Consider the following 126,463-nt stretch of genomic DNA (forward strand, 5'->3'; position numbering starts at 1 on the left):
CTCATTATTTTTCAAAATCACTAGGGTTTTCAATCATTTAAAGGAAGCCACCTGCTGTGCTGCTCAGCACCATCAGCAGTAAAAAGTCATAGGACAGAAATGCATATGATTTGCACAAAACCTAGTTTAACTTGTGCTGTGAACCTTTTATGATTAGGGGAACTGCATCGAGTAAGACAGCCAGTAGACATAGCCTTCTGATTAAATCACAGTGCAATGACACACAGACAAATACACATGAAAATAATAAATTGGTTCCTGCTCTTAGAATTCAACAGAACCCATCATTTCTGGCCCATATGCGAAGTACTTCCTCTCTGAATAGAGCTTTAAAGAAAGAACCTCCTCTTGACAGTGGATGCACTGATCTGTAGTGGTAGATATCCTTAAAGAACTTGAAAATACTAATCTGGGAGAGCTTTTGTCCCCAAAGGCTAATTTGATTCACAAGAGTTTGTCACAGAAACTCGGAAAGAACAGTGTTCATTAGGGACACGGTGTGCCGTGAAGCAGCTCTCTCTGAGGAGTATGTGGGCAACATCTATTAAGTCTAGCAGCTGCAGTTGCCAGGTGTTGTATTCTGACAGCATGTTGAAGCATATTAAGCCTAAAAAGCCTCAACTGTTATCACTGTGTATGATGAACAAATATGCAATATTTAAACAACATTTAAAGGGATAGTTCACCCAAAAATTAAATTCTCTCATTATTTACTCCCATCCCAGATGTGTATGACTTTCTTTCAACTGCAGAACAAAAACAAAGATTTTTAGAAGGATATCTCAGCTCTGTGGACAAGGCAAGTGAATGGTGGCCAGATCTTTGTAGCTCCAAAGTAATCCATACAACTGCAGTGGTTAAATATATGTCCTTAGAAGCAATATGATAAGTGTGGGTGAGAAACCCATCCTTTTTTACCATAAATCTCCACTTTTACTTTCACATTCTGAAAGTGAAAATGGAGATTTATAATAAAAATGATTTAAATATTTATCTGTTTCTCACCCAAAGTGATTGCATTGCTTCAGAAGACTACTGGAGTCTCATGGATTGCTTTTATGCTGCCTTTATGTGATTTTTGGAGGTCTGGACACTATTCACTTGCCTTGTATGGAGGAAAGAAAGTCATACACATCTGGAATGGCATGAGGGTGAGTAAATGATGAGAGAATTTTCATTTTTGTGTGAACTAGCCCTTTAAGATAACAATTTTTTTATTGTTAGTGACTACTCTTTTAACTGTTTACAATGTTATTTATAGTATACTGTTGTCGTGTTTGTTTTTCCCCTATAAGTTATGTGTCGTGTGGTAAGAACTTTGAGTGTTTTAGAGTCACTGTCCGTGTGGAATAATGTAAACAAATCTCATGAATGCCTTTTTCAAAATCTAAATTCAATTTTTTCAAAAATCTAAAGATCTAAATGGTTCTTTGAACACTTAAAACCAGGTTTGACATCATTCATGCCAAGTTTTAAAAAAATATGACCACAATTGAAATTGGAGAGCTAGGGCAGAGGAGAAGATTATCAGAAAACAACTAATTCAGTTTTAGTCTCTACTTCACACAAAGCAACTGTATAGCTTTATACGACTTCAGAACTGTTATATGGACTACTTTTACGGTTCTTTCTTTTTGTTTTTCATTTTGCAGCTTGGAAGTATAAATCACCATCCACTTTCCTTGTATGAAAAACAGAAGCTCTGATATATGCATAAGTTTTTATTTTGTGTATCACGGAACAGAGAAAATAATATAAGGTTGCAATCAAATGCAGATGAGTATATGATCCAAATATCAATTTTGTGTGAGTTATTCCTTTAAAGTGAATGAGGAAAGACTCAACAATCTGTCAGGGTCAGATCTTTCCGTCAAGGCTCTCAGGTAACAAATTAATCAAAAGAAATGCTCTCGCCAAATCACAGATGCAGATGATCAAAGATGGATTGGCCTGGGCCTTTTCTGACATGCATATGGTGACATTTTCACATCAGATAATGATTGACAAGTCAGGTTGAGCCTGGCCAGTACCTGGATGGGAGACCTCCTGGGGAAAAACCAAGGTTGCTGCTGGAAGTGGTATTAGGGAGACCAGCTGGAGGTGCTCACCCTATGGTCTGTGTGGGTCCTAATGCCCAGTATAGTGACGGGGATACTAGACAGTAAAAAGGCGCTGTCCTTCGGATGAGATGTTAAATTGAGGTCCTGACTCTCTGTGGTCATTAAAAATCCCAGGACATTTCTTGTAAAGTGTAGGGGTGTAACCCTGGTGTCCTGGCCAAATTCCCCCCATTTGCCCCTATCTATCATGGCCTTGTATTAATCTCCATCCCTGAATTGGCTACATCACTCCACTCTCTCCTCCCCACCAACAGCTGGTGTGTGGTGGGCGTTCTGGCCCACTATGGCTGCTGTTGCATCATCATCCCTATGCTATGTAAAGCGCTTTGAGTGCCTAGAAAAGTGCTCTATAAATGTAAGGAATTATTATTAAATGAATGCTGTAACTTATAAGCAAATATTATTTATGAGTGTTTGTTAGCTTTACAATGCGTCATCATGTATCAGTCCTAAAGTAGAAAACCTTGTCATATTTACTCGCTAATTTGAGTACATTTCACTGGTTAAAAAAAATAAGTACATTTACTCGACTTTTCAAAGATGGTGTTTCAAGCATGCACCAGACTTGAATAATTAATGAGCTTGTGTAGTTTCAATCTTAACAAGTTTATTTATACCATTAATTGTCATTTTGTTGTTCCTGTTTTGTGTAGTCTGAAGATCATTTTCTACTCAAATTTTACCATTCACAATAAAAAAAAAAGTATTTGTTGATTGTTACAATCATCGTGCTTTGTGCACAAAGTGTTGAGGTCTGCGTGTACAGCTCTGTATCTTGTTTCTATTGCCAGTTATGCAATAAGCTTCCCTGTGGGAGGCTTCTGTTTGTCGTGGTACATGATTAAACGTGTTTATAGGGAAAGTTCTGAATGTGAAAATTCATATTTTTTATGCATTTGGCAGACGCTTTTATCCAAAGCGACTTACAGTGCACTTATTACAGGGACAATCCCCCCAGAGCAACCTGGAGTTAAGTGCCTTGCTCAAGGACACAATGTTGGTAGCCGTGGGGCTTGAACCAGCATCCTTCTGATTACCAGATTACCAGTTATGTGCTTAGACCACTACACCACCACCGACTCACCACTCATATAAAATATTCATTTAAATTCAAAGTTTTAGATTTGTAAGTAAAAGGTATGGTACTAACTGAAATGTTTAAGTTAAATGTACTCACTTTAATCAATATTATGTCATGAAGTGAAGAAGATTCATTATATAATAATATACCATTACAATTTACTAGAAAAACTGTGTGCAAAACTTGCTAAATATAAATTAAGTAAATCTTACTAGTCATTTTTTTCATTGTCTGTCTGTACAGTATACATAATTCAAAATTTCTAATGATTTCAGAACTTAGGAGGCTAAAATTCCTCACAAGACATGACATTGGAGTAGCTCCAATAAAATTATATAAAACATAAAGACATTTTTAATGAAATTAAATGAAAAATTGTGGTCAAATCATACAGTGTGTCTATGGATTCAACCAAGCACTATCTGAGAAAAGGAAATAGACATTTGAAGTGTATGATCCATGCCTTCAGGCTGGAGTTGTACCATTTCATAAGTCTGAAGCCATGGAGAACACAGGTCAATGGCAACACACAGTCCTGCAGGGCCTTCAATTTGAGTGTCGACAGGATTGAGTTATGTGGTCACTGTACTGTCAGATGCTGCAATAACTGCAATAAGGCTGAAGGAAAGCCTAAGGTTTGATTTTTTTTTTCATAGTTTGCCTCCTCCTCTCAAGCGTGTAATGCTTTTGCTCAATACTAACCAGAGGCCCTGACACAATATTGAGAGCTTTGATATGATTACCATACTATCTATCTCTGTGTGTGTGTGTGTGTGTGTGTGTGTGTGAGCGTGTATTTATCACTTTGTGGGGACCAAATGTCCCCATAAGGATAGTAAAACCCGAAATTTTTGACCTTGTGGGGACATTTTGTCGGTCCCCATGAGGAAAACAGCTTATAAATCATACTAAATTATGTTTTTTGAAAATGTAAAAATGCAGAAAGTTTTCTGTGAGGGTTAGGTTTAGGGGTAGGGTTAGGTTTAGGGGATAGAATATAAAGTTTGTACAGTATAAAAACCATTATGTCTATGGAAAGTCCCCATAAAACATGGAAACACAACATGTGTGTGTGTGTGTGTGTGTGTGTGTGTGTGTGTGTGTGTGTGTGTGTGTGTGTGTGTGTGTGTGTGTGTGTGTGTGTGTGTGTGTGTGTGTCCTGAATTTAAATGATTAACGTGTTTAAAAGTAAAGACAATATATATAAAAAAAATTAAATCAGTATTTATATCCTGTTTTTCAGTAAGGAAAAAGAAGTCCACAAAAGAAGATACAATTACTTGAAAAACACAATTCCATAAGATATTAAGACTTGTTTTTAAAAAATATATATCTTGAATTACATATTGTACTTAGCCCTTGGCAATTTTTTTTCTTTTTCTTTTTTAAGCATCAATCTAAAACATTTAAAACAAGACAGAACATTTTGCCAATGAGGTAAGAACAAATAAACTTAAATAAGTCTTTTCATTAAAAAATAAATTAATATATATACTGTATATAAATCATCCAGTTAATTTATAATGAACTAAAGATGTTTAGATGTTTTTACTGGTAGAAAGACCAAAAATTAAGATCATTATTGCAGTGCAAGATGCAAAATTGTCATTAAATTGTGATTTTAAAGGAATAGAGTTACACTGGAATTATACCGTATATAGGGGCGGCTTTATGACCGACTAACTCGGCCCCAATTCGAAAATGTTTGCTTCAAAAAATTACATAAAATTGATTTTATATCATTATTTTAAATCCTATCAGCCATTGTGGCCAAGTACATTCAAAATGTTTACTGAAATAAAAATCTAGTTAAAGATAATTAAAGGTGCACTCAGTATTTTTTTTCCTCATTAAAAATAGTGTAACTCCTAAAGAAATGAATTGTAATTTAGCAATATATGTAGGAAATCATGACCACTCACATGAAAGTGAAGACTCCAGTCATTTCAGTAACCTTATAAAAGCGGTTTTATTCTACATGGAGAGGGTCTGCACATGGGGGCTGCCATGTGACAATCACACAACCAGCCAAATACTACTCGATTAATCTCTGTAACCATCCTGTTATTTGACACTTTCACTCATTGATTAAAGCAATCATACATTTCTACTACATCTGAAACTGAAAACGTTTGGTTACGTATGTAACCTCCGTTCCCCGAGGGAGGGAATGACACGTTGTGTCGGAGAAGCGACACTAGGGGTCTCTCTTGAGCGCCGATATCCACCTCTGATCTATGAAAAAAGGCCAATGAGAGTTGGCAGCCAGTATTTGCATGTCCCGCCCCCGGACATACGGGTATTTAAGCGGCGCAAATACGGGAGTTCATTCAGGATTTTTCTGAGGAGCGGAAATGGCCCGGCCACAACAGTGGCTCGGTTCAGCGACATGGCGGGGGAAAGACACAACGTGTCGTTCCCTCCCTCGGGGAACGGAGGTTACATACGTAACCAAACATTCCCCTTCTGTCGCTCTCTCCACGTTGTGTCGGAGAAGCGACACTAGGGGACCCATTCCAATCTTGCCATGTGCTGAACCGTGTATGTGAACCGCCGATACAGAGGTGGGCAGGGATTCGTCCAGTGCCACGCATCGTCTGTACCCAGCTGCACGTACCCTTCCCCAATGCCCCATACGAACATCAGGATCCTTCTAGTTGCCCTGAGAGGGGAACAAGGCGATGTTTGCCAACATGGGAATGGGCCAGCCTGGCTGGGCCTCTTTTCTCTCTATGTTTCTCGCATAGAGCAATCACGGCCGGGGCCCTTACACGCATATAGGGAAGGGGGTCTTACCCAGACCCTGCGGAGACCACACCTGCCCTATTTCTTGGGGAGGAAAAGTGGTAGACACGTAGAAACGTCTTAGGGCTCGTGTGGAAAGTATGGTGCGGTGGTAGATCCAGCCTCGAAAGGGGGGAGTTGCTACAGCACGGCAACCGGGGCAGCTGTAACTGCCTAAGGGAGACACGGGGGTCCGATCGTAAGGGGACAGAACCGTGGAAATACACATAGGGGGAGTCCGAGCAGGAGGCCTTACCTGTGGAGCACCTATACCAGTACAGGGTAGCCATCAGGGTACCCGCAGTGGCTTGGGTCGGCGAGTTCCTCCGCTGAACTGCGGACCCGGAGGGCTGGGGAGGAATCGACCAGGGTCCCGACTCGGAGTGGGGCGCCCTTGGAAAAAAAGGCGCACTACTTAAACTTGACGTCAGGAAAAGGGCGCTGGGCGCAAGCGATCCACCCGGCCAGTCGGTCTACGTGTTACCGAGTTCTACGGGCTCGGACCTGACAAAACAGGAGACGCAACCAACTCAACGCGGAAGTTGTAAAACCTCGCGAAGGTGTTGGGTGTTGCCCAACCCGCGGCTCTACAGATGTCTGCTAGGGAGGTGCCCTTGGCCAGTGCCCACGAGGACGCAACACCCCTTGTTGAGTGAGCTCAGACCCGCAAGGGTAGGGGCACGGCCTGGGTGTGATAAGCCAGTGTGATGGCGTCGACAACCCAGTGGGCGAGCCTCTGTTTGGAGACGGCATTCCCTTTCTGCCGTCCCCCAAAGCAGACAAAGAGCTGCTCAGAGCGTCTGGTTCTCTGTGTGCGGTCCAGGTAAATGCGCAGGGCGCGCACTGGACATAGCAACGAAAGGGCTGGGTCTGCCTCCTCCCGGGGCAGCGCTTGCAGGTTCACTACCTGATCTCGGAATGGTGTGGTAGGAACCTTGGGCACATAGCCCGGTCGCGGTCTTAGGATCACAGACGTATCTACCGGACCGAACTCCAGGCAAGTGTCGCTGACAGAGAACGCTTGCAGGTCCCCGACCCTCTTGATAGAGGCGAGCGCGATAAGCAGGGCCGTCTTAAGAGAGAGGGCCCTGAGTCCAATTGATTCAAGCGGCTCGAAGGGGGGGTCTCTGGAGTCCTGCCAAGACTACCGAGAGATCCCAGGAGGGAACTAGGCCTGGCCGGGAGGGATTCAACCTCCGGGCGCCTCTCAGGAACCTGAGAATCAGGTCGTACTTACCCAAAGACTTGCCGTCTACAGGATCGTGGTGGGCGGCAATGGCGGCAACATACACCTTGAGGGTGGATGGGGACAGCCTCCTGTCCAGCCTCTCCTGTAGGAATAGGAGCACTGACCTAATTGCGCATCTCTGCGGGTCTTCAGTTCGGGAAGAACACCAATCTGCGAACCAGCGCCACTTTAGGGCGTAAAGGTGCCTGGTAGAGGGGGCTCTGGCTTGGTTAATTGTATTCACAACGGTCGCCGGTAAGCCGGCTAGCTCTTCCGCATCCCGTCCAGGGACCAGACGTGGAGGTTCCAGAGGTCTGGGCGCGGGTGCCAGAGCGTGCCCCGTCCCTGAGAGAGGAGGTCCTTTCTCAGGGAAATTCGCCAGGGAGGAGCTGTCGCGAGAAGTCTGAGTTCCGAGAACCAAGTCCGAGTGGGCCAGTAGGGGGCCACTAACGTGACTCGCTCCTCGTCCTCCCTGACCTTGCACAGCACCGGTGCAAGAAGGCTCACTGGGGGAAATGCGTACTTGCGCAGCCCCAAGGGCCAGCTGTGTGCCAGCACGTCTGTCCCAAGGTGAGCCTCTGTTAGGGCGTACCAGAGCGGGCAGTGGGAGGTTTCCTGGGAGGCAAACAGGTCTACCTGGGCCTTGCCAAACCATTCCCAAATCAGCTGGACCGACTGGGGGTGAAGCCTCCACTCCCCGCCGGGCAGGCGTTGTCGTGATAGCGCTTCCGCTACGACGTTGAGCTTGCCGGGGATGTGAGTGGACCTGAGTCGCTGCTGGCTCCATAGGAGGAGACGGCAGGCGAGTTGTGACATGTGGCGGGAGCGTACTCGCCTTGGCGATTTATGTACGCCACCACCGTGGTGCTGTCCGATCTCACGAGGACGTGTTTGTCCTGAACTAACGGGAGGAACTTCCTGAGGGCGAGAAGGACAGTCAGCAACTCCAGGCAGTTAATGTGCCAACGCAGCAGGGCCCCTTTCCAACGGCCCGCTGCTGCGTGCCCGCTGCACACGGCACCCCACCCGGACCGGGAGGCGTCGGTTGTGACCAGAACGTGTCGGGACACCTGCTGCAGGGGCACTCCTGCCCGTAAAAAGCAGAGGTCTGTCCAGGGTCGGAGTGTTTTGAGGCAGGCGGGGGTGATCCTTACCCGATGCGTGCCGTGGTGCCATGCTTGTCTCGGGACTCGAGTCTGGAGCCATTGCTGGAGTGGTCTCATATGCATCAACCCCAGCGGTGCGACCGCCGCGGAGGACGCCATATGCCCCAGGAGCCTCTGGAAAAGTTTTAGAGAGACCACTGTGCCTGGCTTGAAGGAAGCGAGGCAATCCAGCACCGACTGAGCACGCTCGCTCGTGAGACGTGCTGTCATTGAGACTGAGTCTAACTCCAACCCGAGAAAAGAGATGCTCTGAACCGGAGTGAGCTTGCTCTTTTCCCAGTTGACCTGAAGCCCCAAGCGGCTGAGGTGCCGGAGCACCTGGTCTCTGTGTGTGCATAGTAACTCTCGAGAGTGTGCTAGGATAAGCCAGTCGTCGAGGTAGTTGAGAATGCGGATGCCGGCTACTCGTAGCGGGGCAAGAGCCGCCTCTGCGACCTTCGTGAAGACGCGAGGGACAGAGACAGGCCGAAGGGGAGGACTTTGTACTGAAACGCCTGGCCGTCGAACGCGAACCGTAAGAAGGGTCGGTGTCGTGGCAGAATTGAGACGTGGAAGTACGCGTCCTTCAGGTCTACCGCTGCGAACCAATCTAGATGCTGAACGCCAGCCAGAATATTTCTCTGCGTGAGCATTTTGAACGGGAGTTTTAACAAGGCCCGATTGAAAACTCGCAGGTCCAGGATTGGTCGTAAGCCGCCGCCTTTCTTGGGTACAATGAAGTAAGGGCTGTAGAAACCCTTCCTCATTTTGGTTGGAGGGACGGGCTCTACCGCGCCCTTGGCTAAGAGGGTCGTGATTTCCGTGCGCAGGGAACTGGCATGCTTGCCGTGTACTGCGGAAAAGCGGACACCCCTGAAGGGGGGCGGGAGCTGGGCAAACTGAATTGCGTAACCGAGTCGAATGGTCCGGTGCAGCCAGCGTGATGCGTTGGGAAGCGAAAACCACGCTTCCCAGCTCTGCGCTAGGGGCACCAAAGGGACGAGTATTTTGGACGTACCCGGCGGGGCCTCGCAGCGGGGCGGAACAGGTAATGCAGCGTCGGGCGGCTTTGTTGCGGCCTGAGGCTGGGGTGCTGAGAATAGACTCAAAGCACTTACCTTGCGCCACGCACCCGGCAGGGGGCGGGTTCGTGACTGAGGAGGAGGTCTGCTGGCGTCCTCTGGACTTGTCTGAACCGGCCGGCCGGGGGGCAGTCGTAGGCAGGCGGAAGGCAGGATCGCCGCGTCCGGTGTACCGGGACTGTCATAATCTGAAAGCAGATTGCCGTGAGAACGGCATTTGCGGGCCAGGTGACCCAGAGGCAAAGGAAATAGCTCTTTTATTGAGAATGTGGGTACCACAGCCCCCGTCAGGGGGTGTGGCAAATGAAAAAACAAAGGATTCTCCTCCTGGCCCTCCACCGGGGGACGGAGCGGTCTAACCACCTCCGGAGCTAACGTCTTGGGCTCTGGGTCGGCTGTCTCAGGAACGCTTGGGAGCCTTCCGGGTCCTAGAGGGGGTTCGTGAGACAGGGGGCGTGCGCCGCCTGCGGGGTGCTCGACGCTGGGGCTGAGAGCTGGGCCCGGGTTGAGGCGGAGCAGGAGCTGGTTTCTTCGCAGGGAGATGCCCTCGCCGGGCAGACGGGGCAGGGCCCGTAGCGGCAGGTGTGCGGCGGGGCATGATGTGAGAGATGGCCTCCATCTGCTTCTTCACCGCGGAGAACTGTTGGGCGAAGTCCTCGACGGTGTCGCCAAAAAGGCCAATCTGGGAGACAGGTGCGTCTAGGAAGCGGTTCTTGTCGGCCTCACGCATCTCGACCAGACTGAGTCAGAGATGGCATTCCTGGACCACTAGGGTGGCCATCGCCTGTCCGAGTGCCTGCGCTGTGGCCTTCGTCGCTCTCAGGGCGAGGTCGGTCGCTGAGCGCAGTTCCTGCAGCACATCAGGATCAGGTCCACCCCCGTGCATGTTTCTGAGTGCTTTGGCCTGGTGGACTTGCAGGAGGGCCATCGCATGCAGGGCGGAGGCAGCGCGTCCAGCCGCACTGTAGGCCTTCGTGTTGAGCGAGGATGTTGTCCTACAGGGCTTGGATGGGAGTACGGGGCGACCACGCCAGGAGGTAGGGCTACCTGGCATAGATGGTACGCAACTGCCCTATCGACCTGGGGAATCGCCCCGTATCCGTGACGCTCTCCGCCGTCGAGGGTGGTGAGAGTGGAGCGGGTGGCACCTAGACGAGCGGAGAGCGGGGCTCTCCACGTAGATGTCAGCTCGTCACGCACCTCCGGGAAAAACGGGACCGGGGGGATGCGTGGCCGCGAACGGCGCGCTGTCCCCAGGAACCAGTCATCCAACTGTGAAGGCTGTGGGGAGGATGGAGGGTTCCAATCCAACCCCACGCTCACGGCGGCCCGGGAAAGCATGTCAGACATCTGAGTGTCGGCCTCAGCCTGGGCCTGCTGGCCCTATGGCGGCAGTCCAGGGGAGTCCTCGGCATCAGACATCACACTCTCCGATGCAGCGGCGAGCTCATCTACTTCGGGCTCGGGAGGATAGACAGCCGGGCCGTGAGGCGAGTCGCTATTGCCGCGAGTGTAGACGGGGACCAGCGAGCGTGTCGGGGAACGGGAGGTTCGCGGGGGGCTACCCGGCGAAACTGCACCCGCTGCCGCCCCCAAATCGCCCCCAGCGCCAACCGCATCGTCCTCAATCCCGTGGGAAGAAGGAGCAATGCAAGGCGCAGCTGGGGTGGCTTGCTCTCTGTTGAAAGCAAGCCGCGACCGCAACGTGGTCATGGTCATGTTCTCGCAGTGAGAACATGAGCCATCCACAAACGCCGCCTCAGTGTGATCGCGGCCCAAACACACGAGACAGCGCCTGTGGTCGTCTGAAGCGGAGAGCACTCTACCGCATCCAGGAACAACACAGGGGCAGAAGGGCATCTTGAAAAAGACGCGTCCTGAAAAGGACGTTCAACGCCGCTGTGTTTTGCTCTTTTAGAGTAATTCACTCTTTTAAGGGAAATAATTCTTTTAATACACAGTATGTGTGTGTGTCTGCGCTGTCGAAGCGTTCAGGGGCAACAATTCACTCCGTGCAATGCGAAGGAGAAAGCCGCTGTTGTGCGCCGTCAAGATCCAACAGCATGCAGATCGTCAGAGGAAACAGGAACGTTAGTGGTGTGTAACTCGCAGCAAACTGCAGACAGACCATCGGCTCCGAAGAAATTTTCTGAATGAACTCCCGTATTTGCGCTGCTTAAATACCCGTATGTCCGGGGGCAGGACATGCAAATACTGGCTGCCAACTCTCATTGGCCTTTTTTCATAGATCAGAGGTGGATATCGGCGCTCAAGAGAGACCCCTAGTGTCGCTTCTCCGACACAACGTGGAGAGAGCGACAGAAGGGGAACTAATTATTTAAAAAAAATATATATTTTAAATGATGCTACATTCAAGCCGCTAGGTGTCACTGTCCAAGATGTTGTAAATACAAAAGTTACTGAGTGCACCTATAATGCATGTTCTCCCATTTTTCCACAATACAGTGATAAAAAAGCAATATTTACCTACATATATTTTTACAAAACTCTCTTTATTTTATTTTTTTAATGAGCAGGTTGTGCAAAACCTACTTCTTCATATATATATATATATATATATATATATATATATAAAATGGAGTGGTGGTGGTGTAGTGGTCTAAGCACATAACTGGTAATCTAGTAATCAGAAGGATGCTGGTTCGAGCCCCACAGCCACCACCATTGTGTCCTTGAGCAAGGCACTTAACTCCAGGTTGCTCCAGGGGGATTGTCCCTGTAATAAGTCCCTGTAATAAGGTCTCTGTAATAAGGGCTCTGTAAGTCGCTTTGGATAAAAGCGTCTGCCAAATGCATAAATGTAAATATATATAGATATATATATACATCCAAGGCAAAAAAAAAAACAGTGAGATGTGGTGCAGCGGTCATGGATGTCCTGCAGTGCATTTACATAGGAAAACAATGAAAAATAGAGAAGATGTATGCAAAAATAGTGTGAAAGGCCCCTTACTCATCCATTTGCACCTATTTGTGAGTGAGAGCATGTGGGCGACAGTGGCCTATACATTTTTCCAGAAATTACAAACCCGAACCCAAAGTACTACTTAATAAACTGACCCGAACCTGACGGCTTCTGAGAGCTCTGACAACAGCATGTTCCCAACAACGTCACCCCTCAGGTGATTTTGTGGAGCTTTCCTTTCCTGTTTTGTCAATATTTTATAAGGTTATCTGAAAACAATGTGAAGTAGTGCTGCATGGCAAAATTAAAACTATAACCTTTAGTATATACCAAGGAATAAATAGGCATGAAAATTGTTTGGGCAGACCAAAATGTATGCAATTACTTTCGCAAAACAGTAATTGGACTAATTAAATTGATGCATTTCTTTGAACTGCAATTCAGTTAATTCTGCACTGGCCTGCCATATTGGTAATTGCACAGTGCAAATTGCATTTAGTGCAAACTTTTTTAATGTTTGCATTATCTGATTTGCATAATTCCTTTAGCGAATCGAGTGCTTAACCAACAAAGTGCATGGAAATAAACAAATGCTTTTAGCAGGCACATTTACTCTTAGTAAATATCCCCTTGAATTGTACCAAACCCATGGAGTGCATGTGAATGTGAACAAGAAAGCAGGGGATGAGAAAGAGCAGGGGACATAAAAACAGAGAGAAAGCTTTACAAAACAAAGCAAATGTACTTCCTCCCATTAATTACTTGATCAATGCAACGGTCACTAAAGCTGTGAGGCTTCTTTATCAAAACTTCAATAGAACACCTTCATAATGGTCACAGACACAAATAACACAGGCGGAGGACATCCTGTCCGATACACTCTGCATTGTCATCTTCCATCACATCAAAAGACAAACAGGATCAATACAGGTGTGATGACTATGAAATCCATAATCAGCCTTTTTTGTGTTTATTGTTCTGTGAAGTTGCAGGCAAGCAGACAGAGGATATGGTTGGCATGGAAACTAAGATTGCCAGAGAGTTTGCAAAGCTGTTGAACTACAAGAAAATGGCACAAAAGCTTGGGGCATCATTATCACTCCATCACTGTCCAGAAAGACCACAGGTAATTGATTATTCAAAGCCGAGCATTTACAGGTGAAGTCTGAACCCCTGAATCATTCACTTGATTTTAGTATTTAAAGAAATGCTCAGAGATGAGATGCCATGGGCATCTTGGGTACAGGTAGTTTGGCATGAGGGTCTGTGTAGAAAATATACAGTGGCATAAAAATGTATGTGAACCCTTTGCAATTAGCTGGTTTTCTGCATTAATTGGTCATAAAATGTGATCTCATCAGAGTCACAAGTAATACAAAAGGCTTAAAGCTAACAGAAAACACAATTATAATCTTTCATGTCTTTATTTAACAAATCCCACTAACTATTCACAGTGCAGTGTAAAATGTAAGTGAATCCTTGGATTTAATAACTGGTCGATCCGCCTTTGGCAGCAATAACCTTAACCAAGCGTTTCCAGTAGCTGCTGATTAGACCTGCACAACATTCAAAAGGAATATTGGACCATTCTTCCTAAGAGAACTGCTTCATCTCAGCCATATTCTTAGGATGTCCGGTGTGAATGGCTCTCTTGAGGTCATTCCACAGCATCTCTATTGGGTTAAGGTCTGGGCTCTGACTGGGCCACTCCAAAAGGTGAATTTTCTTTTTTGAAACCATTCTGTAGTGTATTTAATTTGAAGTTTAGGGTCATTGTCCTGCTGCATCACCCAAGAACTACTGAGCTTCAGCTGGCATACAGCAACCCTGACATTATCCTGTAGGATATCTTGATAAACTTGGGAATGATGGCAAGCGGTCCAGGCCCCGAAGCAGATAGCAGCCCCAAATCATGATGCTCCGTCCACCGTACTTTACCATTGGGATGAAGTTTTCATGTTGCTATGTGGTGCCCTTTTCACGCATACACAGTGTTGTGTGTTCTTCCCAAACAATTCAACCTTAGATTCTTCAGTCCACAAAATATTTTCCCAATAGTGTTGTGGAGTGTCAAGGTGGCCTTTGGCAAACTTCAGGCATGCAGCAATGTTTTTGTTGGAAAGGACACCATACCAGTTTAATGTTTTCCATATAGATCTCACCCTTTGAGTCATCTTGGCTGGACAGCCACTTCTAGGGACAGTAGCCCCAGTACTAAATCGTCTCCATTTATAGACAATTTGTCTGAATGTGGACAGATGAATATCTAATAGATAACTTTGTAACCCTTTCCAGCTTTATGCAAAGCAACAATTCTTGATTGTAGGTCTACTGAGATCTTTTTTGCAATTCATGGTCCACGTCAACAGATGCTTCTTGTGAATAGCAAACTTAAAATGTTTGAGAAGTCAAAGTACTCTAACCCAAACCTCCAATATTGTTTCATTAATTGGATGCCGAGATTTGCCAACTCCTGACTCTAATTAGCTTGTATTGATATCATTAGCATAGGGATTATTTAACTTTTTCCAAAGCACTGTGAATGTTGGGGTCGGCAAACTTTTTGACACGGAGTGCCATTTTTTTATTTTCCTGGTCAATGGCCGTGTCATCCTGTGATCCTAATGTCTTTCTGAGCCACTTTCAGCAGGTATCTTCTGTTCTGCCTCATTATTTTCTCATGTTCTTTTAACACTTCATATGACCAGGGTTTGTCTCTTTGACCACTTAACCAGCTGTCCCCACTGTCCATCCACTGTCCCCACTGTCCATCGCATCTCACCCGCAATATTTACATTTACATTTATGCATTTGGCAGAGGCTTTTTTATAGTTCCTGCAGCACATCGAGGTCAGGACTACCCAGGTGCAGTTCTTTAAGTGCCTTGGCTTGGTGGACCTGCAGGAGAGCCCTGGCATGCAGGGCGGAGTTGGCCTGTCCGGTGGCGCTGTAGGCTTTCGAGGTCAGCAACAACGTCATCTTACAGGCCTTGGAGGGGTGTACCAGGCGATCCCGCCAGGTGGCGGCGTTCTCGGGGCACAGGTGGATCGCAATTGCTCTGTCCACCTGGGGGACCTCCGTGTACCCGTGGGCCGCCCCACCCTCTACGTGCCCTCTACGACCTTGTCAGCTCGTCATGCACTTCCGGGAAAAAAGGTACCGGGGGAGGGTGGGTGTGGCTGGGAGCGGCGCCCTGATCTGATGTACCAATCATCAAGCCGTGAAGGCTGTTGGGAGAATGGAGGGTTCCAGTCCAAGCCCACACTCACGGCGGCCCGGGCAAGCATGTCAGCCATCTGCGCGTCGGTCTCATACTGGGCAGCCTGAACCAAAGGTGGCAGCCCAGTCGAGTCCTCTGCGTCAGACGCCTGAACGCTCTCTGATGCAGCGGCGACATCATCATCCAACTCCGGGGGCTCAAAGGAGAATGAGGGCTGGCCATGAAGCGAGCCGCATTCACCTAAAGCCGGGGGAGGGTGGTTCGTGAGTATTTACCCGGCAAAACCGAGCCCGCTGTCGTCCTCCATCCCGCGGAGCGACGCGGGGGGCGGCTGAAGTGGCATTCACCTTGAGAAATGAAAGCTGTGGCCGCAACGCTGTCATGGTCATGTTTTTCGCAGTGTGTACATGAACCATCGACAAACGCTGCCTCAGTGTGATAGCTACCCAAGCACATGAGGCAGCGTCTATGACTGTCAGTCTTGGAGAGATATCGACCGCAACCAGGAGGCGGAAGGGCGTCCTGAAAAGGACATTCAACGCCTGCTGCTCTTTTGTGAGTGAAAACAAACTCTTTTAGAGGGGAAAATACTCCTTTTGTATTAATCACTCTTTTAGACAGAAGCGCTGTCGAAGCGCCCAGGGGCGTGGACTGCACAGCGTGCAGAGAAGGAGAAAGCCGCTGGTAATGCGCAGTAGATCCAACAGCAGTGCTCTGCCAACAGAGGTGAGTGGAACAGTAGTGAACTTCAGCTTGTTGCTGCACAACCGCTCGGCTCCGAAGAAAAAATCTGACTGACAGTCGCACACCCGCTTTCCTTTATTCCCGTATGTCCGGGGGCGGGACATGCAAATTCTGTCTGCCAATTTATCATTGGCCTTTTCTCAAGTTCAGAGGTATGCTAGGCTCTCAAGAAAAACCCCTTGTGTCACTACATTCGACACAACGTCAAGAAAGTGACAGAAGGGGAACGCAAATTAGGCTTCTAATGTCAACTATATATGACAATATATATAATACCTTCTAATATGACAAACCAATTTCTTGCAAGTTTTTGGAGACAACGTATAAAGTAATTAATGTACATTTATGATTGTATTTTAATGTACAATGATGAACTGTGAACTGTGTGATTAATTCTAAAAAAATAAATGATCGAATCGCAAACCTAGTAAATCCACCCAAAAGCGAGACTTATTTTTAAGAGCATCATATTTTATATTGCAGGTTTCAAGTTATTCAAAGTTTAGAAAAGCTTGAATAAAACTCCAGTGCACTGATAAGCAAATCACAGGGCAATATATTCAGAGTTTATGGTTGGATTTTCTCAGAGCCTGATCATCCCCTGAACGCAGAATGAGATTTCTATAAAAGATATATTGAATCTATTACACTAGGTACAAGGAATTAGAGGACTTAATTTTCATCGCAAATGTAATGTGAATATCCCTTATCTATGAGTTGCCCATCAACGCTTGATAACAGCACAGTCTCTTGGGAAAGCATTCATCTTATTTTGTGCCTTTTTTATCCAAACAGGACTGCTGGCTTTTCAAAGATTTGCCCCAAAAACCTGAGCTTTGAGGTTTCATACAATAACTCCTATATTTTCAAAAGAATAACTAATCATCTCTATTCTCTCTGATCCTACACTCCTTGAGGTTTGATGCCCTGCCAACCTTTAATTAAAATCTAGAGCAGCATCCCCTGGGCCATGCTCCCTGCAGATGAGAAGAGATTTTCAGTCGCACTTACAGCTGTTTGATACTTCATCTGAAAATATAACACAAGCCCCACTTCTAGTTAGAGATTGATTTAATGGACAAGCAAATAAACTGCTTTAAAATTGACAAAAAATAAATAACAGGTCTGTTTGCATAGGTGGCTTCACAACTACTACTGATAACTCTTGTAGGATATTTGGTTTGCTACATTTAGAAGGGAACCATTAAAGTGCCCTCATTCTCACCATTATATGTAAGGGTATTTGGTATGCTAAATTTTGAAGGGAATTTAGGGTCTCGAAATATGTGAGCTATGAACTATATTAAACTGTCCTTATTGTACATTATTAGGTAATGAAATGTATAATGGAATTAGTAGCATTCGATAACCATTTTAAATTAGATAAATGACAAATAACTAGATTATTTGTTTGAATAAATTCTCCACCATTAAAATCGTTATACAACGCCACCAGACAGAAATATGTCTTCTAGTTTGGAGCGTTTCGGGGTCTCTTGTTCTTGTGGCCAGTCTAACTGTAGTCTGGCCACAGCCCGAGTAACCATCTCGAGTAATTCATGAGCCGCTTTATTATTGAGCGTGGAATGTTCAGAGGTTCGAAGCGCGCGAGTGATAGGGACGGACCCGTCTCTCGCTCCTCAACCAGATCTATGCGAGAGCCCCAAGATGAAAGAGTGGGCACTGGTTCTTGGAAGTCAGTGAGACGAGTGTGAAGCATTTTGACTGTAAACAGATCGCAATGCTTGCACCCACCTTGCCCCAACGCAAGAGCAGCATGCTCTTCCCCCAAACACAAAAAAAGAGCGCATAGAGCGTAAACATGGGAAAACACACCGCATGCTTTGTTTATCAGTCATTCTTTTTCTTCTTTTTTTTTAAAGAAAAGAGAAAGGTTTCTGTGCATTGCCTAACAATTCTAACTCCTAACAGAGGAAAGTAGACAGTGACAACCCAGACTGATCACACTGTGAATCCAACAGCAGGTAAAAAGTGCTGCTGAATTCGGTCTGTGCTTACCGAAATTACAGCACCCAGTGGCCAAAGCTGGAAGAGTTGTTGAACGTATGGGCACATGTGAGCTTCAGTTTCTGGGTGAAATCTCCACAGAGTGGCACCAAAAGCAAGTTGTATTTTTAGTTGTAAATGATGTAATGCAATCAACAGGAATGCATGTTTTATTAACTGTACCACCTTACCCAAATCCCAACCCTAAACCATGGTGCTCACCATTGTTTATGTACCAGTGTTTTGGAGGTTGCTAGCATAATGTGCTATCAGTAGCACTAGAGATACACACTTGGATTGATGCAAAAATGTCTGATGGGGGGATGCTTTCTTACCTCACTGGTAACTTTGATCAGGTTACATGAACTTTCTGAAGTAACGTGTGAGCATGTTGGACAACATAATGTTGAAATCAAAGGGTTTTTAAAGTGAATTTAGGATCGAGGTTTTAATGAGTAAAACGTACATCACTAACCTTGCAACCTAACCAATAGTGTCCTAAAAGATAAATGAGAGGTGAACAAAACAGGCATCCTTACCCTAAACCAACACCTAAACTTAACCAATAGTGTTTATGTTCGCAAATGCGACATAAAACATTTATTTTTCCTGAAGCAACCACCTCATTTCATGTTGCTTCTATGACACTTTCGTCTCACGTGTTATCTTTGGTGCTTGAGTGGTCTCGAGCCTCGGTCCTCCAAGTCCAAAGTCCAACATCTATCAAGTGTGTTGCCATGGAGGTTAATCACACTTGAATAAGTGTTGAATAAGTGTTTAAACCTCGGTGGGTCTGTCATAGAAGTGTTAAAATGTTTAGTTTTTCAAATGATGTGTTAGAGTAAAAGTGTTATGACTATAGTAACAAGGCAGTATGCGAGTAACATAGCGAAAATACATGTTTTTAAAGTCATAATCAGCCATTGTACTCGTGATTTGTGTGAAAGAAATTGTTTTTACTTTTTTGAAAAAATGTACTGTAGTTATAATCACATTTGTTTTATGAGACTAGGTTAATTTCTATGACATTTTGAGTCATTCGTGGTTACTGGATAAGTATTTTTAAAATATAATTTAAAGAGATTGCTGGGCCTGGACCCATATGTGAACACTCCTAATGATCTCAGACCTCTTTAAAGTGAACCGAACCGAGACCATCTCGGGAGGTGTTCTGAGTACGGTTCGCTTGCAGCCTGTGGTTCGGTTCGCTAATAACATGCGTTGTGAACACAAATCGCTCCCGGCACACTTGATTTTTCCTTTCACATTATGCCGAACATGTTTGACCCAGACAGGTTACCGTACACCAGCAATGAAAAGTGTTTTGTGCAAATGAAAACTCAAGGGTTTAACCGGACCACATTTGAAAGCCGCTTTACGGTTACAATACGAATATATCACTATTGTTTTCAACCAAACGTTGCCCGAAGCGGTCAATTGATTAAATCATGATCAATTGTATTTTTTGTAGGTAATATGACTAATCTACCATAATCAATGATTATATTATTAATATAAAAATACAATGCATTCAGTTTAGTGCATTGCTTTTCCCTCAATGTATAAAAACAAGATATTTTATATTTACACTATGTACAGTTCTTATTTTATGCAGAAGATCAATATAATATGTTTTATTGAACTAAGAAAACTGTGCTCATGCGGATTATTCATTTTAAGTATATTAAGCAGGTTTAATAATTGCATAAGTTAATATGTAAAGATATTTGTATATTTAATATGGCTAACATTTAATATAGCATAATAATAATAATAATAATCATCATCAATTTTGTCTTTTAAAAATGGACTGATAACCCATAATTGGTCAAGTTGACTAAAAAGAGGTCTGAGCCCACTTTCAAGGAAATCAAAGTCCTAAATAGTGTGAATGCAATGAGAACTGGGTTCGGTTCATCTTTTGGTCTACTTAAAGGGGTCAGTTTTTTTTAAAGAGGCCCAAGTGTGAAAACACCCAGAGTTTCAGTTTATTTTGACTGAAGATTTACTTTGATTAAAACAAAGCATAGGACGAAAAATGTCTATCTTCACTATATATTTATATTACTTTTCCACAACTTTTATGATATTATTAATTTCTAAAATGCTCAATCAACAATCATGTCAAATGTTTTTGACATAATGTTTATTACTACAAAAACTTTTTTTTTAAAAAAGTAAAAATTTGGTTTACAGTGTGACACTTACCATGGAAGTGAATGGGGCCCAAGTGTAAACATTAAAATACAGGTTTTTTTTTAAGTATAGCCACAAAATGTAAACAATATGCATGTTAACGTGATTTTATTGTGAAGTTTTATCCAATTTTACAACTTTGCCATGATGGCATGATGCCATGATGCCGACAACCCTAAAACGACCATAAAAATTGAGATTTAAACAACTACACAGCTCAAATAATACACAATTTTAACAGAAGAATTAATGTGAGTGCTTTTTTTTATTTTTTTATTCCTCCTTCAAATTTCTGCCTTGAAACCCTCCAAAAATTGGCCCCATTCACTTCCATTGTAGGTGCCTCACTGTAACCTCGATTTTTGTTTTGTTCAAAGAGGGATGAGTCCAAATGAATGTTTGTGGTTATTAACATCATGCCACAAATGCTGTAATTTGAGAGTAATTTGTTCCTTTAAATGTATTAGTCAAAACCGAATTTTGAGAATTCACAACCACTTGAGTCACACCTATTTATAAATACACTTGTCGATATGAATGTAGCCAATATGATAACAGGAAATTATTCACATCTATTCATTGCAGCATTGCAGCATACCATGTAATTTGGTAGGCTGACTCAGTCACAACCAAGCATGTCTTGCATTTTTGAGATTTATTTTTTCCCACCCAGTACTTCTCCAAAACAAGCCGTAATCCAGTATATTTTCATGTTTACAAATAAGTAGAAGTAGATCTGGTACTACTTTACCCATTCACATGGTGCATGGATTGAAACAACAGAAATTGGGCAGAGGAATCCAGCAACGCTTGCAGTGATAAACTTTATTGGACTTTAAAATGAATAACACAAACCAACACGTTTTGGCATGTAGGCCTTTACTCACCCTGATGAATGCCTACGTGCCGAAATGCATTGGTTTGTGTTATTCATTTTAAAGTCCAATAAAGTTTATATTTACAAATAAGACTTCTTTCCAGGTAAATACATTGGCTGGGTTCGTAATGACGCATGTTCTTGAAGGGATTACACAATGACGGGGTAGAGAATTGGAATTTCAAATTGGAATCTGAGTGACGCTTCCTCAGTCATGCTGTCTATAAGAACTCCCCACCCACCGGCGCTGTAACCCCCACTGCAGTATTGAGGCAGACGTTGCTTAAGAAACATTTCCCCAGAAATCTGCCCACGATTCTCATATCAAAATCTCAGAGAGATGCCGCAGTGGAGTGAGGGAGCAGCAGGAATATTATTCACAAAGGTAGAGCAGCTTCAAGCTTCCCACCTCTCAGCTTGAGCATTTCTGGTTATGATCATATTTCAATTTTAAGTAAAGATAATCGGATGGTTCTGAACTTTAAAAGTTGTTTGAAGACTTGTTTGAAACAACATTAACAATATTGAAGATCTGTAGCTTTATTAAACATTTACAGACAGAATTGTTATTTTTGGGATGAACTCTGCCTTTTAGATGAGCTTAACAAACTTGTCCTTATTTGAAAGCATCCTTGCCCATTTTTACACATTCTGTCCAAGTCAATTTCCCCCACTGCTGTAGGTCTGATGCTTGTTTTTCTCTTCTCACCTTCCATTTCTCATGCATCCCTTTCTTCCTTTCAAACCCAATTCCAAAGTGTATGTGCAGACAGCAGTAGCTCCACAACTGGTCGATCATGTTTTTCCATTAATTTGTCAGGGCTGTAGACGCTTTCTGATTATGGTATGAATAATAATCAGATCGCCACACTTCTCCCTCTCTCTCCGTCTGTGTTTTAATTTACGGCAATTCTACATGTATTAAGGAAACGGTGTCTCCGGTGAAGGAAACTTAGGAACGTGACTATGTCTTTCTTGGCTTAATAAGCAAGCAAATCAAGCTGTTTTTTTCAGCGGGACATCCACAGGGCACTTCTCCAGTGGCGTTACATGGATTTAAACTGAAGATTAAATGCAAAGTGGCATGTCTAAGCTGTTTTTCTGACCTCCAATGAATTCTCTGGCCTTGTTACTTTGCCTTTGATTTGATGATGCAGCTAAACTTTCACTCTACACTATGATCAGTTTTACACTGCCAGCTTACACGAAAGTTGATTTGCAAAGCTGCAAAGTCACTGTTATTTTTGGTTCTAAATGGGGCTTCGTAAAACACACACACAAATAGATTTTTTTATTTTATGAAGTGTGATAGGTAATGATGTGAGCTTGCCTGTGCAAATCTTGCCACCAACCATGTTGCTATGAAGTTTATAGGGTGTTCTGAGTGGTTTCTAGTCTGTTGCTATGAGGTTGATATGGTGTTTTGAGTGATTTCTAGGGTGTTCCATATATATATATATATATATATTCTTGGGCCAGTCTTATATCTATATATGTACACAGTGGTTAAATTGGCTTTTGTAGGGAGGGGGAGCCCTTATTTACCGTGAATGTTCATCATTCAAAATCCCGCCGTAAAATGACTTAGGGTTTTTTCACCAAAGGGGCTCTTTTTCCAGTATTAATGTGTAAGGTAGGGTTGAGTAGTTATTCAAACAAAGACAAATACTTTACAATTCACTTATTTTATTATAATTTTTTTATCTTGAATGTTAACAGGCAGGCAACGGATTTCACCCTCGTAAAATGTATGAAAGGAACATGTTTGAAAATATTGCAAGCCAGAGACGAATATGTAAATGTATTTTTTATTTGTACAATTTAGAAACGTTGAAGTCCCTTCACACCTGTATGTAAATGTAACTCTTGCAGTAATTATTTATCATATTCATGCAGCCTGTGTTATTCTGTCGAGTGTTGAAAAACCATCGAGGAGAAACGCATCATGACACTTTTAGCATGTAAACGGGTAAAGAAAAAAAAAACTTGCCTGCTTTGCGAGAAACATTAAACGTTCTATAAAGTTTTTTTTATTATTATTAGTAAAACTGTATAACAAATTAACAGGGAAGTAGAGTTGGAAAAAAAATTATAATCTCCACCTTTATTGAGGTTTGTAATGCCTGATAGAAAAGTATCTATCTTTGTAGCGAATACAATACTTTAGGCAGTGGCGGCTTGTCAATAGAGGCGCTGAGGCTGCCCCATCAAAATTCCAGAAATATACATGAATACAAAAATTATATAAAAATGGAAATAAAAATACAAAAAATTAAATATCTGCAGGCTGGTAGTAAGAGCCTCAGCATTTAATAAAAACTGGCTTTAATCGGTTAACTATTTTCTATGTTTTTCAATATGTTTCATGCGGTTTAATGGGCGAGGGACGCCGGACAAATGGATGTCTATCTGAGTCCTTAAATTTTCGGGCAGCATGTGACCTGAAGCTGGTCTCTAATTGGTTTCTTATAGATTCTCCTCCGGGTGCAGGTCGCTACGTCTCTGGCGAATCAGAATTGGATACATGTTATTTTATCCAATCTGATTGGTTCTCGTTACCTGTCATTCAACTTAATGCTCTATGCTCTCGCGAGTGCGCAGGCGACTCCACTAAAACTTTGCTAGGATGATCACTTTCGCAGAGATAATGGCAGCAGCTAAACCAAACTCTGTCAATGATTTACAAAAAAAACCTTTCACAAGGCGTTTGCTAAAAAAAAAAAAAAACATTGGTGAGCAAAGCAGTGGTTCTTGTCCAATACAGATGCGCCGGGTGCTCAGTCCAGTAGAGCGCGAAAGAGTCGCAGCAGAGGTGAGTTTGTTATAGAAATTAGTCAAATTACCTATTTACATTATTGTTGTGCTGCAGAGATGTCCTGCCCAAATATCATATTCTACAGACTCAAGAAAACATTTTTGTTTGGTATAAATCCTTACAAAAATTATAATTTTAATATTATACAACAGCATCCCAAAAATAATAAATTGGCAACATAAAAATAAATGATTAAATGAAATATATAGCCACCAAAAACTACTGTCTTGTATGGGACAAAAACTCAAAAGGCTCTATTTTTATTTTGAAAGTCATTGCAACTGTGACAACTAGTGGCCTACTCCAGATTACTACCTTACATTTATACATATATATATTTAATTAACTCTATAGGTCTGTGACACCATCCTGGGACACACTAGGGCGCGTGACCACCTTGTCTGTGCCACCTTGTTGCAGGGGGACAGGTTTGATGAGTACAAAGGTTACCTTTCCTGAAGATGCATTGAGCAGCACCATGAAAGCGTGCCCGATGCTCAGTGGAAGCAAGCTGAAGACAGAGCTCAGTCTCATCTACAGCAAGGAAGAATTCAAAGCCTGCCGTGGTGCTGTGGACCTATTCCAGCTGTTTCAAATCAAATCAAATCAAAGTTTATGGAGAATAATCTCGAAGAAGTCTTTTCCTAAACTGTGACTCTCCTAAAAGTTCTCATTACCACACCCATGACCACAGCTGAAGCTGCTTCTCAACCTTGATAAGAATAAAAACGTTTCTCAGAAACACCATGACCCAGGAGAGGCTGAATGCACTGGCATTGCTCTCCATGGGAAAGAGACTTGTTACTGAGATGACTGACTTTAATCAGAGAGTCATTGAGAAATTTGCTGGCCAGAAAGAAAGGAGAGCAAAATTTATGTTCAAGTAGTCAACATGCTTTTTGGTACTGCTTTGTATTTATTTTCGGCCACAAAAAAAGCGCCCCCCCCCCAAATAATAATTATTATCACCAGCTGCCACTGACTTTAGGCAATTGCAGAATAGTCCCATTAGTCAAAGATACACTTCAGAAAATTGAGTACACAACTATTTCTGGCCTTAAAAGTTACAAAAACCAAATCAATGCAGAACATTGTATCTCAAAAGCATTACAATGTGGACCAGTTGACCTTCTTCCAGTGCTCCAAGGTCCAGATCCGACGCTCACGTGCCCATTGCAGGTGCTTTTGATGGTTGGCAGGGGTCATTGTGGGCACTCGGTCTGAGACTACACAGCCCCATACGCATTAAGGTGCCTTGGGCAACCAACACCCTGTCGTCGGTTTGCGGTGAGTCCCTTCTTGGACCACTGTTGGTAGTTATTAACTACTGCTGACCAGGAGCATCCCACAAGCCTTGCCATTTCAGAAATACTCTGACTCGGTCGTCTGGCTATAACTATTTGGCCCTTGTCAAAGTTGCTCAGTTCTTTACTCCTGCCCATATATGTATATCATTTGACACTTGCAAGGCTGTTGTGGGTGGTTTTTAGCATGTTGCTATGTGGTTGCTAGGGTTTTCTGATTGGTTTCTAGCATCTTGCTACATGGTTTACTGGCCCACGTCAAAAGAGCCCATTCCAAGTCTCTTTGATATTCTTCTTCCGGGATATTCAATTGATTTGTATATTATGTTTTAAAATATAGATAATTCCAAAGCAGAATTACAAATAAGGCATGAATATTGCATTTAACCCATTTTATTGTCCAGTAGGTGAAAATCCAAAGCCTGTTTGTTTAGAAAAGTAATAGGACACCTCTCCTTAACATGCCACATGATTTAAGGCATCATTTATGTTCGTGGCACAAACCATGTGGAGCAAGTTACTCACCGTGGGTAAACTTTAGCATTAGCATTCAAATCCTTAACCATAAGCATACGCAATATTACCAGTGTTGCTTGTCTTAGCAAACACCACTGATGATATCTGATCAAACCTTGTTTGAAGAAAAAAGTAGCACAAATAAGAGCATGAAATTGTGTTTTTTCATATGCAGTACTAGAGTGTTAGACCCACTAATATAACACCAACTGAAGTGATACACTTTAAGAGAGATATGCATGCTTTAGCATATGCATTGTATAAACCTATCTTTTCACCCACTGTGAGGTTTTCTACCTTCCTGCAACCTTTATGGTAATGCTTCCCCCTGCAGTATAAAGGCGGTATTTTCAGTTCAAACACACACCCTCACACACACACACACACACACACACACACACACACACACACCAAACCTCCAAACACCTTGTTTCTTTCTCACTCTCTCTTTAACATAAACATATATATCCATAAATCCTGAATCGATAACCATGTTTTTATGTAATTTAATTCATACCACACCGTACGCGACTGTACAAAGTGGTGCAATAAAGGAATTTTGACTGATGTCAAACCGCCTGTTCAGAGTAATGACATCACCTCACACAAATCAAGCTCCAATTACAATTTAATGAATCAGCGAACATTAGAGAGAAATAAGTCGCATTTATCAATAAGTGCACCATGGAGATTGCAAGTCTAGTTGTATTAAAGATTCATAAGGGAATTGGTTTAACAAATACTGGTTTTGTTTTATAACATTAGGGTTTATTGATTTTGTGGATTCACGATATTTTCTGTTCTCCCAAAATAAATGTGGAGTCAACCAATTACAGTTTTTACAACCACTTTCCCAAGCAACCCTAGCAACATCCCTTAACAGTGTTACATCATAGTGGTGAGTGTTGCATGGGCAAGAACTCACATTTTCTTCTTTCTTACCCTTATCACAAAAAAGCTTTGACAGTAGACTAAAATAAATGTATTTTATTCAGTTTATTCAACAATAATACACAAATAAAGCAGTAAATATGTACTAAAATCATACAATTTTATTATAAAACTTCTGAGCACAAGGGTGAAATTTTACACTGAGCTGTAGCTGACAAATGAAGGACATTTGTTTACAATTATTTTCGCTCCCTTATCAACCTTCTGTAAGTCTCTCTTTCACCTTCTCCTCTATATTTGTGTAATACTTAATTTGGGTCAGGAGGTCTTTGGTGGTCTGCAGATCCCCTGTGAAAAGAGATTCATGAAGTAAACACAAAAACAGCTTTTCCACTCACGTGCCAAGGAAGTATGCATGCCACCAAGGCCTTGGCCGTGAATGTCAGTCACATTTGTTTACAAAAAAAGAGAGAAAAATACCTTTGTTTAGCGATGAATTAATCTGTTTAGTCAAATCTTTCAGTTTATCTGGAGAACGAATGAGGTAAATTAATATACAGTATAAACAACAGAAAATCTACTATCGTTTCATTAAAAAAGTGCCAAAATAAAGTACATTTTGAGTGTAAACAACCCAACTGTACTCATTTAACAGGGAACCAATCAAAACTCAAACATAATGCCACAAAACCTTGAACTTTTCACTGAAATGAACCTAGTTCTGCAAAGAGTCACGTAAACAAGCCCTAAGATGTGGGCACAGTGCAATACTTCTACCATCACTTCCTTATTGTTTCACTACACACCTCGCACCGACCGCCCGATAGCATTGACCTCGTCCTGGCCCTGAGTCTCAGCGAGGCTCTCGTTGACCTCCATGACCTCCAAGAGAAATTGAGGGTCCACAGTGGCATCCATACCCTCGTCAAGTAAAATCCCTTTCAGCTCCAGCTAAAGTAGAACATTCATGTTACAAAGAGGAAAAAGCTACATGGCACCAGTTCACTACAATATAAAACTCAATATTAGCTCTACTAGTCATGCCAGCAACTTGAACCATGTAGAAAAATGAACTACTAATTTTTCAATATGTTAGTCAAGGTGTATAGTGGAATCCAAAAAGTCTCGATACTACACTGAAAATCTGGTAGTTTGACAAATGTAAACAAATAAATAATATGATCAAATTTAGGTGGAATATTAAGGATAGTGCATTATTTGCAGGTCACTAATCAAATAAAAGCTCATTTGTGACATTGACCATGTTTAATCTTTTGTACAAAAGGTGATATAGTGTATAGTGTACATTCTGTACCGGGGCAAAAGTAATAGTAATAATAATTCCTTGCATTTATATAGCGCTTTTTCTAGGCACTCAAAGCGCTTTACATAGTATAGGGGGAATCTCCTCAACCACCACCAGTGTGCAGCATCCGCCTGGATGATGCGACGGCAGCCATAGTGCGCCAGAACGCCCACCACACACCAGCTATTGGTGGTTATGTAGTTATGTAGCCAATTCAGGGATGGAGATTAATACGATGCCATGGTAGATAGGGGCCAATGGGGGGTATTTGGCCAGGACACCGGGGTTACACCCCTACTCTTTACGAGAAGTGTCCTGGGATTTTTAATGACCACAGAGAGTCAGTGCACAGTTTGTCAACTTATACAAATACATTTGAGACAATAAGATGCTGGTTTTAGTTAAAAATGAAGATAATGCTTACTCAAAATAACTACTTCAGAAATGGAGGCATAATTTCAAACACATTTGGCATTTAATTACATCGTAAGTATTCTAGAAACAAATTTATCTCCATTGCGATTGGATCAGTCAATGTGAGCCCACTTTGAACATTTTCCATATCAAGTCTATTCACCCCACTTAAGATAAACAATGCGTTTTATGGGGGCCTTTAGCCTCTGCAACATTGGGGCATTTAACCCAAATGCTATCCTTTCAATTATTAAATGGTAAATGGTTTGCACTTATATAGCGCCTTTATTTAATCTTAGAGGTTACCAAAGCACTTTACGCTGTGTCCCATTCACACACACATTCACACTAACACTCATACACCAAAGACGAGCCATGCCTGCTTACTTCACTTGACCTAAAATAATGTGCCTTTTCCTAAAAATGTTAAAATATCTGATATTTATTTTTATTTTTTTAAATCATACACCCTCATGAGGGTCTAAAGGGATTCTTTCGGTTTTAAATGACAACAGAATGGCTACCTGCATGTTGGTTACATCACCTGACTTTGATTTGGTGAGAACATTTTTGGTGGGATTTATTTATTTTATTACTTTCAAATATTAATCATAAAAGACTTGTTATATGAATATAAGACTTATAAAAATAAGACTTACGATTTATTAAATCATTTATTTTTTTTATTTTCACCGTTTTCAGATGGTTACCCCACTTTAGACATGTAAAAAATATATATAATTGACTTCATAGTAGAGGTCTTTTTAAGTAATTGTTTTGTGTTTTAATCTGTTTTTGAATAACTTAATAGAATCCGAACAAAACAATTGATCGTCATGTCATTGTCCAACATCTGACCTACGGCTGCCATTTACACAACAAATGTTAGCCAAAAACAAAAAGTTACCATGTAGACAGCCCGACTCAAGGGTTTCTGTAGCATTCTGTAGGCTTTGTTCATAAGTGCTGATTGTCTTTCTGAATATTCACGCTCTTTCTGTGAAAAGAATCAAAGAATCACAAATTCATTCCAAATGTAAAGAATTCTTCTTACTGGCTACACAAACAAATGTATCAGGCCCTAACAGGAACAAATTGCATGAATTTACAATAAAGCTACATTTAGTGCTACACCGAATGACCTACATGGACACTAAAAGCTACACTTAAAAATGTATGAATGTCTTTGCATTATATAAGAAACTTTCAAACTAGTGGCTTGGCATTTCTTTTAAAGAGATATAGCACAGACACACTTTCATGCATGAAGATGAAGACAATGAAGAACATGAAGACAAAACAAATTTGGACACTTTCCGGTGGTCAAACATTAGTGGAACATGGTCATAGGTTAATGTGCTGAACTACACCCGTGGTTACTCTACTACAACACCTGTGTGAACTTGAGGGGAACTGATATCATATATCCACTAAAAATCACTTTGGGGTTAGCTGTGTGAATGTCATTGCAAAAAGTTCTGAGAAACTACTCTTACTGGCCAAATACATTTGAGGCCACTGTAAATATACAAAGTATAAAGCAAACAAAATGATTTCCACAGAACATTGTGTTTTATAGGGTAAGAGCAGAGTGGTAAAATAAGTGCTTTACTCAGCCCAAGTTTTCTAACTTCGCAAAACATTATATCATTATGAACTGTTGTCACATTTAATTTAGGAATCACAACCAATTCTGTGTTTGTGGTGAGGATTTCCTCTTGGGAATGAGGTGAATTGTCAAAAAGCAAAACCCCAGCAATGATGATAATTGTGTTTTTAGTCCTGAAGGATCTCAGTGTGTGGGTGGACGCAGAGGGTCTGAACTGTGATGAGATTCGTCAGAGACGTCAGATAGAATAACAGGTGAGAAACGAATGAAATGAGTTGCAGAAGCGAAACATTTTCAGCTGTCACAGTTGCCAACCCTTGAGAATCAACATCCGGCTTTGCTTTTGTTGTCAAGAGACCTGATCGGATAGGGGAAAATACAAGACCTGTCTTCTGCTCTACATGAAGGATTAGTTGCTGTATACCTTTTACAGTAAAAACTAAATAGATCAGGATTATGGATTAGCCTCAGTCACCCTTCACTTACATTGCATCTCTTTTCCAGACAGTGAAAGTGAATGGTGACTGAGGCTTACATTTTGCCCAATATCTCTTTTGTGTTCAACAAAAGAAAGCAAGTATTTTTTTAACAGCATTAGCTTTTATTTATGGGTAACTTCCCTTATATATATATATATATATATATATATATATATATATATATATATATATATATATATATATTGTGTATGAAATGCGCTATATAAATAAACTCGCCTTGCCTATATATATATACACTGGTGACCAAAAGTTTGGAATAATGTACAGCTTTTGCTGTTTCGGAAGGAAATTGGTACTTCGGCATTCAACTGATCACACAGTATAGTCAGGACATTACTGATGTAAATAAAACAGCACCACTATTGTACTATTTCAAAAAAGCAATTTTTGATAAAATCTGGACAGGCCCATATGTACAACTAACAAGAGGATAAGTACATCAGAGTCTCTAGTTTGAGAAATAGACGCCTCACATGTCCTCCGCTGACGGCTTCATTGAATTCTACCCACTCAACACCAGTTTCATGTACAACAGTAAAGAGACTGACGACTCAGGAGGACTTATGGGAAGAATTGCAAAGAAAAAGCCACTTTTGAAACAGAAAAACAAAAAGAAAATGTTAGGGTGGGCAAAGAAAGACAGACATTGGACAACAGATAATTGGAAAAGAGTGTTATGGATCTTAACCCCATTGAACTTCTGTGGGATCATCTTGACTGTAATGTGCGTGAGAAGTGCCCAACAAGACAGACACATTTATGGCAAGTGCTACAGGAAGTGTGGGTGTCACCTGAGTATTACATTTACATATACCTGATTAACAGTTATGTGCTTTAGCCCACCACCACCACCACCACTGCTGTTCAGTATCTTGTACAGTGCACGTGGAGGATTTTTTTATGAGAAATATTTGAAGTAGTTTCAGAAGATCTGTAAAAAAATTACAATTGTAATAGTAATTTTTCACATGATTAATGACCTGACTATACATTATGATCAGTTGAATGCCACTTTAGTGAATAAAAGTACCAATTTCTTTCCATAAGAGCAATATCTGTACATTATTCCACCAGTGTGTGTGTGTGTGTGTGTGTGTGTGTGTGTGTATACACTCACCTAAAGGATTATTAGGAACACCATACTAATACTGTGTTTGACCCCCTTTCGCCTTCAGAACTGCCTTAATTCTACGTGGCATTGATTCAACAAGGTGCTGAAAGCAATCTTTAGAAATGTTGGCCCATATTGATAGGATAGCATCTTGCAGTTGATGGAGATTTGTGGGATGCACATCCAGGGCACGAAGCTCCCGTTCCACCACATCCCAAAGATGCTCTATTGGGTTGAGATCTGGTGACTGTGGGGGCCATTTTAGTACAGTGAACTCATTGTCATGTTCAAGAAACCAATTTGAAATTATTCGAGCTTTCTGACATGGTGCATTATCCTGCTGGAAGTAGCCATCAGAGGATGGCTACATGGTGGCCATAAAGGGATGGACATGGTCAGAAACAATGCTCAGGTAGGCCGTGGCATTTAAACGATGCCCAATTGGCACTAAGGGGCCTAAAGCGTGCCAAGAAAACATCCCCCACACCATTACACCACTACCACCACCAGCCTGCACAGGGGTAACAAGGCATGATGGATCCATGTTCTCATTCTGTTTACGCCAAATTCTGACTCTACCATCTGAATGTCTCAACAGAAATCGAGACTCATCAGACCAGGCAACATTTTTCCAGTCTTCAACTGTCCAATTTTGGTGAGCTCTTGCAAATTGTAGCCTCTTTTTCTTATTTGTACTAGAGATGAGTGGTACCCGGTGGGGTCTTCTGCTGTTGTAGCCCATCCGCCTCAAGGTTGTGCGTGTTGTGGCTTCACAAATGCTTTGCTGCATACCTCGGTTGTAACGAGTGGTTATTTCAGGCAAAGTTGCTCTTCTATCAGCTTGAATCAGTCGGCCCATTCTTCTCTGACCTCTAGCATCAACAAGGCATTTTCGCCCACAGGACTGCCGCATACTGGATGTTTTTCCCTTTTCACACCATTCATTGTAAACCCTAGAAATGGTTGTGCGTGAAAATCCCAGTAACTGAGCAGATTGTGAAATACTCAGACCGGCCCGTCTGGCACCAACAACCATGCCATGCTCAAAATTGCTTAAATCACCTTTCTTTCCCATTCTCACATTCAGTTTGGAGTTCAGGAGATTGTCTTGACCAGGACCACACCCCTAAATGCATTGAAGCAACTGCCATGTGATTGGTTGATTAGATAATTGCATTAATGAGAAATTGAACAGGTGTTCCTAATAATCCTTTAGGTGAGTGTAGATATAGTGTGTATTATAAGTGTATATAAAGTGTATATTTCAGGTACTTATTCCAGGTTAAGCTCAGTCGACAGCATGTGGCATAATATTGATTACCACAACAAAAAATTTCAACTCCTCCCTCCTTTTCTTTAAAAAAAAAAAAGCAAAAACTCGAGTTTACAGTGAGACACAGTGAATGTGGGCTAATTTTTGGAGGGTTTAAAAAGCAGAAATGTGATACTTATAATTTAATAAAAGCACACATTAATTCTTCTGTTAAAACTCATGTATTATTTGAGCTGTAAAGTTGCTTAAATAATCGTTTTACAGTTGTTTTAGGTGTTTAGGGTTTATGACTTTACATCATCATGGCAGCAAAGTTGTAAAATTAGATATAACTTTACACAACAAAGGTAAGAAAGACATTTTATCACACTTAAATCATGTTAAAATAATATAATGTTTACATATTGTATCGTGGCTATCCTTTTGAAACCCCATTGACTTCCATTGTAAGTGCTTAACTGTAACACAGATTTTTGCATATTCTAATGAAAAGGAGTGACATGTCTAAATAAATGTTTGTGGTAATCAACAGTATGCCACAAATGCTGTCGATTAAGCTTAAATTGTTTTGAACACAGAATAATCCTTTAAAGGGATAGTTCACCCAAAAATGACAAATCTCTCATAATTTACTCGCCATCATGCAATTCCAGATATGTTTGACTTTCTGAACACAAACAAAGATTTTTAGAAGAATATTTCAGTTCTGTTGGTCCACACAATGCAAGTGAATGGTGGCCAGAACTTTGAAGGTCCAAAAAGCCCATAAAAGCAGCAAAAAAACAAACAAACAAAAAATCCATAAGACTCCAGTGATTAAATCCATATCTTAAGAAGCAATACATTTGGTGTTGCTGAGAAACAGTAGTGATGTGACGTTCGACACCGAAGCTTTGAAGCTCCGAATTAAAGCACTGTATCAAAGCTTGATTCGCTTTGGCCAAAACTACGTGATCAGTGATGTCCGAAGCTTCATTCGGCTAAAAACCACGTGACTGATTCGGTATCTGGTATAAAAGCAGCGCAAACCACAATACAAATTTCAACCTAATACAGTCACATAAACACACTCCCCTGTTAATAAAGTTTGACTGCCAGATGCCACAATCATATTTTACCCAGTCTACACATTCAGTTATTTATTTTCATTTATGCATTAATTATGAATTTACTCTCATATGCTGTATTTTTATGTTTTAACATAACATAAGAACTTGGTACCTTATAAATGAAGCCCTTGATTGAGCCTTGAATTACTGGGTTATTTAGTAACACTTAAGTGAACAAAACACAAAAAGGACATACTGTATAGCATTGATAATGATTTTTATTGCTTCAGACAAAAGCAAAATTTTGCCATTACTAAGAAACAGATAAATATTTAAGTCCTTTTTTACTACTAATGTTCTTTTGTAAGTTGCTTCGGATAAAAGCATCAGCCAAATTAATAAATGTAAAAGTAAATTCTCCTTCCTGCGCAGTAGGTGGCGATATGCACAAAGAATGCGAATCGCCAAAATCAAAAGAAGAATGTGAAAGTAAAAGTGGAGATTTGTAATAAAAAAGACTTAAATATTGATTTGTTTCTTATCCACACACCTATCATATTGCTTTTGAAGACATGGATAAAACCACTGGAGTCATATTAATTACTTGTATGCTGCCTTTATGTGCTTTATAGACCTTTAAAGTTCTGGTCACCATTCACTTGCATTGTATGGACTACAAACCGGAGATATTCTTCGAAAAATCTCTGTCTGTGTTCAGCAGAAGAAAGAAAGTTATACACATCTAGGATGGCATGAGGGTGAGTAAATGATGAGAGACTTTTCCTTTTTGGGTGAACTGTCACTTTAATGTGATGTCATAAAACTGCTTGAATAATAAATACACAAGACTGTTGTTTAAACTAGATTAACATGAATTATATCATGTCAAATACCCGATTACAAGCTACATTTAGTTTTGTGAAGTACTGCATATAACAAAGTTTATAAAACACTGTCATAAATAGTACCAATGCCAAACAATACCAATGATTTCTGGCTGAAGTTGTCAGGATGAAGAGATCTTTGAAGCTCCACATATCTTTTCTGAAGTTTTTGGGTGTCCAAAGAAAATGTTTGTTCACTAAGGAAAAGGAAACATATGCAGCTACATGCATCAAAAAGGACACATGTGCTATTATTAAGTTGCATATTGTTAAAGAAACACATTGATATCTTATAGTTGTTTATGTGTGCACTGTGTAAATAATTATCTAAGATCATGACCACCATACCACCTAATGCACAAGATGTTATGGCACAAGTTATGTCAGATAAGAAGTATTAATAACCAAGAGAAGGGAGTATAAACGACCACAAGTCAGACTCACCAGTTCATGATGTCAAAATAATTCGTATTGTCATCATCCGGAGGTTGGATCACTTTACAGGATGAACAGAAGAATAATTCTACAGGAGATCCACATTTCCAACAGAGTCTATTGACTGAAACAGTGCAAAAACACTTTGACATCTGACTGTAGTTCAGTGTCAAGTGTCCTTTGGCTGCTGTACGATAAAAAACCTCTTTTATGTCCTTACTGTTAAAGCTGAGAGGTCGTGATGGAGAGACACATGAATGTGAGGTAATGTTAACACCTTGTCCGTTTGATATTAATTTGTTTGCATGTTTATATCGGTGAGAAGTTAATAAAAAGCGCAGTCTGTTCAAAGTTGTCATGCCTATACAGTTAAATTATTTAAAAAATGTGAATGCATTACTTCCTATCGTGAACAACAGGAAATATGTCAAAATAAAGGTTTCTTAAAAGTGAGTCGTATTTTAAAACAAAAACAGTTTGTGCTCATGAAATATGTAAATATTATAAGGGATTTAGTATTATATTTATATGTATTTATCTTCATATTTTAATTGTATTATTTCATTTTATTTCATTGTTAACCGCAAGGTGGGAAAAAATAATAATAAAAAATAACGGTGAAAATAACGGGGTTTTTCTCTCTTCCAAAATGTTTTTTTATTTCTCTATTAAATGTTTTTTATTCTCTCTTCAAAAAAATTTTTTTCTCTCTCTTCTCTTTCTTGAAGAGAGAAAAAAAACATATTTTTTTGAAGAGAGAAAAAAACGTTTTAAGAAGAGAGAAAAAAATTAAGACAGACTCAGGAAGGAACTGAGACGCTTTTATATATATATATATATATGTATATATATATAGGTTTTATTTTTTTTAATTTTATTTACCGTTATTTTTATTTTCCACCTTGCGGTTCAGGGCTTCAGTAATTATTTATTTTATTTAAAATTATTTTATAGCATTTCAATTTAATATATATATATATATATATATATATATATATATATATATATATATATATATATATATATATATATATATATATAATATTACATTAAATATGTAAACAAAATTAAATCATAAAATATGTCAATCAGAGTTGTTTTAGAGGTACAGAGAGGTGATTGCAAAATAAGAATAATGTAAACATAAATATGACTTGTTTTGTTGGTATGTAGTTCGTCATCTGTACTGCATAGCTGTTCTTTCCGAGCACATTTGCAAAATAAATAAATAAATACATTAAGTAAACAAAGAAACAAAACCAGAATGCTCCACTAATGTTTAAAATTTTCAGTATAAGGAAATAAAAAATATTAATAAATAAATTGCTGCAATTAAAATGACATGGAGTGGCCCTGCTATGCAAGGACTTTTAATTTGTAAAGTGTAACATGAACTACATTTCCCAATCGCTTCTGATTGGCTGAATCATGTTGTGTGATGTTAATTTTAAACCTTGCTGGAAGTGAGTGGGTTTTCCCGGCAGATTTGATGAGGAGTCCATGCGGTCGGTTATTCCAGTTTTGCAGAGATCACTTAAGACTTTTTGAAAAAGGTATGCAAAAGCAACATAACATCATTTAATGTTCACGAATATGTCCTGATTCTAATACTGTAAGTACATGCATGCATCAGTCAACTTCCTTGGTCGCGGAATTATCCGTAAAGTGCTAAACGAAAGCAAAGTGCAACTCATTTTGCTTGTATTAAGTACAATAAATGTTACAAGCTAATGCGAACTTGACCTCCAAACTACTTGGAATAACTAAAGTGACGTTATCTGTCTAAATCTAAATATACAAGTATTCGTCAATTTACTTACTACTTCAGTTTGTTTTCTTTTAAGCTGTTTATTTCCTCAAAATCATGAGAATAAAAAACACTAAAATTCTAAATGACAATGCAACTTCTAAAATATGCACTTAAAAACAATATATATATATATATATATATATATATATATATATATATATATATATATATATATATATATATATAATGTTTATTAATGAAAGTATCATTAATGTCTTGAATTTTACGTTTTTGGGTTAATTGCATGTGTATGTGTATAATGCCTAATATTTAACTTGTTACTTTTAAAAAGTAGTAGGCAGTACCTCATAGTATACAGTAGGCAAGCAAGTATTTCATTCCTAACATAGCCATTTGATAAAGTCAGTGTTTTAATAATACTCAACATGTGTATTGTGGTCCGTTGTTTATTGTCCATATTTTGCATTGCTAACTCCCCAGAGTAAGATAACATGTCTGAGGAACCTGGACCAAGTGGCCAATCCCATTCCCAGAGTCAATCCCAGTCCCAATCCCAGTCCCAAACCCAGTCCCAGCCCGGATCAAGTTCATCATCCGCCCCAACATCGTCTAGTCAGGGCTCTTCTTCTGGCTCAGGGACCCTGAGTTCTGTGGATACGGTCCCTGTCCAAGAACTGCAACCTATTCCGGAGGACGAGGAGGACCCCCAACCTCAGGTGTGGGGCTGCATCATTCCCTTGGTGCAGGGCTTCAGTGTTTTGAGTTAAGTGTATTGTCCACCTCGATGGATGAATCTGAATTGGCTTTGTTTACACACCACATACAGTAAATCTGATGTGGTTTTGGATCTGGCTGATCACACTGTCACGTTGTAAGAGATGGATCCATTTGTTCTGACAGTGTAGATAATATCCGGTGTATCTACATCGGTTGTTTTAGTAATGATGTAAATGTCAGCTTGATGCCATGAGACTTTCTCATACAACTACTGAAAGTGTTTTCAGTGACTCATTCAATCATTCCATGTATTCAATACATAGTGAATGTCACAGTTATTGTTATTGGTCACAGTTCATTATGAGGAATTGCACATTATGAGTGAAAATAAGTTTACCCGGACAACTATATCGCATTTTATATGTCCCAAGTGACAAAAAACACTTGAAATCCGAACTGACAATTTGAGATGAGACTCATTCCAAGAAATCAGATTGGGTTTCAAACCACAGATGGATCTGGTGTCAGTCTGGTTTGTAACGATTGGATTTAAGTTATTTTAGATTTTTGATCAGACATCTGATTTACTTTTAAAAAAATGTTTCCATGCATGATTTGAGCAGATGCAAATTTCAAGTTTTCCATACTCTCTTTCCACACTAAAGCAACAATTGTGGTTGCAATGAAGCTCTTATAACGCAAGTACACGGGGCAAAGCAATAAACATTCAAATACACAAAGTTTCAGAAGTACAGCCACAAGAATTTCTTAAAGGTGAATATGTAACTTCTGTGCCACCAAATGGAATCGCAAAAATAAACATTGTTTTCAAAACGGCTTTCTGAAAACGCCCCTTGATATAAAAAAAAAAAAAAAAAAAGGTAGTCCCACCCCCAGCTTGGGGGCATGTCATTGGTAGAGTCAGTGTTGTTGTGTTGTCTTTTCCTGGTTGTTCATCTTCATTCTGTATGTACAGTGAAATAGTTAATCAAATATTTTCCTCTTATTGGTGGACCCTTTTCTCTGCCTTTAGCAATTCGGATAGGTGTTTGAATTTATTTATTTATTTATTTATTTATTTTTTTTTTTATGCATTTGGCAGATGCTTTTATCCAAAGCCACTTACAGTGCACTTATTACAGAGACAATCCCTCCAGAGCAACCTGGAGTTAAGTGCCTTGCTCAAGGACAAAATGGTGCCTTGCTCAAGGACAAAATGGTGCCTTGCTCAAGGACAAAATGGTGCCTTGCTCAAGGACAAAATGGTTTCTGGTGTGGTGCACAGACAAATAAAAACAAAACATGAAACTGTACCTTAAATCACTTTTTGCATCTGTCCTTATCTATCCCTTAATTTATTTTGATGGTGTAACCACTTATTGACGTTGATTCATAAAACTACTTAATTTAGATTTAGAAACAAGGATAAATAGACAGACGGATCTAATTTGGTAGAGCTTTAAACTAGGGATGCACCGCTCCGATTATTGACGATCGGTCCGACGAGCCCGATCCAAATCAGATACTGTGTCAAGCTAAAAAAAAATGACGTAAAAGAACCATAAAAACACCATTAAAGCGGTTCATTTGACTCGTGCATTTTATTCAAAGCCACTTGAAGATGTGCTATAGCTCTGTGAATCACGAAAGTCTGTGTTTTAGAAGTAAATAGATAAAATGCATGTGCAGCTCTGGCGCGTCAGTGAATGGTGCTGCTCGGTTTACACCCACGCCTTCACGTGGTGTGCGATATTTGAGCACTACTCGCAAATTTACCTCTCTTTCCGACTCAACTCTTGGGGGCCTGGATAGCTCGGCGATTATTGACTCTGACTACAACCCCTGGAGGCACGAGTTCAAATCCAGGGTGAGCTGAGTGAATCCAGACAAGTCTCCTAAGCAACCAAATTGGCCCAGTTGCTAGGGAGGGTAGAGTCACATGGGGTAACCTCCTCATTGTAGCGATTTAGTGGCTCTCGCTCTGAATTGGTCATGTGGTAAGTTGTACGTGAATGCTGGAGAGTAGCATGAGGCTCCACATGCTGGGATTCTCCAAGGTGTCATGCACAACGAGAATGAGATGCGTGGATTGACTGTCTCAGAAGCGAAGGTAACTGAGACTTGCCCTCCACCACCCGGATTGAGGTGAGTAACCGTGCCACCATGAGAACCTAGTAAGTAGTGGGAATTTTGCATTCCAAGTTAACTCATGTTGAAACAGTTGGTATAGTGCGCCTATGTACACTGCATGCACACACCAAGTGCCAATTGTGCGCCCAGTATCTGCGTTGCCAAAAATGTAACTTTTTTTAAAGTATTATCGCAAACCCTTGTAATATGCATATTGCGATTAATTCCTTTCGTGCAGCTCTACTTCCTTTCAAAGTGTATTACTGTAAATATGATTTTTGCTTTTTATATATTCAGATTGAGGGACAAATTATTTTCAGTGGTAATCAATACAATGCCACAATTGTCGATAAAAATTGTGATTAAACATTCCTTTTAATGGTGATGGGGTTACTATTATGGTATAACAAGAATGTGGCTTTCTTTTTTTTATACTTTACAGATTGTGTTGAAAATCAGTATTCATTTGGACGGGACAGACAATGCGATTACACGTTCAGCAACTCTGTTGTCAAAAAATCTGCACATTTCCACACTTACAGCAAAAAACACTTCAGAATTTTTAAGGTAAGATTAATTAATATTCAGGAACTATTCAGTCATCAAATGTGCTTTTACTTCGAGGCTAATTATATTTTAATTTAAATGATAAGAAGTAAAGCACAAAAATGCAACTTTCTTTACAGTTTTTTTCAGCTGTAAATGTTTGAGTTCAAATATACACATATTTACACTAATACTAATGTGACACTAAAATGTGTGACTTTATGCCTCAGTCTAGGAGTAGAATTCACATTAGATCAGTAAAAGAAGCAGTTAAACCACTCTGATGATTTAAAGTAATATATATGCCATATATAATGTTAAATTTGTCTTGTTTACATTCTGAATTTATGGAGTTATTGAGCTAACATGCTAAATGTGGCTATATTATGCACCTATTACACTCTTTTATTGAGATTTGTGATGACACTGATACTACTGCAAAGATTGGTGTATAAAAGAGTGTTAATGGGCAAAATACAGACAAAGAATGATGACAGGCATACCTCACTATGGGCAGATGTGGGAAGGACTTTTGCTGCAGATAGCACATGAGTGAAGCAACTTGTAAAACAAAAGAGTGGAAGGGCACTTGAGAGTATTTGAGTAGATTTGATTCCTTTTGTAGACTTAATTAATAAAAAATAAAACCTGCATGATATGGTCTTAGAGAATGTCTCTTAAGCGGACGATCGTACATAAGTAGGTATGTTTGCACCAGGTCGCTTATAACTGCACGCCGGTATGTTCATGTTGACTGATCCTAACTGACTGAATAACAAACAGAATTAGCTGCCGGCCTCAAGGTAGGTGGAGCTCCAGGTCACACCTACCGATGACTTGGACCATTAAGACCGTTTTTAGCAGCCGGAAAGATTTTTTCCCACGCCAAACTGTTACAAAGCACTGAAACCAACTAAAAAGCACTTTTTTTTTTTTTTTTAAATTGCGTCACACCCGTTCGTTCTTCGATTTCGTATGAAGTATATCGGGACCTTAAGCCTCGGCCTATAGTTCACAGCAATCCATTTTACAATTGGATAGATTTATTATAAGTGCTTTTCTAAGGCCGCATCAATGTACACATGCATCCAACTGATGCTTTTACAGTGTCTCGCTTTGTGTCGCATCATAAACAGTATTTTTAGCTCACTGTGTCAAGTTACACATAGTTTGAAATGTTGAAAAATACGTCTCGAGATCCCTGCATTCAGAATTGCGCTCCAAGAACGAGTCCTCATCTTGTGCTGACGCTAGTATCTAGCTAGTATCTAGCAAGCCTGAGCGTGGTTTGTTTTCTGTACATCTGTACTTTGCCTATACTGCAGCTGGAGTTTCGCTTGCTGCCCCCTGCTGAAAACAGGTGGTACTCCAAGCTTGAATTGCTCTAATGGTAGAAATATTCCTTATTTTCGTCTGGGAACATTTTTTTTTACGCATTATTTTTATAAAAGTAAACACGTTAAAGCAACAGCGCTGATATTAATATGACTCGAGCTGTTTTGCTGTTTTCTTTGCTGTTGTTTCAGGAGGAAAATCTTGTATACATTGAGGACCTCAGCGGAAATGGGACGTGGGTGAACGATGAGAAAATGGGAAAGGGGAAGCAATGGCCGCTCAGTAATAATTCTGTTATTGCACTGGCAGAGAAGAAGCACCAAGGTTAGACTTTTAAGTCATCACAATTAAGATTTAGCAGGAGTTTATGGAATTGTTCAATCAAAAAGGACCTTTCTGTCATCACTTACTCACCCTTGTTTTGTTCCAAACCAGTATGGGTGTTTTTCATGGAACTAAAAAGTAGATGCTAAACAGAATGTTCAAGCTGTTTTTTTTCCATACAAAGTGTGCAAATGTTGACTAATGGCTGTCAAGCTTAAAATAGACAAACATTGTAGGGTCATATGGACTACTTGACCAAGTCTTCTAAAGCCAAACAAAAACTTTGAGAAAAAATATAATCACTTGTCACTCTAATGTATGCTTGTATTGTATCAAAGAGCAGAGTGATTCTTTTTTTTATTTTTTTTTATTTGTTTTTGTGTAAATTTTACATCTTGCTTTTAGGTTTAGAACAACATGAGGGTGAACAAATCATATAATTTTTATTGTTGTGTGAACCACCACTCTGTTTTGTAAGATACCTTTTAGCTCAGACTCTTATTGGTTGTTTGGTTGGTTTTGGGCTGGTTGTTTCATTCGACAGTATTCATGTTCATCGACAAGATGGGTGATGAACAGCCAAACCTCCCTACAGAGTTCAGCAAGAAATACCACATTGCCCGAAAGATTGGAACGTAAGTGATCATGATTTTCAGAAAACTTTAAAATATCATGCACTGATTTTATTTTTTAGTAAAATAAGGTCTGTGGTTAACATTACTTGAAGTGACTTTTAGTAGAGGTAGACAATTCTCTGATGAGGTGATATATCAGTTTTATCGATTAAACGGTTCTAATAGTTGCTTTTTGTAACTATCAGTTCTCAGCAAAAATGTATGCCGATAGTTTTTTTGTTTTTTTCTTTTTTTTTTTGTTCCTCTGTTCCTTTTGATAATTAAGTTTGTTAAATTGAAGCAAGGGCATGCAAAGAAAATTACATTGTGTCTCCATTTTTATAATAATGTATAGGCTGTAAAACGTTTAATTTGGGAAATTTTAAATATCAAAATGTATTAATATTAAATTAAATATAAAACATTGTAACAGAGCCAAGTCTCCATTTCAAAATAAAGGTCCCCATAGTGCTTCAGGTTTAAGTGTTAAAATTCCCACATTAGGCACTAAATCGTTTATTTATTTATTTTTTTATTATTATTGGAATTTTGGTTGAAAAATAAACTACATCTGTGATTTTATTCATTTTGGACTGTGGCCTCCATGTCTGTGCTGACTAAAAATATTATCGATTCTATGAATCGATTTTAAAAACTATCAGCCGATTAATCAGTTATTGGGCAGTTATTTCCACCACCTTGGATATTAGTATCGGTCCACCTCTAACTTTTAGGTTTTGTCCTACATCATAAAACTCAGTCATACCTCAAACGTGAATTTGGAAGCCACTGTGTTTTTTAAAAGCGTAATTGCTAACAAATTGATAAATATGGATTACAACTACCTCAAGGATGTGAATTTACGTGCTTGACGAATCAGGACATTCTTTGTAGTTCTTGTTTTAAGAGTGTGCATAATTTGTTGTAGAACAAAACGTGAAAGTCTCTTCACGTAATTTTAACCACAGGCCTTTTTCTGTTTTTTAAATTGAAAACTGCTATTCTAAAAACCCATTTGGGAAATTCCAGAGGGAACCCATTCATTGGAAATTACCATTCCGAGTTGGCCTATAAATTGTTGTCATGACTGAACGGCTCTATTGTATAAACTTGTTTTTTGCTGTATAACCTTTGTGTTTTTTGACAGAGGGGTCTGTGGGGAAGTGAAACTCGCAATTGAAAAGGACACGTGTAAAAAAGTTGCTCTGAAAACGATTAACAAACATGATTTCCCATCAGAAGGGGTACGATCCAGCTGTATTCACTTAACAGTATACATTACAAAATCGTGTTTTACAAGATGTATAACTCCTTTATTGATTAATAAAATGTTTGTATGCATTCCACAGACGGCCACAAGAAATGCGGAAAGGGAAATCGAAATTTTAAAGAAAATTGATCATGTAAGTTTCATGATTGAATCTTACAGCGGTACAGAGGGATTTAGAGAACGTCTTACTCACGTCTCAATTTCTCTCGTCTCCTCTCGCAGCCTTGTTTGATAAAAACAGAGGACTTCTACCAAACAGAAGACTCCTACTACATTGTATTGGAGTAGTAAGTCCTTTTGTTGTGTTTTTGTACTTGTAGTTATAGTTATAGGAATGTGAGTTGCACTGGATCAAAACTTTGAATACTGCTAGAACATAAAATATAAAGTCATATATTTAGTGAGGTTTATGTTTAAATGAATGTTTCAGGTTTAATACTCTTTAACTTCTATGGACAGCATTTGTAACATGCTGTCAATTACCACATAAAACTGTTTCAACTCGTGAGCTCGTAGGAAGAATGTACCAAGTGCAAAAAAATAACCAAATATGTGTTCATTTGTATTTGTTTACATTTTATCCAAAGCCTCTTACTTTGCATTCAATGTATTGATTTTATGTAGTATTCTATTCATAGACACTTTATAGTGAGTTTATCGTAATTATATTCTTACACTCAATCTTTAGACTAAGTTGGCAAACAGATTTGCTCAGTCATAAAATGGAGAAATCTTTTCACTTTGTATTGCATATAGTGATGTATGGGGAGATGGTTTGTATTTTCAAACTGAACAAATCTCAGTACTTGTGGTAGGAGTAGAAACTGCCGCTACCGAATCTCCAGCGCCATGGCAAAAGGTTGATACCCAATTTGTGAGCTTGCAGACTGAACCGAATGTGATGATATACAAAGAGCATGTGCTACGTTTCAGGGCCGATGCTCGAACCCGGGCTGGCAGCATAGGAGTCGGATACACTACTGGTGAGCCACAGGAAAGGCAATGAAACTAACTTGCAAAGGCTTACTCAGAAACGAAGTAGTGTTAAAAAAGAATGAGTTTACAAAAATATAATCCAAAAGGGATGTAGGGCTAAAAAAGTCCATGAATAATCCACAAAGCGCACATATACATATATACACATACATACATGCATGCATGCATAAACGCACACAGCCGTGGCCAAAAGTATTGGCAGTGACATACATTTTGTGTTTCACAAAGTTTTTTTCTTCAGTTGTTGATTCACATTGCATCAGATGCATTTTAAATAATTGCAAAAAGCTTCATTGGCCAAACAAATTAACCATCACAAAAACCCAAATTTCACAGTTTTTTGGCCCTGGCACAAAATGACCAGCTAACATCATTTCACTAAACATATCAGCAGCACCTGGGAAAGTGTGAACGAGTACTAGTCAGGTGAAATCACTCCATTCTGGATTATAAGAGCAGACTGATTGCTATAAAAGGAGGCAAGAAGTGCATCCAATCATTGTGTTCTTGTTAGCAATGGTTACCTCTAAAGAAAGACGTGCAGCCATCATCGCTTAGCATCAAAATGGCCTCACATGCAAGGAAATTGCTGCAAAGAATATTGCACCTGAAAGAACCATTTACCAGATCATCAAGAACTTCAAGGAGAGAGGTTCAACTGCTGTGAAGAAGGCTTCAGGATGTCCCGGAGTATCCAGCAAGCTCCAGGACCGTCTTCTCCTGAGGAGTCAGCTACAGAACCGTGTCACCACCAGTGCAGATATATTGATTGCTCAATATTGGCAGCAGGTTGGTGTGAGTGCATCTGCACTCACAGTGAGGCGAAGACTTTTGGGCAATGTCCTGGTGTCAAGAAGGGCAGCAAAGAAGCCACTCCTCCAAGAAATACATCAAGGACCGACTGAAATTCTGCAGGAAGTACAAGGATTGGACAGCAGAAGACTGGTGCAAAGTTATTTTCTCTGACTGTTTGGGACATCTGGAAAATCGATAGTCCGGAGAAGAAAAGGTGAACGCTATCATGAGTCCTTAATCCAGAGAGAACTTGCATAGGAAAAATTCACAGGGCAAAAGCACAGGAACAGTGACACAGGTAACTTGTCTAGAATGAACTAAACACCAAGCACTGAAGCAAGGGAACAAACCATATATACATATATGTGTATATATGTTATACATATATACACAGGTGCTGGTCATATAATTAGAATATCATCAAAAAGTTGATTTATTTAATTCCATTCAAAAAGTGAAATTTGGATATTATATTCATTCATTACACACAGACTGATATATTTCAAATGTTAAGTTCATTTAATTGTGATAATTAAAACTGACAACTAATGAAAATCCCAAATTCAGTATCTCCGAAAATTAGAATATTACTTAAGACCAATACAAAAAAAGGATTTTTAGAAATGTTGGCCAACTGAAAAGTATGAGCATGTACAGCACTTAATACTTAGTTGGGGCTCCTTTTGCCTGAATTACTGCAGCAATGCGGCGTGGCATGGAGTCAATCAGTCTGTGGCACTGCTCGGGTGTTATGAGAGCCCAGGTTGCTCTGATAGTGGCCTTCAGCTCTTCTGCATTGTTGGGTCTGGCGTATCGCATCTTCCTCTTCACAATACCCCATAGATTTTCTATAGGGTTAAGGTCAGGCGAGTTTGCTGGCCAATTAAGAACAGGGATACCATGGTCCTTAAACCAGGTACTGGTAGCTTTGGCACTGTGTGCAGTTGCCAAGTCCTGTTGGAAAATGAAATCTGCATCTCCATAAAGTTGGTCAGCAGCAGGAAGCATGAAGTGCTCTAAAACGTCCTGGTAGACGGCTGCGTTGACCTTGGACCTCAGAAAACACAGTGGACCAACACCAGCAGATGACATGGCACCCCAAACCATCACTGACTGTGAAAACTTTACACTGGACTTCAAGAAACGTGGATTCTGTGCCTCTCCTCTCTTCCTCCAGACTCTGGGACCTTGATTTCCAAAGGAAATGAAAATGTACTTTCATCAGAGAACATAACTTTGGACCACTCAGTAGCACTCCAGTCCTTTTTGTCTTTAGCCCAGGCGAGATGCTTCTGACGCTGTGTCTTGTTCAAAAGTGGCTTGACACAAGGAATGCGACAGCTGAAACCCATGTCTTGCATACGTCTGTGCGTGGTGGTTCTTGAAGCACTGACTCCAGCTGCGGTCCACTCTTTGTGAATCTCCCCCACATTTTTGAATGGGTTTTGTTTCACAATCCTCTCCAGGGTGCGGTTAACCCTATTGCTTGTACCCTTTTTTCTACCACATCTTTTCCTTCCCTTCGCCTCTCTATTAATGTGCTTTGACACAGAGCTCTGTGAACAGCCAGTCTCTTTAGCAATGACCTTTTGTGTCTTGCCCTCCTTGTGCAAGATGTCAATGGTCGTCTTTTGGACAGCTGACAAGTCAGCAGTCTTCCCCATGATTGTGTAGCCTACAGAACTAGACTGAGAGACCATTTAAAGGCCTTTTGCAGGTGTTTTGAGTTAATTAGCCGATTAGAGTGTGGCACCTGGTGTCTTCAATATTGAACCTTTTCACAATATAAAATTTTCTGAGATACTGATTTTGGGGTTTTTCATTAGTTGTCAGTTATAATCATCAAAATTAAAAGGAATGAACACTTGAAATATATCAGTCTGTGTGGAATGAATGAATATAATATCCAAATTTCACATTTTGAATGGAAGTACTGAAATCAACTTTTTGATGATATTCTAATTATATGACCAGCATCTATGTGTGTGTGTATGTGTGTGTGTGTGTGTGAGCGTGTATTTATCACTTTGTGGGGACCAAATGTCCCCATAAGGATAGTAAAACCCAAAATTTTTGACCTTGTGGGGACATTTTGTCGGTCCCCATGAGGAAAACAGCTTATAAATCATACTAAATTATGTTTTTTGAAAATGTAAAAATGCAGAAAGTTTTCTGTGAGGGTTAGGTTTAGGGGTAGGGTTAGGTTTAGGGGATAGAATATAAAGTTTGTACAGTATAAAAACCATTATGTCTATGGAAAGTCCCCATAAAACATGGAAACACAACGTGTGTGTGTGTGTGTGTGTGTGTGTGTGTGTGTGTGTGTGTAATATATATATATACACACACACACACAGGGGAATGAGAGACAGGTGACAGCAATAATGAAATGACACACATGGAAAATACGACATAAGGGACACCACTGAGGCCCTTAAGTAGCTAAAACAAGAAGTCCAATATCCTGACACCGCGAAATAACGCAAAAACAACACGTCATTCTATTGCAAGTGTATGGCTGAACGATCCTTCCTAACAAAATTTAAATCAAGGTATGACCTTATGTGAATATGAAAGATCAAAAGACTGATTTAATCTAACAGTCTGCATGTGCTGCTCGTGCGCAGAACTGTTCCAAGGATACGTGAGGTGAATTTAAATCACACGAAGCATAGATGCTGGACAGAAGCCAGTCGACCAAAACAAACACTTCGGTTGAAGTCCCTGCCACTGGTCTTAAACAGACAGTACTGCTTTAGCACTTACTCTACATATCAACATAAATACTTGTAAATAGTACAAATTAGGCATGTAAACCACAAACGTTACAAAATATACATGCATGCAGTATAATATATGCCATTTCAAGACATCATACTGTATTTATTGATGCATGATAAAGGCTTTTGAAAAACTAATAACATTTATAAAACTACTATTTCTGTAATTTACCAAGTTATTATTACTCACAGTATGGGCACAGAGGATTTCTTTCATACCGTTTATAAGCAAAATGGCATTATTGATGAAAATTACCCAAATTAATTAGAACTGAATACTTGTGAATCAGAACTATATCATGATATATTGAATTGTGACATGTATTGAGATGTATTGCAATATATAAACCAAATGATGATGACTTGTTAATTGCGATTCGTGAGGTGGCTGGCAATACTCAGCCCTAATATTTTCAGCTCTCCAAATTCACTCAAATTCCTGTCTGCATTTTGTAGGAAACACTATATAGTGGTATAATCACAATTTGTAATCCAAACATAGCTTTTGCTTTTTCCTGTTTAAAGGGGACCTATTATGCAAAATTCACTTATACATGGTGTGTACACAACCACCCTACAATGTTAAAAGTCCACTTACTCTTTCTTATAATTCTATTCATCAAACAGTGTGGCAAAATGAATGATTTTCGTTTACAGTGAATGGTTTTCGTGGGCGAGGCCTGCTCTTACATGACGTCACGTTAGAGCTGGCCTCGCCCACAACTGGTGACGGACTCCACCCTATTATCATAGATCCTCCCCTGAGTGATCTACACACAGTCTGCCATTTTTTTCCATGCTGGAGCAGATACAGTGAGAAGAAGAATGTCATAAGTGTTCTGTTGTTGACTGTAAAAGTGAACATAAGAGTCTTCATGTACTCCCAGTACAAAAATGTGTGCATGTTTGTGCAAATAATTTTACACCAGACTGCTTTATGAATGAGTGTCAAATATAAAACGGGGTGTATGCAAATCGCCTGTTAGCTGATTTCATGGTTAATGCAGCTAAAGTTACCATTGTCTCTATTGTATACACGGAGACCAGAACTATGTCAGGGGCGGGGAGCAGCAGCTCATTTGCATTTAAAGAGACACACACGAAAACAGCGTGTTTTTGATTCCACCCAAAAAGAGGCATTTATAACATGGTATAATAAATGATCCGTGGGGTATTTTGAGCTGAATCATCAGACACATTCTGGGGACACCTGAGACTTCTATTACATCTTGTAAAAAAGGGCATAATAGGGTTGCAACGGTATGAGATTTTCACGGTATGATAACAGTCTCAGAAAATATAATTTTTACGGTATTACACAATCACTATTATTAGTGAAAAGTAATTTTTTTATTGAAGTGTGTAAAAATAAGACATGCTAACAGAATTATAAACATGATAAAAAATAGCATGTAACTAACATGTTATATAGCTAAAGCATGTTAGTTTACATGTTAGCATAGCATGTTAAATTAAATACTAAATGAAAAATAACATCAGCTGTGTGAGCTTTTAAAGTAATGTTCTATGATTATTAATAATTAACATATACTGTAGGTGTGCAACAGTGCAGTCAGACTGCTCCTGTCTGTACCTTTAACTCAATGGTTCTTAACTGGTTTTGCTTCAGGACAGATTTTACATTACATAACCTGTATTTACTGTATCCTGGGTTGCATTTCCTTTTATGTTGAATAGTTTTGTTCATGGTTTTCAAGTACAATGACATGCATCAAGTGACATTATTTTTGTTGTTGATGTCAAATCTACAGGAAGTTTTCTCTCCCCATATAAAAAATTGAAGAGCATATTTACTTATGAGCCCATTATTATCCCGTTTGTTTCCTAAATTCAAACATCATTCAAACAGAACATGCACATTACACAGGAGGAAAGGCTCCTCATTACCATGGTTAGGTCATTGTAGCTAGTCTTAAATATAGTAATAATATTAATAAATTATAGTATTTATGAAAAAATAAGTACTAACTGAAACACATCTTGAAACTTTAACTACAACTGCCGCTGTTGATATAAAATGAGGTCTAATAGATTCTACCTATTTAGATTATTTCATATTAAACTAAAATAGTTACTTTAACTCATGTAAAACGTGAAACAAATTTGGTGATGGTGCGTAATTATTTATTTATTTTTGGCGTACAGCACAGTGTTGCTCTTTTCTTCCTCAGTGCTGTTTGGCATGTCAGGGCTGCTACTGTTTGAGAGTTTCGACTGGACTTCCTCCGTAACACTTTAAGCTAGAAAATTCTAACTAGTATTGAAATTGGTCACATCAGTTTGGAGGTCTGCACTCCGCAATATCGAGGGAAGCCCGGTTGTTGCATGCGCGCCAGAGAGAAGAGCAGATCGTTATCGCGAGCTCGTTACACTCGTGCGAAATTGCAGATGAGAAGCTTTTAGCTGTTTGCAAGATTATCATTAAATCTGCCTCGGCAGTCCTAAATAGTATCACTTGGGTGGCCACCGAAATATCTTCAATGGGAGAACAGTGGCATTGTTCTTTCCCTGCTGTCCGTGACCCAGTCCGAATAGACCAGTTGAGAAACACCGCTTTAACTCACACGCTCGCATATGTCAGACCCCCTCACTTCTCTCTGACATTTTTTCCACTGCGTGTGTGATGCAAGTTGACGAGTCTGACAGGCAGACGAGGAGGAAAGGAGAAGCGCACACGCATGTGAGATTCTTTTATTTTTCTCAATACCGTGGATAAGCAAATGTACATGTATGATAAGTCAATTTTCATACCGTGAAACCGGTATACCGCTGCAACCCTTGGGCATAATAGGTCTCCTTTAAAGTGTTTTATCTAATCTCTGTGTCAAACACAGCATTGAAGGTGGGGAGCTGTTTGGAAGAATTAAAGCCAAAAAACAGTTGGACGAAGGAATCGCTAAACTGTACTTTTATCAAATGCTCCGAGCCGTAGAGGTGAGTCAATATGGCCGTTTTCGAATGGCATCCTTTTTTAAAAATGCATTGGTTTTTGCTTTGCTTGTCAGTAAATGAATAAAGGCTTACAATCAGTTCTGCTATTTTTATTGTTAAAATGTTTTTTTCGGCTTTTTATTCATATGTGATGTACAGAGAGGACAGGAAATGGCACATTTGAACTTGTGCAGTGAGTTTAAATGTTTTTGAGGATTTGCTCTAACTGTTATGCCATGGCTCTGTAAAATTTGGCCATGGTTGTTGATGCTTTAAAAAACAAATTGTGATTGGCACAAGTACTGTCCAGCCAAATCAGGAGGCGGATCATGTGATTTCCTCTATCTGCACTGCCATTGGTACACAGCTTTGTGCAGCTGCTCATTTCCATTGAATCCAGCGATCATTAGCAAGGCAACAAAACTGAGCTGTCACTCATTTTCATTGTAAATAAATTACTTTCGGTCAGTTTGACACAACGGCAAATCGCTGTTCATGTGAACACAACTTTAGTCTGCATCATTGTATTGGGTACATTAAGAAATAATGTGTGTCATTATGGCTTTTAATGCCAGTAAATGTGTTGTGATTAATAAAATGAATTAATGAAAATGTTACAAATGCTGTTTTATTCTCATCAGTACCTCCATAACAATGGGATTATTCATAGAGACCTTAAGCCTGAGAACGTGCTGTTGGCATCACATGAGGACATTTGTTTAATTAAGGTGTGTATAACTGAGAGGTTCATTGGAGAACTGTTGACTAACTCCTGACCTCACTCTTCCTTTGTTTATGGCAGTCTTTGTAGTCGCCTTCACCTTATATAATAACATATGGACCGATGTAATCCTTAACTTGAGATAACCCCTAAAACGTGCATGAATATAATGTTTTCGAATGCCCTCTGTACAGATTACGGATTTTAATCAGTCCAAGATTCTGGAAGAGTCGTCCCTGATGAAGACACTTTGTGGAACGCCCACCTATCTCGCCCCAGAGGTCTTCACTCATGCAGCTACCGTGGGCTACACTAAAGCTGTGGACTACTGGAGTCTGGGGGTTCTCCTTTTTATTTGGTTAGTTGAGATTTAAGGCTGAAACATACTCATTGCAATTATGTAAATGCAGATGTTTAGTAAAGTGCAGAATGTTTGAATTTTGTGTTCCAAAATGTGTCAGACTGCAAATACGCACTACATTCTCAGCGTTGCTACAAGGGCCGCATAGCGGACATTAGTGTGAACTTTCTGCTTCTACGATGAGTTTTCTCTTTCAAATCAACTATTTTAACTGTGGAAAAATGGTTTGAAGAGAATATTGCTGAGCAAGTAAGATAAAGTCAATATATGCATAACAACTTCCCTGAATAATGGCACATCCAGTTTAATGACCAAGACTTTTCAATATGTAACTATTGCCACCTTCAGTACTGAGGTTTGTTACCGACACGTTAGTGTCTGCGTGCACGTAACTTCATGAACTGCGTTTTTGGCCTTCTGTTGAATGACCGTAAAGCTTTTGGGTTTAGCGTTAGTTTAGATGTTCTAAGTGCCAGATTGCCAGTGTTTGTTCAAGATAACATAAACTAAGTGCTGCATTACATGCTGGATAAAACTTGGACTGCTTGCAGTATTTATAAACAATTTAATGTGTGCTATATAGATAACTCTAGAGCTTTAATATGCTTGGACTGATCCAATAGTGACCTTATTAGTTTAAAAATCAGGGTTCCTGCAGTCATGAAACACCTGGTGATATCTATGCCCGGTCATAGAAGTTTCTATAGTGAATATACTAAATATACAGTGGCAAGAAAAAGTATGTGAACCCTTTGGTATTACCTGCATTTAAGTATAAATTATTAATTTAAATTAAAATAATTAACTATCACAATCTGTTTTAACTAATAACACACAAATTAATGTATTTTTCTTGTAAAAATTTAATATATCATTCAAATACTCAGTGTAAGTTGGGAAAAAGTACACTGTAAAAAAAATTGCCAGATGTGGTTGCCAGAATAATTATGTAAAAAAATACAGTAAACATTTTTACAGCTTAACAGAACAAACTGTAAATCTTAGTTTAAAATTGTTGTAATTTACATGACAACGCTGATGCTGTTAAAAATATAAATAAATAAAAAAAATCCTGTTTAATTTACAGTAAAAAAAAATATATATATATATATATATATATATATATATATATATATATATATATATATATATATACTTATTAGACTTATTAGACTTCTGAAACTGTAAAAATCTGCTTTTTACTTTACAAGTTATTTGTTAATAACCGTAGTAACTACAGAAGGGCACACAATGACACAAAGTTCACCAGTAGTGGCTCTTCCAGGAGCAATGACCAATAAATTGTAGAGACAGTGCTAGTGTCACACAAACACTAAACACAATCATAACACATGTGAGATTTAAATAATGCAGTACACATTTACTAAACTACATCAAATATAAAACGGAACACCCCAGTGTATGAAACTGATATTAAAAATAAGATGAAACATAACTATTCCCATAAAATATAATGAAATGTAATGGGTCACACAGGGAATTCTGGGAGCGCCCGATTAGGTTTGTAATTTTCTGTAACTTTAACAATAATTTACTGTAAAGTACATGTACTCTCTTGTTAAACGTAATGTACATTTTTACCATTAACTATACAGGAAAAAAAAATTTACATCTAAAAAAATTTTAAATTTCTTTAAAAACTACTGTTTTCTTATAAATATATATATATATATATATATATATATATATATATATATATATATATATATATATATATATATATATATATATAAAAAGTTACTGTATATTTTACAGTTACTATTAACTATTTTACAGTTACAGTTACTATTCGTTAATCAATTAACATTTTAGTTCTGTGACATTTTTACAGTATTTTACTGTAACTATAGAGTGACAACTGAAGACTTAAAGGAGTCATTGGAAATGGTTAACATCTCTGTTCATGAGTCTTCTCTACGAAAAACGTTAAACAGGCATGGTGTCCACTGTCCCAAGGCTGGACACATGAAGGGAGCTGCTGCTTTCCAACAAAAACTTTGCTGTGCTTCTGAAGTTTGTGAAAAACCACATTGACACTCCACAACGGTACTGGGAAAGTGTTTTGTTGACCGATGAAACTAAGGTTGAATTGTTTGGAAAGAACACGCAGCACTACGTATGGCATAAAAAGGGCACCAGATACAAACATCCTAACGGTGAAGTACGGTATAGGGAGCATCATGATTTTGGGCTGCTTTGCTGCTTCAGGGCCTGGACCACTTGCCGTCATCGAGGGAAAAATGAATTCCCAATTTTATCAAGATATCCTTCAGGATTATGTCAGGGTGGCTGTGCACCAGCTGAAGCTTGGTAGAAGTTGGATGATGCAGCAGAACAATGACCCTAAACATCGAAGTAAATCCACTACAGAATGGCTTAAATAAAATAAAATCCACCTTTTTGGAGTGGCCCAGTCAGAGCCCAGACTTTAACCAAACCCAATAGAGATGCTGTGGCATGACCTCAAGAGCCGTCAACACTAGACATCCTAAGAATATGGCTGAGCGGAGGCAGTTCTGTGAGGAAGGGTGTTCCAAAATTCCTTCTGAACGCTGTGCTGGTCTAATCCGCAGCTACCGGAAAAGCTTGGTTGAGGTCATTTCTGCCAAAGAAAGATCAACCAGCTATTAAATTAAAGGGTTCACTTACTTTTTCCAATGCACTGTCAATGTTTAATGGGATGTGTTCAATAAAGACTATAATTGTATGTAGTGATGCTCCGCGTGGAGTTACAGAAAGTCACGTCCTCAATTAGCCACATATAAATGCTCTATATGTGCACTAATAAGTATAATCTTTTATTCTATAAATTGCTACAACAATAAAAAAAACTCCTCGCTATCTCTATAAAGTGATTTTAAAAATACTTATCCAGCAATCATGAACAACAGGAGAAGACATGGAAATCCATTGACCAAAAGATGTTTGAACCCTGAAAGATACACTTCAGGGCACATTGTATATTTTGGACAGAATATCTAAATGCATGTTTATTTCTAAAACACATTTGTGTGTATTTTTCTGTTTGTGTTTGTTACAGTTTGGGCGGATACCCTCCATTTAACCCCGAATGCTCCACCATGTCTGTACGCGAACAGATCATTAAAGGCCACTATCGATTCATTCCATCTCAATGGAAGACCGTTTCAAATGAAGGTAGCTTCCTTGTTCTCCAATAACAATGTAGTTATCTAGTATATTAGTTTACACCATGCTGGTTTATAAATTCCAAGCATTATAGTTTTGAAAATTCAGAATGAGAGTTTGCAGCATACTGTGATAAACTATATTACCTTTTTGTTTTAGCCAAAGACTTGATCATGAAGCTCTTGGTCGTGGACCCTGAAAGTCGCCTTAGCGTCGAAGAGGCACTTGAACATACATGGTTAAAGGTACGGGCTCAAATTCTAGCCAGGGCTGGATGCAGATTTTGATGTTTTTAGTATTAAAAAGATGATTCCACAAGTTTTATTCAAGCAATGGAAGATTGGGGGAGTGGAAAACATGTTTGAAATTTGCATTTGGTGTCGCTAGTGACGCAGAATCCACAGTGCACTTTAAAGGTGCACTCAAAATATTTTGTCTTTGGGTCATCTTTGACAAACGCTGAGACACAGTGGCTTGGATGCAGCATCATTTAAAATAAATGAATAGATCTCAGTTTCAGATGCCATTGTAGGAATGTAGTACTCGCAGTCAGCCATGATTACTTCAATCAATGAGTGAAAGTGTCAAATAAGAGGACTGTTTCTGAGATTAAGCGAGTAGTATTCGGCTGGTCATGTGATTCCAAAATGGCAGCCCCCATGTCCGGACCCTCTCCATGTATAAACCCGCTTTTATAAGGTTACTGATATGACTGGAGTCTTCATTTTAATGTGAGTGCTCATGATTACAATTAATTTCTTTAGGAGTTAAACTTTTTTAACATTATACATTAATAATTTGACAGCTTTTAAAGTTGCACGCAGTAAAGTCCTAATCTTTGTCACAGGATGATGAGATGAGAAATGTAGCTAACGGACTAATGTATCCTGAAACGTCTAAGGTATGAAACAAGCTGATACTTGATTGAGCTCAGCAATTGATTTATTTCTTAAGTTACAATTTTATTAAAGTTACTTTGTTTTCTCTTTTTTCTCTTTCGCTGCAGAAAAATCTAATCTCTGTAACACTTTACAATAAGGTTCAATTTGTTAACAACATGAACTAACATTTGAACAATACTGCAGTTGTTAATCTTGGTTCATGTTAATGTCAACATGTAGTAAAACCATTTTTTAAATCAAAGTTGAATATGTTAACATTAGTTCATGTACTATGACCTAACAATGAACAATAGTATTTTTATTAACTATCATTAATGAAGATTAATAAATGCTATAAAAAATATATTGTCATTGTTATTTCATGATACCTTATGCATTAACTAATGTTAACAAATAGAACCTTATTGTAAAGTGTTTTAGAGGACTGCTTAATGTTGATTTGATTGTGGGAAAAGAAAGGCTTTGACATATTCGCCTTTAAAAATTGCCTTTCAAGGAACATAATATTTAATAGATGTTGCTACATTCTTGCTCATAAAATGTGAATTCAATATGCATACATTTGTTTATTAACTAAAGACTAAAAGTTTTATTTGGATACTTTCATCACAGAAGCGTAAGGCACAAGAGGGAGAGGGTGAACCATCATCCAAGAGAAGACCCGTTCCTTGATGTTACCACACTTTTCTTCCCATGCTCTGGTGGTCTTTTTTAACGCGCTTTCCTATGACAAATCCATCTTGAATGTCTAACACTGTACGGCTCTGTAAATACAATATATATGTATTGTTTCCTGTCAACAATAAACTGTTTTTACATTTTCCATTCCTCTTGAGAATTTCTTAAATCATGACAAATTCCATATATTTATTTGGCAAACCATGCTAATAAAGTGTGCATAACTATTACATTTCAGTCAGAAATCATCCCTTATGGCCCAAATGTCTACCCATTTGGCATTTTGTAGTGTAGATCCGTAAAAAGACAGTTCATTGATATAGAGTACATTATTTCACTTCACATTCATCTTTAACTGCACATCAAACCCCTTTCACACATGCAACCTGGTAAATTGCAGTAAAATTGTTAGCTTGCCTTTACTGGTAAATGTTCCACATCTGCTGTATTCACACATGCTTTTAATCTTTTTTTTTTATTATTATTTACACATCAGCACCAAAATGCCATTTAACCCTTTAAACTTTGTTGTTTTTGTTCTGTTTCAGTGGCATACCAAAATTGAAGACTTAAAACACACAAAAAGGTTGAGTTTAGTATCATTGTAAAAAGACTTATATTATAAAAAATTATAATATAGATTATAATAAATAATGAGAGACTCTGCCTAAGAAACTTCTGAACAATCACAAAAAAAAACATGTTAATGTTATCAAATTTTCATTTTCAAAACAAACCCATCATTTTTAGTACAATAAAAGAAATGTTTGCAAAAATCTTTTTATTTTTTATGGTTAGCAATCACATGTCTCTATGCCTAAATATGGATTATTTTTGCACCGGTCTGAACCCAATCCGATTGGTTTAGCGTTCTGTGGCACTACATAATTTAAGAAAACGTTGTGCTCTTAAGTAATGGTATGTGATATTTTATGTTCTGTTAATTATTGCCCAAGCACTGAAAGTGTGGAGGCTCTATTGTTTTTCTAAGGATTATTATTATTGTTCTTTTCAAGGTTTTGGGTGCTTTGAGCACTTAGCATGCTTAAAAACTCATTACATTTTGCACACATATCAGAGTTGTCGGCGATCAGGCCTGGGCAAAAGGTCACACATGTAAGGCAGGCTCTGTTGTGCCACCATTTGATTAAATTGGTGGGGTCAATTTCACCTTCAATCACCAAACTTGGTACATATATTGTTCTCATCAATCTTAACAACTCAACAAATCTCATCAACTTTCAAAATTGCAGTCTTTGACTCTGCCCAACAGGAAGTCTGCCATTTTGGATTGAATAAAACATTTTTTTTTAAATTGCAGGCCCTGAACTTTTAAATACTCCTCCTTGGGAATTCATGTGACTGTCACCAAAGTTATGCAACAAGATGCTAAATTGTGAACAGATTTTTTATATATTGAACTGTGTTGCCATGGAGATGCAATAAATTATTGGCAAAAAATGAGAAACAGGAAGTCATACCTTCTGCGTGCATTGTGTGATTTAGATAATAATTGAGCTCTATGTTTGGTAATGGGGCTGATCACATGGTTGTGGCTATTGAGGGTCACTGTTATAGCGCCACCATTTGGCAGCAGCACTTTGATATAGTGCTTTTTATTTTTATCCAAAATCCTTCAAAAGTTTTTTGAATAATGTCAAGATCCTGCTGTTGTAAAATTGTGAAGGGATTATTGATATCTTAAATAGTGTTGTCATGGCAATAGATCAAATTACATCATGTTGTAGTGTACTTGATACACTCAGCCATATGTTTAGTCACACTTATAACATGATTGTGGATATGGTGGGGCACGGTCATAGGCCTAACAACGTGACCCTTCGAATAATCTTTAAAAAGGAAAAAAACATTTACTCAGACTAGTGTCAAATTTAATAAGGTAAGGGGATTCTTGATATCTTACATGATATTTTTATAGCCACAAGTCAAATAACAATATTGTTTTATGGACTGTTCAAGGGTTCACACTTGCCATAATTACACTTTTACATGTGCCACACACATCAAAGATACCAATATGTCTGAGCAGAAGGTAAGACATGGTCTTACTTGTTTACTCGACCAAATGTATGTGTCTATCATGCATTGTTTTCCAAAAGCCACCGGGTGGAAATTGACCCCTGGTGCTTGGGCCCATCATCGCTACTTAGCTATATTTTTTTGTGAAGTGAAAACACTGCATATGAGCAACACCTGTTCACAAGAAACAAATGTCAAAGACATACCGTATACAAACCTATTACTTGCCTTTTTTTGTCTGTGAGTAAAACAAATAGGCTTAGGATGGTTGTATTCTATTCTTTTGAGAGCTTTCCAACAACATATGATACACATGGCTATTTGTTTAGTTTGATGTTTTTACTGATTACAGTATATACAGCGCAAAATGGAAAACTTCTGATTTGTCTGCAAATTTCAAAGCACTTGTTTTGGTCATAATGGCTGCATGCATTGTAAAGCTTCTAAACTTTAAAATTATACATATTTTGTGTTGGTCAAGACTGTAGTTATTCAGTTAAAATAAGTTTTTTTTTTTTTTTCACATGGCCCCACCATCCGAGTTTAAAGGAAACAATTGTAGGAGACGAATGACAGATGTAAACAAACATTGATGTACGGGAGTGCTGCCATTGATGTTGCTCTGTTGCAAGTCTCAAAAGAAATGACCAGAGCGCATTCAGATGCGTTCATCGGTGGAAATGGTCTGCACTTATATAGCGCTTTTTTATTAACCTTAGAGGTTACCAAAGCGCTTTACACTGTGTCCCAATCACCCATCCACACGCACATTCACACACCAATGACTGATAGAGCTGCCATGCAAGGTGCTAGTCTGCCATTGGGAGCAACTCGGGGTTCAGTGTCTTGCCCAAGGACACTTCGGCATGTGGAGCCATGTGGGCCGGGATTCGAACCACCAACCCTGCGATTGGTAGCCGACCCGCTCTACCATCTGAGCCACAGCCGCCCTGGAGACTGCGAAGTTAATTGGAGCCGAGTTGCATTAAATGTTCTCCACTTTGATTGCTTGTTCAATTTCTTCATTGCCACAAGACCGATTTCCATTACTTCATATTTCATATTTGAGATTTGGAGCATCATACACTACAAGATATTCTCTACTGATTTCTACTGTCGCTCTAAAATATCAAATATTTTTTATTTCCTTCAACTAAATGAAATATTTTCAGTTTGTCCAATTTTAAGACATGTTTGGATTGGACTGCATAGTAATGCATCTCTGTCTTCGGTCAGTGCGGCCTGACCTACATGCAATAAAACTTGAAATAAGACTCTGTTCACACATCACATCAAAACTGAACTTTTCAGGTAATGTTACAACTTCTAATTAAGGGAAATAGCCAGTGCAAAATTTACCAGTATTACAGAACAGAACATTTCTGAAAAAGGCTGTATGTGTGAAAGCGACAGATAAGATCCTTTATTATTCCCATGCAGCAAAAAAAATTCTTGTTTTCCAGTAATAACATCTAAACATTCTTTAAAACAATAATTCCTTAAGAAGCAATATTGTGTGAGATAAGACGACAAAGAAAATTCTTTTTATCCCATTGGTAAAATGCATTTTTTATATATATATATATATATATAAATCTAACAAAATTTAGTAATACAATTTTAAAGAAAATTGGACCTGGATGGGTAAGAAAAATCAACTTAAAGGAAATGTTCCGGGTTCAGTACAAGTTAAGCTCAATCAACAGCGTTTGTGGCTGTAACAACATTCTTAAGATGTGCAAGGAGGCGGCGGGAACCAGCTGAACGGTCAAAGTAAAACATTGATAACCAACTGAAATCAAAGATAAACTGCAAAACAAACAAAGACACACAGCTTCATGCGTCTCGAACTGGAATCTTCAGCCCCCCTTATCTCTCTCCCACTGATTAGTCAACTCATCGCCAGGTGTGTGTCATCACGGCGTGGCCACACCCCCCTCCTCGTAACACTCCTCCACCAGATTCAGGCCAGTGAGAACTCTGTCCTGACTTAATCCCCCATTCCCTTCCTGGAGGGGGAGGTGTTGCCCTTTTGGCAGATTTTGCAATTATTGGAGGGTTTAAACAGAAATGTGAAGCTTATAATTTTATAAAAGCACTTGCATTAATTTGTCTATTAAAACTCTACCTGACTATATCGTCATGGTAACGAAGCTGTAAAATCGGCTATAACTTTACACAGATAAGGTTTGTGACTATCCCACTAAAGTCATGAGTACACGCATATCCTTTGTCTTTTTGCTAAACTTTTGAAAAAGTATTTGAATGTTCATAAATTTGCCCCCATTCACTTTCATTGTAAGTGCCTCACAGTAACCAGGATAATTGCATTTTTTAATGAAAAGGAGGAATGAGTCCATTAATTTTTGTTGTAATCAATATCATGCCACAAATGCTGTCGATTGAGCTTAACCCTTGTGAAAATCGAGAGTTCATGGCAAAGTTCACCACTACCAGCGACCAACAATCATGCCACTGTGGAAATCACGGAGATCAATTTTTTTACCCATTCTGATGGATGATGTGAACATTAACTGCTCCTGACCTGTATCTGAATGATTAGATAATCGCATGGATGATTGTTGGTGCCAGACGGGCTGGTTTGAGTATTTCTGTAACTGCTGATCTCCTGGGATTTTCACGCACAACAGTCTCTAGAATTTACTCCGAATGGTGCCAAAAAAAAAAAAGTCCAGTGAACGGCAGTTCTGCAGATGAAAATACCTTGTTGATGAGAGAGGTCAACAGAGAATGACTGGTTTGAGCTGACAAAGTCTACGGTAACTCAGATAACCGCTCTGTACAATTGTGGTGAGAAGAATATAATCTAAGAATGCTATTCTGAGATGCGGGTTGGTGCTGTTTGGGTGGCATGTTTATGACAATATTAGGCAGGTAGTTTTAATGTTGTGAGTAATCTGTGTATTTTCTCTGTCAAGAGTGAGTTACAATGAGTTGCAAGGCCTGATTTTTCACAGTTTAGCTTTGGATTTATCCCTGAGATGGTAGACAACACTGTGTGCTTCATCAAAGGAGTCGGCGAGCGCAGACTGCACACGGGTTCTCCAGCTCAGCAGTTTGGGTCTGTTCTTCAGAACGTCCCTCCCGCTGCCCAGCGGCTGAAAAAGGGAATCAAATGATTTCAGAGATGCTAAGGCATGTAGTCTTTTTTTCATTAGGCTGATTATCTTTACTTGGATGAATATTAAGTTTTGTCTACTGAATGAAACATAACAGTCTCTAAATACTACTAATCTATTAAGCAGTTGTACACTCAGTGCTGTTAATAGCTTTAAACCAGAAAGCCGAAAGCCATTCCACACAAAATGTATGTTTCGGAGGGAGGATTTATTTGATGTGTGCATTTAAAGATTTATATTCTTAAACATACAAAAGCCACGTCCACACTAATCAGATTTTGTTTGACATTTTCAGTTTCCCAAAGTCAATGTTTTCCAAAGCATGTGGTACTACAGACAGTTTTCTTAAATCTCCATTTTCATTGGTGGAAAATGCAGTTCCATTGTGGATAAGAGGAGTAAACATATCAAAATCAATGCTCAAAACATCTGTGTACATGGTGTGGGATTGCAAATATAAGTGTCACTATAAGATCAGGTGGTCCGCAATCTATTACATTACATCACTTGAAGCTACAGTAACATAAAATCTAGCATTCAGGGGATGTACAGATAAATAATGCCCGTTTCTTTGTTCATTCTCGATAAGAATCAAACGGTGCGTGAATGTCACTTGTCTCTAGTTCTCGGGACCTCAAGCCTTTTCACTGTTACTGTTTAACTAGATTAGGCATACATGGAGCTCCCAAGGCCTCAAGCCATTTATTGGCACTTATTTAGAGTAGGACTATTTAAGCTCCCATTCGGAGGTAAATTTTCTTACCTGTGTCTTACCTCTGTGTATAAGTCCATTATAGAGTACTGCCCACTGAATGCCTATAAACTACAATGTACGCAGCCCTTAGTTACACATGACTGCCGCACAAGACAGCATATTCTGACGTGTAGACTGATACCTCCTGATCTTCTACAATAAAGAATCCTGGTTTACCCAAGTCTCCTGGTCTTCTCTGAGAAGTTTCCAACAATGGCCAAACAACAGCACATGTTTATAGCATTCTAATTAGCATGCAAAATTCGGCACGGTTTGTGCTGAAAAGAATGACAATGATGAAATTGACCAGCACTTTTTTTTTTTGCCCAGAAAGGTTTTTGCACTGAAATACAGTGAGCAAAAGTAATGCAACTATTTAGGAAATTCGTCTCCCTCGGTGCCAAACCAGCATAGATATCTTTAAATACGTTTCATTCCTTTTTTATTTTATTTAGCATTAATTTGGTTCTACAACTTTAGACTTTAAGTCTCTAAACATCTCAAGACCATGTGAACTAGAAGTAGACCGAAATATCTGTTTTACTGATTAAGCGGTGCCGATAGTTGTTTTTTGGACATATCGTTTATCAGAAAAAATCTATCGTGATAGTTGCCAATAGTTTTTTCAGGTAATTAAACTTTTTTTAATTAAAGCGAGGGCATGCAAAGAACAAATGCATTGGGCCTCATTCCTGAAACTTTTGTGAGTAAATTCTGTGTAAATTGCATGGAAAATGGACCTTCCCGAAAACTTTCTGCCGGATTCACAAACGTTTCGTACTCCCCAGATTTGTTAGAAATGCTCTTGCATGTTAGTTAATTTAAAGTACATTCGTAAACAGCACACGTGCACGTTCATTCACAATTATCATAATCCACGGCCATGAAAACGCCATATAAGGAAGGCACCGTTCTCGCTAAATGCTGTTAACATCTATGCAGAACCGTAATTATATAGTTTTTATGAATGAAGTGCATTCACATTGTAAAATTTTGATTTAGCAAACATAATAGCGTCTCAAAGACAGTGAGGACAGAGTAAATCGCATGTTTTTGCATTCATTGTAAGCTCTATGTGAATCAAACAGTTGTCACAAAAATGTTTTGTAAAAAAAATGACGAGGAGGACGTCCACCACCATTAACCTTCACAGGTTAAGTTCGCACTTCACAGCACATCGCCAGCATCATTTGAGAGACTTCTCGGGTAAATCATGATGGTAACGGTGATAAACTTTCAACTGGAAGAATCTTCAGAGAAATTAATACAATGCCTGAAGAAGATTTTTGATTGAAACGTTATATTATCAATTAGCAAGCCATGACAGTCTGTGAGCTTTTTCTATTTTTTCCCCATTGTATTTTGTATAATTAATGTTAATTTATGGGTTTAACAGCATTAGCATTGACCATACGGTATCAACTGAATGTGATTTACTAATGTCTATATTCAATTATGAAGCCTAAATGATAAGCTCATATCAAATTAAAAAAAACTGTCCAACCAGTCACGTAAGAAGGCATTCATTATTTCAAGAGAATCAAATGCAAATTGTGTCTTTCCATTAAGTTTTTACACCATGTCAAGCAATTTTGCTGGAAAAAAAAAAAACTTTGAAAAAATAAATGCAAGCACCAAAGAAACGTTTCTAAATAAGGCTATAGTTTAAAATGAAAACAAAATTATTATTTTTTTACTAATTTGTTATTTTTAAGGTTAATTTCACTCATTTAATTATTAGTTAATTTTTTCTTTATTTAATTTGGATGTCTTATGCATGTTTTACACATGTTCGGGAGCAGGTGTCAATTTTGTTCATATACCAACAAATGAATCCAAGAATTTATGCAAGAACGGATTTACGAAAGATTTACACAAACATTAGATCCGCTCGTGTTTTATGAATGAGACCAATTGTGTCCAACTTAATATATTGTGAATAATAATAATAATAATACAGGCTACAGAAAGCTTAATTGTAAAATATTAATATTATAGAATATTGTAACGGAGCCAAGTCTCCGGCATTTTTTAAATAAGAGTATACGGTGTGCTTCAGGCTTGTTTGGTTTTAAAAGTCCCACATTAGCCACCAAATATTCTTTGTTTCTTATTAATTTTGGGATTTTGGTTAAAAAAATAAACTACATCTGGTATTTTATTCATTTTAGACTCTGGCCTCTGCACCAACTAAGAAAATGTTATAGCATTCTATGAATCGATTTTAAAGCTGAATAATCTGTTATCTGCCATTTTCCACCATCTTAGATATCGGTATCGGCAAAATCCACTATCGGTCGACCTCTAATATGAACTAAGTTGTGTAGATATTTGGTTGGTAGAAAACAATATTAACACTTAGTAGTGTTTATTTATCACTACATCTTTAACTTGTCTATGTCAATATATATAAATAATGTTGCCCTCATTACTTACCTGCATGAGCTCACAAATTGCTAACAAATCAGCCAATGAGATGTCATCGCCACATAGGAAGGCCTGTCTCTTGAGAAACATGTTTTCCAGCTTGTCCAGTGTGTCTTCCAGCTCCGCCAGTGCCTTCTCTATCTTCACAGGTTCTGTGGGCTGTCCCATCATACGCGGTAGCAGCACCTGTTCAAGAGTACAAAATTCATCACAACAACAATTTGCAGTCATTTTTGAGAAAAAGAGTGTCATTTTTCTTATGTAAAAGCAATTTCTCCTATACTAGTTTAATGTCTGAGACAAAGGTTTTTGACCAAACCAGGAGGAATACTAATATCAGAATATAAATGCCAAAACTTACTTCAAACATGAAGACTTTGGCAGCGTGCATGCGCGTGTTCATGTGATGCCATGCTGTGTACTCGTCCACCCGGGCTCTCTTCTCAGGGTGTTTGGGGTACCAGTGATCAGGGACGTTGTTGGTTGTTGCCAGATACTTTAATATAGCATCACTGTGACAGGAGGAAGAGACACAAAGCTTACAGGTAATGTTATTTTTCTTTGTTAGAATACATTGTCTTTTCCAAGCTTAATTTACAGAGACAACTATAAGCAAGAGTCAAGTTCCTCATCGTAAGGATTTCTGCCTCCATTGCTCTCATCTGTTCATGTTCAAGTCTGTGTCATCAGGCCATGAATGATTATTTTTGAGAGTGAGGAAAAAAAACATCTGTGAGTGAAAAGAAAACTGAAGCAATCTGCACTGGCCAGATCAGAAACTTCCAAATGTTATTTTAGGAGTATTGATGGACCGATATATCATCCAGGCAGATAAATTGGTCTATATTTGGCCATTTTGAGATGGTGCAGGTGCCCAATTTGCCTAAAAATAAATACATTTAATAAGCTTTGACAAGTGTAATATTATTTTATAGTTTTAATAACTTTATTATTTTATAGCTTTGACGACCTCAATATTATTATTTCATAGTTTTAATGACTATTATTTATTGACTTTGGTTGATCTCTGCTGCCTCAATTTTCAAACTTTCATGTGTGACTGTTTTTACTAGATAAATTATCTCCTTACCTCTCAGTGAGGACAAATCCATTGTCTTCCATCACTGGCACTTTTTGCATGGGGTTGAGTTTGGTGAACTCAGGTAAATTCTGCTCCCCTAGAGTTGTATGGTCAAGGGCGTTCAATTATTAAATGTCGTGAAAGGTTCATTTACACTCCAGCAGTGAAATAAAGTTAATCTAATAAAATTAAGGTTGGCAGACTTGAATGTATATAATATGACAAATGTACAAATAGACTATTTCAATCTGCAGCATACAGTAACCTTTATACTGGTTTGGATTCAAGCCATCTGGACTTTACAATCTCTACACACAGACTCCAAACAACGCGTAAAGTCTAGCTCACCTTTTCGTAATGCCACGTTTACCATCGTATGTGGTATTTTGTTGTTTTTGAGGAATATTAGTACAGCCCTGCATGGCTGTGACAAGAGATCCAGATACACTTTTACAAACTGTCTGCCAGCCATTCCGATCTGTCTGACAGCAACAGCGCGTGTTCCTGCTTTGCTGACGTCACTGCACAAGCGTCCAATCACAAGCTGATTGATTCATGTGGGCGTTCTGTGCAACAACATCTCCCTTCGCGAGAGGGCGCTCAGCGGCTCATAAAAGCGAATCCTCAGTTGAGTTGCATTCAAATGTCAATACGTGTTTTGTGTTAGTGGAATTAATATTGTACTTTAAAAAGTGTCATATTTACAATCTACTGACTACAAAGATTATGACTACAAATTATATGAAATAATGTTAAATGATGTATATATTATTTATACATTAAATAATATATACCTATGGGTCATTGACAAAATAGGTTGTGAGAGGTGTTAACAATAAGTAATCATTTATAAATCTAGTTTAAAACACTCATGTCAAGTTCTTAGAAATGTAATCTTTGAGTCCAATTTTTGAAACCCCTTAATAGCATTTTCTTCAAAAATGTAAATTTTAAAAATGTCATGTGGTGTAACCATATTTTTTTTTTGTTGTTTTTTTTTTTTTTTGCATTTTCATAAAAATTTCAAAATAAATATCAGATAACATTTTTATTAACATTAACAACCTACATGTTGGTCACACCACATTACTTTGATTTGGTGAAAAAGGCTTTTAATAAGACTCTTGAATTTTATTTTTACAGTCTCTTGACACCACATGCTATTTTTTTTTTTTACTTCAAGCCCCAGAACAAAATATGAAATGTAATTGTGGCCCAAATGGCACACTATACACTATGCACTCAGCCATGTAGTGTATGACTTTTCACAGTGTAGTATCGTCCCAAATGGAACATGTTTTTTTTTTACTACACAAAAGAGTTTGCCGTTTAACAGCTGACGGAAGTGATGTTTCAAACCCAAGCGTTGTGTTGCCGTTAGCTTTCGCGTGCTATCCACCCTCAGTTCAAAACTTATATCTCAATAATATACATGTTCACACAGCATGGTATGATGGTAAAGCGTTTAACTGACTTTTGTAAGGTGCTGCCTTCACAGAAGTTTCGCTAGTTTCATATTCAACATTATTTTCAACTGTTTTGCCAGATCCCCATCGCTACCGGTAACCATTGGCCAGTCCCACGAGGATGCCACACTCCTTGTGGAGTGTGCACAACCCGGAAGGGGGCAGGCACAGCCTGGGTCTGGAAGGCCAACGCAATGGCAGCCATGATCCCGTGGGCAAGCCTCTGTTGAAGACAGCATTCCCTTTTCGCTGTCCACCAATGCAGACAAAGAGCTGCTCAGATTGTCTAAAGCTCAGAGTGTGTGCGCTCCAAGTAGGTGCGCAAAGCATGCACTGAACACAGCAACGCAAAGGCTGGGTCTGCCACCTCCGGGGGCGGCGCTTGAGGGGGTCACTACCTGATCCCTGAAAAGAGGTCGTAGGAACCTTGGGCACGTAGCCCAGTTGAGGTCTCAGGATGACGTGAGAGTTTAGATCGACTGATTCTTGTGGCTCAAACGGGGCTCCCTGAAGACCCGAGAGGACAACGGAGAGATCCCATGAGGGGAACAGGCATGGCCTAGGAGGGTTCAGCCTCCAGGTGCCTCTAAGGAACCTGATGATCGGGTCATGCTTCCCAAACGACTTAGATGAGATGGCAGGCGAGTCACGACATGTGACGAGAGCGAATGCTGCCCTGGCGATTTATTTACACTACTGTCGCTGTGTTGTCGGAGCGAATCAACACGTGCTTGCCGCAGATCAACAGCAGAAATCTGCGCAGGGCAAGAAATCAGCCAGCAACTCTAGGCAGTTGATGTGCCAACCCAGCCGGGGCCCCATCCAGGAACCAGCGGCTGAGTGCCTGTTGCGCACTTTGAAGGGGTGGTGTAATCATAAGATTAATTTGACCAACACTGTACAAACCGCAGTTACTTGAAGAAAAGAAAAAAACAGACTACTGCACATAATATGATTTATTAATTGCGCAATATGCTTCAACGCACATGTGCTGATTTATGTTTCTGCCGGTGGGTGCCCTAACGACAGCCAATTCTGTGGGTGCTCGAGCGCCCTAGCACTCACAGGATCTGAACAACTGAAAATCACTTTGTTCCCATTTTCAGTTAAAGTCTGCAAAAAAGAAGAAAAAAAAATACGTTATTTTTTTGTTATGGTTTTTGTTCCCTGAACAGTTTTTAGTCCCTGACAGTACCAATATTTTGTGTGAAATCATGAGGTGGACCTATATACGGTTTGCCTTTCTTTTTCTTTTTCTTTTTCAAAATTACATTTCTAAAATTTAAATAATCCACTTCATCCAGTGGTCTTTCTTATATGTGGCCCAGGAGTGCACAACACAACAAAATTAGAAAAAATAAATAAATAAATGAAAACACAACAGATCTAAACCACAGCACTTTGAAACAAAGCCACAAAGCCACAATGCAGAACACATGTGCTCACACACACACACAAGAATGAATGGGTGAGACTTTAACACATCCACAATGAAGAACACACACACACAAATTAATCTTATTACAACCAGGAATGAATTTGTGGATCTCTGCAGCTATCTACTGGTTATTTTTGTCATGAAATGATTTTCACGTCATGTAATTGAACATTCGCTAAGCTCCGCCCACCTTGGTTACCGTTGCTCACTTTGACAACCTTTGCAGAACTTCCCATAGGAATGAAAGGGAGATTTCCGTGAACTGTGCTGTTTTAGGCAGTGAATTGATAATATTTTTATGTGTGAATGAAGAGCATATTTATTTTATCTGACATTTTTTTTGTCAAAAAATATAAATTACAGTATATTTAAAAAAAAAAAAAAATTTAAAAATTAAAACTGTGACCAAACAACAATTTTTTTTTACTTTTTTTGTATCATTTTTATTATTTTCCTCTTAAAACTACTCAAACACACATTACTCCCATATACTCTGGTTGGGAAAAATAAAGGTCTTGTCAGAGAAATGGCAGAAGGCAACAGCTACTATAATGGGATTGGTCAAAAAGGCTTTTAAGGCGGGGCTTAGCGAAGGGTCAGCTGTTGCAGATGGCAGCAATCTGCTGCCTGGTGATGACACATTCTAATATTTTCTTCTGTTTTTCAACTTATAGAAGTGCAGGTTTTACTGTAGTTAAATTAACATAAATGTACTTATTTGCATATGCAAATTATCATTGAAATTGATTAATTTAAAAGGTAGATATGTTTGTTTTTTACTTAATTGAAGTGTTTGTCATTTCTCTTATTTTAATAAATTCTATACAGGTTTATTGTTTTCGGTCAAATCTTGACCATGAACAATACCAGTGCAAGTCTAAAATGAGCAGTGCACAAGTGTTGAGTAGGCCTACTTGTGTTCACAAAACGAGAGCAGCACAAAAATGCCCTTATACCAGGGGCTGGGGAATCTACGCCCCTGGTATAGGGGCATTTTTGTGCTGCTCTCGTTTTGTGAAAGCAAGTACTCAATACCCCCACACACAACTACCCCCAATGTTTAAGTCAAATCGACGCCACTGCCATATACTGTATATACTGCACGATACATATTGGACAGTGAAAATAATTTTTATATTAAAATGGCAACATCTGCTCAAAAGAAAGTAGTGAAATGATTTAATATTCACCTATATTTTCACTTAAGTTTGGTATCGTAATAAAAGGAAAACTAACAAGGATTTCCATCTTTAAAAATAGAGTTTGTTTAATCCAAAATATTAACTAAACATATATGATGGGGGCATGAAAATGCACTGCATAGTAGGGTATAAACCATATTATAAACGCTAGTTATGTCAATATTTTTATCATTAATATTAATCTGCGTGTTATGTTTTTTGTTCAGAATGAAGCCCCGCCAACTGACATGAAACCCATGAGGCTCCGCCCCTCTGTGTTCTCACGTGACCTGTGTGCGCTTGGTAACGGCGAAAGCGTCGCTCACGCGAGGTAGGAACTGAGCGCGAGCAGCCGCGGAAGATTTAGAGCCATAAAGGATCGCGATGATAAACCCTAATTTCTCGCACTTTCTAAATCCTTCGATATTAATGAACATCCATGTGAGGCGTTCAGAATAACAGTGACATACCAACTGAGATATCCAGCTAAACACCTTTCTTCTGTAAGGCTCGGAAAGGTAAGTGTTGTTTGGTCTCGCGAGGGTTTCTCTATTTAATGCTTGCACCAAGACACTAGGTGTGTCTGATCTTGTTTAATAAACATGCATGAGTTAAAGTCGACCAGCTGCACGGATTGCATGACGTGCAATTTTTTATTGTTGGTCTGCAATCAACTGGCCAATGCATTTGTATACCAATGCTTGGAGTTCTCTCCACTACATAGACATACATCTCCACTAACCTGTCAAGGCATTAATTACTTGATCGTTGTTTATGAAGATTTATTGCAGGATATGTCAGGATACTGGTGCCATTGCACGGTTGGCCAAATTGCCATCTTGCATCCTACTTGTTACCTAATGCGATGAGGCTTTAATGCACTTAATAGGATTCAGGTCGTCGTGTCTTCCAGTAGCTCTCAGAGAAGCAGGCTGTGTACATACATAACTGAACCCAGTACATAACTGTTTACCAGCTTATGCTACAGACAACAACAGCTGTTGCTCCCTTTTGTGATTGCAAGGGCTGGGAAGTTATGTTTTAATCCATATAAAATATCTGCAATATAAAAAGTACATTATTCAAATTATTTTCTTTCTTTCTTTGTATACTGATTCTCTCATCATTTACTCACCCACATGCAAGCCCAGATGTGTATGACTTTTTTCTTCTGCTGAACACAAACTAAGATTTTTAGAAGAATATCTCAGCTCTGTTGGCCCATACAATGCAAATGAATGGTGGCCAGAAATTTGAAGATCCAAAATGCACATAAAGACGGCATACAAGTAATCCATATGACTCCAGTGGTTAAATCCATGTCTTCAAAAGCGATATGATAGGTGTGGGTAAGAAACAGATTCATATTTATGTCCTTTTTTTTTTTACTATAAATCTCCACTTTAATTTTCACATTCTTCATTTGTTTTTTGTGATTCACATTCTTCGTGCATATCACCACCTACTGGGCAGGAACGAGAAATTATAGTAAAAATAAAATATATTTTTAGCCAAGTACTACATTCAGAAAATCAGTACTTAAATCAGCACAAAAGACGAAGATGGACTTGCTCAGAAACCCTTTCAAAACTGCAAAATGGAATCCAAATCTCATGGAAATGAATAAACTTGTAAAGCTTTAAACCTATGCACCCATTGTATTCCAATGTTGCCTGTGTATCTGATTGTAAACGAGATTACTAAATGTCTCTTAAGTCAAAATTAAAAATACACAGAAATCTCATACACAGCCAAAATTGAACATATATATATACATGTCATATATTACATGTGGGGGTCGCTGTCCTTTTCTGCCCTCTACGGCATATCGCGGCACCCATTTCAGCCATACGTTCGGCCACATTTTGCGGCCGGCACCACTGGGAAAAGTCCCGGTTTGCACTATGGCCAGTCCGCCCCTGTATATATACATACCAATCAGCCGCAACATAAAAATTACCTGCCAAAAACAAAAAACATCCAGTGAGGGGCAGTTCTGTGGATGGAAACACTTTGTTGGTGAGAGAGGTCAACAGAGAATGGCCAGACTGGTTAGACTTGACAAAGTTCATGGTAACTCAGATAACCGCTCGACAATTGTGGTGAGAAGAACAGCATCTCTGAATGCTATTCTGAGATGCGGGTTGGTGCTGATTTGGCGGCACAAGGGGGACCTACACAATATTAGGCTGGTGGTTTTAATGTTGTGGCAGATCGGTGAATAAATATTCAGTTGAAGTCAGAAGTTTACATACACTTAGGTTGAAGTCATTAAAACAAATTTTTTAACCACTCCACAGATTTAATATTAGCAAACTATAGTTTTGTCATTTAGGACATCTATTTTGTGCAGGACACAAGTAATTTCTCCAACAATTGTTTACAGACAGATTGTTTCACTTTTAATTGACAATATCACAGTTCCAGTGGGTCAGAAGTTTACATAAACTAAGTTAACTCTGCCGTTAAGCAGCTTGGAAAATGCCAGAAAATTTAGACAATGAGCCAATTAGCTTCTGATAGGAGGTGTACTGAATTGGAGGTGTACCTGTGGATTTATTCTAAGGCCTACCTTCAAACTCAGTGCCTCTTTGCTTGACATCATGGGAAAATCAAAAGAAATCAGCCAAGACCTCAGAAAACAACAATTTGTGGACCTCCACAAGTCTGGTTGCTCCTTGGGAGCAATTTCTAAATGCCTGAAGGTACCACGTTCATCTGTACAAACAATAGTACACAAGTATAAACAACATGGGATCTACGCAGCCATCATACTGCTAATGAAGGAGACACATTCTGTCTCCTGGAGATGAACGTAGATTGGTGCGAAAAGTGCAAATCAATCCCAGAACAACAGTAAAGGACCTTGTGATGATGCTGGAGGAAACAGGTAGACAAGTATCTATATCCACAGTAAAACGAGTCCTATATCGACATAACCTGAAAGGCTGCTCAACAAGGAAGAATTCACTGCTCCAAAACCACCATAAAAAAGCCAGACTACAGTTTGCAAGTGCACATGGGGCCAAAGATCTTACTTTTTGGAGAAATGTCCTCTGGTCTGATGAAACAAAAATGTAACGGTTTGGCCATAATGACCATTGTTATGTTTGGAGAAAAAAGGGTGAGGCTTGCAAGTCGAAGAACACTATCTCAACCGTGTAGCATAGGAGTGGCAGCATCATGTTGTGGGTGTGCTTTGCTGCAGGAGGGACTGGTGCACTTCACAAAATAGATTGCATCATGAGGAAGGAAAATTATGTGGATATATTGAAGCAACATCTCAAGACATCAGCCAGGACGTTAAAGCTCAGTCACAAATGGGTCTTCCAAATGGACAATGACTCCAAGTATACCTCCAACGTTGTGGCAAAATGGCTTAAGGACAGCAAAATCAAGATATTGGAGTGGCCATCACAAAGCCCTGACCTCAATCCTACAGAAAATTTGTGGGCAGAACTGAAAAAGTGTGTGCGAACAAGGAGGCCTACAAACCTGACCCAGTTACACCAGTTCTATCTGGAGGAATGGGCCAAAATTCCAGCAACTTATTGTGAGAAGCTTGTGGAAGACTACCCAAAATATTTGATCCAAGTTAAACAATATAACCTGACAGGGCAATGGTGGCTCAGCGGTTAAGGCTCTGGGTTACTGACCAGAAGGTCAGGGGTTCAAGCCCCACCACCACCAAGACACTACTGTTGGGCCCTTGAGCAATGCCCTTGAACCTATCTGCTCCAGGGGTGCCGTATCATGGCTGACCCTGCACTTTGACCCCAGCTTAGCTGGGATATGTGAAAAATAAATAATTTCACCATGTATATGCAGAAATGTATGTATAATGTGTGACAATTGATCAATTTATTTTATTTATTAAAGGCAATACTACCAAATACTAACAAAGTGTGTACACTTCTGACCCACTGGGATTGTGATGAAAGGTATAAAAGCTGAAATAAATCATTCTCTCGACTATTATTCTGACATTTTACATTCTTAAAATAAAGTAGTGATCCTAACTGACCTAAGACAGGGAAAGTTTCCTTCGATTAAATGTTAGGAATTGTGAAAAACTGAGTTTAAATGTATATGGCTAAGGTGTTTGTATACTTTTGAATTCAACTGTGTGTGTGTTATATATATATATATATATATATATATTTGCAGAAGGAATGTTTGGGAGTCTGAAATGTATATTTCCTATGTATGTGTAATTTAATTTAATTTAATTTAATTTAATTTAATTTGACCAATAGTCACAGATTATACATATATTTCAGCATATACATGGTGAATATCTATTTATCACATATCCCAGCTAAGCTGGGGTCAGAAGTGTAGGGTCAGCTATGATCTAGTATCTGGAGCAGATAGGTTGCAAGGGCCTGTGCTCATAGTGCCCATATATGTATGTATATATGTATGTATATATGTAGCTATGATATACATATATCTATATGATCAGTAATCCAGAGCCTGAACTGTTTGAGCCACCACTGCCCCTGTATATATATATATACTGCCCCCCTGTATATATATATATAGGAAATATACATTTTAGACTCCCAAACATATATATATATATACATAGGAAATATACATTTTAGACTCCCAAACATTCCTTCTGCAAATATAATAGTATAGAATAGAAGAACAGGGAGCACTGCAACAGATTACATGAAGAGAGAAGCAATAGAGACAGCCTAAAAAATAGAAGAACTGTGGCAAATTCTCCAAGAAGCTTGGTACATCCTATCTGCCAACAACCAAGAAAAACTGTGTCTAGGTGTACCTTGGAGAATTGGTGCTGTTTTGAAGGCATAGTTGGTCACACCAAATATCGATTTGGCTTTTGTTAGGTTTACTAGTCTTTGGATGATGATAATTGAAAAATGAAGACTATTTATGGCACTATATTTGAAGAAATCCTCATTATGCAACATTATTCACAAGTGCCTAAAACTTTTGCACAGTACTGTATATATTAGTGCTGCAAGATAAATCATATCGCAATCGTGATGTCAGCCTGTGCGATTATATGACTGCAAAATGCGGCGATTATATTAAATAAGTGCATGTGTGGACGTGACAGCCCATTCTCTCGGAGAGCTGTTTGCCCATTTTCTACACCGCTAATAAAGATGACCAGTCAGTCTCAGTTTAGGGAGTGGCATGTGTGGTCATGTGAGTTTCCGGTGTTCAGCATGGAAATCAGGTGAAGATGGATGCCAAGCAGACCGACTCTGAACTGGTGGCCAGAAAAAATAACACAGATCACAGCTTGGCGATACGTCTTTATTTCATCCTTAATTAAAGTTAATATAATACGGGAGCGTGCCATGTAAATAAACACAAACTCCAAAACTGTCATTCTCGGTGCGGTTAGAGCTGATTCCACCAGTCGCGGAAGAGACACAATCTGATCGGAATTCGAAACTGTGTGATGCGCATTCTAACACAGAGATGCTCGTCTTTCACCCCCTGTGTCTGCAGCTTGCAATGTGTAGCATCATTGATGAAATCATCATGATAAGGTCAATCTTATGTGAAAAATAACACTAAAATGACAACAACAATAAAATATGTGTGTGTGTGTGTGTGTGTGTGTGTGTGTGTGTGTGTGTGTGTGTGTGTGTGTGTGTGTGTGTATATATATATATATATATATTGGTTTTGGATAGACAAGATTGACAAATGCTTATCAATAATACTCTTATGGCTAAAATGTTTACAGTGTTTAGTGGCTAAAATATCAATATGACTAAATGTCAACAGTTTTAATTGACTAAAACTACATGAGGACAAAGTAAACAAAGCACAATTACAGATGTGTTTGCGAGTGTCACACCATATGACTAGTCTTCACAGAGATATAAAGAGACATGATGCACGTTAGCAAAGTGTGATTTCAGAAAACTATCCACACACTAGACAAGAGGTACCAGCGCTAAGAAGAACTTTTTAGAAAGAGGATTTGGAAATACCAGTTGGTCATTTAAAAAAAAAAACAGAAACAACAACAGTTTTAGTGAACCACACTTTTATATCCAGTTTCCTTTTCAAAAGAGTTTATACAAAGTACATGTTACATCCTGCTTAAATGTCCCTCTTTGTTTGGACAATCTTATTTTCATGTTCTTATTTATTGTTCCATTTTATTTAGGTGTAATATTGAGAAAATAACAAGTTTTCAGTAATGCAAAGATATTATTTAATTTTGTAAAAATATTTTAATTTGAAAACACTGTGCATTTATAGTTGTTGTTGTTGCTAGTTTGTATGTTTGAGTTGAGAAATACACATTTCAGCATTATCAGTAATGTATTTGTGCATTTTCCTTGATAACCAAGCAAGTTCACTCATGATACCATTTGTTTATTATATCGCAATCGCATAATTAACCTCAATAATCGCAATATGACATTTTTCCAAATCGTGCAGCCCTAGTATAATATATATATACACAATCACCTAAAGGATTATTAGGAACACCTGTTCAATTTCTCATTAATGCAATTATCTAATCAACCAATCACATGGCAGTTGCTTCAATGCATTTAGGGGTGTGGTCCTGGTCAAGACAATCTCTTGAACTCCAAACTGAATGTCAGAATGGGAAAGAAAGGTGATTTAAGCAATTTTGAGCGTGGCATGGTTGTTGGTGCCAGACGGGCCGGTCTGAGTATTTCACAATCTGCTCAGTTACTGGGATTTTCACGCACAACCATTTCTAGGGTTTACAAAGAATGGTGTGAAAAGGGAAAAACATCCAGTATGCGGCAGTCCAGTAGGCGAAAATGCCTTGTTGATGCTAGAGATCAGAGGAGAATGGGCCGACTGATTCAAGCTGATAGAAGAGCAACTTTGCCTGAAATAACCACTCGTTACAACCGAGGTATGCAGCAAAGCATTTGTGAAGCCACAACACGCACAACCTTGAGGCAGATGGGCTACAACAGCAGAAGACCCCACCGGTACCACTCATCTCCACTACAAATAGGAAAAAGAGGCTACAATTTGCAAGAGCTCACCAAAATTGGACAGTTGAAGACTGGAAAAATGTTGCCTGGTCTGATGAGTCTCGATTTCTGATGAGACATTCAGATGGTAGAGTCAGAATTTGGCGTAAACAGAATGAGAACATGGATCCATCATGCCTTGTTACCACTGTGCAGGCTGGTGGTGGTGGTGTAATGGTGTGGGGGATGTTTTCTTGGCACACTTTAGGCCCCTTAGTGCCAATTGGGCATCGCTTAAATGCCACGGCCTACCTGAGCATTGTTTCTGACCATGTCCATCCCTTTATGGCCACCATGTACCCATCCTCTGATGGCTACTTCCAGCAGGATAATGCACCATGTCACAAAGCTCGAATCATTTCAAATTGGTTTCTTGAACATGACAATGAGTTCACTGTACTAAAATGGCCCCCACAGTCACCAGATCTCAACCCAATAGAGCATCTTTGGGATGTGGTGGAACGGGAGCTTCATGCCCTGGATGTGCATCCCACAAATCTCCATCAACTGCAAGATGCTATCCTATCAATATGGGCCAACATTTCTAAAGAATGCTTTCAGCACCTTGTTGAATCAATGCCACGTAGAATTAAGGCAGTTCTGAAGGCGAAAGGGGGTCAAACACAGTATTAGTATGGTGTTCCTAATAATCCTTTAGGTGAGTGTATATATCATAGAACTGTGCATAAATGTACATATTTAAATTCCACTAGTATTTAGGGAAATATTACATATATTAAAATTTAATTTTAAAATTGTAGTGTTTTGAAATATGTTGCATATAGTATATGTACAAGAATGTCACTTTTTTATATCAGTGAATACCATGTATGATTATATATTTCATCATGTGTTATGCATATATTGTCATATATCAGATTTCTGTATGGGAAGGAAAAAAAATAACTGTGTGTCCCAAATCAAAATCAAATCAGTTTATTGTCACAGGACCATATACACAAGTGCAACAGTGGGTGAAAGTCTTGTGTGCAGTTCTGAGCAACATCGCATTCATGACAGTGATGAGACATATAACAATTACAGTAAACAACATATTTACACAACACAATTTACATATCAAATGTACACATAATTACACAACACAATAATAATATACAATGTACAGTAAACAATACACACAATATAGAATACACAAAATAAAAAATAAAAGAGTATATAAAAAATATACATACAGTAGTTGTATTGTGGAGAATATAATTATGACAGTCCATTGTGTGTGTGATTGTGTGTTTATCACAGACCCTGAAAGAGGACGGAGTCAGAAGATGGCTTACACCGTGGAGAGATGAGTAAGGCTACCTGAATGATTTGTTTTTCCACCCATGAGGTTGGAGTGCATTAAAACGCACCTGTTCAGGTGATCGGCCGGCCCTACAAGCATGGGGAAACTACAGAGCAAGTTCCGCCGGCGCTCTGACCTGTACAGGTGAGAGATGAAGAGCCATGCTGCTGTTTAGGGAGCTAGTGGCCTTATTGTATATTTATGGTAATTTAGACTGTATTGTTATTACCTTGACAGGGCTAAAGAGGGGGCAGAGCTTGTACCTATGCCCCAGGTAGTACAGTATGAACCTGCCCACACAGATGCTATCAACTGTGTGACCAGCCTGACCTCTGACCTGTGTGTGTCAGGGGGGCATGACCAGGTGAGCTGGGGGAATTGAAAGGGAGGGATATTATCATTAATAATGTAAATCAAGTCAATTAGAGTTTTTCATGTATGACAGATTGCTAAATAAAAAAAGTAGAGGCGTTGGACTTGGTGTAAGTGTGTAATTTCTGCAGCACAAAATAATAAATTAGGGATGTCCCGATACCACGCTCATGTACTGGTACTCGTAAAAATGCTCAGATACCAAAAACCGATAGCATCTGACGTCCGAATGCCATTACATAAACATTCAGCGCACAAATTAAAATCCTGTTATGTCATAGGGAGATTATTTTACCGCAAAAGTTGCAATTTATAGATATAAATATATATTTAGCATGAGCTGCGTGCTGTGAATGTGTGAAGACAATGCCGTGTGACGCCAGCTGCACGTACATTTTTACGAGCATTGAGCGCTCTGTAGAGCACAAATTCACTTTGTAGCGTGAGGCACAGAGTGCATACTTATTTAATTAAATAGCAGCATTTGTGGTTAAATAATCACTTTTTTGAGTCACAAAAGCGACCTGCTTTTCCGGAGTGGGAAGTTCGTCATGATGTCAGAGCAACATGGTCTAAAGCTGCCTTCATGTGCTATCGGAATTTCCTACTTCCCTCTTCTGAAGTGGTAATTACGAGTAAGTCGTTTTCACATGCTTTGTTGTCTGAAAGAAAAGGAAACATGGACTATGCCAGGTTCATTCATTCATATTTATTGAGGAACCTTTATTTTGACACCATAATACATATTACAAGTTCACTTGAAGGGCACATTAACGACACAGAAGCACTTCAAAATAAAAGCTCTGCCAAAATAAAAGCTACATTTAAATAAAATATACTAATTATACTACAACTACTACTAATAAAAATAAATCGATAGTAATTCTATTATATTTAAACAATATCTCACATCTGTGATACTCTGTAGTGCAGCACTTTATTTGATAATGTATTTTAGATTGTGCTATGAGGTTCTGAATAGAAGCACTTCATTGATAAATATAATACAATATCATGTTGAAAATTATTTTTTATACTTTCTTTTAATTAAGGTTTTAATAAACCATACTCAATCATTTTGATGATAAAATTTAAATAAACTCTTGATATGCATTTCAGAAAGAAAAAAAAAAACAAGTATCAGATTCTGACTATCAGCGAGTAAAAAAAGTATTTGTACTTGTACTCTGTCTCAAATGGTATTGGGACATCCCTATAATAAACAATATTAAGGCTGGCATCACAATTGTTATCAGGGTTGCCAACTGTCCGAAATGGAAACGTCATGTACGGGACTCAAATTGAATATAAGTAACTGCGAAAAAATCCCATAGACTTACATTGAAGGAGGGACTTAACCCATATCTAGGGAACAAAATTTAAAATGTACTTGGGGGTGGGCCCTTTTGACTTGGGCCTGTTAGCAACCAACTAGCAACAGCCCCAGCACAACCTAGCAACTACAAAGCAATGTAATGAATTCCACCCAAAACCTTTGCATGAGAAACACCACTAAAATGTTCTTTTATTTTTTTCTCCCCAATTTGGCATGCCCAATTCCCAATGCGCTCTAAATCCTCGTGGAGGCATAGTGACTCGCCTCAATCTGGATGGCGGAGGACGAATCTCAGTTGCCTCCGCGTCTGAGACTATCAATCGTTACATCTTATCACGTGGCTTGTTGAGCGCGTTACCGCGAAGACGTAGCACGTGTGGAGGCCCACGCTATTCTCTGCGGCATCCACGCACAACTCGCCACGCACACCTCCGAGAGCGAGAACCACATTATAATGACCACGAGGAGGTTACCCCATGTGACTGAAACCTCCCTAGCAACCGGCCCAATTTGGTTGCTTAGGACGCTTTGCTGGAGTCACTTAGCACACCCTGGATTCGAACTCGCGACTCCAGGGGTGGTAGTCAATCCCCCCCACTCACATTTTCTTTTAAGAAATGTAAAAATCTAGTTATTGTTTCTGCATTTAACGCATTTAGTGGTACAGAAATGACACGCTTCACCTTAAGGCTTCATATCAAAATAAGCAACAAGGATTATATTATCTAGTTAAAGGTGCTGTAACTGATTTTAGCCATCCTACAATTTCCACAAGCTGTCAAGCTGAGCCGTTGGATTAGCCATGCCCCCTTTTTCCAAAACCCATAATACAAAGATACCCAGTGAGCTTTATTGAGACCGACATAGTACAGAAACGGTTGTCAAAAACAACAGCAGCAAAATGGCGCCCTCAACTGACAACTGTTTTATGCAACATGGCATAAAAATGGCATTATGCCTCAATAATTCACTGCAACTACAATACTATGAGAATGCACAAAATGATTGGCAGGCAGAAAGCGTCATTGTCCATGGACACATTTTTGTTTGTTGTTTACAGAGTCTAGAGCTGACACAGAGACTGGTGAGAAGTCTCACAACACATTTCATTAATATCTTTCGAGGAGGAGGAAACATTTTTGCATACATTTCCATGGAAATATCTCTTACAGCACCTTTAATTATTTGATTGACATTATATAGGGCTGGGCGGTATGACGATGAAATTTTTCTATATCATGTATATCGCGATATGTACATATCCACATGCTAGCATGGGCTTATTTATCAGTGGGTAGGGCTTCACTTGAGGCTGAGAGAATTTAAGAAAAATGGACAGGGTTTTTCCAGCATTGAACATTTTTCTGCGGCCGCCCAAGCAAATTTAATGACCTTCATCTTGCGTTTGGTGCTTCTGAGGCGATAAATATTCGTCTCATCTTACAAGCGAATGTTTCACTTGAGTCCAGGAGGCTTTCCGATATTTGTGCTCCAGAGACAGGAGGGGTCAGAGCGGGATCACTTGCGTTACTCAATCTTTTTGGACCGAGGAAAACCCCAAATGGAGAAAGAAATCTCCACAGAACCGGACGACTCCCAAACAGGTCAAGAAAATTAGGAGCTTCTTATTAAAACAGGTGCGACATCTGCGGTGTGCGTTTACAAAAGCCGGCTCAGAGCATAAAAATTTAATCTGCAAACTGTTTCGCACAACAATAATCACTCGTTATACAAGCAATCTGTTTTATCAACTCAAAATGAAGCATTAATGAACAAAATGAATTCCGCATTAATCTGTTATTTATTTATTTTTAGCAAGAAGTGATATTTATTTGCTGTTTATTTTCGTTTAATATTTTTAAAAGTTTTATTTTATTTTCGCATTGCTTTGAGAACATCTAGAGTTTATTGAGGTAAGTTTATAATGATATTAATATTGGTGAACAACATTTCAAACTGAAATGTGGCATACTGTGATATTTAGCATTTTGGTAATGTTGATATTTGAAAAAAAGTGGATTTTTATATATTTACTTATTTTAACATTGTTTGTCTTGTTCCAAATAAAGAGGAAGTCGTTTTCATTTATTAAGTATTTATTTATTAATCCCCCAAAATAGGGATTACAATATGGTTAATTAATATATGCTCCGATTTCTATTGATTATACAGAAAACCTCTACCATGTTGTGATGTATATCGTTATCGTGATATAAGATTTTGGTCATATCGCCCAACCCTAACATTATACATGTTTTTAAATGTTTTTATCATTCTTGTTTTGGTCAGGCTGTTGTTGTGTATGACTGGAGAGCTGGTAAAATGTGTAAATCGTTCCAGGGCCACAACAGAGAAGTTACTAAGGTGATAAAATTGCACTGGACCAACTTTATATTAGATGGCCTTAACTACTATGTACTTAACCGTTTGATACAATGTACTGATTATGTACATAAATGTTGTTGCATTGTAATTACATTTAAAGTACCTGCATTTAATTACATTTGTAGTTACACTGTTAACTTTACACCTAACCCAACCCTTACCCTAAAACCTAACTCTACCATTACTTCTAAACCTGCCCGTACCTCAACCTCGGTAGGAGCAAATGTGGGAATTTTACAGAACAACATGTAGTTACAACATGTATGTATTAAATGTTAGTACATAGTAGTTAAAGCCACATAATATAATGTGTGACCCTTGCACCTGTTTATATCAAAATATCTTATTTTCTCTTATTATTATCTATAAGATATTATCGTACTGTGTGTTTATTGAGTTTTAATTAGGTGTGTTTTTGTGTGTAAGTCTCTCTCTGTTTCTTTAGTTGTGTTGTTTTACAGGAAATAACTGGATCTTCAGTGCGTCTCGTGATAAGACAGTACTTATGTGGGATCTGGGTCAAAACAAAGAACCCGTCCAGGATTTCTGTGGCCATGAGCTTGTAGTTAACGGTGTAGCAGTAAGTCCAGGTGAGCAAATACCCAAACACTTGTAATCATATAGGGGAAGCACAGGGCTAGTTGTTAAACCTTTCACTCCAGTGAATATTTTTAAGGATGGATTTATTTTTGAAAGGCAGTTTCTGTGCAAAGTCTTGGCTACAAAAAAAGCTACTGAACATTTCCACCGTGCCCAGGAAAAAGTTGATCTTTTATGACAACATGCCCCAATAAGTTGTCATTATAGTAACCTGCTTTTTAATGACACTGATTTGAAAGGAATACCTTTTATGAAAATCAAATATCCCACAATATAAAGAAAAAAAAAAAAAAGCCATCTACCTCAACATATCTGTATTTATAATGTACTTAATGGCTTTTTAGCCAAATTTTAATCAAATTAAAAAATTATCAACGTATGAAACACAAAACAATTAATAAAAAAGAAAAAATGGAGAAGGTTACATACAAATATACTGAATAAAATCATTATGTTGGCCAATAGAAATTGCTAATAATGTATGGTATAAAATTACAGCTAATAAAACACTTTGACCCCGACTTGACATTTATGAAAAATACCATTGTCCTTAGAAATCATTATATAGTTGGCCTTGCCTGAAACTACTTGTTTACCCAACAAAAATGAGAATCATATGATAAAATTGGAATATCTGATTGGAGGATAGAATTTCGCAAACAATCTGCTATTTTAAGAGGGTTTGAAATGAACATGGATCCAATAGATAAAGGTTTATGCAATAGAGCGCAACAGTGCCCACACACATTTTAATCCACATTGGTTCCTGAAGTATTTTCCCATTCACTTTTCCCATAGGGATTTCAGAAAGCACCTTACATAAGAGTATTAAACCATGAAACAAACCAACCAGCTCTGAGGTGAATCACATCTTTACAAACTTTGATTTGAAGCATGAAAAATGATTTGACAATCAGAGAAAATAACTGTGTACTTACCGTCTTTAATGAGGGAAAGAACTACAATCCCACAAAGCATTGAGAATGACACAATACAATTAAAAAGATAAAATATAAAACTAACTTTTGAGTTACATTTGACTATAGAAACAGTACATATTAAGTTTACTGCAAAATATTCAGACTAGGGCTGTCGATTTAACACGTTAATTCAGTACGATTAATGATATAAAAATGACGTGTTAAAAAATGTCACTGGACTCTAATTCAAGCTTGACGTACCACCTTGTGACAGGACGGAGGGCAGGGCCGGGTTGTGATGCTACACACCCGGCCCCTAATCAGGCTAATCAAGCCTCAGAGTGGGATAAAGGCCGACTGGAGACTGCAGTGGGACAGAGAGAGAGAGATTTACGGGCAGCTGTCCGATACATTTGTGTGTTTTGTATTTTTGTTTCAGTTTATAATTCAAATATTATCTATATCGTCAAGCCGGTTCTTGCCTCCTCCTTTTCATTGAACTGCTTTACACTGGTGCTGAAACCTGGGAGAAGGAGGGATGCCCGTCACAGAGTCCTCGACACTGCCGTCCACCAAGGGAGGTGCCGCTGCCATCCGCCGGGGGACTAAGTAGCCCGACCACCCGGACGTGGAGAACGGCCGCTGTCCACGAGGCGATTGGGGACTGGACACCCCGACCGTCTGGAGTGAAGGAGCCGCTGCCAGGGGCGGAGGAGTGCCCTGCCATCCCCAAAAACGCGGAGAGGTTGAGAGGACCGCCGTCCGCGACTGCCTGGTGCTGTAGGGCCGCTGCCAAGGGCGGAGGAGAGTCCCCACGGGTTGCCGAGAATGCGGGAGGGCATTTTGTCCGCTGGGGGTTGGTCTGACTCTGGTCCACCCGAGGAGTACATCATGACGGGGCCGGGCTGGATCAACGCACGCCCGGTCCCCAATCAGCCTGATGGGGGCACGCGAAGGATAAAGGCGACCGGTGGCGAGAGAGAGAGAATTACAAGCAGCTGCTCTGTGTGTTTATGTTTGTGTGTTTAATCTATTATTTATATTGTCAAGCCGGTTCTCGCCTCCTCTTTCCATTAAACTGCTTTACAGCGATTAATTAATCAACATACCATGTAATTAATTAAATAAAAAAAATGTAATGATTGACCATCCTAATTCAGACATATAAAAATACTGTACTGTATATGAAGTAGGGCTGCCCACGATCAAAGATTTTCTTAGTCGACTAGTCGTTGCATGTTTGTGATATTAATTGAATTGATTATATGTTGGGGGGCATCAGAAAATGGTTTGAGTTCCAGGGCTGAGAAAGAATGTTAGCAGTAACATTGCTAACACTGTTCTACATTACATAGAAATACTAAACCGCAATATTGAGCCTTTAAAATATACATATTACAAGCGCACGCATGAAGTGAGCAGCAGCGACACCGGCAAAAGCAGTAATGATCCTGAATGTGTCGGGAAAAACCAGCAAGATTCTGTCTGAACATTTTGATAATTTATAGAGAAATGCACATTAGGGTTGTGCCGACAGACGATGATCTCGGGGACAGACGATGGTCAGAGTGATCGCCAAGAGCTGATGCCTTTGATGATGTCAAGATGATATTTGGCTCGTTTTCCCATTAATCTATTAAATTGTTATTATTATTAGACTATTATTATTATTATTATCAAATATTACAAATAATTTGCCTGTAGACACACAGACACGCGCTTGAAGAAACACTTTATTATATTATCAAGAACAGATGACAAAAGCGTATATGTGCATATACTGTATGACGCGCTCATACAGAGGCATGCAGTCTCTCTTTCTTTGTTTCTGCCTTCCGAATTTTTTTATTCTTTTATGAGTGCTGTAAATTACATCTCAGTTCAGGAGGTGCTTTGAGTTCAGTTCACTTTATTTCCACAGAGCAGTTTATTGTGAACGCAACTCTGCAGCCTGTAAAATAATACAAACTATATAAAATAATACAAAAACATATTCACCTCCAACCATGATTTATATTTCAGTGATTATTATCATTATAATTAATATTTTTACATTCATAATTGTTTTTATGTCTTCATTTGTGCAAGTAATTTTCCGCCGGCATGTTTAGACAGATACTTGCCTGATGGTAAATGGAAAGGTGTGTATAATATATATATATATACTATTTTTTTTATCACTTCATTATTTATTTATTTGCCTTTTTCATTTTGTTTGGAGTGCAATTTGAATTTAGAAATTTATTTAATTTAAGTTTTTCATTTTTTTCAATTATTACATTTTCAATGCAAAATCACTAAAGCAAGAATATTCACCTCAGCCCAGGGGTTGCCGATGTAATTGTGTGTGTGTGTGTGTATATATATATATATATATCGTGAAGGAGGAAACAAAACAAATTTATTCACACACACTAAATATTTTCCTGGATAACGAAATACACGATGGGTAGAGAATGCACGGATGAAGCTTCTTTGCCAGAGAGATGTTCACAACTGTTGTAAAGCCATCTTTCAAAAAGTTAAACAATACACATTTTAAATGCACTTATTTTTTCCAGTTTCATTTGAATTTTTGTTAAAATAAATAAACAATAAAGTTCGAAGTTTGAAATCAAGGTGTCTTGCTTTATTGTGTATGCTTAACACTAGGGGTTAGAAAATTATCCCATAGTACCACCTAGCGTCCAACCAGCGGTAATACCGGTGTTCGTCATTTTCCTGCAGAGTTTTTTTTTTTTTTTTTTTTGGATCAACCGACCAATCAAAACTTGGACAAACAAGATTCTTCTCATCGACTAATGGTTAGTCGACTATCAGGGGGTAGCCCTAATATGCAGTTTGTGGGTGTAGGAAGACCGTCTCGGTTGCATCATTCACAGTTCGTCATGGAAGTGAGCAGTCGCTGCAGAGCTCTTTTGCTGGAGTTTGTTGACTGTCATTCTCTGATTGGTGGATCTCTCTTCAGGATTATGGGTAGTGTAGTACTTCACCTGGAAATCTGCTATTAAGCAAGATTTTTTTCAACTGAAGCATAAACCATCTATTAACAACCTTGGAGCTGACTGGTCTGTCTTTAAAGGTTCATAAGTGATCGTTATAAATCAATTCGTTTATGGAAAATATTAATAGGATTTTTACCTCTGGAACCAGACAGGTTGCGCTCTATTGGACTTTTGACACAAAACCTAATTGTTATTGATTCATGATTCATGATGTCTTGTGACATCTTCTCTAACATAAGCCTTGGTCTCCCTTGTTTTGTAACCCCTTTATTGGTTCAGACAAGCAGAACATTTTATTTTAATGATGTTTGATTTTTATTATAGATGAGTCAAAGCTGTGCACAGGCTCTCGGGATAACTCCATGTGTCTCTGGGACATTGAGTCAGGAAAATGTCTACAGAGAAACACCGTCTCACGTAACCTGGTTAGAAGGACTTGTTACATTTCTTTAGGGATGATCATTTGGGTCATTCTGTTTAATTTAGTTCTGCCCTGTGTACCCGTTTTTTAACGCAAGAACATCTTTGGTACAAATAGAATGACGGTTGTTAGTCTTTATTATGAATGTACAGTATGCCTTTTCTTTTGTCCTCTATTTCAGGTAACCCATGTGTGCTGGGTACCAGGAAGTACGTCTATTGTCCAAACCTCAGAAGACAAAACCATCAGGTCAGAGGATCACATATTTGATATACGATCATACAAGACACTAAACTGGTTTATATATATTCATAATTTGACCAAAGCAGAGATATGTTACTCTGGAAATATTTACTAAACAAATAAGTGTGTGTGTGTGTGTGTCTGTGCCTGTGTTTGCCTGTGTGTGTCTGTCTCGGTGTGTTTGTCTATCTCTGTGTGTGTGTCTGTCTCGGTGTGTTTGTCTATCTCTGTGTGTGTGTGTCTGTCTCTGTGTGTGTGTGTGTGTGTGTGTGTGTGTGTGTGTGTGTGTGTGTGTGTGTGTGTGTGTGTGTGTGTGTGTCTGTCTGTCTCTATGTATATTTACCAAACAAATAAGTGTGTGTGTGTGTGTTGTCCTTCTCAGGGTGTGGGATAGTCGTACATGGCAGGTCACTAATACATTTCCAGCAAAGCAGTATATTCAGACTCACTGTGACATCAGTCCAAACTGTTACCACCTGCTGTCGTCCAGCAACGGCTTCGGCGGGCAGGGCTGTGAAGCTACGGTGAGTACATGAATGGGCATTGTCAGGGCACAGGAGTCTATATGCATAATTATCATTACATAAATATACTGCACGTATGCAAAATGGCCTGAGTTACTGGCCATTTTGCTCAAAACTTTTCTAGAAATTGCAAAATAATGTATGGTTGTAATCACAGAAAATATATATTTTTCAATCCATTATTTTGTTCTCAATTAAACAATCAAATTGTTTACTCAAGAAAAGATTTTTGGACTTTTATGCTTTTTATTATGTTGGCTCGACAAAGTTTTCAAGCTACATCCACTACATTTGTCACAGACCATTTTCTAACTGATCAGAATTACAGCAGATGATCAACTCTGAAACTAGTTGAAACTAGAACAGCATTTCACTCAAAAACACTCTCCATAACCACATACTTTGGAAAATGATATTATAAACTAAAAATGGAGGTTTCCAATTTAAATAGTGTTCAAATGGGTTTATTGTCAAACTCTTCATGTAAACAAACTAGGGTTGCAACTAACAATAATTTTTATAATCGACTAATCTAACGATTATTAGACGATTATTCGACTATTCAGCCGATTATTGCAATGATTAATCATTAGCTCTTAACCGACTATTCAACTTGTGCCTGACTTAAAAGGTTGTATTAAACGTGCTTACTAACATTAAAGAGGACAACATCATCTTTTAAAAAACCTCTAAATGACATTCTGAATTAAAGGGGAAAAACTACTTGGATTTTTATTGTTTAATTAATTAAAAGCTTCACTGCAAAAAATCCTATTGTTATTAAGTGTTTTTGTCTTGTTTTCCATTTAACATTATTTAAAAATCCTTAAAACAAGATACATTTACTTGAGGAGCAACATATAAGATATTTAGACTTGCTTTAAGAGAATATGTCTTAAATATAAGTGTATTTTTTCACTTGTTCATACTCATCAACATATTCAACATAAATGCTCTAAAAGCAAGTCTAAATATCTTATATGTTGCTTCTCAGGTAAATGTATCTTGTTTTATGGATTTTTCAATATATAAAAATATTTAAGTCTTCAAATTAATGAAATATTTTCAAAATTCTCCGATAACATTTTTTTCTTCTGCAGTATAGCTGCTAAAGTAAATGTACATAAGGAGTTTTAGATATTTATTTAAGATAACAAACCAAAAAAGACAAATCAAATAAATATTTTTTTGCATTGCATACCATCATTAGCGTTTCAAAAGATCTCATGTTGTGTTAAATGAAATCAGACGACTATTCGACAACAATGGTCGACAACTTTGTTGACAATTTTCATTGTCGATAATGTCGACTAGTCGTTTCAGCCCTAAAACAAACCCTCACAGGGCCTTTAATCTGCTTTAAGTTGCTCTCTCACAACTATCTATCTGTCTCTCTTTTTTCTGTCTGTCTGTCTATCACTCTTTCTTTTCTATCTGTCTGTCTGTCTATCACTCTTTCTTTTCTAAGTGTCTGTCTGTCTTTCTGACACTCTTTCTTTTCTATCTGTTGTGGCATAACATCCTACCCCTCCTTTTGTCATCGTCGCCCTGCCACTTAGTGCTTCAGCACTTCACTTCAGCCAGGCTCACGACGGGAGTTGGGCAGGAGAATTAATATTATATTACAATTAATAAGCCTCGTTGGGGTGGCATTTGATGAGGCTCACCAGAACTGGATGGAGACTCATCAAGACTGCCATAAAAACGTAGAGCGTGCCTCTTCTCGGGGGGCCGGCTTCTATTCTCCATGTGTGCACACACTGGCATCCTAGCAGGCCCATCCTATCAGGGTTTGGCTGATTTAGATGCATCACCGGCTGTGACGTGCACAGAATGGGGGCAGCAGGGGCGTGAGCCCCTGCCAGTTTCATTCACAAATCTAAAACTGCCTTTCTGGTTGTCTAGAAATTTTTATAATTAAATTTAAATAGTTAAAACGAAATTTAAACTCGTAATAATCTCACAATAACAGTAATAATGTGTTATTATGAGGTTTCTTTGTAAATTACAGGGGTATTCAAGAAAATTAAGCATAGGTGCCTTTAACAGAGCATGCTATAGCAGATCGGGTGTGGATTGTAATCGCAAGTGATCCTCCCTATGCCCTACTCACTCCAAACTGCAGAGCCTGGGAAGTGGATACTCTGTAGGGAACAAGGAATAACTGTATGAATGTGCCCTTCGTTTTCTCACTTTTGTTTGGAACAGGCTTTTAAGTGGCATCCCCTCACACAGCATTGCCCTTTTGAGGGAGTAATAATGTCGTTTTAATTCACCCTGGAGGATCAAATTGGCGTTTTTTTTTTTTTTTACAAGCGAAATGCTACAGAAGATATCTGTTTACAGCATATAAACTCTAAAAAGCTTTTTCTCTCCAGGCCATTACTTGATATTAATATATTATATTTAAAAAAAAAAAATGTTATGCATGGAACGAACTCTACTTTGTGCCGAGGACCTGGACACAGCTCTCGCTTTGGACATACAGGGATTGGATTGCCCTAAGAAGGGACCCTCCCACAGTATCTCCCGGGGGACCCGCTCATGCGCCTTCTATAGATCCACAAAACACATGTCCCAGGCCCCCTCCAGGATCCTTGCGAGAGTAAAGATCTGGTCTTTCCACGGCTAGGACGGAACCTGCATTGTTCCTCTTCAATCCGAGGTTCGACAATCGGCCGAACCGTCCTCTCCAGCACTTTAGTGTAAACTTTACCAGGGAGGCTGCGAAGTATGATCCCCCTGTAGTTGCCACACACTCTCTGGTCCCCCGTTTTGAAGAGGGGAACCAACACCCCGTTCTGCCACACCTTGGGTAATGTCCCAGACTTCCACACAATGTTGAAGAGGCGTGTCATGCATGACACCCCCTCCACATCCAGAGCTTTCAGCATTTCTGGTCGGATCTCATCAATCCCCAGGGCTTTGCCACTGCAGAGTTGTTTGACTACCTCAGTGACCTCCCCTAGGGAAATTGAATCTGATCCCCCATCAGCCTCCGGCTCTGCCTCTAGCATAGGGCGTGTTGGGATTTAGGCGGTATTGCACTCGCTCTAGCGCACCGTTGTCACATTAAGAGAGCTGAGCCGGAAGGCAAATTTTCTACCGGTCAATTTTCGTTCCTACCCTCACCTATGGTCATGAAGGCTGGGTCATGACCGAAAGAACTAGGTCACGAGTACAAGTGGCTGAAATGGGTTTCCTCAGAAGGGTAGCAGGCTTCTCCCTTAGAGATAGGGAGAGGAGCTCAGTCATCCGTGAGGAGCTTGGAGTAGAGCCACTGCCAAAGGAGCCAGTTGAGGTGGTTTGGGCATCTGGTAAGGATGCCCCCTGGGCAACTCCCTCGGGAGGTGTTTCAGGCACGTCCAGCTGGGAGGAGGCCTCTGGGAAGACCCAGGACTAGGTGGAGAGATTACATCTCCACACTGGCCTGGGAACACCTCGGGGTCCCCCTGTCAGAGCTGGTTAATGTGGCTCGGGATAGGGAAGATTAGGGCCCCCTGTTGGAGCTGCTGCCCCCGCGACCCGACTTTGGATAAGCAGTTGAAGATGGATGGATGGACATTTTATGCATTTGGCAGATGCTTTTATCCAAAGCAACTTACAGTGCACTTATTACAGGGACAATCCCCCTAGATCAATCTGGATTTAAGTGCCTTGCTCGAGGACACAATGGTGGTGGCTGTGTGGATCAAACCGGCAACCTTATGCTTACCAGTTCTGTGCTTTAACCCACTGCACCACCAACACTCACATGTTTGTGTAGAGTAAATAATATGGAAACGGAACACTTCTAATTTGTCAGCAAATTAAATAATACCAGGTAAGAGTTGGTTATATTGCCTGTATGCATTGTAAAGTCTTTAAAACAACACCAATTTTGTGTTATTGAGGCAAGAAGATATTTATTATTTTGATGATTTCTTTTTCAGCACAGAATGTTATAAGTATGCCAAAACAAGTTTTATGTATAATTATTTTTAAGCGAATCGAGCAAGCATACAGTAATTTCCTAATTTCTTTTCTGCATCATGAATAATATGCAACTAAATATGCTTACATAAACTCATTTTTGATGCTACAATAATTTAATAAATACTTTTGAATTTTTCAGAAATTACATTGCTTTTTTTTATTTATGAAACATATAGTTAGCATTTTGGCTGTGTACTCACAGAACGACGTAGACTCACCAATGCAGAACTATAAATGCAAACCTACACAGGTGAGATAAAATGTCCACTCTATGTATTGTGTTGTAAGTTCATCAACAGATTAATACTTGATTGCTACAGCATTTCCGACATCATATGGCACACCTGCAGTGTACAGTTTTATTAATATAATGGGAGCGGTAGCATCGTTTTCATTGATAGAAATTGAATAAGTCCTTTATAGAATACTGCCATTAACTAAAGCGTTCTGATTCAGGCAATCCCAGTTTGGTATTTGGTTAAACTAATAATTAATAACTATCAGAAAAATACCATGGTATTATTTACTTAATTATTATATTCATATTTCATGATACTTAAACACCATGGTTTTACTATGACATGTCAAAATCATGGGATTATCAAAGACCAAATAAGTGTAAAATATGGTGATTTTGTTATATAGGAATACAGTATAACAGAATAGGCAGTTATTTGTAAAAAAGGAAATACTGGGAAAAAAATATGTTTATAATACAAGGAAAATACTCAAAAAACAAAGAATAAGTTAAGTATATATAAGTGCTACTCTTTTAAAAAGAAAAATGCTCCTCGTCACCGAGGAGTACAATGCGAGCCGTGATTTTCGGACTAGAGGACGAGCCACTTTCCCCTCTCACCTACCGTGGCCCTGAGAAGACAGCAATGCCCTTATGCCGTCCCAGGTGTTTATGACTTTCTTTCTTCAGCAGAACACATTTGAAGAAAAATAGAAAGAATGTCTTAGCTCAGTATGTCCTTAAAATTCAAGTGGACGGTGATCTGACCTTTTTGAAGCTCCAAAAAGAACAATCAGCATAAATGTCATCCATATGACTCCACTGGTTAAATTAATGTCTTCTAAAGTGAAATGATCGCTTTTGCTTTGAAAAAGATCAATATTCTTCTATTTATTTTGAGATATTTCTTCAAATGTGTTCTGCTGAGGAAAGTCAGACACATCTGGAATGGCATGAGGGTGAGTAAATTATTTGAGACTTTTCAGCCTATTAAAGCTATAACAAGGGCTTTGGGGGTCACTCAGACCACAATGGATGGAGCAAAATACAGTTTCGTGGCTGCTAAAAATATTTATGGCTAGTATTTCTTTCTCAATTTACCCACTCTCTCTGTGTGCATGTGTGTGTATGTGTCTAGTTGTGGGACCTCAGGCAGCCTGGCTGTAAGGTGACTGAATACAGAGGGCACATGCAGACGACAGCATGCTGTGTGTTTGTGCCTCCTCGCCCCGGGTGTCCTGCCCTAGTCGCTTCATCATCATATGACAGCTCAGTAAAAATATGGGACCAGAACACTGCAGGTAACACACAGTCAATATACACACACACGCTATTCTGCTGTCGTGGAAACATTAATATCTGTACTATGGTGCATTGTCAGCCACGGGTTAATAGGCCAGGATCCTGCTTTGGGAGTTAAAATGTAATTATTAAGACTCCCCCTTTTCTGTCTTGCTCAAAAATGCATAAAAAAACACTTAATTTCTGAAAAAGTCCCATGCAAAGCATGCTGTAAACTACAAATCCCCTTGCCCATGTTATTATACAGAATTGATTGCTTCACATTCACCCTACACTAGTAATCTAGTAGATTGCACATTTGAGAGAATTCCATGAATCTAAAGCAAGGAAAACATGTTTAGAAGAGAAACACAATTTTGTTGTGTAGATCACAAATTAAATGATTTAGTAATTCAGACAAAATGCATTTTGCAGTTTTTTTCAGTGCATGTGGTTTGATTCTTATTTCCTATATTCTCTCCTCAGCATGTTTGTGCACATTAATGTTGGATGGTTCGGGGCCTTTGGTGTCTTTGGCTCCGTGTGACTCCAATAGTCTTCTGTGTGCCAGTTTTAACACTGGACTCCACCAGCTTTATCTAGATCAGGGAGCAGCGGTCAGCCTCAGTGAAGTGGCTCGCTTTTGACCTGCTGGACCATCTGCAAAAACAAAGTGAACAGTTAAAGTAACAGCTTTAAGACCTGGAACTCCAAAGATTGAGAAATGAGAATGTACACTGCATGGCCAAAAGTATGTGGACACTTCCTAATTAACAGTTTTGGCTATTTCAGCTACAGCCACTACTAGAGGCAGACCGATATGTCGGTTTTACTGATTCATTTAAGAACTATTGGCCAATTAATTGGATATCTGTATTTTCCACCACCTTTGTTTAATGGCAAATTCCATTATTGGTCGACATTTACCCATTATTACTAAAAGGTGCATAAAATAAAATTTAAAGTTACTTTTACACTTTCATTTGCCCATGTAGTGTAAGATCACCTGACAAGATGAAACAATAAATGGGTGTAAATGCACCAACCAAATGGTACAAAGGAGAATGCTAGGTAAACTGCTAAACTAAATCAAAGAGACTAGATTTCCACTTAGATTTACTGGCCATTGCTTTAGTTGCCCAAGCATAGACAAGGTAGGTCAAATAATAATCTTGAGTTAAGATTAGGTGCTGTTCATTTTGTTTTTGTTTTTATAGTTTTGTGTTAATGTCAGAACAAATATAGGCAATACAATTCCAGCCCAAACATTAAATTTGCACTTGGTATGACTAACAGTTTAAAAACAATTCTCTGACAAAATTATTCATGAAGGACTTGACATTTCTCTCTGGCTCTCTCATTTTCCCACTCTTTTACTCTCCTACTTCAAACCTCAAAAAAGCATTTGGACACGTTCTTCACACTTAAAGGGATAGTTCACATAAAAATGGAAATTCTCTCATCATTTACTCGCCCTCATGCCATCCCAGATGTGTAAACACAACTTTCTTCTGCAGAACACAAACAAAGATTTCAAGAAGAATATTTCAGCTATGTAGGTCCATACTATGTAGAGGACTGCACAGGCCTTAAAATTAAACCCGACCCATATCTGACCATGTGCCCTGAACCTGCATGGCCCTAACAATACTGTCAGATTTTAAGCCCGAACCCAAAATCGCTCAAAGTCTTTATAATTTCTTCTCAAGCAAGAACTGTTGCAATAGGCTGTATTTTATATAAGCATATAGGTAACATTCATTAAAGTATTTAAACAGTAATCATACAGTTTTAACAATTCACGGCAACCCCTCAGTACATTAAAGCAGAAGGGAAAAACATTGCCTTACCGTTTTTGCGCTGAAACTTCATTTGGTGCAGAGCAATCTGGAATAATATGAAAATGCAACAGACCCCTCTATGCAGCCTGAACTTGTTTAGAATGTTAAATCTTTGTTGCACCTTCACTAAAAAATTAGACATGCAGCACAACAAAGAGCGCAGGTGTCTCTCGACATGCGTTTTTGAACATGTTAAGGTCTTTTTAACTTGACACAGTGTTTAAATATGCCGGTTCTGCGTGAAACGCTGAAGAAACAGTGAGACACTGTGTCAAAGAAATTTGTTCAGCATGTGTTTACATAGGAAAACAGAGCAGATGCACACAAAAACACGTTTGGTGTAAACGGCTCCTAACTTGACCATTCAGTAGGCCAGTTTATTTTCTCATTAATTACAATCCCGACCCAAACCCGAAGTCATACTTGGAAAAACTGACCCGAACACAACCCGAAACCCTTTGGGTTCTTGGGTCCCGTTGAGCGCGGGTCGGTTGCAGACCTCTCATACAATGCACGTGAATGGTGGCCAAAATTTTGAAGGTCCAAAAGCATAGCAGCATAAAAGTAATTCATACAACTCCAGTGGTCAAATACATGTCTTTGGAAGCGATATGATGGTGGGTGAGAAACAGATCAAGTCCTTTTTTACAAAAAAATCTCCTCTTTCAATTTCCCAGTTCTTTTGTTTTTGGTGATTCACATTATTCGTGCATATTGTCGCCTACTGGGCCGAGAGGAGAATTTATAGTAAAAAGCAACTGAAATATTGATCTGTTTCACACCTACACCTATCATATCGCTTCTGAAGACATAGACTTAACCACTGGAGTCATATGGATTACTTTTATGTGCATTTTGGTCCTTCAAAGTTCTAGCCACCATTCACTTACATTGTATGGACCCACAGAGCTGAAATATTTATCTAAAAGTCATAATTTCTGCAGAAGTCATACACATCTGGGATGCATGAGGGTGAGTAAATGATGTGAGAACTTTCATTTTTGGGTATATACAGGTACTATTCAATATACAGGTACTATTCAAAATGTATTGACACTGGTTGTCAAACATTAGTGGAACATGTCCATAGTTAATGTGATGAACTAAACCTGTAGTTACTCTGCTAGGACACCTGTGTGAACTAAAGGAAACAGACTTAAAATGAAGATAGTTCTGAGAAAAGGTCTAGCATAATCTGTTTGCAGAAGCCATTTGCTTTGATATTTTGTAATTGAATGGCATTAAAACTTTTTAAGTGTGGCTAAAGTGTCCATATACTTTTGGGTACATCCACTCAGGGTTTGTCGTTTGAGTAAACTGAATCATCATGGAAATGCTGCTAGAGTTTATACACAAACACTTTCAAATATTTGTGTAAATATTCAGATTTTGTATTTTACACACTGGAGAGGGTGATCATGGGAAAATGTGGCAATGTAGTGAATTTTTCATAAAGAGAACAAATCTTGTCAATATCGTCCATCTGAGTGACTAGACATATAAGAATGTGAATTCAGTGGAAATCTGTGATGCAATGTGTTTTTTCTTTTTTTTTAATTAGCACTGTGGTACTTGAATAGAATAATCTTGTAAGATTAGTATTTTTTTTTAATCAGGCAATAGTGTTTTTCCAACACATAAAATGTTTATTTAATGTGCTGTGAATTACGAGAGAATGTCAATGTTTTGAAACTTTTTATTTTTTATCAAAGCCACAAACACCAAAGAGCATATTTTGCATAATAAAAACTGTAAAAACTGGCCCCAAAAAGTATTTGGACACTTAAGTCACACATAAAATGTTTGAACGTCATTGCATTTGATAACAAAATATCAAACCTAGTGGCATCTGCAAACAAACCCACTTTTTTTTTTGGTAGGTTTCACAGGTGTATTTTATCATAATAACTCTAGACATGTTCCACTAATGTTTGACATTCAGAAAGTGTCCAAATCACCTTTAATTTTTAACAGTTCACTGATTGCATTATCATGCAAACTATCTTTGAAATGAATCCCACTTGATTTGATATTATGTTGTATAACACAGTGACATTCATACATTTTAAAATGTGAAAAGTTTAAGTGTCATAATGCTGTTTTGGGGTCATTGTATAACACTGTAGCAGAATATTGATGAACTGACAGCAGAAAAGACAGTCTTGCATCAGTATGTTTCACTGAGACAAAATAAAGGTATGAGTGTTTAGTTGACTTATGTAAATGCTGAAGTGTCAAGTTATCAATTTGAATGAAATGTTTAATGTATTTGCACATTATATAATAAATTATTTTGATGAAGAACACCTTTCTGTGGCGTGTTCTTTTTTTTTTTTTTTTTAACACAACTGGAAATGGAAATGTTGGGGGAATAATGCATGTAGCTTGATCTTTGAGGGCAATAAGAAAATATTTACACTAACAAAAAAGTATCATGGTACTGCTATGTTTTTTGGGGGGCATTTACCAGGGTAATAGCGTGTTTATAGCAACTTACTAACATGGCTCTCCCAATTATTAGAATGTAGATTTGGAAATACCTGTTTTTAATATATATTAAACATGAAATATACATACAGCAAAATGTATGATGATCCTACCAAGTTTGGACATGTACCATGGTAGTACCATAATATGATTTTGAAGTTCTTTTGAGTAGCCTACCATTAATCGGGGGTACCATGGTGTTCTTTGAAGTACCATGTAAATACATTAACACAAGAATAATCATTCAGTACCATGGTATTAGAATCACTGTACATTTTCAAGTGTAATAATATAAAAAGAAACTTGCTAAAAGGTAAAATAAACTAACTAAAACTAACTGACTATTGTTGTGGAGTAACTAACTAAGAATAGCGATGCTACAAGGAGATTGTTTTCAGTAGCGTGACAGTATCTCAACTAACGAGCTAGATTTTTCAATAAATAAAGTCACAATACACTACATTTGTCAGACAGTAGGATTCGTGTAGCTCCTTCGGACAGTTCATGTTACTAAATTGGTTAAAATAAATGATTCACTAATATTTATCATTGGGAACTCCAGTTTACATTTACATTTACAAATTTGGCAGACGCTTTTATCCAAAGCGACTTACGGTGCACTTATTACAGGGACAATCTCCCCGGAGCAACCTGGAGTTAAGTGCCTTGCTCAAGGACACATTGGTGGTGGCTGTGGGGATCGAACCAGCAACCGTATGATTACCAGTTATGTGATTTAGCCCACTACGCCACCATCACTCCAAATCATTTTAATGACTGTTTGTTGGGACGGTTCATGTAAATTAACTGGTTCACTTGAGCAGCCTTAAAGGGGCTTCTTTTTGGAAGTGAAATATAGTTAATTGCTGTGGATTTTTCACTATATTTCGACTGTATATACTGTAATAGTGTTTTCTAATTGTATTTGTTTATATTTAGCATCCAATTATACACTCAATGAGCACTATATTTGGAACACTTACACATTCATATGATTATCTAATCAGCCAATACATATGCAAATGCATAAAATCAGTTAATGTTCACATCACCCATCAGAATGGGGAAAAAATTTGATCACAGGGATTTCGACTGTGTCATGATTGCTGGTGCCAGATGGGCTGGTTTGATCTCCTGGAATTTTAACGCACAACAGTCCCTAGAATTTACTCAGAATGGTGCCAAAAACAAAAAACATCCACTGAGCGGCAGATCTGTGGACAGAAACACCTTGTTGATGAGAGAGGTCAACAGAGATTGTCCAGAATGGTTTGAACTCACAGAAAGGCTACGGTAACTCAAGAGAACCACTCTGTACAATTGTAGTGTGCAGAATAGCATCTCAGAATGCACAACACGTCGACCTTGAGGTAGATGGGCAACAACAGCAGAAGATCACCATAGTGTTCCTAATAAAGTGCTCAGAGTGTATGTTCAGTTCAGCGTTGTCACCTTAATTTGTTTCAATTAAATTTGTAACTTTCAGGTGATATTTGATTCTGCAATCAGAACCTCTGATTGTGGATTTAAATAATACCATTTGATTGTTATATTTTCCAACATACACTGTCTGCCCCAAAAAATATGAAGTAGCTGTTTGGATTTAAATAAGCAGATACATAAAAAGGTCATGTGGTCTGATGGGTCCAGATTTACCCTTTTCCAAAATGATGGGCTAGAAGGGTTAGAAGGGAAGTGCATATAGCGATGCACCCAATATGCATAGTGCCCACTGTACAAGCCTTTGGTGGCAATGTTATGATCTGGGTTTGCTTCAGTTGGTCAGGTCTAGGCACAGATGCATTGGCCACCACAGAGTCCTGACCTTAACCCCATTGAAAGTATTTGGGATGTGCTGGAGAAGAATTTACGGAGTTGTTCGACACTCCCATCATCAATACAATAACTTGGACAAAAAATAATGCAACTCTGGTTGGAAATAAATGTGACATTGCATAAGGTTGTTGAAACAACAAATGTGCACTGTAATCAAAGCTAAAGGTAGTCCATATATTAGAGTATGCATTTATTTTATTTTTTTGGCAGGCAGGCAGTGTATTGTCTTCTTTAAATAGCTTTAAGTTCACTTCTGTTTGTTAGTAACTTATAGGCCTAGTGTAGCTAAAAGACTAGCTTGACATTAGTATAACTGCTTAAGTTATTAGTAGCTAGTAGCTTCCCCAACACTGGTATTCTACCAGTATATTCTCTCTCTCTCTCTCTCCCTCGCCAGGCTTGGAGAGTTTACATTGCTAATATGCCTGATGTCTGAATTTGACTACTCGCTGTGCATTTCCTCCTCACTGCTGTTCCAATATTCAAATGCTGCCATTCTTCATAATACAGAGGTATAGTAACAGACAGATCACACACTGGCAGAGAGAAGCTAAGGAAAACAAATAATGTAACTCTTTTGTTTTTGCGAACATCTTTCTTTCTCTCAACACATACAACAAAGATACAATCTACTCTTTCAGCTACCAGGATACTTGCCCTGTCAAAAGAAGCTAACGGGGGAAAAAGGGGACCTCTTTCTAGAATACAAGTGAGTGATTGTGAATCTAACTTTAAATAGATGACCAGTATGGTGTGTTTTTATGTCTACTGTCTTTAGTACCCAGAAGTAAAGCTGGTGATGCTAAAACATAAGAGTTGCATCAGTGTGACATTTCACATGACTAAACAGAATAACACCTGTTTAAATGGCATAATTCAAACAAAGTATGCAATTACATATTCAGCATTAGGGGTTGACCAAATTATAGCCACAAGACGGAAACAATATTTGTGTTAACATGATTTTAGCGTGGTAAAATACCTTACTTGCCTTTTCTGTGTTAAGTCCAATTTTACAACTTTGTTGCCATGACAATGTAATGTCAATAAACTCTAAAACCCTAAAACGACTGTAAAATGGATGATTTAAAATATTTTACAGCTCAAATAATTCATGAGTTTAACAGAGGAATTAATGTAAGTGCTTTTATAATTTTATAAGCTTCACATTTCTGAGTTTAAACCCTCCAAAAATATGCCCCATTCACTTACATTGCAAGTGACTCACTGTAACCAAATCTTTGCTTTTTTTAAAGAAAAGAAGGGATGAGTGGAAATAGTTTTTGTGGTAATCAACATTAAGTGTCCAACATTATACTGGATGGGGGAAATTGAAACTAAATCTTAAATTCATTACAAAATAATATAATTATCTGTTTCATTAAGAATAACGTTAAACTTAAATGCCCACAATTGTCGTAAAACCTACTGTAGGCTAAGTTTTCAAGAGGACATGTTCCATGGTCCATTTCATTTGAACTTGTGAAATGGGATATATAAATACATGAATCGCAAATCTAGACTATGATCAGCTACAATCACTTGAGGCTAAGCCCAGAGATCATCTAATAAACCAATAATGAAGTAACCCAAGCTTTCCCTGCATTTTGGGCATCGGTCATGGTCTCGGTGAGTCTGCTGGTTTGTTCCAGTTTGTCATAACTTGTTCTCTCTCTCATAACAGAACATGCCCTAGTATACCCTGTTACGTGTTCTTTGTATTGGTTACCAGTCTGCGCTGTGTACACCAGGACTGTGGTTACCATCCTGCCTGTTGCCTTGCCTCCATTGATGCTTCTCCTGAGTTCCCCTCAGTGACACCTATATGCACCAGGACTGCTCCACACACGACCACTATGCACACAAGCCTACAAACACACCATCATTATCCATGCTGCAGTCGGTGCCAGGGTTCCCCTGAAGCTTTACCAGTATTGCTGTGTTGTTAAATAAATATCAGATCACCGTCTCATCCTTCCTGACAGAACAATCGATCCAGAATGGATCAAGCGGAGCAGACCGTCCTGCGGACTGCGCTCGATCAACAGTGAGCGTTTCTGGGTCGCCAGCAGGACCAGATCTCCACTTCCAACCACACCATTGAAATGGTGGCTTCTCAGCTAGCGGAACTCACATAATTGGTTCAATGACTCCCACAACTCTGTCAGCCTCCTAACTCTGAATCCACTGCTGAGGTTTCTTCACCAGCCCCAGCGGTTCTCCCTAGCACTGGATGCTCTGAGTCCCACGTGAATTCCCCACCTCCATACTCAGATGAGGCAGGGTGCTGTCACACATTCCTCAAGCAGTGTTCACTCCATTTCTTGCTGCAGCCCTCAACTTACTCCACAGAGGCAGTTAAGGTCCCCTTCGTTATCACGCTCCTGACCAGTAGGGCTGGCCAGTGGGTGACTGCGGTATGGGAGAGTCGCACCCTGCTCGTCATTTCAGGAGTGTTCGGTTGAGCTTCTTTGAGTTTTTGACTGATCTGTACATGGACAAGAGGCTTATTAGTTACTGGAGAGCACAACTCCTCTGAGAAAAAGCCCTGCACAACGACCTATTCTCCCAGCCCGGATGGAGGAAGGATTGACCATTCACTCTCTTTCTGCCCTGGTGGATTCCGGAGCAGGTGGCGGATTCCGGTGGTAAAGTTGGCCGAGCCCATTACGGCGAACTCCCTTAGCAGCTCTGACCATCGTCACGCATTCTACGGAGCTGCTCACCCTCATAACGGGTAACCACATTGACAAACTCTCCTTTCTGCTGGTCTGCTCTCCCTCTGCACCAGTGGTACTAGGGCAGCCTTTGTTGGTAAGACACAATCCACACCCTGACTGGTCAACCAATTCTGTTCTAGCCTTGAGTCCGTATTGTCTCTCCCATTGTCTTAATTCTGCCGTCTTTCCTGTCCAGACTTGTGTGTCATTTCAGGATCAACCAATGGATTTATCCAGTGTACCCTAGGCATACCACAATCTGGGGGCAGTGTTCAGTCGGTCCCGCGCTGGCACCCTCCTCATCGCCCGTATGATTGCACAAACGATCTACATTCTGGAACTTCTCCTCCACAAGGTCGGTTGTATTTGCTCTCTGCTCCCGAAAGGGATTCCATGAATAAATGTATTACTGATTCTTTGGCAGCCGGTCTCATCCGCCCTTCCTCTTCCCCTGCAGGGGTGGGGTTCTTCTTTGTAGAGAAGAAGGATTACTCGCTTATACCTGTATTGATTATCGGGGGCTGAATGATATCACAGTGAAGAATCTCTATCCTTTTCTATTGCTGTCTTCAGCTTTCGAACTTTTGCAGGAGGCTTCCGTCTTTACAAAGTTTGACCTACACAATGCTTTTCACCTGATTCGGAACAGGAAGGGGGATGAGTGTAAGACAAAGATTGGTCTGCTCGTACTGAGGCACTCATTAGACAGCGATTCTGGTGGCTGTCATTAACACAGGACATTCGCCATTACATGCCCGCTTGCCCCATCTGTGCCAATAACAATACTTACTGTCAGCCTCCGGCCGGCTCCTCCAACTGTTGTCAGTCCCTTCGAGACCCTGGTCTCACATTGCCATGGACTTTGTTACCGGTCTCCCCCCTTGCCATGGCAACACGGTCGTCCTCCCCAAATTATAATCACCATGGGAGACAGAGGTTGAAGTCATTAATCAGATCTTCTGCATTCATGGCCTTCTGGTCGATGTGGTTTCTGACAGGGAATACCAGTTTATGTCATGGTTTTGGGCAGAATTCTGCCAACAGTTGAGGGCTACTGTTGGGGGTTCCATCCCCAGATGGAGGGGACAGGCAGAGCGGGCAAATCAAGAGCTTGAAATTACCCTATGTTGCGTTGCTTTCCATAATACTTCTTCCTGGAGATCTCATTTGAACTGGGACGAGTATGCCCACAATTCCTCTCCATAGTTGTCTACAGGACTATTGCCTTTCATATGTTGCCTAGGTTACCAGCCCCCTCTGTTCCCTGCCCAACAACCTGACGCTCAGGTCCTGTCTGCACACGCCTTTATCCAATGGTGCCGTCGCACCTGACGAATTGCCAGAGAAGCCCTCCCCATGACTGGTGCTCGTATTAAGAATTTGACAGATCACCACTGGTCTAAACCTCCAGCTTACATCTGTGGGCAGTAGGTCTGTTTGTCTACTAAAGCATTCCTCTCCAACTACCCTCTTGTAAGCTGGGGCCTAGTATTATTCATATCATTAGCTTGGTAGCGTCCGTCTCAAATTGCCCCCTTTCCCACTGTTCCATGTTTCCCATGTTAAACCTTTCATCCGGTCTAGTTTTCACTCTTCTACACCCATCCCTCCCCTGGCTCGTCTGGTGGAGGGCACACTGACTTATTCTGTCATATGGTTACTCAATGTCAGGGGGTTCAGTACCTGGTAGACTGGGAGAGTTATGGTCCTGAGGAGAAATGCTGGTTCCGCTGGGTTTATTCCAGTTTGTCATTACACTTTCTCTCTGTTTGGTTCAGGTGTCGCTGGCTTGCGTGATCAGCATTGCCATGGAAGCCTTGATTGTGGACACATGGTAATGCTGATAATTTCAGCATGCTGCGAGCAAGTGGGACCTGATCACCATTAGTTCACTGACTATATTTACCTCACACTGTTTTGTGTTCACATTTATATTTATGCATTTGGCAGACGCTTTTATCCAAAGTGACTTACAGAGCCCTTATTACAGGGACAATCCCTCCAGAGCAACCTGGAGTTAAGTGCCTTGCTCAAGGACACAATGGTGGTGGCTGTGGGGATCGAACCTACAACCTTCTGATTACCAGTTATGTGCTTTAGACCACTACACCACCACCACTCCATCACTCGATTGTTGTTTGAGTCCTATTGCTTACCACTGCCCTAATATACCCTATTACGTGTTGTGTATTGGTTATCAGTCTGCGCTGTGTGCGCCGGGATTGTGGTTACCATCCTGCCTGTTGCCTCGCCTCCGTTGATGCTTCTCCTGAGTTCCCCTCAGTGACACCTCTCTGCAGCAGGACTGCTCCGCACAAGCCCACTACGTACACAAGCCAACAAACACACAATCCTTCTCCACGCTGCAGTCAGTGCCAGAGTTCCCCTATTGAAGCTTTACCAGCATTGCCGTGTTGTTAAATAAATATCAGATCATTGTCTCTGCACTTGGATCTTTTGTCTAATCCTACCCCTTCTGCTGCTTTGCATAGTTTTGAGCTGTTCAATGATGGAAACCTAGAGGCATTTCCAAGGCAAATCTGTTATTGAGAATAGGTCTACTGCATGGGTGGAATAACAAACAACTTTTTTTTTTTAACCAATGGTACTTTGTTATCTGATATATGGATCATCTAAAGGCAGATAAGAGTTGAGTAATGGAAAGATCATTTGTAAGTTTAACAGGTTTTTATACAAAGCGACTTACTGTAAATTTTTTACAGGAAAATTCCCTTGGGAATAATCTGAGGTTAAGCATCTTGCTCAAATGAACATTGGCTTGCTCAATACAATGATCAAACCATCAACCTTAGAGTTGCAAAAGTTAAAGGGGTCATGAAATGGACAATCACAATGTCCTTGATAATTAGACATATAAGAAGTAACTGTAGTATAAAAACATACTGTACTTTTTAAAACTCAAAATATCCTCCCCACTATTCCTCAAAACCAAAGGGGACCCATCTAGACTATTTTTAATTATTTTGTATATAAACATGAACTGCACAAACTCTTTGACCGCTGCCATATATCTTGCCACTTTTAAAAGACGTGGTGTCAAGTTACAAATAGGGTTGCAGCGGTATACCAGTTTCACGGTATACCATGGTTTGAAAATTGACATCTTTCCTCCTTGTCTGCCTGTCAGACTCGTCAACTTGCGACTCACACACACACACACACACACAAATGCAGCAGAGAAAATGTCAGAGAAGCGAGGCGAGGGGGTCTGACATGAGTGCGTGTGTGTGTGAGTTAAAGCAGTGTTTCTCAACTGGTCTATTCGGACTGGGTTGCGGACAGCAAGGAAAGAACAATGCCATGGTTCTCCCATTTAAGATAATTCAGCAGCTGCCCAAATGATAGACTATTTAGGACTGCCGAGGCAGATTTAATGATAATCTCGCAAACAGCTAAAGCAGACATGGGCAATTTACAGCCCACAGGCTGGATCAGGCCCTCCCACATGGTTTAATGTGGCCCGCGGCTCATTTATAGCAAAAGCGTTTTTTTTATTTTATTTATTGGATATTTCAGTTAACTTGCATTGGGACCTAACACTCCACAAGCATTTAACATGCTCAGGGTTGCCAGATAAGAGACACAACACACCCAGCTTGAGATTTATACTTCCACAAATTGGAAATATTCCGCCTAATGTTATACTTATTTTGTGCAATCTGGCAACCATGCACGAGAGTGCACCTTTTCTATCTCTAGCTTTCCCCTTTGAACAAACTTAGCGATCTGTAGTGCAGTATTCTGCTCAAGGAAAAGTGTCATATGGCTACTCTGTGTCCATTCTTGAGGCTGCTTGTGATGTTTGGTGCTACTTTGCAGGTAAACCTTCTCAGTGATTAAATTAAATATAAAAGTAGATCTCGGCATCACTGACGTGTGAGCAAAAGCAAGCCAGAGACGAATATGTATATGTATATTTTTTATTTGTGCAATTTAGAAATGTTGAAGTCCCTTCTTACCTGTATGTTAATCTAACTCTTGCAGTCATCATTTATCTTAGTCATGCTGCTGGTGTTATTCAGTTGTGTGATGAAAGTCAAACCATCGAGGAGATCCGCATCATTACCCTTTTAGCATGTAACCGTGTAAACTCGCCTGCTTTGCGACAAACATGAAAAGTTATATAATTTTTGTTTTATATTAAAACAGACCCCTGATGTAGAGATTGTTAAATTAAATAATAAATTAACAGGGAAGTAGAGATGGTAAAATAAATTTATAAGCTCAGCCTTTATTCAGTTTTTAATGCCTGATAGAACAGTATCTCGCTTTGTAGATCAATATAATACTTTAGGCAATTGCAGAATAGTCCCTTTAGTCACAGATACACTTCAGAAAATTGAGTACACAACTATTTCTGGGCTTAAAAGTTACAAAAACCAAATCAATGCAGAACATTGTATCTCAAAAGTAAAACTTCAAGCCAGATGTGGCCGCTTTACCAAAATAGTTCAAAATATTAATAATTCCACACCATCACCTTTACAAAATTGTTTCACGATTTTACCGGAGTAAAAGTAAAAAAAAAATAATCTAAAAGGTAGAATCTATTAGACCTCATTTTATATCAACAGTGGCAGATGTAGTTAAAGTTTCAAGATGTTTCAGCTAGTATTTATTTTACATAAATACATCTGGTTCATGTCACCGTGGATCACTTTTGAAACGGACAAAATACGATTCAAGCTTTGCAAAGGAACTGTTATTGAAGGATGGAGCAGTTAAAAACACTTGGACCTAGAGATTGTCGCAATTACCCGATTTCAGAATTAACCGCCATTAAAATGGTCATGTTATTAAACCATAAGTATATGGAAGCTGCGGTTAAAAAAACGGAAAAAACAACTATGTTGTCTATTTTTATTTTTTTTACATTTACTGAAAATTAGTCTTTTAGTCTGGGTCTAACTTGCACCGCACGTGTGCCCTGCCCTCTGTCTGGCTGGTCTGTGAGATTTTTACTACGGTAACGGAGTTCACGAGGTGATTGTCTAGGTAAGGTGGGACACGTGCAGAACATGAACTTTCAGCGCACTTAAAACTCTCAAAATGAGAACATGGCGGAACAACGCGATCTCACGGAGTTGTATCCGCCGAAGAAGCGAATTAAATCAGTTATTTGGGAGCATTTTGGCTATCTAAAAAAATGACACAGGAGATGTTGAAGACAGGTATCCAATATGCAAAACGTGCAGACAAAAAGTGTCAGCAAAAGCGGTGAACACATCTAATATGTTCCAGCACCTGAGGGATCACTATCCAGAGATTCATGCCCAGATGAAGGTAATAATTTTACAAACACTGTAAATATTATATGTAGTGTACTACTTACCTTTTGGTAAAGTCAAACACTGAAACTGTAAATCCGAAGAGTTGTATATTTTAAGTTTAAAAGAGGAGGGGTTAAGCTTTATATTGTGAATGCGATGCCTCCAAATAGTTTTTCCTACTTGAATATGATTTCAGTGAGCGTAAAAGTACTGTGATTATCCGGCTGATCATTAGATTACTGAATAAAGAAAGAAGGTTCTCCTAGCCTGACACCATTTCATTCTAAACATATGGTTTAAGTTATTGTTGTTGTTTTTTTTTATTTATATTTAATTTTATTTTTATTTATTGAAAGGGTATACTTTTTTGTTGAAATGGTACAGTACGTTTTGGTGTCAGAGGGCAGATTGAGAAAATTGCACCTACTTGTTTTCAACTTAGAAGTATGAACATATATATTAACTGCATGTTCTAACAAATGAAATGCTGAAATAAAACTTGTGATATGTTTGTGGAGGGTTTTATTGTTGCACAATAGGTCAATTTGCAGATAATTGTAAAAATCTTGAAATCATGATTTTTTTTATCAGACAATAATTGTACATCAAAAATTCACATCGTGACATCCCTAGTTAGACCCTATCAAAAACATAAGTAAATCATTTTATTCATGAATATTTAAAATGTCATGACTGATTGATAGTTTATTGTGCTGATTGTAACAGTTGTGCTTGAGATGAACAGTTTAATATATTTGGATGCAATGTGTTGGATGTGCATTATGTGTAAACCCTGTTATATTGTTTTATAATGTTGAGGGGTTCATTGAGTTAATTCTCTTCCGATTAAGTTTGCTGAATTTGAGGGGCTGCATGATGTTTACGTTGAAGTTTTAAAGAGGCATTTATGCCGAAACTGAGCGTTTCAGACAGAGGGCAGAATAAAGGGTGGAAAATTATCATATAATACTAAATTATGACTGTTTTGTTGCAAAAAAAAAAAAAAAAACTTTCATAACATTATAACTGCACCTCAGGGAAGAGGTACAAAACAAAATAAAAAAATAGCACTTCATGAACCCTTTAAGCCTCCACATGACCTCTTATGAAAAGACCAGCTTATGATCTCATATTTTTAGCCTATTTTTAAGGTTTACACATATTATATAATAAAATTCCATGGAAATTGTATTCTGTAATTTTTAACAACATATGAAGCAGGTTGAGCAGGTGTGTCCTACTGGTCAAGTTAAGAAGGCTAATTTAGATTCTTCCCTCATTTGTTTAAACAAAAATGGAGGTTACAGAAATGTGCTTGCATGGAAGTGAATGGGGCCAGTCCATAAATGCTAAAATACACATAGGTAAAAATGTATAGCCTCAAGACATAAAATACATGATTTTAGTGTGACATCTAGAGATGTCACGATGTGGATTTATGATGTACGATTTTTGCCTGAAAAAATGTAATGTTAGTTTTTTACTATTATCTGCAAATGTACCTATTATTACCTTCATCTGGGCATGAATCTCTGGATGGTGATCCCCTCAGGTGCTGGAACATATTAGATGTGTTCAGGGTTCACCGCTTTTGCTGACACTTTTCGTCTGCACGTTTTGCATACTGGATACTCGTCTTCAACAACTCAAGTTCACGTTCTGCACGCTTCCCGCCAATCACCTCGTGAACTCCGTTACCATAGTAACAGCCAGGCAGAGGGCAGGACATACGTAAGACCTACGTTTCCATCCAATGATTTTTTTGCGAAGAAAGTTTTAGCGCATTAAAATAAAGTTGATGGAAATGCACATTATCGCTAAAATATCACAAATGTCGAAATAATATTTTTTTCCGTTTAACTCAAGCGCATAAACTCTATGTCGATACATCAAATGTGGCGAAAAACCTTTGGAAACACTTTTTGTGGATAAAATTGGCATTAACGCAAAAATGTAGTGTCACGTGACAGAGTTTGGCCCAATCGTTAAGCTGTGTTATAATAAACTGAAATCCAATTTATTGTACATGATTATGGATTGATCTTTATGGCATATAGAGCCAATCTGTAAACAGGACACTTCCAGGAGTGCCAACACAAATATCTGGTGCACATTGAACAAATGAATGGCCACTGTTTGCAGTTTATTTATTAAAGTTTCTTTTCCACACCCTTCAAAAATATAGACGACGGTCATGGAATTAGCCCACAAAACATAAAACATATAATTTCTGTGCACAAAGATGTTTTAAATAAAAACTAAATACACAATAGTAGGAGAAAAGCATCAGAGCTTTTTTTTTCTTCTTCTTTTCTTTTTTTTTTTTTTTTTTGTTACTTACAGCCCAATTCTATTACATTATTGTTTAGATTTACTTTTGAAAAAATGCCTCTCTGTATTAAATAAAATAAATGACCAAACGTAAAATCTATATATTTTTAGACCTATATATGCCTTTTCTTTACACAAACTAGCTTTACCCTGTTCTGTAGATGAATAAAGTCGGCTGAATGACGTTCTCAGAAATTTCTGCCCTTTTTTCTAGACTATAAACTATTTATTTTATTATATATCAGAACTATTTGTTCAATTCTGAGTTCATTTTCAGAAAACCAGCTTTTGAACATTTTAAAACGTTTAAATATTTTAAATTTAACCCTCTTTACCTCGGATCACATTTACTGCTTCTGCAGAAAATGTCAATTTGATTTATGAAGCTAAAATATATTTTAGATGATAATCAAGTTCAGTTGGTCATTAAAAGTTGCCGGAGAAAAATGCGGGACAATTCAGTTGTGATAGCGATGCTTTAGATTAGATGATTGTTCAAAATATTGAATATCAGGAATGTATCATGTGTAAACCCTGATATAAAACCGCATCATTTTGTTTTTCTTTAATAGCTGTGCACACAGCATATACACATCGATGGATGGTCCTTTTACTGAGACAGAAAGTTTCCCCCACTACTTTTGCTGGCAGGTAGCCAGCTTGAACAGGGCCGTGACGATCCATTTTCGGGTCGGAACCGGTGCCAACCGATATGCACAACATCAGGACCAATATTACAGTCCTATCAGAAGGGCAACTGCTCCATTTTGATTGCAGTTCCTCTTCTTCTGATTGCTTTTATTTTTTAATTAAAATGACAGTAAGCCAATTAATTTCAGTGAATTTAATCAATAATCTCCCCAATTTACCCAAACTTCAGAGGGAAAAAAATAGGGACATCTGGGAGGTGAATTAGTGATAAACACACATTTCTGATTGGAAACGACTTCAGGGCAGATTTATTTTGCGTTATAACCAAAACCTATACGACAAAGTGTTTTTTTAGGCATGACGTCATCACGCACACCATTTTTATCGATAAAAGGTGGATGGAAACTAGGCAACTGAAAGACAAATTTTCAGTAATTATTATTTTTTTTTTTTTTTTCAAAAAATAGACAACATGGTTGTTTTTCCCATTTTTAACCATAGCTTCCAAACCATTGACCAATTTAATCGCAGTTAATTGTGAAATTGGGTAATCGCGACATCCCTAGACATACCTAATTCTAACTCTTATCATTGAAAGCTAAATCCAATATTACAATGCTGCAATGACACGACAAGCTTATTTTTCTACTTGTACTTCTCCAGACTTGCCACATCAGCATGGACCTTGATGATGCCAATTGACCTCCCCTTCTGTTTGTCATGGAGCCTAACCCAAACGACCTCAGTGACCCCTACAAACCTGACCCGTACGATGACGACCCCCCAGATCTGGAGTGTGCTATCTGTTTTGATCAGTTCAACAATGTCTTCAACACTCCTAAGATACTCCAATGCAAGCACACTTTCTGTCTGGAGTGTCTCGCCCGAATGAACGTGAAGTCCGCCCAACCTGACACCATCCAGTGTCCGCTGTGCCGAGCGTACACCCCGTTACCCGTCCTGGGTCTTCCCAAGCTCGCAAATAACTCTGAGGTGCTGTCTTACCTCCCAAATGCGATGCAGCATGTGTACAGCATCCGCTTTAACCGAAATAAAGGCAAACTGCAGGTTAAGAGAGTGCCTAGTTCTGCACCGGCCATAACACAGACCATCAGCCAAAGTCTGGATGTTGGGACCCCAGGAAATGAAGCTAGACCACAGGGGATGGGCAGAGAAAATGGTAGAGAAAGGTCTTTATTAGCCACGGTACTGCGGATGCCCTTGTGCAGAGCTTTCATCATGTGCTCAGTAGCAATTCTGACAGTCAGTCTCATCATTGTCATTATCATCCTAATCGAATGAATCATAAAGGATAAAATGTACAACCTATGTCTATGGACTAATGAGGTCTATAATTCCTGGAGAAAGTTATTCATTAGTAATACCATTCATCTCAGTAGCAGTTGTTTATATAGTGCAGGAACCCCCAGATGTACATGTATGCCTATAGGGGCACAGTTCTGCAACCAAGTTTATTTTTAGCCAATCACTTGAGCTGTAAATGCTATGTGACTAATGGTGCGTTCAAGTCATGTCGAAATTATTGTATTGTATTTACAAGTTGAACACACATGAACCATACCACAAAGTTGTAATTACCAGTGGGAAACTCAGACATTTCTTTGAGCCCAAACTTTGGAAGGCATGTCAGTTAATGCATGTTAGTGCGTTTTTGTACTGTTAATAAAGAATAGCGATAGCCCTTGCTAGAAAATACGAATAATTTAGCTGGCTTTTGAGGTGACAGGCATGTGCAAACTGTACAAAATTACATTTCTTTTCATTATATGTGCTGGCAAAAGAATGATAAAAAAATTATAATTGCACACCTAATGTGCGGCTTTGCTCTTCATTTAGTTGCAGTGGTGCTAAAAAAGCATCTCGTCTTTGTCAGTAACCGAAAAAGAAATATGAAATAGCAAAACTGGTACATTCTTTCAGTCTAAAATCACTTGAACACACATTTCGTAGGTACGAACTTCAAGGCATAATGACGTTATGACAATGCTGACTGGCTGATGAGACATGAGGAACACATTCAGTCCCAAGTCCTCCATTAGCTTTAAAGGCAACATAAAACAAAATATATTAATGCCATGCTTTAAAGAGCTAGCCAATAATCTGCACTAGTAAAACATCTACTACATATGCTAACTAATATTAGCATTTATATGTTGCTTGCAAAGAAAAATGGCAAATGTTGAAAAACTATCAATTAAGAACAATGTTTTTTGCTGCCTTGTGATGTAGGGTGTAGTTACATCATCTACCAGCAGGGGCTACCTAGGCCTTGCTAACCAGTCAAGAAGCCCTTATCCCTTGCTATGGATAGCCTTTGTTGAATGCATACATCCAGGAATACATCCAAAGTTACAAAACAATCCATTTGGTGGCTCATATGGTGCAGAATTTATGAAAGGTTATGCCCCCTTCCAATACTGCAACTTAAAGGTGGACTCAGTAATTCTTTTTTCTCATTAAAAAAGGTAAGAAATGTATAGCAAATTTAAAACATATGTATAAATGACCATTCATAGGAGAGGGTCCCCTGATGGAGGTCGCCATCTTAGGATCACATGACCAGCTGAATACTGCTAGCTTAATCTCAGTAACCGCTCTGTTATTGGACATTTTCTCTTGTGGATTAAATTAATCATGGCTGACTGTTAATAGAGAATTTATATGATGGCACTGGTAACTGAAAACGTTTGCGTTTGAATGATGCTGCATCCACGTCACTAGGTGTCAGTGTAAGTCCAAGATGGCTTAAACAATTACTGAGTGCACCTTAAAAAGTTGTGGTGAATAAAATAATTCTAGTGAATACTATCGCTAGGTGGCGACAGTGAGCAAAGTGATGAACTGAAGAGAAAAGGCTGTACTATTGTGTAGCTAGCAGGCTAATCAGCTAACAGTATGCTAAGCTAGTAGGCTAACCGATAATCTTGAGAGTTAACTGGAAATACAAAATGAGAAATGTATAATTTACAGCTTCGGTTTAATAATATGATTTGTGACATGTACTGTACATTAAAACCTATATTTGGTAAGTTTTTAAAAAATATATTCTGTCAATAGAATCACTTTAAGCGCATTACTTGTAGAGGGCATAACTTGCAGTAGTGTTACAAGACACAAGTTACAAGACACTTGCAAATTGCACACTTCTGCTTTAAAGTTGAACTCCATGGAGTGGTGGTGGCATAGTGGACTAAAGCACATAACTGGTAATCAGAAGGTAGCTGGTTCGATCCCCACAGCCACCACCATTGTGTCTTTGATCAAGACACTTAATCCAGGTTGCTCCAGGGGTATTGTCCCTGTAATAAGTGCACTGTAAGTCGCTTTGGATAAAAGCGTCTGCCAAATGCATAAATGTAAATGTAATTCCTGCCACACTAGTGCCACCGAACGGCATTGCACTAATATATAGTGTTTTAAAAACAACTTTCTGAATATGCCCTCATCTGTTGTTGTTTAAACTGCCCACAACTCATGCCATTGCTTGAGTAACGTTGTTGGGGCAGGTCAATTTTAAAGGGGTCATGACATTAATTTGTAATTTTATTATATATTTAGATTATTATTTTGTTTTTATGTTTTTTGAGGTTCACTTATAATATTATCAATAATTTTGCACAAAAAAACAGTCATATATTTGTAAAACATTCTGTCTCATTCTGACACTCTGTCAGAAACGCACAGTTTTGCTTTGTGCTGCTTCTCCTTTAAGGCATGACAGTAAATGCCCTCTTGCATTGATTGGCTCTCTGCTCTTTACTCTCCTGCTCTCTCCTTGCCATCTCACTGCTTACTGCTATGAGGTGAGCCATGGAAGTGATAAGGTAAAGTAGCCGTTGATATGTTGTTGGGAAGACAGTCAGATGCAAATGTCTACTACGGTGTGAGATCACAATGTAGAGGAAGTAGAGAACGAATAGTTCAGGTCTAAATGGGTCACTCAATACAAACACAGGAATTTTTATAGTGCCACAGAGACACGTGTTCACATTTTTTCGAGAAAATTAACCTATAAATGGCTTATAGTCTCTGCATATTAAGCTGGGATAGAAGTATTTTAACATTGAAAAAGTTACATTCTTCAGCTTTAAAATACAGACATGAAATGACAAAATACTTCCACTGGAGGTGCTGTTTCACTGCTTCAAAAGACACTTTCACATTCCTTGTTGATTTTGAAGGAGATCTTTAAGGGTTGCGATGCCCATTTTAGACACACAAAACAAAAGGCATACATTAAAGACTTCCTAATCCTAATGTTACACTTCTTATTTCATATGTTGAGGAAGAAACTTGGTCTGCACAGCTAATAACTTAGTTTCATACTCCTATTTGGGATACACCTAATCAATCAAGATGTTTGCACAGACAGTGGATTTTATATACTCTCATATACTTTTATCAATGTTACAAACTTATTTTTTTAAGTCCTGACCTGCGTCGCTGTTAGCCAGAACATTTCAGCTACAGCATGAACACGTCAGCATAAACAACAAACAAACAACACGATAGGCAGATGATTTAATGTTCCATCAAATGCAAATCAAAAACTCTTCTGATCATGCAAATCTTCAGCTATATTTAAAAGTTGTGAAGGACTGGGGTTTATGTGCAAAATGGAAGTGGAGTGGTGGTGGTGTAGTGGTCTAACCACATAACTGATAAACTTGTAATCAGAAGGTCGCTGGTTAGATCCCCACAGCCATCACCATTGTGTCTTTGAGCAAGGGACTTAACTCCAGGTTGCTCCAGGGGGATTGTCCCTGTAATAAGGGCTTTGGATAAAAGCATCTGCCAAATGCATAAATGTAAATGTAAATGTAAATGTAAATGCAATGTAGGTCAAGCCTTAGATGAACTGGAAAATGTAGACACACCAAAATGTGCAATAACCTTTGAAAAAGTATTGCATGGTGGTACCATGATAGAGTGATGGTAACAGTTTTATAAAACAATAAGCTCCTCAAGGCCGTGTTGCAGTGATTTTACATGGTTAAGGGGGTTTCATGCACAACACACTTGTGGGAATCTTGCAGAACGAAAGAAAAAAAAACTAAGAAATTATGTACTTTTTTATTATTATTTTATAGATAATTAAGCAGCCCCCCTTTCTTGTTAATATAATTGAAAAAATAATCATTCTCATTACTGTAATGTGAAAAAATATTCATAAACAATGCTAATATTTGTTGCATTGCATTCATGCTGATTCAAATTAAACATTACAAAACAGTATTTTTATTTTATTTAAGTTAATAAATAATGTATAATAATAATCCATTGGGATTTACCATTGAGAATAATGGAAATTACAACCAAAAATCTAAAGTGTTGAAAATGAAAATTGTTGAATGTCTTGAAAAATCTCTCATCCCAGATGTCTTCCTTTATTCTGTTGAACACATTTTAGCTCTGTAGATCCATTCAATGCAAGTGAATGGGTATAAAAAATGTTAAGCTTGAATAAGCACACAAAGGTGGCAAAAAAGTAATATATACAACTCTAGTTGTTAAATCTGTCTTCAGAAGCAATATGATAGGTGTGGGTGAGAAACAGATAAATATTTAAGTCCTTTATTACCATAAATTCTCCTCCCTGCCCAGTAGGTGGCGATATGCACAAAGAACGTGAATCGCCAAAAACAAAAGAATGTGAACGTGGAGATATATAATAAAAAAGGACTTAAATGTTGACCTGTTTCTCACCCACACCTATCATATCTCTTCTGAAAATGTAGATTTAATCACAGGAGTCATATGGATCACTTGTATGCTGCCTTTGTATACTTTTTGGACCTTCAAAGTTCTGGTCACTATTCACTTGCATTGTATGGACCTACAGAGCTGAAATATTCTTCTAAAAATCTTTGTTTGTGTTCAGCAGAAGAAAGAAAGTCATACACATCTCTGGCATGAGTGTGAGTAAATGATGAAAGAATTTTAATTTTAGGGTGAACTTTTCCATTCATTTCCTTTATGCTTTATGTCTTTTGATTTTGGAGTGAAATATGATGTGAACATTTTTTCATGCATGTCACCTACAAAACTGTTGCTGACAGAATTAACAGGCTGTTGATTTAGGTCAAGAAAACTACTTTGCTATTTGTTGATTGTTTGTCTCCAACCTGAACTCTTTTTGATGTATTTTGATGTATTGAAAGTAATTTCTGTTTCTCATTCCAGCAGCACATCTCTCAAAGTAATTTTGTTTCATTTGAATGAGAGAGCATTATCAAATGTTATGTTATCAGTGTAATGCAGAACAGATTGAAAGACTATTATCAAGCCGCAAGACGACACTACAACACACGTCCATCAGATGGAGTCCTTATATAAGAACGTGGAGCTAACTTTTCCAATCTTGAATAATGTGCTGCTTACGCAATGGAAAAGTACAAGCGCCCATGCAGTACATGTGCCCTCCTTCACTCTCTGGCCTTGTATGGATGACAAAACCACAAAAAAAATCAGCGAAAATACTGATGAGTGCAGTCTGACCCTAGAAATCACAGAAATTGGGAAATGTATTGCTGTGTAATATGAGTAACTTAACAGGATGTGATTAAACTGTTTAGAAGGAAATAAAATAAATGTGTAAAGTCTTCGCAGTAATCACTGCGGCAGGAACTGTGACATGAAAGATCTCGGCATTTACTGTATTTTGAAATCATTCTAGTCTAAAAATCTCACATTTCTAGAGATATAAAATTTCTAGAACAGATCAAATCTGGTTCTAATGCACACTAATATGTTTTTGTTGAAAAAAATGTTTATGCTACGTAGGGGCATTTTATAATATAATATTAATTAGGATATGTGCAGATAATGTCAAGTCTATGATACTGTTGGTATACAAATGTATGATCTTGATGATGAATTTAAGAGCTCCAATAAATATTCAACATAATTAATTTGATAACTTGATCATTTTGTAAGGCAGTTGATAAATACATGAATTGTAGCCTTTATAATTGAGGGGTCTCATGGTAAAGTTTTCGTCTACAGTACAAGGAGTCCTATAACAATGTGTGCAGTGTGGAAGGGTACATTATCCTGCTGAAAGAGGCCACTGCCATCAGGGAACACAGTTGCAATGGAGGGGTGTACCTGGTCTGCAACAATGTTTAGGTAGGTGTCACGTGTCAAATTGACGTCCACGTGAATGGCCGGACCCAGGTTTTCCCAGCAGAGTATAGCCCTTGTTGTCTTTCCATAGTGCATCCTGGTGCCATCACTTCCCCAGGTACCCCACACACATGTACACGTCCGTAAACTTTACCTGTGGGGAGTCACAATATTTTGGCTCATCAGTGTATATCCAACATCGCCACCCGTTGTCAATCAGTGCAACTGATAACAGCCACAACGAGCACTGATCAGCACATTAAAAATAACAAACTCCAGCGCTAGATCCCCACTTGTTATAAAACACACGAATGAAGTTGAAATGGAAAAAAAAACCTGGAGATGTTTTTTCTACATTAGATACTTCCCTTACAAGATTTGAGAGTTCATGGCAAATGAGCTTTGCGGTAAATTTGTACTAACTTGTCAGTTGTTGCCAAAAGTTTGCTGCGGGTTCACCACAACTGGTAAAGAGCTGCAAACTTCTGGCAAACATTTTCAGCAAATCACAAGCGCAATTGCATGTGAAAATAATGAGTGCCGAATTTGCGGCAAATTTTTTATTAGTTTGCGGCTAGTTTGCCAGAACTCTAGATGTTTTGTAAGGGTTACCTGACGAAAGCTATTTAAAAAAGTGGTCAGGACAAAACTTGCAGAAGCAATAAGTGCTAGGGGCATGTCCCAAATGTAAATGATGCCTTTGACGCTACGTATACGACTTTCATTCACATTAAAATGCTGTTTTCCTTCACCAAAATCAGAGACGTTTGAAAATGCTCTCCATAACTGCTTGCTTTGGAAAACGAAGATGTTAGGAAACTGAAAAGGTTTTTCCACCCCTTTGTTCTTCCCAATTTGGAATGCCCATCCAAAGGCATCCATGCACAACTCACCACACGTCCCACTGAGAGTGAACCACATTATAACGACCACGAGGAGGTTACCCCATGTGACTCTACCCTCCCTAGCAACCGGGCTAATTTGATTGTTTAGGAGACCTGGCTGGAGTCACTCAGCACACCCTGGGATTCAAACTCATGAACTCCAGGGGTGGTAGTCAGCGTCTTTACTCACTGAGCTACCCAGGACCCGAAAACATAGTTTTGAAACTTTAACAGATTAGTGTGGATGTAGCCTAAAAATGAGCTACAACCTAGCTGGCATCTATTGATATTATATTTTGTATGACTGAAACCAATAACGTATACAAAGAGCTGATTTCTATTGTTTTAGCTCTGCTTTTTGACACAGTACTAGGCTAAAAAATCATTAGACAACATTAGAAATATTTATGCATTTACATTTATGCTAAGTTTTTTGCTATTTAAATCATCGTAAATTTAAGTTTTGTCTATGTTCTACTAACTATGTCTAGCTAGTAGGCTAATCTTAAAATACTTGTTTCTCACTTGGAATGAATGGCTTGTTACATGAAAAGTTGTGTAATTTATGCAAACAACACATTAAAATATACATTAGATGAGTGTGAATATCGATAAAAAAAACAATATTGGTAAAACATATGTTTTACGTATGCATATGTTTTTAGTGAATATTGTGATGTTTAGCCAATTAAATTAGTAAAAACATTGCGGCAAAAACAAACAAAACACATGTCTCCATAGTACCGATATAGTACCGATCTTTTGACAGTGCCTCATCCGTGTGTAGATGACATGAAGCAATGGCTGAAGGTAGTTATGTTGATATCATTAACTAATTCAAGTTGTTGTGATTGCCAGTAACTCCACAAGTTGAACCATTAAGTGTCATTTCTACTCCAACTAACCCTTAAAATGGTTGTTGTTCTCTGACTGGATTGGTCATTTGGCTAGTATTTACATTGCTTCTTATGGAGTCTTGTACCAGAAAACAGACATATCATGGCAACGCCCAGTGTTTGGTCAGGAAAACTGTGGATTATAGCTGCTTAAAAATAATCAGACATCCAAAGACATTTACATTTAATCACTGTCTCACCACAGATACAATTTAATCAAACAGTCTGATGATATTTATCACAAGTTCACCCTATACTGGGGAAAGCCTTCAGAGATGTAGACAGTTTGGGCTTTGCATTGTCACATGCAAGTGACACATTTTTGCCTTTATATTTTTGCAGCGTCTACTATTGTACGTCAAAGGCAGCCAGGCCCATGGTGAGGCCCGGGGTTTAAACAAACACAAAGACTTTGAAAAGACTGGATAACAGAAATGTGTATATTTGTGTTACTATTTGCGTTCTGCTAGTCATAGTATTCATCACTCCTGCGCACAACTTGGCTTTGTTTGAATGTGTTACTGGTGCAGAAAGAGGCTCTTTTGAAAATGTAGATGAGTGTGCGTGTGTGCCGGTTATGAGTGTCGTTCATGGGAACTGGCAAACTATTTTTACTGTTCCCTTTCTTTGTTTTGGTAGAGGTCAGTTTCATTTTACGAGTTGAGTGTGTGTGGGTGGGTTTGGGTGGTTTATGAGGACATTATTTTTAGGTTACAAACTGGTAATTACTAGGGTATTATGCTATAAATGTTGTTTATGAGGACATTTCTAGTGTTTCCATAATTCAAATGCTTAAAAACATTCTAAATTCAGTTTTTTTGAAAATGTATAAATGCAGAAAGTTTTTTGTGAGGGTTAGGTTTAGGGATATGTTTAGGGATAGAATCTATAGTTTTACAGTATAAAAATCATTATGTCTATGGAGAGTTCTCATAATGATAGCTGTACCAACGTGTGTGTGTGTGTGTGTGTGTGTGTGTGTGTGTGTGTGTGTGTGTGTGTGTGTGTGTGTGTGTGTGTGTGTGAGAGAGAGAGAGAGAGAGAGAGAGAGAGTGAGTGAGAGAGCTGAACATAATTTTCAGCTCTCTCTCACACACACTCACACACACTCACACACACACGTGGACGTCAAGCTGATCATAAAGCATTCATTGCTACTAAAGTACTGACACAATGTCTACCACAGCCATTATTGTATTATTTTCCTTTTTTATTATTTTGAAAACAATTTCGTTTTTTACCTACAATAATAGTAATTTTATGTAGTACAGTATTTTTTATTCAATTATTTTTCTCATTCATAGGGCTTCAATAGATCAGTTTAGTCACTCGTTAAATAATTTAAGTACGTGTACCTTTATTTTGATTTATTATTATTATTTTTAATATTTCATGTAATGTTTCATCTTTGAGCTGGCTGGTTTGGTAGTTATTTATAGTTATTTATTTTGGCATATAAACACATATTCAAATTCCATTATTATTGGGGAAAATACACTCCAAAATATATTTTAGCCTGTTTTTAATATGTATCCATTTCAATTTGATAACAAAATTCCATCAAAATAAATTAAAATTAAATTAATAAAACTTATGTCAAGTTATTAGGTTAAGCTTAAAAAATAGTGTAATTTATGCAAACAATACATTAAAAATACATTAGAATTGTTTCAATTATTCTGATTGAATTTTGTTATGATATTGAAATGTGCAAATCTGAAAAACAGGCTAAAATATTGTTATGTGTATTTTCCCATATAACAATTGAATTTTAACATGTGAATATATACCAAAATAGAAAATAAAAATGCATAAATCTTATAAAAATCGTATACAGGTTACATATTAAAATATTTTGAATTTATGTGCAAGTGATCTTTTATTATTTCAGTGAAAAACAAATATAAATGCATATTATATATATTCATACTGTTATATATTAAACTATTATTTAGTTTTACTTAAGTTTTACATATATTGCCCTATACTGTATCAGATTTCTGTATTCTGTATCCAAAAGTGGGCGGGCACTCTTGCGCTAAACAAAGAAGTGAAGACATGATATGCAGTGTACAAAAAGGCCATACAATACACACAAACATCCACCCACCCTAGTGTAAGTTTATCCACTCTTACAGTCACACAAAAGTGCTGCTCAAATGCCTCTGAGGTCAATGGCAACTTCACTCATTGCACACAAACAACAAGCACACTTACTCACCAGCACTCCCACGTAGTGTGTTGGCTCCTCATGCCCCCCTTCAAGTGGATGAGTAATCTGGCCCCCTTCTTTCTCATGCAATTTCAGTTCAAATAGTGATAATACACACACACTCAAGCAAACACACAAATATAGATAGAGCAATAATTAGACTGATAATTTAATCGACATTCTGCAAATGTGTATATCGGACCAACTCACATACGCCCATGACTTCAATACACAAATCTGATATCATCTCAACCCTATCCATGTAGATCATTTCTGTTTAATATCTTAACCTGTCACTCTTGCATTACATTTCTCTCAAAAGCAAACATAAACTTTACAGCACATGCTAGGTTAAATTAGATAATGCCTTGCCCATCTGACATATTATATAACACATATGATTTGAAATTAAGGTGGCACTGCTAATCATGTAAAAGGTGGGTGGGTCTGTCCCAGCTGACCTATAGTCACTGCCTGTTTTAAAAATCTCCATGGAAACAGAAGCACAGATAACAAACTTGTGGCAAACATCCCTCAAGTGAAATTTCAAGAGATTTGACCTTTCACGGTAAAATTCATCGTCTGTCTTTGTCTGGATACTTGGAATATGTATACATCCTGTTCAGTATTTTTTCAGAAATTTGTTCATCCAGCAGAATTACAAGAATTGAATGAATAGTGAATTAGGTTGCAAATAATGCAAAATAAATCAGCTTTCTGTTGCACCTGCATGTAAATTATGTAAATGACGTTATGTAAATGTTATTCAGACAATTTGTGAACAACACTGATATGCTAATGGTGTAGAGATGGGTCATACTAAATTGCCGTGGCATTTCCATCTGATTTATTTATTTTATTTTGTTTCGAAAATGTATACATTTATTGGGCTGGCATGCTTTGTTGTCAGTGGTGTTACACCCAATTAAAAATAATGCTACTAAGTTGATTTCCAATTACAAAAACGGTAGCATTGACCTTAATATCATTTGATTATCAACATTATCGAAGAACACAAGATTTTAATAAATTGCATAACAACAATCCTGACTATTCAAAATGGCACTTCGTTCTGACAGTTTTCTAGGATTTTCATATAAAAATTGTAACATGTATCAGTTAATAGAAACCCTAAATTTCTCTTGTAATAATTGCAATCATTTTCACACAATGTTAATATGACCTTAGAAGACTTATATGGGTTATATGGACACTTTTGTGATGCCTTGTCTGCAAAAAGTCTGCTTTTGTGTTGCATGGGACAAAATAACAACAAACAAGTTTGGAACAATACGAGATAAAAAAAACAAATAATGGGAGTATTTTCATACTTGGGTGAACTGTTCTAATAAAAGTCATTTTTATGTTTTTATATTGCAGTAACACCACTGACATTAGAGACAATAACGTTTTATGTAAATATTTAAATAATATCAATTTTACTTTGTACGTATTTCATTGTATGACAAAAAATACTATACTAAATTTAACCAAAAAATAATACTATATTTTACAAAAAATATTTTAATTCAACTTATTTTTTACTGGAAAAATGCAGCCACATTATAGAGCAATGAGATGCATACAGTGGATATAAATAGTCTACACACCCCTGTTAAAATGCCAGGTTCTTGTGATGTAAAAGAATGAGACAAAGATAAATCATGTCAGAACTATGTCCACCTTTAATGTGAAAAACTCACAATAACCTGGTTGCATAAGTGTGCACACCTTTAAAGCACTTTGTTGAAGCACCTTTTGATTTTATTACAGCACTCAGTCTTTTTGGGTAGGAGTCTATTAGCATGGCACATCTTGACGTGGCAATATTTGCCCACTCTTCTTTACAAAAGTGCTCCAAATCTGTCAGATTGCGAGGACATCTCCTGTGCACAGCCTTCTTCAGATCACCCCACAGATGTTCAAGTGGTTTCAGGTCTGGGCTCTGGCTGGGCCATTCCAAAACATTAATCTTCTTCTGGTGAAGCCATGCTTTTGTGGATTTGGATGTGTGCTTTGGGTCGTTGTTATGTTGAAAGGTGAACTTCCTCTTCATCTTCAGCTTTCTAACGGACGCCTGAAGGTTTTGTGCCAAAATTGCCTCGTTTTTGGAACTGTTCATAATTCCCTCCACCCTGACTTAGGCCCGGTTCCAGCTGAAGAAAAACAGCCCAGAAGCATGATGCTGCCACCACCATGCTTCACTGTGGGTATGGTGTTCTTTGGGTGATGTGCAGTGTTGTTTTTGCGCCAAACATACCTTTTGGAATTATGGCCTAAAAGTTCAACCTTGGTTTCATCAGACCATAACACATTTTCCCACATGCTTTTGGGAGACTTGATGTATGTTTTTGCAAACTTCAGCCGGGCTTGGATGTTTTTATTTGTAAGAAAAGACTGCCGTCTTGCCACCCTACCCCATAGCCCATTCATATGAAGAATACGGGAGATTGTTGCCACATGTAGCACACAGCCAGAACTTGCCAGAAATTCCTGCAGTTCCTTTAATGTTGCTGTAGGCCTCTTGGAAGCCTCCCTGACCAGTTTTCTTCTCGTCTTTTCATCAATTTTGGAGGGATGTCCAGTTCTTGGTAATGTCTCTGTTGTGCCATATTTTCTCCACTTGGTGATGACTGTCTTCACTGTGTTCCATGGTGTATCTAATGCTTTGGAAATTCTTTTGTACCCTACTCCTGACTGATATCTTTCAACAATGAGATCCCTCAGATGCTTTGAAAGCTCTCTGCAGACCATGGCTTTTGCTCTGAGATGCAACTAAGAAAATGTCAGGAAAATCCTACTAGAAAAGCTGAACTTTATTTGTGATAAATCAGAGCCACTTTAAATGATGGCAGGTGTGTAATGACTTCTATTTAACATGAGTTTTTTTATTTATTATTTTTCCCCCTCAAAGATTTCAGTTTGTTTTTCAACTGAATTGTTCACATTATAGGTCACATTAAAGGTTGAAAAAGTTCTGATATGATTTATCTTTGTCTCATTCTTTTACATCACAAGAAACTGGCATTTTAACAGGGGTGTGTAGACTTTTTATATCCACTGTATGTCAATGCCCTAGAGAGACTTTCAAAATTAAAACAAATTTAAATATTCACAATAAGATGATTTATATTATATCAAGCTAGTTAAAAAGGATTTCATAAGCATACATGGTTTTCTATAAGAGTTGTGCACATTGCAGTTTGTCCTTTTGCCATCTGAAGGAGAGTGACAGCATCTGCCACCGCAATTTTACAAACAGGTTCCTGAATGAAATATACCAGTCCTTGCCAAATAATAGACTTAAAGTTTTAGCTAAAATTAGTTCAAAAATGTAAACCTAAATTATTAATGAAGAAGAGAGAGATCGATGATATTTATATGCATTATTGATGGAAGTTTGAATGTTTAGGCTGAATTAAAGGGACAGTTCATCCACTCA

General features: G+C 38.7%; 5 protein-coding genes across 6 annotated transcripts; 3 read left to right on the forward strand and 2 right to left on the reverse strand.

Annotated features, from left to right (window-relative positions):
* Positions 1-27,045: 27,045 nt before the first annotated feature.
* LOC127632195 (iron-sulfur cluster co-chaperone protein HscB-like) lies at positions 27,046-35,915 on the reverse strand. Its single transcript, XM_052110799.1, has 6 exons — positions 35,527-35,915; positions 35,183-35,279; positions 29,564-29,653; positions 27,743-27,887; positions 27,417-27,464; positions 27,046-27,284 (listed from the first exon to the last, which is right to left on the reverse strand). Exons 1-6 carry the CDS (start codon positions 35,874-35,876, stop codon positions 27,193-27,195), a joined length of 822 nt encoding a protein of 273 aa, XP_051966759.1. The 5' UTR covers positions 35,877-35,915; the 3' UTR covers positions 27,046-27,192.
* chek2 (checkpoint kinase 2) lies at positions 35,668-60,555 on the forward strand. Its single transcript, XM_052110752.1, has 16 exons — positions 35,668-35,781; positions 37,002-37,070; positions 37,769-38,050; positions 40,578-40,702; positions 42,208-42,340; positions 42,885-42,975; positions 44,102-44,198; positions 44,304-44,357; positions 44,447-44,511; positions 51,651-51,750; positions 52,389-52,475; positions 52,663-52,826; positions 55,891-56,006; positions 56,157-56,242; positions 56,845-56,898; positions 57,512-60,555. The coding sequence occupies exons 3-16, from the start codon at positions 37,780-37,782 to the stop codon at positions 57,569-57,571; spliced, it is 1,503 nt and encodes a 500-aa protein (XP_051966712.1). The 5' UTR covers positions 35,668-35,781; positions 37,002-37,070; positions 37,769-37,779; the 3' UTR covers positions 57,572-60,555.
* Positions 60,556-61,023: 468 nt separating this feature from the next.
* On the reverse strand, positions 61,024-67,522 carry gstt2 (glutathione S-transferase theta 2). The gene is made up of 5 exons (XM_052110809.1): positions 67,368-67,522; positions 67,029-67,116; positions 66,300-66,450; positions 65,948-66,124; positions 61,024-62,736 (listed from the first exon to the last, which is right to left on the reverse strand). Exons 1-5 carry the CDS (start codon positions 67,489-67,491, stop codon positions 62,590-62,592), a joined length of 687 nt encoding a protein of 228 aa, XP_051966769.1. The 5' UTR covers positions 67,492-67,522; the 3' UTR covers positions 61,024-62,589.
* Positions 67,523-71,409: 3,887 nt separating this feature from the next.
* wdr31 (WD repeat domain 31) lies at positions 71,410-97,110 on the forward strand. The gene is made up of 10 exons (XM_052110774.1): positions 71,410-71,622; positions 79,384-79,570; positions 79,664-79,790; positions 83,424-83,498; positions 83,965-84,109; positions 88,369-88,469; positions 88,647-88,714; positions 89,091-89,232; positions 94,584-94,746; positions 95,213-97,110. Exons 2-10 carry the CDS (start codon positions 79,524-79,526, stop codon positions 95,371-95,373), a joined length of 1,029 nt encoding a protein of 342 aa, XP_051966734.1. The 5' UTR covers positions 71,410-71,622; positions 79,384-79,523; the 3' UTR covers positions 95,374-97,110.
* A 4,341-nt stretch (positions 97,111-101,451) lies between these two features.
* On the forward strand, positions 101,452-114,612 carry LOC127632219 (E3 ubiquitin-protein ligase RNF183). 2 transcript variants are annotated; one of them, XM_052110832.1, is made up of 2 exons: positions 101,452-101,599; positions 112,547-114,612. In XM_052110832.1, the coding sequence occupies exon 2, from the start codon at positions 112,604-112,606 to the stop codon at positions 113,183-113,185; it is 582 nt and encodes a 193-aa protein (XP_051966792.1). In that variant the 5' UTR covers positions 101,452-101,599; positions 112,547-112,603; the 3' UTR covers positions 113,186-114,612. The 2 variants fall into 2 exon arrangements, with proteins under 2 accessions (XP_051966792.1, XP_051966793.1); XM_052110833.1 differs by lacking the exon at positions 101,452-101,599 and adding an exon at positions 108,857-108,914.
* The last annotated feature ends 11,851 nt before the right edge of the window (positions 114,613-126,463 follow it).

The sequence above is a fragment of the Xyrauchen texanus genome, chromosome 3 (genome assembly GCF_025860055.1).
Source record: "Xyrauchen texanus isolate HMW12.3.18 chromosome 3, RBS_HiC_50CHRs, whole genome shotgun sequence".
NCBI classification, from domain to species: domain Eukaryota; kingdom Metazoa; phylum Chordata; class Actinopteri; order Cypriniformes; family Catostomidae; genus Xyrauchen; species Xyrauchen texanus.

Excerpts from the sequence above, each read along its gene's own strand:
- wdr31 (XM_052110774.1), top strand. The coding sequence starts at position 79,524 with ATGGGGAAACTACAGAGCAAGTTCCGCCGGCGCTCTGACCTGTACAG. Across the intron at positions 83,499-83,964 it reads ACAACAGAGAAGTTACTAAG|TTGTGTTGTTTTACAGGAAA; the intron begins GTGATAAAATTG and ends CTGTTTCTTTAG. Across the intron at positions 84,110-88,368 it reads CGGTGTAGCAGTAAGTCCAG|ATGAGTCAAAGCTGTGCACA; the intron begins GTGAGCAAATAC and ends TTTTTATTATAG.
- LOC127632195 (XM_052110799.1), bottom strand. The coding sequence starts at position 35,876 with ATGACAACTTTGAACAGACTGCGCTTTTTATTAACTTCTCACCGATAT. Across the intron at positions 27,465-27,742 it reads TATCGGGCGGTCGGTGCGAG|ATAAACTGAAAGATTTGACT; the intron begins GTGTGTAGTGAA and ends TTCGTTCTCCAG. Across the intron at positions 27,285-27,416 it reads TAATTCATCGCTAAACAAAG|GGGATCTGCAGACCACCAAA; the intron begins GTATTTTTCTCT and ends CTCTTTTCACAG.
- chek2 (XM_052110752.1), top strand. The coding sequence starts at position 37,780 with ATGTCTGAGGAACCTGGACCAAGTGGCCAATCCCATTCCCAGAGTCAA. Across the intron at positions 44,512-51,650 it reads TACTACATTGTATTGGAGTA|CATTGAAGGTGGGGAGCTGT; the intron begins GTAAGTCCTTTT and ends TGTCAAACACAG. Across the intron at positions 52,827-55,890 it reads GGGGTTCTCCTTTTTATTTG|TTTGGGCGGATACCCTCCAT; the intron begins GTTAGTTGAGAT and ends TGTTTGTTACAG.
- LOC127632219 (XM_052110832.1), top strand. The coding sequence starts at position 112,604 with ATGGAGCCTAACCCAAACGACCTCAGTGACCCCTACAAACCTGACCCG.
- gstt2 (XM_052110809.1), bottom strand. The coding sequence starts at position 67,491 with ATGGCTGGCAGACAGTTTGTAAAAGTGTATCTGGATCTCTTGTCACAG. Across the intron at positions 66,451-67,028 it reads GGATTTGTCCTCACTGAGAG|TGATGCTATATTAAAGTATC; the intron begins GTAAGGAGATAA and ends CTCCTGTCACAG. Across the intron at positions 66,125-66,299 it reads CCAAAGTCTTCATGTTTGAA|GTGCTGCTACCGCGTATGAT; the intron begins GTAAGTTTTGGC and ends ACTCTTGAACAG.